The 138,094-nt window shown below is 37.6% G+C and overlaps 6 protein-coding genes across 14 annotated transcripts in view; 1 reads left to right on the top strand and 5 right to left on the bottom strand.

Annotated features, from left to right (window-relative positions):
- Positions 1–16,001: 16,001 nt before the first annotated feature.
- wfikkn2a (info WAP, follistatin/kazal, immunoglobulin, kunitz and netrin domain containing 2a) lies at positions 16,002–17,462 on the bottom strand. The gene has a single exon (XM_067372385.1). It carries the CDS (start codon positions 17,445–17,447, stop codon positions 16,002–16,004), a length of 1,446 nt encoding a protein of 481 aa, XP_067228486.1. The 5' UTR covers positions 17,448–17,462.
- A 15,349-nt stretch (positions 17,463–32,811) lies between these two features.
- On the bottom strand, positions 32,812–42,302 carry ankrd40 (ankyrin repeat domain 40). Its single transcript, XM_067372371.1, has 5 exons — positions 41,884–42,302; positions 39,917–40,065; positions 38,056–38,625; positions 37,147–37,328; positions 32,812–34,300 (listed from the first exon to the last, which is right to left on the bottom strand). Exons 1-5 carry the CDS (start codon positions 42,015–42,017, stop codon positions 34,154–34,156), a joined length of 1,182 nt encoding a protein of 393 aa, XP_067228472.1. The 5' UTR covers positions 42,018–42,302; the 3' UTR covers positions 32,812–34,153.
- A 125-nt stretch (positions 42,303–42,427) lies between these two features.
- Positions 42,428–48,006, bottom strand: mettl26 (methyltransferase like 26). The gene is made up of 6 exons (XM_067372360.1): positions 47,447–48,006; positions 45,146–45,308; positions 44,998–45,057; positions 44,839–44,906; positions 43,361–43,439; positions 42,428–43,054 (listed from the first exon to the last, which is right to left on the bottom strand). Exons 1-6 carry the CDS (start codon positions 47,647–47,649, stop codon positions 42,998–43,000), a joined length of 630 nt encoding a protein of 209 aa, XP_067228461.1. The 5' UTR covers positions 47,650–48,006; the 3' UTR covers positions 42,428–42,997.
- Positions 48,007–53,304: 5,298 nt separating this feature from the next.
- LOC137009809 (4-galactosyl-N-acetylglucosaminide 3-alpha-L-fucosyltransferase 9-like) lies at positions 53,305–64,597 on the bottom strand. Its single transcript, XM_067372348.1, has 3 exons — positions 64,566–64,597; positions 63,945–64,029; positions 53,305–56,633 (listed from the first exon to the last, which is right to left on the bottom strand). Exons 2-3 carry the CDS (start codon positions 63,949–63,951, stop codon positions 55,552–55,554), a joined length of 1,089 nt encoding a protein of 362 aa, XP_067228449.1. The 5' UTR covers positions 63,952–64,029; positions 64,566–64,597; the 3' UTR covers positions 53,305–55,551.
- A 6,457-nt stretch (positions 64,598–71,054) lies between these two features.
- On the top strand, positions 71,055–129,372 carry aatka (apoptosis-associated tyrosine kinase a). 6 transcript variants are annotated; one of them, XM_067381446.1, is made up of 14 exons: positions 71,055–71,629; positions 102,418–102,551; positions 111,616–111,757; positions 118,944–119,023; positions 119,277–119,395; positions 119,612–119,699; positions 120,606–120,739; positions 121,050–121,134; positions 121,245–121,366; positions 121,951–122,100; positions 122,883–126,195; positions 126,331–126,475; positions 126,574–126,783; positions 126,924–129,372. In XM_067381446.1, the coding sequence occupies exons 1-14, from the start codon at positions 71,539–71,541 to the stop codon at positions 126,950–126,952; spliced, it is 4,842 nt and encodes a 1,613-aa protein (XP_067237547.1). In that variant the 5' UTR covers positions 71,055–71,538; the 3' UTR covers positions 126,953–129,372. The 6 variants fall into 6 exon arrangements, with proteins under 6 accessions (XP_067237547.1, XP_067237550.1, XP_067237548.1 ...); XM_067381449.1 differs by lacking the exon at positions 71,055–71,629 and adding an exon at positions 78,879–79,504; XM_067381447.1 differs by lacking the exon at positions 71,055–71,629 and adding an exon at positions 85,738–85,932.
- A 1,351-nt stretch (positions 129,373–130,723) lies between these two features.
- The window catches only part of baiap2a (BAR/IMD domain containing adaptor protein 2a), a 122,888-nt gene continuing 115,517 nt past the window's right edge, over positions 130,724–138,094 (bottom strand). For 3 of the 4 annotated variants that reach the window (XM_067381442.1, XM_067381444.1, XM_067381445.1), the window contains one exon: positions 130,724–132,101. In XM_067381442.1, the coding sequence (XP_067237543.1) occupies positions 132,032–132,101 (70 nt within the window). In that variant the 3' untranslated portion in view covers positions 130,724–132,031. Of the gene's footprint in view, positions 132,102–132,644; positions 132,689–138,094 lie in introns of all 4 variants that reach the window. The other variant, XM_067381443.1, reaches the window with a different exon arrangement.

The following is a 138,094-nucleotide window of genomic DNA, read 5'->3' as shown; positions in this document are numbered from 1 at the left end:
ATGCTGGAGCTCTGTAAGAACACACCAAGCCGTCGGGCAATTTTGTTTGTTGGCCGCCTAAGTTTTCTCAGTGTGTTCCACAACGTCGGCTTTTTTTTCGGCCGATTCGAAATGTTGAATCGGAATTGGAGCTCGTCGGTCAGTCGGGCCATCTGATCATTCTGCTTGGCTGTTCAGATACTGCCACCTGCTGGTTCGGAAAAGCATTTCATCTCACGCAGGCGCAGAACTGACGTGCTACTTGGCCGTCGGCTGTCTAGCGTTGGTTTGGTGTGTCAGTCAGGGCAACTTTAATAATAATAATAATAATAATAATCCTTACATTTTATACGCTTTACATATTGAAGGGGGAATCTCCTCAACCACCACCAATTTAGACACAGATGCTGCCGACGTGAGCCAACTCTGCAGTCTGCTTTGTCGCCACTAGTTTGCCGGCGTCGGCTTGGTGTGTTCCGGCCTTTAGGCAGTTTTTGTTCATTGGCCGACTAACCCTGCGTTCCAATGTCCATACTATCCATCCTAAATAGTATGTGAGATTAAAATAAGTGTGTCCCAAAGCATAGTATGTTGAAAAGAGTATGCCAAAAGTCCCCGGATGGTCTACTATTTCCGGTAGATTTTCGAAGTGTGGATCCTTGCACACTATAGAGGCTAATATTGCCCACAACCCATTGCGCATTGGACGAGGATTCAGTTCAGAACTACAAACACGAGTAAAAAGTGTTAAAAACTACAAAACATGGCGGATATACGCGATTGACGCTTAGAGATTTGAGTGACTAATAATCAGTTTAACCTGATAGAAAATATATATTTAATGTTACCCGTGTTATTTTTCATCTGCAAATACCAATGTGGACTTTTATAAAGATCTGATTGGCCATTAACTTTTAAATGCATCATTATGCATTAATAAGAGGAGAGTCCTCCACATGAAAGACCCGCAACTGCAGATCAACGTGCTGTATTTCACTCCGATACGGTAGGAAATTAACTAAATGAAATGTGGAGGATGTAAGATGATTGACAGGCCAGTTTACGGTGACTGGATGCGACAGAGAGAAAAGACGCGATTGTATGACGTGTTAGTATGTTCCAAAGCTTGTCTACTCTTTTACTACACACTCAAAAGTAAGTACTTTTTGTTCACAGAAAGAGTATATACTTTTAGGGTGTAGTATAAGTAGGCGAATTGGAACGCAGCATAAGTTTTCTCAGTGTGTTCCGCACCAATCATTCTGATTGGCTGTTCAGATACTGCCACCTGCTGGTTCGGAAAGGCATTTCATCTTACGCAGACGCAGAACTGACGTGCTACTTGGCCGTCGGCTGTCTAGCGTTGGTTTGGTGTGTCAGAAACAGATGCTGCTGACATGAGCCAACCCCGCAGTCTGCTTTCGTCGCCATTAGTTCATTGGCGTCGGCTTGGTGTGTTCCTGCCCTGAAGTTGGTCCTCGTCGGCTTTTTTTGGCCGATTCGACATGTTTAATCACCGTCGGAGCTCGCCGGGCCATCTGATCATTCTGATTGGCTGGTCAGCTACTGCCCCCTGCTGGTTCGGAATGGCATTTCATCTTAAGGCAGGAACACACCAAGCCGACGCCGACAAATTAGTGGCGACGAAAATAGACTTTGGGGTTGGCTCACGTTGGTAGCATCTGGGTCCAAAATTAGCGTGGCACACCAAACCGACACTCGACAGCCGACAGCCAAGTAGCACGTCCGTTCTGTACCTGCGTGAGATGAAATGCCTTTCTGTACCAGCAGGTGGCAGTAGCTGAACAGCCAGAATGGCCTGACTGACCGATGAGATCCGATGCCGATGTCAACACGTCGAATCGGCTGAAAAAAAGCCGACAAGGACCAACTTCAGCCGACGGTGCGGAACACACTGAGAAAACTTAGTCGGCTGATGAACAAAAACTGCCTGTCTAGTGTTGGTTTGGTGTGTCAGGGCAACTTTGGACACAGATGCTGCCGATGTCAGCCAACCCCGCAGTCTGCTTTCGTCTCCACTAGTTCGTTGACGTCGGCTTGGTGTGTTCCTGCCATAAAGCAGAAACAATTCTGATTGGCTGTCAAAGTTTTTATCGTTCATCAGCTGGAAAAAAAAACGTTCTGAAAGTGATTCCAACGATATCGTTCCTCTGTGTCGTTATCATTATTGTGGTGTGTAGTGTGGACTCTGCTGTAGCCTTCTTTTATATGTAGAACGATTTTTAGATCTACATCTTTATTGTTTTATAGTTATCGTCCTTGGTGTGAACGGGCCTTAAGATAAATACAATTAGTGTATCTTTAACAACGATGAAAATGCCTCAAGTGTAGATTGTGTTTGATTTGGTCAGTTTTGCTTGATATAATATGCATATTGTAGGATCCATGTGCTGGAGAACTTTTGAGCTGCTTTTGAAGTGGAGAATGAAGATTACATTTTTTTGGAAGTGAAAAGTCAAACCACTTGTTTATTGAGACACCATAGTGATTTGGAAAAATAGGTTATGTTGACTCAATGATGAAAGATCTGGGTTGATAATCCTAACATTGCAGGTGCAAACCTGTGGACTGTGTCAGATCTTGACAAGACATTTGCAAAACGACACTAAACAAAAAAATAGATGTAGAAACAATTTCCACGCATAAATTCCCAGTTAATTTCACAAACAATTACAAAGAATCTGCAAGCAATGTACTGAAATAGTATTCAGAACAGTATAGTCTTTATTTAAAACAGTGTTAAACTAAAAAAATCAATGCAAAACATTAAAAATATGTGTTCGGCAGCTATATCATAAACATCCAGCTCCATGTGTGTCCTCACCTCCGCGGTCGATGGAGAAACCCAGCACACTGTCTACCATCGGCAGTCCTGTGGTACCAAACATGGCCAGGGCAGCATCAGGTTTACTCAAGGCCTAATAATAGTCCCAGCTGCCTCGCCCCGCACAGCCCAGAATGTGCGGGTGCTGCCAGGGAACACTCTGTACGCACGTTCCACGCATTTCTCTGTGCTGACAACACAGCAAGGACTCCTACTGACCCGTCCTGGCACTGGCATCCAGCCACCGCACGTACTGTATACCCGCATACATCAGTACATGTGGATATTTAAAACACAATGACGCCAGAATTGAAAACTCCACTTTGCTGCGACTTAAAGCACTCCATCTATGCACAACATGTTCATTTAAAAAAAACAATAAATAGTTGTGCAAACAGTTGAAATTGATTTTTGTATGAACAAAACAGACAATTTGTCCATATATGTATAATGTCTTCCATCCATTCTCCAAACTGCTTTGTAGAGTTGCAGGGATGTGATAAATTCTTATTATTATTAATTCAAAAACCAGTACTGAAAGAGTTCCTATGACTTCTTGGTTGCTTTTCCTTCACTGTGAGATCCATTTAAACTAAAACTATAGTAAATAAATAAATAATACAGTTATTTTTAACATTTAAAACCCCTTTAAAAATGCAATGGCATTGTGTTTCCTTTTTCTTTTCTCCTAGCTCTCTTGCTCATACATACACACTCTTATCTTATCTAAAACTCACTGCTGCCACATATAAACAATAAAACACATGAATATTTAGCTGTTGCATCTTTCCCCCAGTGGGAAGACATGGTCTGAATGAGATAACTATATTAGATGTCTGAGTGTGCCGTGATAAATACATGCCTCGGCTTCTTAAACAGGGTAAAAATAAAAATCTGCATGTCATAGCACTGTAGTTTGCCTTTAAAAATACTTGCTTCTCATTGTGCTCATTAGGGCTTCGTGACAGGACACAATCACAGACAACTATTCATTCAGCATGTGAGGAATAATAACAACTCATTTAAGTACAAAATCCAAACATCTTTCAATTTTATTCAGCTTTACTGTTGCCTTTATGTGATTTATTGAGTGTGAGCTGAATAAGGGCCTCAGTTTGTTTCCTGAACAACAAAAGAAATATGCAAAATCTCTGTAAAGGGCTGCAAGAAAAGGAATTCGAGTGACATTCCCCTCATCTTTCTTCTTTTGCTGGGGTTTTGTATATACTGCTCAGACTAAGAAATTATTTATACATTCAGTACACTGCAAAAATAGTTTCTCTAGAGTATTTCTGTCTTGTTTTCCAGTAAAACTATTTAAACATCCTTAAAACAAGTTTCTTGAGTAGCAAAACTGCATATATTTTTCATAGAGAATATACTTTTCTTAAAGGTGCCATCGAATTGAAAATTTAATTTACCTCGGCATAGATGAATAACAAGAGTTCAGTACATGGAAATGACATACAGTGAGTCTTTCTAAATGTTTTGTTAGCATGTTGCTAATGTACTGTTAAATGTGGTTAAAGTTACCATCGTTTCTTACTGTATTCACGGAGACAAGACTGTCCCTGTTTTCATTTTTAAACACTTGCAGTCTGTATAATTCATAAACACAACTTCATTCTTTATAAATCTCTCCAACAGTGTAGCATTAGCCGTTAGCCACGGAGCACTATCAAACTCATTCAGAATCAAATGTAAATATCCAAATAAACACTGTACTTACGCGATTAGACATGCTGCATGACAAACACTTTGTAAAGATCCATATTGAGGGTTTTAATAGCTGTGTGAACTTTGTTTATGCAGTGATAGAGTCGAGAGCTCGGGAGGGGGCGGAAAGCGCAAGATTTAAAGGGGCCACAGGCTGAATCGGCGTATTTTTAATTATGCCTCAAAATAGGCAGTTAAAAAAATGAATTAAAAAAAATCTATGGGGTATTTTGAGCTGAAACTTCACAGACACATTCAGGGGACACCTTAGACTTATATTACATCTTGTAAAAAAAAATGTTTGATGGCACCTTTAACCCACTGGCAAGTGATAGCTACTTATTGTTTCAAACAAACAGAATTTAATATTTACATTAACGGTGTGACACAGTTTGACTTCTCAAGTAAATTTATCTTGTTTTGAAAATGACTGAAAATGATATCCTAGCAATCATCTTGCTTTGTGTGTTTGCAATTTGTAAACTTTCTCATCAACATTTAAATTCTGTTGCAGTGAGCTTTTTCAGTTGTGTCAGTCTATAAAGCATTTCCCACCTTTCCTTGTTTAATTGGATGCTATAAATTCACAGAATTTATGACTTTCTGTTCTCAGCTCGAATACAAAAGGACAGAGGACAGGCGCAGTAATTCACATGGGGGTGTAGAGCTAACACCACTCCACAGAATTGCCTTTTGTTCAGCGTCTGGTGGATCAGAACACCCTCAGAATGAGCCTTTCTCAAACTCCACCAAAAAATATTTTTTGTGGCTAGGCTACCCTTAGCAAAGTTCATTAATACATTTTTAGCACAAAATAATGTGGATTTCTCCTTTAAATAGAATTCTGAAGGAGGATTTAAAAAAAAAAATCACAATAATTCCAAGTATGTAAACATCCTGGCTATCATAATGGCCAAATCACTTCAAAAACAAAATATGCAAAATGCATCTCCTACCAAGAAGGAAACATATATTTATTAAATTACACTAAGATGCAATGTTTCACAAAAAATTGTCACTGAATGGGCCAAAAGCAAAAACATCTTTGTTAAATAAATTACTTGCTATATTTGTTTCTAGAACCTAGGTCATTCCAAACCTGTGATACCTTCATTCATCTTTGGAACACAAATTAAGATATTTTTTGATGAAATCCAAGGGTTTCTGAACCACACATAGACAGCAACGTCATTGCACCTTTTGGGGTCCAGAAAGGTACTAAAGACATCGTGAAAATAGTCAGTGTGACTACAGTGGTTCAACCGTGATGTTATGAAGTGTCAAGAATACTTTTTGCACGCAAAAACAAAACAAAAATAACAACTTTATTCAACAATATCTTCTGTTCTGTATCATTCTCCGTCGCTGTTTGTTGTTGTTCAGTGCTTCCATGTTCTACGTCAGAACAGCGACTCATTATTGGCCGGCTACTGACTCAGCATCACACGCATTTGTCGTGTGAACAGTGCCGGCGATTGGCCACAAACACTGAAGCGCTGAATTGCGTTCACTATGTCAACTGTGTATGACAACAGTTCAAATTGTTAAATAAAGTTTGTTTTGTTTTTGTGCACAAAAAACATTCTTGTTGCTTCATAAATTTAAGGTTGAATCACTGCTGTTATATGGACTATTTTAACGATGTCTTCAGTACCTTTATCAACCTTGAAAGTGGTGGTTAAATTGCTTTCTATGGACGATAAAAAACCTCTCGGATTTCATCAAAAATATCTTAATTTGTGTCCTGAAGATGAATAAAGGTCTTACATGTGTGGAACGACATGAGGGTGAATAATTAATGACAGAAATTAAATTTTTGGGTGAACTAACCCTTTAATGTGTGTGGAAGCGGGTTAGGGTTATTGGTAAAAGATAAAAGAGGTAGAGTCCAGCTAATGTAAATACAGCATAACACCAACACCAGACACAACGCATCTCACCGCCTCACAATGAGGCTGTCTCGACGCTACAAGGTGAACCTTGCAAACACATTTGTTCTTCATGTCAGAAGTAGTGCTTGAAGTACGTCAGAAACAGAACGGGGCATCAGTATTTGTTGTTACGGGAATTTGTTGTTACATCACGTTGCATCCAGTGTAGACAGCATCACTTATTATAATGGGTTCTATTTGCTTTTGTTGTGTCGCACCACTCATGTCTGGTGTAAGAATGGTGTAAGAATGGTAACTATAAAGATAAGTATATGTCACGGGTGTTTTGATTTTGTGTTCATGTTTTGGGTTCCATGTCTTAAATTTTGTAGTATGTTTCATGTTGCTTTTTTTTGTCATGTTTCCCTTGCTCCTCATATTCTCCCTTAATCTATGTGTCATGTTCTCATTGGTTGTTTATGGTCATGTGGTTTTCAGTTGTGTTCTGTTATTGGTTCTCTTGTTCCTTGTGTCACTTCCCCATTGGTTGTCCTAGTCATGTGTTCCATCAGTTCTTGTATTTATAGCCATTGTCTTCCCCATGTTCCTTTGCCATGTATTATCAATGTAACCTGCTGTCAGTGAGTCATTTAGTCAAGTCTGTTCAAGTCAAGTCTAGTCAAGCCATGTCAAGTAACGTCTGTTTTCATGTTCCTGTTCACGTTTGTATCTTGGATTATTATCATTAAACTGCACTTGGGTTCTACTAGACTCGCCTCCAGTGAACTTTCTTCCGTTACAGTATATTAGCATCCACACCAACAGACAAATAACAGTCTGTTTATTATAAGTGGCCATTTACACAAATGTAAATCGTGTAAACTACAAAAATATGAATTTGTGAAAACGGTGACGTTATGTGCATGCATATTATGTGTTCAGTTTATAGATGCGTAGTGTTTCTTTACAAAGTGACATCGCCAACTACTGGCCTGGCATGAATAACAGCGTTTAGTCGTTTTCATGGATCCATTTTAATGGGGGATCATTTTGACAACGTTGTTGTCTGTACACAAAAAACGCAATGGAAATTTTTTATAGTACATCGTTGTCGTGTTAACGTAAGATTGTGCTGCAGTTATGTCATCTGTCTTTTCTTCCCTATTGTTACGTATATCCGAGTGAACCTGCTTCTTGAACAAGAAAAAATGTAGGACGGGACTTGATTTTGCCCATCAGGAATTGATTGGATGGTTGTGGTTTGCTATTGGTCAATCTCACAGGTTGTCCCGCCCTCACGCCAGTGTACATCAGAGTCATCAGAGAAGAGACTGCAAGAGGGAGGGGGAAGTTAATTTGATTAAAGATTTCGAGGGCACATGAATTAAAAACAAAATAAAGATAAATCATTTACAATAAATACTGCAACATTCCATAAATAAAACAAGAAAGGGTCAATTTTGATTTCATTGTGACTTTAAAATACTCCAGCTACAGTGTTTATAGTGGCTGGATTCTGATTGGCTGTCAAAGTTTTTATCTTACTCCAACGATTTTGTTCCTCTGTGTCATTATCGTTGTAGTTGTGTGGTGTGTACTTAACTATTCTCATAAAACAGAACGATTATTAAAACTTAACAGTTATAGTTTATCTTATAGTTCTCATTCTTTTTGTGAACGGCCCTGAAGATCACAGTGAGTCGTGTGACGATTCTGAAGCAACAAAAAATGGCTCCACTGCAATACATTTACATGCAAAATGCCTATTAGTCACCCGCTACTAACAATATCAATCATAAATACGCTTGTGTGGGTGACTGTGGTGTGAAGGTCTCTCTTACAGTAAGCCACATTACACCTAAACATGCAGAGCAACAACTGAGAATAGTCATTATGATGTCATTTCCTTCTAAAAACATTCTCACACCATTTTCGGCTCCATACCCAAAGGGAGCCCTCTCTTCTTTTCCCTGGAGCTTTACCCTGGAAGGAAAATACACCTATACACGCACAATAAATAACGTCTCTCCGTGAGAACTGACAGTCAGTTCATTTTGCACAGCCAACCATGACTTTTAGGGGAATGGACTCGGTGTCATGCTGTGACAAATGCAAATAATATTGAATGTGCGTGTAGAGAGGCGCGTTATTTATGATGGCGATAGCTGCTGGGGTCGGTAGAAAGTCAGAGTTATGTGTTAAACGGTAAAACCAGGCTTCACTTTGGCCCAACAATGCCAGGCTGAGCAGACACACATTCTGCCATCTGAATCAATGAGGCAGCTGATTTATGCAGTTGGTTATGCGCTATGTTATTCCCTCACTTTGGTTATTATAGTGTACGCGTCTATTTCTTCCTACTTGCTACTGGCTAAAAGTAATTATAGAGCAGGGATGCGATGACGGCCTGAGAAGATCATCCATTTACAATGAGAGGTTTGCCCGCCATCTGTGCTGCTATTTGTTTAGCATTATAATGAGAGAAAATATCTGTATCTCATGAAGACAAGCTGGATCAGAGAATACTGGTTTATATTATGCAAAAACTAACATGATGAAGATGAAAGAAATTAAGAAGACTAATCTTTTAAAGAATGGCCACATTTCACCTCAAAATCAAAATGAAAAAATACAAAAACAAAATTGCATAAAGAAAATGAAATAGATTGAAAAGTAGTTTTTATTGTTTAAAAAAGTACATACGTTTTATATTTTAAAATAAGCGCATATGTATGCATAATATATGTTGATGATATAAATAAAATGTATTTTGTATATTAAGTAATATACAATATCATATAATTACTGTATAATTACATATATATATAAACCATGTTTTATATATATATATATTTAGATTATTTTATATATTTTATGATAATATATTGTTATATATAATTATAATATGTTCTTTTTATATATAAAACATTTTATATATGAAGTAATATACAATACATATAATTACTGTATAATTATATATATATATATATATATATATATATATATATATATATATATATATATATATATATATATATATATATATTTTTAGGTAATTTTATATATTTTATGATAACATATCATTATATATCTAATTATAATATATGTTTATGATATATATAAAACATTAATATTGGCCGTGTAGGATTTTTTTTTTTTTTTAATTGAATTTTAATAATAGAGATTGTACTTGAAATGGTATTGGCTGAAATTCTGAAAATGATGCAATGAATGAGGAACTGTGAACTCTAAGCAGTGACATTTGATCATCTGGCGGTAAATGGTTTATATGGATAAAATGATATTAATTACGGTTATGTTCTACAAATGTCATTTACCTTTTATTATTGTATTTTTATTATGCTTTAAAAAGTAGAACTTTTACTCAGTATACGCAATCTTGATATGTCATTGTTCTGTCAATGTCATAAAAGATGTTTTAAAAGTATATTGTAACCCACAACCTTTTATATTAAGTAGTATACAATATATATAATCACGGTATAATTATATACATACACCCACACACACATATGTTTTATCTGTTTTTAGATTATTTTATATATTTTATGATAATATATTATTATATATAATTATATTATACGTTGATGATTTTGATTGATTTTGATTTAAATCTCAGTTAAGTGCAGATACCATGAAATACTTTAAAATTGTCATGAAAATAATGTCACAATGAAAATAACCTTAATGGTCCTAAAAAAACAACCTCAATTTCTTTTAAACAAAAACATAACTTCTCACTTTGTATGATTTTTGGGGTGAAATGTGATCTTGAAATGATCTTGAGTGCAGTGATATTCACAGTCATATGACTCAATACTACATTAGATATGTTTATGGCATGTGATTCTACAAGACAATTTCAGGAATCAGATTAGGTGTATCATGTTCTAGATTTCCCACTATCCTTTTCAGCCAGCTTTCTAAATGAAGCTACTGACCCATTAAGCTTGCACATAAATTATTCCTTATTGATGAATTAAGCACTGGAGCAGAGGATTCTTCTGGAACAAAAAAAGACTGCAGTATCGTAATTTCCCATTATTCTGCTCACTCACCCACGAGATTGGTTTGAACACTAAGACATTGAATATGGCAGTGTGACTCATCCATTCATACCTTAAATTGTTCATTCGTCAACTTAATCATTCATTTTTTTTTTTTTTTATAAAAAATGAAAATTGCATGTAATGTCACTGTCAACTCAATATGATATTAGGCTAAGCATTGCATAATTTATGTCAAAACCTATGACAGTGTGACATACAATGACAATTAATGAGAATACCCTGGATGTAATGCCACAGACACATGGCCATTTATATGAATTACAGTAGCACTGGTGCAATTGCGCCCCCCAGTGGAGGATTCAGTGACCCTGAAAACCTGGTCTATTAGCTTTTGAAAGCATAGCTTTACGCACACAGGAGGACAAACTATAAAACTATTCTCACTTCATCACTTCAGATTTGAAAAGGAACATGGTACATGGTTTGAATACATACATTGCAAATGACTCAATACTGACAAATGTACGGGGCCTCTAAAAGGACATGATGAAGTAGAAAAAATGAAAAGAAAGGAAGAAAAATTATATTTCAGTGCTCGAAAATGTTTTGCGTTCTCCCAAGAAATGTTGCGTTTGCTCCCAATACTTTTGAACGCAAGTTTCTCGGGGGAACAAAAACACTGAAATATATTTTTTCCTCCCATCACATGTTTTTTTCACATGTTTGTCCCTTAGGATCTCTATACTAATGAACCACAAGTACGAAAAAAAAAGTTTTTTCTTGACATTTAATCTGGGAATTTTTTTTTTTTTAAATGCACAACAATCATGTTGTTTTTCCAAAATGATAACTGGATGCCATTCACTGAATTCAGCATAAAATTAGGTCATGTGACAACACAGTATAGAACTGTTTACATACTGCATACTGTTTCACATACTATTTTCTTAAAAATAGTAGTATCCCTGACAGCAACATAGTGTCGGCTCAGATCCGGCCCACATCTGGTCCGCGTGTAATCCACATGTACCACATGTGGGCCGGATCTGGGCCGACACTATGTTGCTGTCTGGGATCCTTTATTTAACTTTTATTTAGCTAGGAAAGTCACTTAAGAATGAACAGCCTGGTAGGAGTATACAGTAGACTATATACTGACCAGTTATTGAATAGATTAATCAAATAAATAAATAAGTAAATGGTAATGGAAGTAAAGAAGTAAATTAAATAAAGATGGTAGACAGTAAGTTAATGTACTCTTGTCAGATAAATTCAGTTGAAAGCAACTGGTCTTGGTTTTTGATGCTGTACATCAGTCGTCTATTTCTGGAGTCTCCCACCCATACGGGACGTCACTAGACTCCTGATCGCTGTGGGAACCTTTTCACGGTATGAATGGACCATATGCACGCCCACTTCTGCATATGGGATGAGACATTTCATTTGCATAATTTACTTCGAGAAGAAACGAATGCCCCTGTCAGAGCACACAAATCAATGGACACCAAAGAAAAGTGCTTGAGAGCGACTTCTGAGGCACCAGGAATAAGTAGGCAGGATAAATCTGAAGCAGAAGTACTTGAAGTGCATGAGGCCCTTCGAGGCGAGACTGCAGGGGTCAAGATGTTTCTTCTATGCAGCATTGAAAATCACATTCTAATGCCAAAAAATCAGATAAAGTCCAATTGCTTTCGTGTTAAATTTTACCTGATAGTCCACTATAATGAAGGCCATAAACCCACCACAGACTTTGAGGGGGATACACTCAATTTTCAGCATCATTACTCCAGTCTTCACTGTGACATGATCCTTCTTAAATCACTCTAATATATGGTTATTTGGTTCTCAAGAAACATTTATTCTTATAGAGTGCTGCAGTGATGACGTATTTTTTTAGTATCACACTGGTTTCTTCAACAAAAACGCAATAGGATTTTTCCATTGGCTTTTGGATTATTGCAGAATCACATTATCTGCATGTGATCAACAAACATTTATAATGCTTAAACGTTTTGTCCATCAAGATCATTTTAACAAATGAACACAACTTTTATTAATTTTGAAGCCTTAATACAATTGCCAGAAATAAAAAGCTAACTTATGCTGGAAACGAACGGTCGCCCGACTTCAAAGTCACCACTACCAAGCAACTCTTTCAGACTTATATTTAAACATTTTCCCTGTAAGTTCGAGTTAGAATAGTTTTCAAGAGCGTAATTATAAATGCAAAGAGGATGTGAAAGTGACTAGTGAGCAGATGAGTACATTTACTGTCCCTGTCAACCTCTAGGCCCATTTCATAACTTGCCTTTTTCAAGGCACGTAAAAGCTTTAAAAAATAACAAATGGGGTAGTACTGGTGTGTTTTATGTCATAGAATGAAATATGAAAATATCTTGTGTTCACCGCAGACCTTATTTCAGGCTTTTAACCAATATCCCGTTTAAAAAAAAAACGTATTGACTTCGGGACGATGGAATGGAAGATGCTAAAATGCTAACTCATTTCCGGGTTTCGGCCTACAAAAATATGTCATCCCTGCAGCACTCTATTATCATTATTGAAAACAGATGTGCTGCTTAATGGTTTTATGGAAAGTGAGACATTTTTGAGGACGAGTAGAAAGTAAAAAAAATGAGAAGCATTTATTTGTAATAGAAATCTTTTTATTTTTTACAAATGTCTTTATTATTATTTTGATCAATTCAATACATCCTTGCTAAATAAAAGTATTAATTTCTTTAAAAAAAACAAAACAAAACAAAAAAAAAAACGTTTTAAACTTTTAAACTGTAGTGTATTTTCTGAAAAGTAATCACTTCTAATGCTGACCAGTAGATGTCAGTGCTTCTGCCAAACAATCAAAATTACTATGGCAACAGTAGAAACGACAGTTACTGACACAAACTGTGGTATTATATACCATATGAATAAAACAATCAGCAAAAATAGAAAAGAAACAAAAGGACAGATTTTGTTTACTTACACTGTCTAGAGATTCTGCTAGCATTTAGCTAACACAATAATAGCAACCTTACCTGCAGCAGCTAAGGTATTTTGTCAGAAACTATGGTTAATGTGGTAATTTGTGATTTTGTTAGGAAGTTGTTATGAGTCTCTCTTACTGACACAACTGAACGGTTGCTCATAGTTTCTTAAATGTTACATAGCCTATGTTTACAATTATATACAAAGCAACTTGGAGTGCATTCAGGATGTAAATATGTTCTCTGGGAATCGTATCTATGATCTTTCTAGCAACTTGCTCTTCCTGTTGAGCTACAGGAAGACATTTTGGGTTGATTACCATTGCAGCATGTATCTAAGGAATACAAAAGCAACACAAATACAATGCCATTATCTCTTGTACTGCTGTTGGCCTTTGAGTTTGGTGATGTAAGGCAATATTAAACATATATATTGAGTTTGAGATGCTTATCAGTAGCTGTAACTCCCACAGACGGCTTTAAGGGGGGCACATCCCCTCAAATAAGCGCCCTTCTGATGTGGTTTTTTCAATGGCTAGTTCTTAATCGTACATTTTGTTACCCCAAATCTCAAATATGCACTTACATTGTTGCTCAGTGAACATCCAGCATTCATAAATAACTAGAAAACAACAATCTTTCTTTTTTTGCCCACTGAACTTGAGCCTTAGTGTTTCACTTGACACTTGTCAACAGTTTTAATGAAACTTCCCCACTCTACATTCCCAGCATCCACCCCCAAGCCAATCCTATCTCTGATTCTCTCCCTCGCTCTTTTCATTCTTTTCATTAGCCTCTTACGGGGTCATGGATGAGGCCCTGTCAGCCAGCCTGAGGTAGCAGCCATCGGAGGCCCACCCTAGGGAAAAAGCATGTGTTATCCCTCTCCCTCCCATCCAGATCCAGTCAAAAGTTCAAAGCCGTGCCTTTAAAACAGAGAGTGGTGTGTGTGCTGGCTCCCCTCCCATGCAGGGTCACAGCTTGGCTGGAGTTGGAGCTGTGGAGATGAGAGGGCCGGGCGGCTGGGGGGAGGCGGAGGTTCTCACATGAAAGGTCTGCAGCCGAGGAGAGAGTCCCAGACCCAGACACAACACAAGGGATCAGACTGGCCCCCCATCCCCCTTAGCCGCAACACTTCCCACCAAAGAACAGCTGGAATGTGACCTGTTCCAGAACCAAGGCCAGGACTGACCGACAATAGAATCCATCAGGATTGGGGGGTGGGGCTGCTGTTCTATCATAAAGTATGTCCCCCCCCCCCCCTTATCAAAGCTCATTCAAAAACGCCACAACCACAGCTATGCCAGCTTGCAACTTGCAACTTGCAGAAATTTTCGCAACAAGAAAGATCCAGGATTAGATTGGAAATGTCTTTAATCGCCTCTCTGGTGTGGTTCCATAAAAGTTTAAAATAATAGTTATAATCTCAATATACGTTTGCCATTGTATGGTTTGACAAAAAACATGTAACATACTTTGTAAAACACGTAACATAAGACTACCTTTGTTTCAATTTATGGTAGTAATGTAAAAGCATAAATAGACGGAACAAAGTACAACGATTACAGCACGAAAGACTATGAATTAAAATAAGGTGCAAGAGTATTTAACATGTCATATTTTTTTTAGTTTAAGAATGACATGGCTTCGTAATTAAAGGTGAAGTGTGTAATTTTACCGGAAAATGAAATTGCAAAAGTTACTGTTTTCACATAGGTTTCCTAAACACTCTCCCATTGGTCAGACAAACAGAGTACTACCATAAACTTACGGTACCGGATCAGCCAGTGTTGCTGTGCCGGGCTCCTCAAACAAATTAGCAATGTGCACTTTCCCAGGGAATCAACTTAAGAATGGCTTACTTTGAATTGCCTCTGCATGTTAAGATGGGATTTATTCTGCCTTCGAAAAAATTACACACTTCAGCTTTAATGAAATCTTCATGAAGTATAAATAAAGTGTTAGGTTAGTAATGTTTAACCACCTGCTTCCACTGAAGATTCATGTTCAGTAACCGCCTGCAAGGCATTTGTTCTGAGACAGGTAGACAGAGTCTAGTTTTAATAAAACATCTGTGGCTTTTTAGTCAAACTAAAATAACTGGACTCACACTACAACATGTAGATGTAAATACGGTAATACTTTCGTATGAAATCATCTAGTATATTTGCATGTCTGTGTCATTCACACAGTGTAATCCACATATTTCATCTCTCTAGGGACAATTCAAGCAGCTTTCCGCTGCGGCATAAGCACAACATATGATTGTAGAAACTACAAGTCAAGTTTGTGAGTGAGTCTGCTTCATGAAGAAAAGCAGGTGAGAGGCAGGCACGTTGGTTTAGGACAGGGGTGTCCAATCCTACTCCTGATCTGGAGGGCCAAATTGGAGCAGAGTTTAGCTCTAGCCTTAATTAAACACACCTAAACAAGCTAATCAAGGTCTTCAGAATCCCTACAAACTTACAGGCAGGTGTATTAGAGCTCAACTCTGCAGGAAAAGTAGCCCTCCAGGAGCAGGATTTGACACCTCTGGTTTAGGACGTCCAGAGATTTAGGTATTGTAAGCGCTTTAGTACTTTGTGCTGCTGAACTCCTTTAAAACATCACAAGTCTTTTTGTTGATAACCTCACGGAGTTTGCGAACGCGCCGTACACTGGAAGTGGCCACGAAGCTGTCGGGCTGCAGCACGGCCATGCCATTGTGAACATCCCCCATGATGATCATCTGTCCCTCGGCTCTCGTTATGTTCGGACAGGGACAGTTCCAGTCCATGTTGAGCAGCGTCACCTCCAGAGGCTCTTGCCCGAAGAACCGCAGCCCCATCTTCTCGTCCTTCAAGATCTCCTCCACCGTGATGAGCGCGTGGCCAGAATCGTGGTCCTCGGTCAACTCCGAAATACGACCCAAGACCACAAAGTCGCTCTTGCAGAAGCTGGGGACCATCTTCTGCCGGGGTTTGCATGGCTTGCAGTTGTGGGTCTTGGGGAAGGGGCACATCTCCTCACAGGCTTCCTTGCTCTCGAAGTTGTTCTCGTTGCCGCCACAGCCTCCATAAACAAATGACTGGCATTTCTTGAGCGCATGGCTGTAAGCCCAGCGTGGTTTGTAAGCCTTGCAGGGACCTTGTACGCTGGGCAGGGAGCAAGGTGCTGCAAGCTCCGCTCCACAGGACAGCATGCACAATTCGTACGTATCGAAATGGTTTCGGTTTTTGTTGCACTGGCTGTACGTGAAGGTAAAGCAGTTGTTGCGCTTGGCTTCGTAGTACCAATTCATACTCTCCTCTCCGCAGTCGTCCATATCAGGTGTTTTCAGACACTCCTCAGCAGGTAGGCGTGTGGAATTCATCACCGGCTCCGGTTTGGTCTGCTCCCTAGGGACCACAGAGAGTGGGAAATGGGCTTGGACAGATCCACCCTGGTTTTTGGCAGTGCAGGTGTAGATGCCGGCATCCTGGACCTGGGCGTTGTATATGACCAGCTGGGCGATGTTGGTAACCACTATATTTCCTTGCACGTGGTTGGGTCGCATCACAGTGTTCTCTTTACCTTCAATCTGCTTTTCCCATGTAATCGCCGGCTTCGGTTTTCCTGTCACCTCGCAGAGGAAGCTGGCCGTTTCACCCACAAAAACAAAGTGGTGCGCTGGGTTGCTGACCATGATGGGACGTTGAACGTCCACGGGAGTAGTCTGAAGATGGGCAGTGGTGGGCCGGGCAGTGGTCTCTGCTGGGACAGGGCTGGTGTTGGACAAACTAAAATGGTACCTGCAGGTGACTTCTGTGAGGGTGACTCCCCTGGTGCAAGCCTCAGCATCCATGTAGCACTTGTTGTAGTATGTCATGCCATCCGAGGCACAGGTGAAAAGGGGCTCCCGTCCGCAACGGTCCCGGCACTTGCACACTGGCTGTCCGTCCCAGATTTCACACTCTGAACCCTGTTGGGTGCACATGAATTTGTCACAGGTGACCCCCTTGGGCATCCCCACTGGACCTTTCTTGCCCTGAAGGTCCATGTAGCGGGCAGCCACGCAGCTCTTGTGTCCGCAAACATTTGAACAGCATTTCTCGAACGGCTCACAGTCCTGGAGGAACAAAAAAGGGATAGCGGAAGTTTGTAGAAGTTAATAGCATGACTGATGCTGTTTGATATAGTAGAAGTCCCGTTTTTCCATTGTTAGCATAGGTTAACAAATTTTTGAAAAATCATGTTTTTCGTTCATTTGAAACAGAACAAAAAACATTCATAAAATGTTTGTAGATGATCAGGAATTAATTCATATTCATTTTAAATAATTTATAAATTATTCTAAGTGAATTAGACATTTACTGGTGTCACAGCAACTCAAATGGATCATTTTGCTTCTTATAATGACACATGGATTAATAAAGACAGATTTTTTGTAGTTCTCATAAAAACATGCTATTTTATAATGACAGGACATACTATGTGAACATTAAATACCATTTTTGCCCCTGGACCACAAAATCAGTCATAAGTCGCACAGGTATATTTGTCGCAATAGCCAACAATATATTGTATAGGTCAAAATTATCGATTTTTCTTTTAAGCCAAAAATCATTAGGACATTAAGTAAAGATCATGTTCCATGAAGATATTTTGTAAATTTCCAACTGTAAATATATATTAAAAAATATTTTTGTAAGTGGATATGCGTTGCTAAGGACTTCATTTGGAAAACTTTAAAGGATTTTCTCAATATTTTGATTTTTTTTACACCCTCAGATTCCAGATTTTGAAATGGTTGTATCTCGGCCAAATATTGTCCTATCCTAACAAACATCCACACATCAATGGAAAGCTTATTTATTCAATTTGAATCTCAATTTAAAAAATGACCCTTATGACTGGTTTTGTGGTCCAGGGTCACATTTCTTTATAGTACAGACAGTGGTTATGTTTCAAAATAATAATAATAATAATAATAATAAATACTGAATGCTGCAAATCTATCAGTACAAAAATGACAATGGTAACAGCCAAATGGTAAAAACTAATAATTAATATAATGGTAAAATAAATAATAATATAAATAATAATATAAAAATAAGATCCACAGTGTTATTTTTTTTTCCTGTCATTTCTCCGTCAATTTATTTTTGATGACAGTAGTTGCTAATGCCACATTAACAGTTTTTGAAGCAGCAATAACTGTAAAACTTAACTTGGTAATTTAGTAAGATTAAAAATTCGATCAAATTTACCATGTTAACCATGAGTTAGAGTTAAAGTTTGTAATAAATTAATAAAATGTTGTTTTTATACTTTCATAATCATTCCATCTTTTTTTCGTTTCTTATTTGATGTCAGTTGTTGCTAATAATGCCACATTAACAGTTTCACTGTAGTGATAAAAAACGATATGGTACATCGGCGTGAACTATGATCACCATGCTAACTATATTTTATGGCAAAATATTTTAGTTATTTAAGATACTGTTACAAATATAAACGAATACATTGATTAACAAATTACAATTGCCTATATTTAGTTGCTAATCTCACGTTACATTACAGTGTGAAAACTATTTACTATAGTAAAACTATTTCTATGGTTACGATCCCAGCAAACACAAAACGTTTTTACAACTTTTCACAACGTTGTATTTTGGTTGCAATTAGGTAATGTTGTAGTACAACGTTTTAAAAACGTTTTAAAAACGTTTTTTAAAATAAAAAAATAATGTAACCAAAATAAAACGTTTTAAAAACGTTGTGAAAATACCAAGCTGGTATGTTTTCTTTAAGTAGTCAAAAAAACGTTAATATCACGTTTGTCTACTACGAAAACGAAACTATACCAAATTGCAACTTTTGGGAGACGTTTTATTCAGGTGTTAAAATAACGTAATCTGCACGTTGGAATACGACGTTTAAAAAACGTCATGACAGTACCAAAATACAACCATGTCAAAACAAAGACTATGCTAGGGCCAAAACACATACATTCTGTTTTTTTTTTATTATTTGTTGTGCAATAGCCTATAGCCTACTTTTATTTGTACACCACGTTTATCATTTATGGTATATAAAACATATGTTTTCTTTAGTCAAAAATAAAAAAATAAAAGAAAAAGAAAACGTAAGTATTCTAAAGCTATATTATATTATATTATATTAACCCCCCCCCCCCCCATATTCAAATCCATCAGTTACAACCCCCCCCCCCCCCAATATTTCAACATGAAAATTACAGTAGATCTATACTAAAATATGTATAATTCATTTATTTTGTAACAATAATTTTGTTTATAATCGAATATGTGTTTGTCATAATAAATTAGTAAAAAAAAATACCCCCCCCCCCCCTCCATTGAACCGATTGGTAACGCCCAACCAATGCGCATCGCATTTTCACCAAAACAACGCCAGTGGCGCTCTACTGTTTGAATGAATGAGAGCGGGTAGCACCAAAAAAGAAGAGAACCGCTGCCCAGCCGACTATATTAAACTTCTGTTCAAAGAGAGACGTTAAAAAGAATAAAGCATGTACTGAGAAGGAGGTATGAAAACATTGTAATAGTTAAGTACACTCCACATATATTTTAGCTAGCTAATCCATTGCAATTTAGCCATAACTATCAGTGTAACTGTAACCAATTACTAAAACAGCCATCTATTTTGTTACTTCATTTTTCAATAGCGTCTTTATCAGTGACAAAAGTATTCAAATCGGTGTTTGTTTTCTTCCTTAATTAATCTGATTTTTGAATGAATTGGCTGAATGAACGATTTAAGTAGCTCACTCATTAAAACGTCGAATCGCTGCCACCTACTGGCGGTTTCAATAACATAATTTATTTTATTTTTAGAATCACTCCGTTATGTTAGAATTTGATGAATAGTTATTCCATAAATTTATGATAGATAGATAGATAGATAGATAGATAGATAGATAGATAGATAGATAGATAGATAGATAGATAGATAGATAGATAGATAGATAGATAGATAGATAGATAGAGAAGAAATAAATTATCCAATAACGCTACACATAAAACAGATTTTTTTTTTTTAATTAAAAAAACACAAAAAACAGGCAGCATACCAACGCTCAACCCCCCAATGTTGAAACCAAATCTACGCCCTTGACTCCATCAGTAGCCTATTGTTTTAACGCTGTAATGTAAACGATAGCTGCTTAACTTTTTGACATGTTTAATTGGCGTGCGCATTTAACATTTCGAGTCCCGTGAGCAATCGGATTGGAGTCACCATGGAAACGGGGCGGCAACCAGGCGGCAACTCAACCAACTGACAAGTGTCAAGCAAGAGCACGACCGTCTGTCACTGTTATTTTCACTGCTTTCAGGTAAGTTTAGTGCCTAAAATTACACAAATAATACATACAACTGTTCTTGACACGTTCATACATGTAATTGACAAGCTTCTGTTGAATATTTTCTTCATAGAAAAGGTTTGTTGTCTTTGGAAAAAGATCGTTAGAATCTCAACCGTTAGGCTAACTTTAAGAGGTAGACTAACTTGACTTAAACTCTTATTTATGAAAGTTTGGGCTTTTAATCACATTTTATGTGTAGATTAGAGGTTTTGATAGTTTTGTAAATGATTTTCTGCCAATTTGTCAATGGATGATTAGAAAATATAACTTAAAAGTATGCGGTGTACTGTTAATCGGTGACGTCACTTATATAGAGCATGAAAATGGGGTGAAACTAACGTTATTTCAAACATGTTTTGATATTTCATGGTAAATAAATATTGATTAAAATTGCACTGTGATTTCAGGAGCGTCAGATATATGAATAATTTATATTTATTGCGTCCAAACATAATTAAGTGACATTGTATGAGGAATACTAAATAAGTAAAGCTACAAATGTAAATGCTGGCATCTTAAGACTTTTTTTTACACACACACACACACACACACACACACACACACACACACACACACACACACACACACTCAGACAAACACACATAACCTATATATACATATATATGTATATATATATATATACACATATATATACACACATATATATGTTCTGTATATTATTCTTTCTCATTTCTGCATTTCACCTCTATTCTATTTTTTTTTTTTTTTTTTAATAAACCTGACATTGAATACTACATTTTGTTGGCCCTGTGACAACTTGTTTATGTTCCTAGATTCTTCCATGTTAAAGTTTGATCAAAAGTTTATCAAGTATTCAAAAAATTCATCAAATATTTTTTGAGTCCTCTATGGCCATCTTGTTTAACTCTGCATTGAGGACACTTGGTATAGAGTTAGCAACCTACAGTAAGGTCCAACATAATTCAAAATGAGACAGATGATAATAAAAAAAGTACTGAGCATTGTGAATGTAAGAGCCTCACATTATATTAATAACAATCATTGTTGGTGTGTGAATTGCATTTCAGGGCAGTTTGTGAAGACGAGATGCTGTGACAACCTGGACAGAAGTCAGTTCCAGATCCACCTTCAACACCAGACTTCTCATATGGATTGCTGTATACTAGCATATTATTATTCGCTTCAGAATTGGGTGCATGCAGACAAATGTTTATAACATTCTTTCTTTCTGGTGTTGTGTCGAATTCTGTGACCTACCAAATCATATGACTATAGGCACTGCATTGACCTAATCTGACTAAACCTAACCCTAATCCTACCCTTTTGATAATTAACCATGGTTTTACTATAGTAAAATCTTGTTGTTTTTTTTTTTGTTGTTGTTGTTTTTTTGACGTATTGATTACCATTTGTATAATCACACAAATACCATAGTTAAAACTGTTTTTCTAGCAGAACCATGGTTCATTTGTGGTAACCATGGAATTACTACAATGACTATATTTTTTTGCTTTTAATCATGGTAAAACCATGATAAATTTCCATAACCTACACCTTATAACCTACTAGGGTCACATAATTTAGTGGGTTACAGAATTCGGCATTATAACTGTTTGGATCAGCAATTAAAGGGTTAGTTCAACCAAAAATGAAAATAATATCATTAATTACTCACCCTTGTGTCAGTCTACACCCGTTAGACCTTCGTTGATCTTCGGAACACAAATTAAGATATTTTTGCTGAAATCTGATGGCTCAGTGAGGCCTCCATTGCCAGCAAGTTAAAGGATTAGTTCACTTTTTGAATGACAATGTCCTGATAATTTACTCACCCCATGTCATCCAAGATGTTCATGTCTTTCTTTGGTCAAAAAGAAATGAAGGTTTTTGATGAAAACATTCCAGGATTATTCTCCTTATAGTGGACTTCAGTGGACTCCAGACGATTGAAGGTCAAAATTACAGTTTCAGTGCAACTTAAAAGGCTTTCAGTGATACCAGACAAGGAATAAGGGTCTTATCTAGCAAAACGGTCAGCCGTTTTTAAAAATACAACTGCATATGCTTTATAAACAGAAATGATCGCCTTGCGAGTGCTTTCATGTTCCGTATTCTTCTAATGCTGTATATCCAATGCCTTCCCTATTCTACGTACGGAAAAAAACTGAACTGGTGCCGGGTTCGTTCCGTAAGTTGAATAGGGAAGGCGTAGGACATACAGCGTAAGCTTTTGAAGCATACACAACCCAGGAGCACTCGCAAGGCGATCATTTGTGTTTATAAATCATATACAGTTATTTTTTATTTTTTTCGAAAATGACTGATCGTTTCACTAGATAAGATTCTTATTCCTTGTCTGGTATCATTTAAAGCCCTTTTAAGCTGCACTGAAACTGTAATTTTGACTTTCAACCATCTGGGATCCATTGAAGACCACTATAAGGAGAATAATCCTGGAATGTTTTAATCAAAAACCTTCATTTCTTTTCGACTGAAGAAAGAAAGACATGAACATCTTGGATGACATGGGGTGACTAAATTATCAGGACATTGTCATTCAGAAAGTGAACTAATCCTTTAATTTACACTTTCAGTGCCCAGAGAGGTACTAAAACGTTTAAAACAGTACAGCGGGCCTACTAATATTAGTATTGGGTCTTAATATTGTAGAACAGCACAAGGGTGAGTAATAATATTGACATAATTTTCATTTTTGGGTTTACTATGTCATTAAGACAGCTCCTAGCTGCCACCTACTGGCATAACAATGTAACCTGCAATGAAAGCGCTGAAAAATCGAGAAATCGCTAACATAGTTTCTCAAAATCAGGTATTTATTGAACAATAAACTTCTTATTTAATATATATTTTTTAAGTTCCGATGCCTATATATCTGTAATTTGTGTTGAAAAAAATCCTTAAAATATAAGCATTAGTTTTACTGCAAACAAGTGATTAAAATATAATTATTATAATCGCAATAAAATAATTTGTATCTATTTAAAATGAAATACTTTACAATTTACAAATTAAATGTTTTTTTCTTCTGTAAAAACATCTGTCCTCTGAAATTTCTTGGAATTTGTTAATGATCCATATTTAAATTCGCCAGTCATTGCATAATTTTCATGTGTTTTATTTATTTACATATTTACCTTTTTTTCCATATCATGTTACTTTTTTTACATTTTGTGAATAAATATGAGTGACAAAATTTGTGTGTAGTATAAATTATTAGGCCTACATATATGTTAATGTAGGCTTATACAATGGACAACAACCAGAGGTCTGCTCTACAGGTAAGGTAGTGCAATGTAAAAAAAGTTCTGCTGAATATTCAGATTTACAGAAATGTTGTAAACTGACATAATAGCTTATGATGAATTATAAAGAAATATAAAATACACCACTTAATGTATTTATCTTACTATACATTTATGTTTTATATATTTGTTTTATATGGTTTTAGTCATTTTATCTGGAAAGATAACACTAAAAAAAACATTTTGATGGCAGCATATGAAGTACCAGTTTGGACGTGTCAAGTACGTTTTTAAAACGTTGCAAGGAGACATTCAGACGTGATAAAAACGTTATAAAGACTTTTCTGCAATGTTGTGAAAAAACGTATTTATAACGTAAAAAAAACCCGACATCTGTCGTATTAAATACGTCCGATTAAAACGTTATCACGACCTTTTCACAACGTGAAAAAAACGTTTTTACAACGTTATTGTGTTTGCTGGGATGGTACACATGATATAAGATAGAAAACAGAGAGATGTTGGAATGGAGCAGCTGAACTCACCTGGTCGGACTCGCACTCTCGCGTGCAGGTGCTCATGGCATCCACCCACAGGTTCGGGTTCATCTCGTTCGGACACATTCCCGCATGAGAATAAACCACTTTGGACAGAGTCATTGGCATCGCTCTCGCGCGCAAGTCCAAACGCAAGACGCAGAAGTGTCCGAACAAAAACCAAATCCATCTGGGAAACAGCATCCACCACATATCCACACTATAAAAAAGTCCTTTCGGAAAAGGAAACGTTCCAGGGGTCGAAAAGCTACGCAGTCACCGCCAAAACAATGCGTAAAACGGGGCACAAGTAAGTGGGGACCCTAGCTAAAGTGGAGGACGTGTGATCCGTTCAAGAGGTTTGTGGAGTGGAAGAGAGGTCGATTCACGCGCGACGTTCATCAGTGCTGGGAGATTAAAGGTTGCCCGTTCAACCCTATTACTAAACATTTCATATACTTGAAAACGAAGCCTATAACCACTGTTTTTTACACTATGTAGCACAGTTAAGCGTACACTAACTTCTCGAATGTCTTTGAAATTTAAGACGCAGAAAGGCACCTGCGTGACGCACTAGAACACCTTTTAACTCTTCACTACCCAACAAGAAGTCACTGGCCAACCCAAGTGTGTACTGCGCAGTGTGCACTGAAAATGACCTACTCATTTTCTGCACTATGCAGTATTGGTAAAATGTTTTTCAAAGTAGTCTCTAACGCTCTGCATTTATTTGATCAACAATATGAAAATTAAATGTAATTTGTCAAAAGCTGGATTTTCAGCATTATTAGTCCAGTCTCAGTGTCACATGACCCTTCAGAAATCATTCTGATTTGATGCTCAAGAAACATTTATTATCATTGTTGAAAATATATATTTTTTTTCAGGATTATTTAGTTCAAAAGAACAGCATTTATTAGCTGTTATAAACATCTTTACTGTTACTTTTGATCAATTTAATGCTGAATTAAATTAATTTCTTTCAAAAAATATCTGACTGACCCCAAATTTCTGAAAGGCAGTGCACATACTATGATAGTATAATAATTCAAACATACATAATGCATGCATACAGAACATATACACACAAACAAGGTACGTTTACATGACAATGATGTACTAAAAATGAAAGACGACATTTTTGTCCCATTCACTTGGATCTGCAAAACAATTAGAAACACTGTATTCTGCTGCCAGGCCGAAGTTGATATGATGCACATGACGTCACCGATTTCACAAATTCGCGTTTTTGTAATTTACACTGAGACGATAACAGTATCGTTTTCAAAAACGTAAATTTTCTGCCAACAAAATGCATTCAAAGTTTTCCGTTTAAATTTGAAAAGGGTGTCGTGTAGCTAAATGGCCACTAATATCTGAATGTTTATCACAATAAAATAATACTAATAAAAACACTGCCGCCAGGAACATATTCACCCAAAGGTTAATCTGTGTCCCATCTGACTCTAGCAGACATGGGAAAGTTACCTCCAGCTGTGGGGGTACAGGGTGGAGGTCATGTGGTTCAAACATACAACCAATGCTGTCAGCAATAAACAGCTGCAGTTTATACCAGACTTCATATGAAACCCCCCCACTGGACACAGGAACAACATTATTGGAGATATTTAACACTTGCATTTAATAGAAACTCTAAGTGTTCAGAGCATGAAATGATCATGACTAATTAAAAAAATAACATTAGCTTAGCTTGTTTTTCTGAGAAAGCAAGCACAATGTTGACATAGTAACTTATGAATTAACATGCACATAATATACTTTTTTTGTAAAAAGTATATTGTGATCATCTGTGTGAGTTCATCCAGAACAGTTTGATTGTGAGAACAACACACTACAGTCCAATATGACAGAAATGAGCAGCCGTCTCCATTTTAATTCACAGAAACATGGACCACTTGCAGTAAATCAATTGCGCCGCAATGGAGCAGTGATTTAACGGGGCTTCTACTTCAGATGAATCTATTGTGTCAACTTATGAGCTTTCTGAAAGGTATTAACACGGTCTGTATGCCTGGGCTCCCCACCCGCAGGAAGGGTCATAAAAAACAATGAACATGTTATTACCTCTCATAAGCTCATTATATCGTCTGACTAGCCCACAAAAGAACAACCAACACTCAACTAAGCCTTGTTTTAAACGTTCTGTCTAGAAACAAGCCACACACACACACACACACACACACACACACACACACACACACACACACACACACACACACACGGCAGGGTTACCAGTAATTCAATGTCACTATTCTGAACACAGCAGGTTCTTCTTATGCAAGAGGTGCAGAATGTGTGTTGCAACATCTGGAGGACACATGAGATGTGTTTTCATTTTAGAAATTTGCTCTGTACACAATTTTCCTCAGACTTAGGGCAAAATATCCACTTTATAAAAAGCAGACACAAACCGTTTTAAATGAATATATTTTTTGGTAACACTTTATTTTAAGGCGATGTAGTTACACGTTACTACACGTATTTACTATAGGGATAATTATGCATAATTACAAGTAACTAACCCTAAACCAACCCTAATGTAACTCTATAGTAAGTACATGTAGTTAATTACTTATTTGAGGAAATACAATGTAACTGCGTCACCTTTTTTTATATTCTTTAGTCAGTAAGAAAATATTTATACATGTCTCATATATAAAATATTTATATATAATATATATGTTACCTAATAGTTGTCAAAAGTACCAACTTCGGTACCTAGTCGGTACTGAAATGTTTACTGAAACGCTTTGAGTGCTGCTGAGTGGATTCGTAAACACCTCTGATTGGTCATTGTGTTCACACACTCGTCGGATACGGCTTCAATGATCAACGCTTCAAAAACGTTGTAAACAGTCAACAATGATGCTCTTCACCGAGCGCTTACACAGATACACACGGCACGGGAGTGTTTGAAAGCAGACATCTATCGTGGACCAGTCCTCTGATAAAAGCCTGCTTTCAAATGCTCCTGGTCCTGCTTTCAAAACACTTCAGTGTGCTTTCAAACGCTCCCGTGCTTTGATCATTGTAGCCAATCACAGACATCAGATGAGCGCGTGAACACAATGGCCAATTAGGGGTGTTTACGAATCTGCTCAACAGTGCTCAAAGCGTCACATTTGTGTTGACCGTGGAGTTGACCCACTGGTCGATACTTTCTGACAACTCTATTACCTAATAGAGATGCTCGTTAACGCAAATATCTAATCAGCCAATCACATGGCAGCAACTTAATGCATTTAGATATGTAGACATGGTCAAGATATTCTGCTGAAGTTCAAACTGAGCATCAGAATGAGGAAGAAAGGTGATTTAAGTTACTTTAAACGTGGCATGGTTGTTGGTGTCAGACGGGCTGGTCTGAGTATTTCAGAAACTGCTGATCTACTGGGATTTTTATGCACAACCATCTCTGGGGTTTACAGAGAATGGTCCTAATAAGAGAAACAATCCAGTGAGCGGCAGTTCTGTGGACAAAAATGTCCTGTTGATGCCAGAGGTCAGTGGAGAATGACCAGGTTCAAGCTGATAGAAAGGCAACATTAACTCAAATAACCAATTTAAACATTTTATTATTATTGGCTTAATTTTATTATTGACCTAACTTATTAACTTAAAATATTAGGGCTTACTTCAAGTAATGTATTAGAGCAAAGAGATTCAGCTGAAAAAAAAAAAAAAAAAAGTTTGGGGAATCCCTGCATTGCATGTAGATATGAAATGACGTGAATTTTAATGTGTTTGAAAGACAAAAGACAAAAGTTTGAAAGACTCATTGAGTGATAATTCAAATAATAATTAATGTGTTCATCAGGAGCTAAATAGATTTCTCACAGCGTTGCATTGTGAGAAAACACTTTAAAAATGAAATGATCCAGTGATCAAATGTTGTTTTGGTCTCAGTTTTCAGTGATAGTCACTGATAGACCCAAACCCAAATTCCACAAACCTGGAAGACCTTGTGAGCGTATATAAGCAGACGACTTTTATAGAAAGGAACATTTAAAGGGGTCATATATTGCCCCTTTTCACAAGATGTAATATAAGTCTCTGGTGTCCCCAGAATGCGTCTATTAAGTTTCAGCTCAAAATACCCCACAGATCATTTATTATAGCTTGTCAAATTTGCCCCTATTTGGGTTTGAACAAAAACATGCCGTGAACAAAAACAAATGAACAGAGCTTTAACGCTGCATTCACATGGGGCATCTGCGTTAATGCTTCTCATTTACTTTGAATGGGTGACGTTACGCGTTGCCAAACTGAATTGTGGGCTCCGTCACGTCGCTTCACTTGCATTGCTCATGGCAGAAGTTGAATATTTCTCAACTTTTCAAGTGCCAACGCAGGCGTCAGCCAATCAGATCGCTTTATGCAAATAGAGCCGTTGCTAGCCAATTTCATTCATGCAACACCGAAAAGTAACGTGACTATGACGGTCGTGTCAGCACCAAACTTCAGACACGCCCTCTGTGAAGCGTTGACGTCGGCGCCCCGTGTAAATGCAGCGCAACATCTCGTGCTTTGGTTGCTCAACAACAACAAAGCTGGAGAATCTCACGCAGCCAAAATGAGGATTGTCAGTAACGGTGTTCAGCCTTACATTGTTCAAACCAGAGTCGGACACTGATGGAGAGACTCAGGAAGAAGTTACAACTTTTCAAATTCATCTGGACATTTATGAACGGTTACTGGATAAATTTATGTAGTTGCTGTGGAGTTGATTCAACTCATCGACTAGCGTGTGCCGTCATGTTAATCTTTTGTGCAAATCCAGCGTTAAATTGACCCTCGATTGTGAAGCAGTCCGGTGTAAAATGAAGGCATGACAACAACACTCTACTACAACAACTCTTCCTCTTCTCTAAAGCAGCCCAACATGGCCTCATCCCCTTTGCTGCATGTTCTCGGAGGCGGGGTTTATGTAAATTTTAGGGTTAGTGATGTCACTAACCTGGGAAGAAGCTCGTTGTAGTTCCTACCAGCAGTTTATTGTATTATTTAAAAGAAAATATCTCCCTTTGCATTGAACTTTGAGCGTTGAACTTTGCAGATGTTGTTTATGCTCAAACAACAACATTATGCACTTACTAATGTTAAAAAAGTGAAATCATAATCAACCACCTCTTTAAAATGTAACAAAGTAGAATCAATGAATTAAGAATAATTTACTACCATTGTGAGAATAACGTAATCATGTAATCAAAAAAGTAACACTAGTCTGATTACAACTATTTTAAAATGTCATATAATCTAATTACAAGTACTTAATTTTTGGAATCCAACTACATAATTCAGATTATACGTAATCAGTTACTACCCAGCACTATATTATATATATATATATATAGTGGGTAAACGTTGGTGGACAGTTTTTTAGGTCTCTCCAGAGATGCTCAATTGGGTTTAAGTCAGGGCTCTGGCTGGGCCATTCAAGAACAGTCACGGAGTTGTTGTGAAGCCACTTCGTTATTTTAGCTGTGTGTTTAGGGTCATTGCCTTGTTGGAAGGTAAACCTTCGGCCCAGTCTGAGGTCCTGAGCGCTTTGGAGAAGGTTTTCATCCAGGATATCCCTGTACTTGGCCGCATTCATCTTTCCCTCGATTGCAACCAGTCGTCCTGTCCCTGCAACTGAAAAACACCCCCACAGCATGATGCTGCCACCACCATGCTTCACTGTTGGGACTGTATTGGACAGGTGATGAGCAGTGCCTGGTTTTCTCCACACATACCGCTTAGAATTAAGGCCAAAAAGTTCTATCTTCGTCTCATCAGACCAGAAAATCTTTTTTCTCACCATCTTGGAGTCCTTCAGGTGTTTTTTAGCAAACTCCATGCAGGCTTTCATGTGTCTCGCACTGAGGAGAGGCTTCCGTCGGGCAACTCTACTATAAAGCCCCGACTGGTGGAGGGCTGCAGTGATGGTTGACTTTCTACAACTTTCTCCCATCTCCCGACTGCATCTCTGGAGCTCAGCCACAGTGATCTTTGGGTTCTTCTTTACCTCTCTCACCAAGGCTCTTCTCCCCCGATAGCTCAGTTTGGCCGGACGGCCAGCTCTAGGAAGGGTTCTGGTCGTCCCAAACTTCTTCCATTTAAGGATTATGGAGGCCACTGTGCTCTTAGGAACCTTAAGTGCAGCAGAAATTGTTTTGTAAAATACTGAAGTCTGAATACTTAGGACCATATGATATTTCAGTTTTTCTTTTTTAATAAATCTGTAAAAATATCAACAATTCTGTGTTTTTCTGTCAATATGGGGTGCTGTGTGTACATTAATGAGGAGAAAAAATTAACTTAAATGGTTTTAGCAAATGGCTGCAATATAACAAAAAGTGAAATATTTAAGGGGGTCTTATACTCTATCGTACACACACACACACACACACACAGACACACACACACACACACACACACACACACACACACACACACACACACACACACACACACACACACACACACACACACACACACACACACACACACACACACACACACACACACACACACACACACACACACACACACACACACACACAATTTAATGCTAACCTGATCTGCTAAGCTCTTTGAACAGTTTGTCACATTCTCTTGTAATGGCTATTAGTTGAGGTTAATATGGGACAGCTGTTCTCTGATCAGCAGATCAGCGATGCAGAATGATAGTTTGCCAGGTGCAGCTGGATGTCTGGTCTTGAGACAGACACACTGTGAAGGCTGGTGTTTACTGAAAACGGACAGAGATCTCATGCTAGTTTCACCATGAGGGGTAAGAGATGTGATCTGCTATGAGAACATGAAAAGATAGCGCAACTGTTTTAAAGTTCAGATGGGAAACCAAGCTGAGAACACTATATCTTCAGGATCTTTCTACAGTACACATCTATATATAAATGCAGCTGTTAAATGCTTTCCTTAGTTGCAATGTATAGTTTGCATTGGATCATTAGTTCTTGCACAAATACAAGGATTCTAGTGTAATTTCCTCTGTAATTTCCCGTTGTCTTGTCCCGCATGCTCATGTGATCTATAGTGCTGAACCAGGCGGGGCTCCGTTTCCCTTAAAATGTGCAATTGAGCGAAAGAGGTCAAAGGGCAGTTGGTGAGCCGAGTTAGTCCCCGATTCTTTAAACAGGTCGACGTGAAAGAAATTCACAAGTTTGAATAAAACTTCTATCAGCGTTTCTGTATAATAAATTTGAGCAAAGATAACCCTGTCACTAATTTTATATTTGCAATTTAAATGAGACATTTAATTAAAATGCAAATGTAACAAACTTTTATTCATTGCAACTTTTAGTGAAAACTAAATATTTCTCTCAAACTCAGATGTTTAAAATGCTGATCCACAGCTGAGTTTTGCATTCTGTAGGCTGCTGACTCCATGTATTCTGGCGCAGTAACTCTGATTTGCTGTATGGACCCTACAGGAGCAGCAGAGAGTTTAATGGAGTGGAAACACTTCCTTCCTCCTACCAAGAGCATTAGTGCTGTCTGGAGTCTCATTTATTCAAGACCAAGTCTGTCCTCTATTGGTCAAGTTTAGCAATGGCATGTTGCACTACATTTTTGCTATACCCAGGGAAAGATCTGTTCATGTGCATCTACTTATAAGGAAACATGAATCTAATCACCTTTTGCCCCATATTTGATCAAAGAATAGAGGATTTTTAGAAAACATCAGATAAGCAGAACCATGTTGAATAAAAGTATCTATCTATCTATCTATCTATCTATCTATCTATCTATCTATCTATCTATCTATCTATCTATCTATCTATCTATCTATCTATCTATCTATCTATCTATCTATCTATCTATCTATCTATCTATCTATCTATCTATCTATCTATCTATTATTTAATATTACATAAATTTAAATTAAATTAATTATTTTGTTAAATTCTGTAACACTTGATAAGGTTCAATCAGTTAACCTAATACATTGTGTAATGATAATATATTATGAATTTACAATAAACAATAGCATTTTTAAATATTTTTTTAAACTGCATTATTCTAGATTAATAGATTCTGTAAACTGTCATTCATGTTAATCATGTTAAAAAAAATAAAAAATAAATAAGAAGCAAAGGAATTCCAGGAAATTGTTTCCCAGCTGCCTTTAAGTCAATCAAGAACATACGATAGAAAAGAAAACGAGATTGTTTTATTTCAACTGAAGTGTATAATACTTCTTTTAATCTTCAGATTCTAGTATTATATATATAATACTAAAACAATTGCACATTTAAAAAAAACTTTAATGTCAATAATTTATCAATGTCTTTTCAAGGGGCTAATATTACGTCTGAACAATAGTAGCATTTTGTTAACAAATGTTTAATGATCATATGCTTGGTTAGACAGTCAAACTCTCAGAGAAAACTAAAAACAATTCGTAAGACAAATCTTTAGAAATTCTTCTCACAGTAACACAATCTCTATCAAGTCAAAAAGCTAATTTACAATAACATAGTGTTTATGCACCGCTCCTAAACCTAACCGAAAGCATTCCCCACAAATTAGTTATCCAAACTGCAAACAAAATGTATTTCTATGCTCATAATCAACAATGCAGCCAACTGTTTAGTAAAATGGCACTAATATAACCACTATATCTTCCTAAATTCAGATCCTGCTTCTCAAATTTATGAAGACAAAGCATCGTAAAACTCAAGGGAGGTCAAAATGATGCTCCCTGGAAGCTCTCTGTGGTTAAATATCCTATTATTCATCTCCAATTAAGCTCATTCTAGGGGAAAACAAAAGATTTTTTTTTGCTACATTATTAAGTTCAAGAGAAACAAAAGACATTTTGCCTTCATACAAGACCATGAGGTCGCTCTACTCCAAACAGTCCATGCTAGTTTATAGAATGAGTTATTTGGCTTACGGTGACTGACAGAACAGCATTCAAAATACAGCACTGAAGTTCTCAAGGGTTAAATAAAAAGGACGCATCCTCAATAATGGCAAGGTTTTGGTAAAGTGCACAGAGAGTTGTCTGGCAAACTAAATATTTCTTGAATTAGAAGCATTGATATGAAATTAGCGTGGCTTCCTTCAATCAACGCAAACATAAAAACCACTAAACAAGAATTTTATAAACTGATTCACTTGAGATAGGACACTGTATATTTGTTGGATGTAAGATGAAGCGTGCCTACTCTCACACAGTGACCCGATACGAAGGCAAGGCAGTTAGACAGATCTGAACAAACTCCAAGGCCCGACAGTATGCAAAAGTGGTGCATTTCAATATTTCCCCAAGTCCAATCAAGACCTGAATGGATTTAAATATTCAAATTGAAGTGATGCAAAAACCCCATTCACCCCAGAGCAAGTCAAAGCCCATATAACAAGCTATCTATGGTTAAAATGGGGGAGGAGGCACTAAGGATACATCTGTTAATGAAGGAGAGAAGGAATAAGGCTAACATGTTATATCCGTTTACCAACCCAAAGCAGGAGCGTATTTTAGGATCCAAAATGTGTTTGGGATTTCAGGAGGCAGGTCCCAGATAAAATGTGAGTCTCTAATGTGAAGCTAATAGGTGAGTCTGGAGGCCTTCATGTTGTAGCAGGGCCTGTCGGTCAGACCGCCCTGACCTCCGGAGAACAGCGACAAGCCTTCGGTTTTCTCCAGCACCACCTCCAGCTCCTGGAAATCCTGTAGCCGTGCCACATCTTTATCCTGCCAGAGGAACATATACGGGTCATTGATGAATAAGGTTTTTATAAGTGTAAAAAAACATAATTGAGATATAATTAAATTTGATGTTTTATTAAGTATTAACAATGAGATTGTGTGGTTTTTTTAATCAATGAATACTGCTTTTGTCATTTTTTACAACATGTACAAAATGTGTCACCAAAAAATTCATTCGGTTTAACCAAAATTTCGGTTTTACCGAATGACACTTTTGGTTATACCGAATTATGATATTTCCAAACAATGCTGACAGGCTGATATCTAGCTAGCTAAATTGCTAGCTAGATAACAAAAGGACAATCAAACATTTTATATTTAGTACAAGTTTTTAAAATAATTACAACATTTTCCATGTTTTATAGCGGTTGTACCGAATGACCTGATGTTTCAGGACGTGTATGAACAAGTGAAAACATGAATGTTTCAAATAGTTAAGAGAGAGTTGGACTGTGCAACCTCTGTAGGGTCCAGGTATCGCCTCATGCTACCAGTAGTGTCACTGACTCTAGCCAAATGCAAAACTAGTGAAAAACAGTGTCATATCTTTTTTTTAGTTATTATTAAGGCCTTTGGACAAAGAGATGACCTGTCAAGTCATTGACCCATACACATTTAGATGGATCTAGTGTTGAATGATCTGGAAGTAGCGCCCATTGTTCTGCTCTTTTTGAGATCCCATCACTGTCTATCATAAAGCTTAAGAATTAAGCTCCACCGGTGTGTGCAGTTTGATATAATAAAATGCACAGCATGGCCAAAAGTACAAGGGTGTTTGCTTGTCTGATTTCAGCCATTAGTATCATGTTGGTCACTCTTTTTAAAGTGTCATGAAACCCCCCTGTTTTAGCCTGGTCGTTCACACCTCAGAGTTAGAAAGTCTGTAGGAATAGGCCTGTAAAACTGTGGAAAGGTGGGAGTGTAGAGTGGGGTGAAGAGGGGAGACAACAACAAATAAAACAATAAAAGGCAGAATACATTTTTTGCCCCTTTTTTTTTTTTTCCGGTCTACATCGTGTATCAGAATAATCCATTGTGTCTTCGCATTCATGCCGTGCGGCTGTATTAGTGTCCTTATTTGCACATATATTTCATTTGAAGACGACATGATTAAATATGTGCATGTACACAGTGTTTAGAGCACTAGAATATATAAAAAAAAATTGAAACGCTCTCGCTCTGTTAAAAATATGAGAGTGTCACACTGGTCTCGATTTTACTGCATTGGCTGCCAGTCAAATATAGAATTGATTTTAAAATTCTTCTGTTTGTTTTTAAATCTCTTTGTAATCAGGCGCCTCAGTACTTATCTGTTACATCCGTACACTCAGTCAAGGTCACATAGATCTGCCAATTCTGGACTATTGCAAGTTCCCAGGACATGACTAAAAAACAGAGGTTATCGTGGCTTTTCTGTTATCGGCCCAAAACTATGGAATAGTCTCCCGGTTCATATCAGAACTGCCCCAGCTCTATGTATTCTTAAGTCTACTCTTAAGACTTATTTTCTTTTAGTGTTTAATATTTCTTGATTTGCTGTTTTATGACTTTTACTTTTATGAACACCCATTTTACAGCTTGTTTTATTGTCTTTTACTGTTGTACTGTAATTATACTGTTGTATAATTTGTACAGCACTTTGGACAAGTTTGTTTGTTTTTAAATTGTGCTATATGAATAAACATTGAATTGTATTGTATTGTAAAAAGCACTGTTTGGATTTGCCATCTCAACAAACCTTGTCTGAAGTCAAGCTTAAACAGGAGAGGATTTTGCTCAACCAAACAGAATGTCACTTTTACGAAGCATCATGATGGTCCTTCAGGGGAACTAAGAGGCCCGAACTAAACCAAGGAGGAACGCATCCAAAAAAATCATTCCTTCACCAATAGCTAGAAATATGCATTTGCACAGGAAGATTTGTATTTGTATTCATTAGAATCCAAGTGCAAACATGTTGTCATGCCTAACAATGCTCTTATCGCACAGTGATATTAACAAATTCAGCATAGCTTCAAGTTTTTTATTGCTTTTAGATGGTTACGACATATCAATTTAAATTTTTTAATCCAATTCATTAAGTTCCACCCTTCCACTTGAAAATATTGTTCCTGACATGTAAAATTAAAGGGGTCATGACAAGAGAAATCAAAATCGCCTTGATCGTTTGACATATAAGAGGTCTTTGTACCATTAAAACTTCCATAGCTTAAAAGGTCCTCCTCATTATAAACTAATAATTTTTTCAAATCAACCTCCAAAAACTGGCTTGTTTTGATATTGAGGGATCTGTGACATCACACAGGCAAATATATTTGCATATGACTGCCTCCAGGCCAAGACATCAACGTTACACATCATTGCACCATAGGCCCTGTCCACTGGCATTCATTCGCTTAACGGCTGACATTTGCCTACACTAGATGTGAGCGTTGCGTCAAAAGCAAATAGAGCCCATTATAATCAATGAGGCTGTCTACACTGGATACAGTATACAGATGTGCTTTCAGTTGAAAATTCATACTCCACACGCTTGAGTCTGCCGACAACAGGACAAATGGAAGAGTGAAAAGAGTCAAAGAACATTCACTTTGACGCAACCAGTTTAAACAGCTTGATTGTGTCTCTGTACAGAATTCAGAAGGATCACAGTGTCGGAAACAAGTGGAGGGTTTATTTTGTTAGCATCCAGATTGCATCAGAGGATTATATGTTTGTTCTGAGCATTTTGTTTTGTGGCACATAAAGGAGAGTTTGCAAAGAATCTGATAGCAGCTGCATCACAAACTGTAAGTTAGTTAGACTAAGCTGTTAATAGGCTCAGTCCTCACCTTTCTGAGCATAGTGTTGGGCAGCTTGCGGATCTTCTCCACGTGCTCTGCGCTGATGTCTAACTCCCGGCAGCACACGCGGAGGAGGGCGCGGTACGTCAGCTCCTGCCTGTCCAGTTCCACCTCAATGAAGTCGTTCTCTCTGACATTGGTGTTCTGGATGCGAACCTTTAGGACGAGCTCTGGGAAGAGACAGCAAGATTGTGACTCGAGGCATCTTTGTGAATTCCTCAAACCAGTCTGTTTGGTGCATGTACATTTAAAGAAAGTGTGCAAACCTGTTTGTGGAGATCTGCGGTGTTCAAGTCATGTTGGAATGAGCAATATGTCAATATGTCAATATGTATAAAAAAATCTGCTAAATCCCTTAAGTGTATAACTGAGCAGCCAAGATTTACAATATAATTCATATATACTGTATATACTACATACTATTCAAAATTAATTAAAAAAAAGTAAGAAAAAACAAACTTGAAACTTTTGAACAGTAGTGTATTGTTACAAAAGATTTCTGCTTTTTTTTTAATTTCATTCATCCCATCCAGTTTTTTCAGCAAAACTGTTTCCAACACTAATAATAATTCAGTATATTCGAATGATTTCTGAAGGATCATGTGACACTAAAGACTGGAGTAATGATGCTGAAAATTCAGCTTTACCATCACAGGAATAAATTATATTTTAAATTATATTAAAATAGAAAAAAATATTTTAAATTGTAATAATATTACTGTTTTTTTCTGTATTTTTATTTATTTGAAATATAAATCTGCTTTCTTTCTACCTAGCAACTTCACAAAAATCACAATTCAGTGATTTTATCTAAAGCACTTTTTCTGTGGAGGTGAAAGTGGAGGTGTGTTGAATCATATGACACCAACCAACAAGCTTCTTAAACCCACACTGTACCTTGAACGTTAACTGGAAAAGTGCTGGTGAAAAAGAAGGGTTGGAAGGCTGGCATTGAGCCACCGAGCTGGGAGCAGTTGATCTGCTGCGGGATGGACGGCTGCCGGGTGATGGCGGCATTGGGAACCTGCGGCTGGCTGGTGCTTCCGCCTGGAGAAGGAAGCGTGGAACACACTGGGCCGTTCTGTGCGATAGGATGAGCATGTGTAAACTCGAGGTTGGTGTGATGAGTCTCTGAGGAGAGCTCCATTGGTAGGCCGCCGTTGACCACAGGGCTCGGCACGCCATTCTGCTCCACCACGGGGATGTAGGGTAACTCCTGCTGGCTCTGGCTGTCTGTGTAAAGGCTCTTGGGCTGCTGATGCTGAGGCGGGAGCTGCTGCTCTTGTGTCGGCGACAAGGTCGCTGGTTCTGACTCCAGGGGCTCTGGATGATTGTTGGTGCCGTTTTGCTGTGCTATGCTCAGGTTATCTTTATCTATCTTGCTGTACAGGAAGGGCGGGTTGGAAAGATAGTTTGGAATGATTGGCAGCTCTGGTTCCTTCACCTCAGGCATGTCTTCCTCTTCCACTGGAGAAGGAACGCATAAGGACATTAAAGTGCATTATGACCGTATACAGAAGGTTTTCATGTTTGTATTTTAATATTTTTAAGAAAAAAGAACAAAAAATGATTATAATCTATTACAATATACTGTTATGTCCGTTAACCAATAAATTGTTGACCTATAATATTTTGTCTAAATATCTGAAGAAATAAAACATTCAAAACTAGTTGTAAAAGGGAATGTACTGAATTCAAATTTGATATTCATTTTAAGATTTGGAAAAGATTACATTTAATGATGTTACTAAATTATTAGTTTTTGCAAAGATTAACTTCAGCAAACTTTCAAAATGTAAAAAACAGTGGAATAAGGAAGAACATTATGTTACTATAATATTAAAGGTTAACAACTGAGCCCAAACTATTAGCCTAAATTCAATCGCTTTTTATTTTTAGATATAATAATCAACTTTCAAATAACAAATTGTATGCAAACCTGTAAGCTGCACCTGAGGCAGTTTTTGCATTAACTTGTAAATGTTTTTACTCCAATATAATCATTTCTACACAGTGGTTGTCATTTTCATGACAGATTTATATAAACATACTTTAAATGATCAAGACATCACTAAGAGGTTAACTAAAATATAATGATTATATAGGCTAATACAGTGCATATATTAAGCGAAACAGTTCATTTCTCTAGCGAACTGACAAACTTTGGACACTGAAAGGCTTTTCTAAGGTAAATGATACATGATTTCCGCCGTTGAAACTGACAGAGCGATTTAAAGAGATATGACCGTTTCAGTAAGTTGTACTGTATCTTTCAACATACCTTCAGATGTTCTTTCCTTCTGTAACTAGTATTAAAGAGTAAGAGATGATCGCACTTGCGCTGCCGGTTGAACTGAGGCACCTATACAGCGATCTGTCACGCCGCATCAAAGAGCGTCAAAACAGAATTTTCTGATTGAATTTCATGATTTCGTGGACAGAATTTGACACTTTGTTTCTTATCGAAAGTAACAAAACACAGAGCTTGTTGCGATTATTGGCAGTTAGGCTACAATGTTGCAATGTAATGCTAAAAAGCGAAAGCCCTGTACCGAAACGGTTCGTTACGAATACGTGTACCGTTACACCCCTATATTTTAGTGTACATATTTTAGTCAACAAAACACTTAGATAACTTTGGCTAGATAACTGTAAATTGTAAATGTCTAGAATTTGTATTCGAGGGCTTAGAAATGATCTGAGTGTCATGTGATACATCAAGTCCTGGGAATGGAGGGTAGGTTTTCTGAAAGCGTACCTCCAAGTAATCTTCTGATTTCAGGTTTCGAAGTGAGTTGAACAGCTAACTCCTCTTTCGCCGTTAGAATGTCTTTATCGGCTCCGGCGTTCAACAGATAGGCCACTATCAGTTTGTGGTTTCTTTTACAGGCCCAATGCAAACATGTCCTGAATGAACAGGGGACATCAAATGAGTTTTAATGCATTACTAAATCAAAGCAGTCAAAGCTTGGCATGGACATCAGAACAAATCTAACACCTCAAGTCAGTTGATCAACAAACATCAGCAGTGCCAGTGAGAAAACAGAAAGAGTCACATGCTCCTAAAGACAAGCTGTCTAATTAAGCATTTCAGGAATGCTGCCAAGCAAGATGACCTGAAAGGTAAGGGCTGCATCTAGCAATCAAAAAACATTCAATTTTCCACAAGACTGAGCTTCAACTTTCCCTCGGTTGAGATCACAGGGCCCCCCCAGAATTGTCACCACCTTTCGCTGTTCGCCCCATGTGCTTCAGAGGTAATCCCAAACTCTGAATCAAACTCTGAGTCCACAGAACGATTATACACTGAACCTAATCTAAACCAGGTTGGGTTTGTATGGTTTTGTCAATTCTGAATCTACTCCGAAACTCAGAGTTTGTTCAACTAGCTTCATGCCACTGGTGCTACAAGTCAGGATTGCCAGGTTTTCACAACAAACCCCACCCAATTGATACTCAAAACATGCCCAAAACTAGCCCAATCGCATTTAAGGGAGTAAAATCAGCGTTTTTTTTGGCAGGGTTCCCCTGGTAAAATTTGCATTCCAGGGGCTAAATATCATGTTATTGGGGTCGCTTCAACCCGCGGACATGAAAAACAACCACGCGGAAACCTTAGAATGTAAAAGGCGACAACACTGTTAAAGTAGCCCAATTCAGCGGGAAAACCACGGACTTGGCAACACTGTATTTTTGGCAACACAATATTTTTGGAGCGCCAATTAAAACTAATTAACGACTTATTTAGTGATGGATGATTTCAAAACACTGCTTCAGGAAGCATTGGAGCACATTGAATCAGTGTATCGAATCTGTTGTTCGGAGCGCCAAAGTCACGTGATTTCAGCTGTTGGCAGTTTGAAACGCGATCTGAATCATGATTCGACACACTGATTCATTTACGCTTCGAAGCGTCATGAAGCAGTGTTTTGAAATCGGCCATCACTATATAAGTCGTTATTTTTTTTTTTTTTTTTTGGCGCTCCACAAATATTCTCGTCGCTTTATAATATTAATATTGAATCACTGTACTCACATTAACTGATTTAGATATGATTTTAGTACCTTTAAGGATCTTGAGAGAGGAAATGTCATTGCTCCCTATGAAGGCCTTACGGAGCCATCGGATTTCAACTAAAATATCTTAATTTGTGTTCCAAAGATCAAAGGTCTTATGGGTGTGGAACGACATGAGGGAGAGTAATAAATGACAGAACTTTTGGGTGAACTAACCCTTTAAGTTACCATGAAACCAAAACGGACAATTCTTGTTATTTTTTTTAGGAAAATTGCTGTATTTATAATAAATAAAATAGCTTCCCCTTCCAGCAACATCTCTTCTCTGATTACATATTTACTGGTGGGAGGGCGGGACAACCTGTCACTCACATGAGATCCACCAATAGCAAACCACATCCCTTGTTACCTAGTGCTCCAACCATGAAGTCAAAAACCCAGAAGACTAATTCACCAGTGGTTCCCTCCAGATGTTCCTATGGGGGTATTTTTTAATAATTTTTTTCAATTTATGAGTAAAATAATGGCTGTGGTAAACACAAGTTGACAAAACTTGAATGTTTCATGGTTTAAAAACCCCTGTCCTAGAGGGAGGGAGAAAGAAAGAAGGCAAAAAGAAGAAAAAGGCGAACTGCTCTCGAAGGAAAGGTTATTATAAAAAGTAAATATATGAAATGAGTAATTTAGCCAGTCAGTGTTTATACGCACCATCCGTTGATCTCATTTTGAGAGTTGACGTTGACACCGCTCTCCACCAAAGTCTTCACCTCATCAATGTCTCCGATGGCACTGGCCTCTCTCAGACGCTCCTGCAGCTCTTTATCCAGCGATGTCGTTGACATTATTCAAGTCTTTATGGAAATAAAAGCTTCATACGAACTGACACACTGTGCTTTTAAGACAGGGGACAAAAATAGACACTCAACTTGCTCCGCCGCGGTTTAAACTGTTGCCTTTTCTGGATGATTTTCGACAGGGAAGCGAAATGAGTGTATTTAAAGTCTTGAGAATGAAATTAGATCAAAACGATACAGATTAATAAATCCGGTTGTGTTCAAATAATCTTTCGCCGACTACTGCGATCCACTCGTATCCGCTGCACCTCCCATGTTGGGGGTAATTTTCGGTGTAACACCTTCAGTTCATGATCTTTGGTTCCGACTTACCATCGCCAATAAACCATTCTAACAACAAACACTAGAGTCCGACCAGAGTTCAAGGAAAACAGACAGTGCAGATTGATAGACTGATATTGTTTATTGATTAAGTAAATCCATCTTCAATTGCTTAAAGGAAGAGCAGCAGTATAGTGTATTAGTGTATCATGAACATTCAAACAAATAGACAAATATTCTGCCTTGAAATGTAAAAATTGACATACATTTATTTAACTATAGGCATATAAAAATTCTGCATGGTATCCACTGCAATTATGACTGAAACTGGTAAACTGATATCAGTCAGAGCGAAAATGTAAATGTATTATTTTAATCAATCAACAATATATCCTGCAATAAACCACAGTCACTTACTTTTCCATGAATCAGCGTAGTGAAAATAATTTTGGAATGATGTAAAATGTTGTTATTCTTTATTTCATGTGAGTACACATCTTTTTAAAACATATTTGTCTAAATTATTATTTATTTCAGTGTAAATAAACCCACATTAATACATCCTGCAAAAACACATCTTTGCCAAGAATGTAGTGATGACAAATTTCAGCAAAGCATGTAATATTCTGTATCTTTGAACCGTTAAAGCACTGCAGACTCCAGAGTCCAAACATATGTAAATATAGTGTGACAAAACTGATATTATATCAAACCACACTGTCCTTGTGAAACAACAAGCACTTGTTGTTGGCAGGCATGTCAACCTAGAAAACAAAAACAGATGCATTTACAAGCCTACAATGTCCCAAGGTGGTGAATCATCACATAATCAAGCAAATCATATTTAAAAGCAAGAAAGAGGTGTGGATGAGGCATGATGTCAGATTAATTTGCAGTGGATCACGGTCAAGTAATGGATCATAGCTTCTAAGAAAAACCTTTATAGCAAGAATTGTAATGAACAGAAAGGGAGAATTGACATTGCATCTTAAACTATAGTTATCATCAAGCATGCACTTGCATTGCACTACACCAGATGCATTAAGTAATTTAGGTAATAACACTCTTACAATTCCCTCCAATCGCAGTCCATTTTCTTGGCCTAGCTTTGTCAGTAATGATACATCTCTTAGACCCCAGTCTGGATTTCTGCAAAACAACATTGGCATAACAAAATATGATCGACTTTTGCAGTGTAATCATTTTTACACTGCAGCATTTTTGACTTGTAATCTAGTACACGTATTGAAACATTCTTAAATTAAGATATATTTACTCGAGAAGCAAAATGACTGTTAGGTCCATTAGATAGTAAGTGTTGTTTTCTGAAAAATCTATCAAAATTTATCCTAAAATCAGTGAGGTAAGAAAAAACTTAATTCAAAGGAACAAGTCTTTTTCCTTCTCAAGGAAATTTATTTTGATTTTAAATTTTTAGATATTTGTAATGGGAAATGACAAAAACACTAAGTAAGAGATTTTTTTTTGCAGTGTAAGTTCATAAAAGGGAAATTTTGACAGCTTTTGTAGTTATAATCTACAAGTATTATAAGCAGTATTGGGGGTAACTCATCATAAGTTACAAGTTACGTAATCAGATTACTTTTTCAAATAACTAGTAAAGTAATGCATTACTTTTACATTTACAACAAAATATCTGAGTTACTTCTTCAAGTAAGTAATGAAAGATACTTTGTTTTCCTATTTATGGACTTACAGCTCTCCTGTCTCCAGAAATCTGGAGAGAAATCGGGAGTAAGTGCAGAGTAGTTGTGTGCGCTGTGTAAACATAATGATAATGTGGTTCTAGACTAAATGTGAGTAAACATTTACTCATCTCACTTGCACAAATCAGATTCAGTATCCCTCAATATGAACAAAAACGGTGAAATGCAAACTCAGAATATTACATGAAGCACAATAATTAAATATGTTCAATTACATATTTTATGTATTTAATCTCACTTTATTAACCAATGCCTTCTTTACTGCTGACCTTCAATGATCAAATTCAACCATACTAATAAAAAATGACTTTAGGTAAACAGCACGCGTTTCATTTTTTTGGTTTTCTTGTTCTTCTGCAATCCAGAATGGCAGCACAGCTGAAAGGTTTGTTTGAGCTGCGCCCTCTACTGTACAGGTGTGAATTTGCATTTCCTTCAGCCTGAGGCTTATTTGTTTTACTTTTGGTGTGAAAGGGCCTTCCCATTTGCAAAAAATGAACAAGCAAGCCCAGCCCAGATGAGAAAAAGTACCGTAAACCTAACAAATTACTTTCCCTAAAATTAACTAAGTAAAGAAATTAGTTACTTTGTGGTGAGTAACGCAATATTGTAATGCATTACTTTTAAAAGTAACTTTCCCCAACACTGATTATAATTGCCCTATGTTTAGGGCTGAACCTCATAAGACCATAAAAAGACAGTTGTTTTATATGTGCATGCATTTCTTTTCACACCAGTGAAATAACCTTTATCAAGGATCTACACCACTTTGCAGCAATGCAGATGTTGCTCATTTGCTAGTGATTTCCTTTATCACTAACCTGTATCTCAAGCTCTGGTCAAAGTCAACATTGCTCTGAGGAGAAATCGATCCATTGAAAGCATACGGCTGCAAAAAGAATATCAGATAAAAGATTTTAGAAGCCAATAAATGTATAAAAAAAGCATAAAGGTGCTTGAGCTTATTATGTTACAAATACCCCATAAGTCAGAAGCAATCCTTGGGGCTTCAGTATTTTTCCAACACCATTAAACAAACCCTAAAAATTGAAAGATTATTAGATGATGTTATATGCAGACATTCAACAAAAACAGAGAAAGAGAAATACAAGCAAGCAAGAATGATACCATTGTGCAGGCCAGAGGTGAGATGTGCATCATGTTGATGTTTATGATGAGGTCACATGACTCAGCTTGAATTCCACCCCAGTTCTCCCAACTCTGAGACACATCAAGATAGATGGGTGGCTTTACATTCTGCAGCCTATGATACTGTCTATATGCTTCAATACTGAAAAAAAAAAAAAAAAAAAAAAAAAAAAAAAAATCACAATATGGTATATAAAATATTAGCAATTAAACATTTGGTTTTCAATAGCAGGAAACATTTTATGGTATGAAGCCCAATCTAACGAATAATCAGGAGTGAACTTTGAACTAATACAGCTCTAGCACAAGTGTTTATTACTGCACTATGCTCCATTATTTTTTTCTCAGTTTGTTACCAAGGAGAATTGGGCCAGCTGCATAAAAATTTTCACCTAGAGTAAATAGCATATCACTAAGAAAATTATGCTATTGTCACTTAGTGTAAATTGAATATATAGCTATTTTCACAGTGTAAATAGCATCTACAGCTATTTGCACTTAGTATAAATAACATCTATCGCTAAGAAAATATGCTATTTTCACTTAGTGTAAGTAGCATCTAATTGACATTTACACTTTGTGCAAATAGCCGCTGCCAAAAGAAAAAAGCAGCTATATCAAAATTGGTGAGAGCATTGCCACTATTATTTTTATTGTGATCTATACATTTTAATTAGATTCCCTCATATTCAAGGACATTCTATTTCTGACTACATATTATTCACAAAGAAAAAAAATAAGGCAAGACTTTTATCCATCAAGAATTGATTGGATTGTGAAAAGCGGGAGAGTCAGATCTGAATGCAAGTTGCAGACTGCAGTGGATTGTGTATGTCTTCTTTCTAGTCGATCCTGAAACAACACATGCACGTCCTTTTGTCCTATTTGCTATTATTGCCCTAACCATTATTACATAAATGGGCATTAAAGGTGCTACAGAGAATGTTTTGTTTTATACATTTTTGCATTATTACTTGAAACTGTCTTTACTAACTGATAAAAGACTATTTATTAGGTGCACTGAAAGGAATAATATTAATATACATCATCTGTGCACGAGGTAGGGCCTTAAAAACATCAGCCAATCGTTTACGCAATCATTGCGTAAACGATTGGCCCTCTGGCTTGTCAATCACTGCCATGACGTTCCTTGTGAGAGACGTGCGCGCTCCAGTAACTTTCCACAGGCGCTGCATGCGATATGTTTTTGTCAGGAGTAACAACTGCAGATTATGAGTTACCTGCGGTGAGTCCGACATAATGAATCCACAAACACGATACAGCGAATGCCGGCGGTAAACACTCGTGTTCCAATACTCGTGCACGAGTTTTGGGAGGCGTTCCCTCGAAATGAGCTGTGAAGGAGGGGGGCTGTTCTTACGCATGCGCTCATTTCAAAAACTCACTAACAGTCTTTGGTTTCTCAGTCGTCGAAAACATCCTCTATAGCACCTTTAAATCAGCTACTTAAATGGCAGGGGCGTTTCCTCCGAGGAGGCAAGGGAGGCAGTGCCTCCTCAAAAAAAAGATGAGAAATTAATCTATATTACATATAAAACAACATAAATATTACAAATTATGACATTAAAAAGAGCGCAAGTCACTGGTATTTCTAAAGGAACACTGTGACAGTGTTTACGAAGCATGACTGATGATCCAAAATAGCCTAAGTTGACTATTAAAAAGAAATGTGACGACTGCTTTAAAATTGACGTCGTTTCTGAGCGGAAGCAATACATTTCAGGTAAAAGATATCGATTAGCACACAAAGGTTTTGTTATTTGGAATAACTTGCACTGACAGGAACGTGTACTTTGAGATAAACTATTAAGTAACAGCTATTAGAGCAGCTTTTGACTTATTATTTTGTCATTCATAAATAACCAAAAGACATTAATCATGCAAAATAGGCCTCCATTACAAAAAATAGTCGATCCACGCACTCTCTAAAAGTGACTGAACAGCGCCATCTATTCACAGATCTCTGCACCTGCACTCAGAGCAAACTTTCCTAGATGAACTTTGTATTATAATCAAAATATAGGCCTATGCCTACATGCAAATATAAAGAACATATTATACATATGTAAATATTTCAACGACCTTGTGCCTCTTCATCAATTAGTAAAACGATCTGAAAGATTTTTGTTTTAGGATTTCATAACTTGAATATGCAATCATGCGTTACTGCAGCAGCGAGATAATCTCTCATGCAGAGCTGTTCATGTATATATATGAAGCAGAGAATTCAAGATAAAGTAGGATGTTGCGCACATTCACCTTGATATTGACTGTGCTTCAACTTCAGACGGCTGCCATGTAATGTTCGGAAAGGCTTTGGCAAAGTGAACAACATGCTGTCCCGTGCCAGAAGATATTTCCAACGCGACCAGATGCCTGTCTGATGTCACCCTTGTTTTTAATACCTCAAGGATCGGGTCTTTATTTCTGTCGGCTGCTGCAGCATTCAGCATTTTACACATCCAACGACAAGTTCCAGGAATCAAGAGCAGAATGGAGCTGCGTAAAAATGACCGCACCTGAAAGGCGATGCCAGCCAGACTCCAACAAGACCTTTAAGAGCTCCGAAGTTCCGTGATCCAAAACAGTTCCTAAATTGTGTCCAGAACAGATTCATACATCTATAGATGACGACAGCACACATCAGGTCACATGAGATGCTACGGAGAAAAAATGGCAAGGTTGCAAAAAATGCTCTAGATTGCGACTCTAGATGATTGTTCTTTATGCACTCCGTTAAGTGGTAACGTTGGTTAGACTATTATTAAAGCACTGTCAGTGAAATACGATTTAAAACGCAATGTATTGGATTCCACATCCCACAATGCAACGCTCTTCGACTTCCTCTTTCTTTCAAAAAGTGGCGCACAAAGATTCATGAGTCTTTTTTCACGACCAGTGATTTTATGTATTTTATATATGTATTAAAATATGATAGTATTTCACTTTTAACCATTATACACACAAGTCTGTAATCACTATGAAATGCTGGTTTTAGAAACTGATAGTCAGCTAGTTATTCACCAAGGATGGATTAATTGCATGAAAATAATTAATAATAGGGTACAACGGGGCTAAAGGCACAAAAATTGTGCTTTTCACTACTCTCAAAGTATATGATTACAGGAAAAATATATGTTTGTATTGGACATTGATGGAGCAACATATTTTGTGTGAAAAAAAAAAAATCATAAAGTGGTTAATTTTGTTTCAAAATCTTATAAATGTGGGCCTTTTACCCCACACATGGGCACACAGAATTGATACAAATACTTTAGATAAAATATGTTTTAATAATGAATAGGTTGTTCAAAAGAATCACTAATTAGCAAAGTTTGTACTATTTTCTGTTTATTTTGATAAATAAAAAAATCTTTTTTGTTCAGTAAATATACGGTCATTAAAATAGGCCTATGTGATATATATTTTTATATATAAAATATAAAAATAGATTTTAAAAATACAGAAACAAAATTATTTTAAAAAGTAAAAATTCTGAAAGCATGAACTATAAGTCTATTTAATATAGATTTACAGTAGTAACAATAAATTATATTTTATTATAATATAATTAATATATTTTAAAATATGATTGTTTCATTATAAATATGGGTATTATCTCTAAGATGGATACCCAATTTGATATATATGATATTTGCTATGAATCTAACATTGTCATATCAACAAATGGAAAAGTCAACCAGCTATTCATTGTCATGTTAATTATTGTGCCTTTTGCCCCAACAGCAGGGGCGCTTTTTACCTCAAATACCATACTTTTACATATTCCTCCGTTATTGAAAAACTGTGGCATGAATTACCTTGAACACAACTGAAAATCATTAAAAAGACCTTTTCTGAAAATACAAACATTAATTTAATGGATTCTCAAAAATCAACAACATTTTAAAAAACATCAAATATTAGATCAAACTACCTCAGAATCAACTTTGCGTTGCTGCCCAAGATTGCGTCAAGGATCAGACAAATGCGCGTGCATTCTGAAAAGCGGATATTTAGGAAAGTGCTGCGGCAAGTTTTTGTGCCATCCAGTGGTTTAGAGGAAAATAAAATCAAAGGCGCCTTTTGCCCCGTTGTACCCTAATAATAATGTTTAGTCTATTTATAAAGCTCCTTTCCCAAGCTCAACCTGCACAGAGTAGAAAAAACATATATCAGTGGTTCAGAGCACCAAAGTCACGTGATTTCAGTAAACGAGGCTTCGTTACGTCATAAGTGTTTCGAAATATCAATGGTTCACGTGACTTTGGTAGTTTGATACGCTCCGAACCACTGATTTGAAACAAAAGATTCGTAAAGCTTCGAAGCTTCATGAAGCAGTGTTTTGAAATCACTCGATATTGTTGAATAAAGTCGTTATTTAGTTTTTTTGGCGCACAAAAATGATTCTCATCACTTCATAACATTAAGGTTGAACCACTGTAGTCACATGAACTGTTTTAAATATGTCTTTAGTAGCTTTCTGGGCATTTGAAAGTGTTAATCATCTTGCTGGCAATACAGGTCGCACTGAGCCATCGGTTTTTATCATCTTAATCTCAAGATGAACGAAGGTCTTCCAGGTGTGAAATGACATGAGGTGGTGAGTAATGACAGAATTTTCATTTTTGGGTGAACTAACCCTTTAAAATGAAAACTGTGGCATAAATCTCTTTCCAATTTCTTGTATGTTTTACTAAAACTAAATTTCCAAACACAGCTGCGCTTTTTAATGTATAACAGAAGGTACAGTGACTATTTACTGTAAACACGAATAATGTGCATGAAGAAAAACATCAGGTAAACATAACTGAGGTATCAACAGTTTTGGGTTTAAATTTAGAGTTAATTCATGAAGTGCAAGATAAAGTTGCCTATTATTACATTCAGTGTTTGCACTCGATGTGAATGGGACACAAGCTCTGTAAATAGGCATTAAGAGTTTATCTTCATTCCTCTGTTTGTGATCAGACTATTGGCTTGAAGTTCCCTAAAAGGTCTCTCTGGTATGACAAAATATATTTTGTATCATTCATATCCAGTTAGTCTCCATTAAAATATCATATATTTTTAATGATTGTCTATGCCTTTTTATTATTATTTATTTATTTATTTATTTATTTATTTATTTATTATTATTATTATTTAAATTTTTTTTACAGAAAAATCTTAGGTTCCTTAAACTGAAATCCACTCAAAAACTATTCTGGACAAATGAAGCTGGACATTTGTACAAATCTTTATGATTAAACTGTATATGAACTTTTGCTACTGCATATTTTATGAGCTATGACTCTAGCTCTAGACAAATTAGACAAACCTCATGAGTTTTTCTTGTTGTAAAGCTGAGAACATTTGATTTGATTTATATATTTCATCACATATGGGTGATTCTATACACTAACTGTTGTAAACTGAGAAAAGGATTTGTAAGATTACAAATACACCTTATTTCCTTTTTAACAAGCTCTGTTATCTGTCATGTGACAGTTCTGAGGTGTGGCAAGAAACATGAAAAACATAACTAGTCTACATGGCAAGTTCGAGTCTTGAGATCAATCAAGATGATTTCTGTTTCTGAAGTCTTGATCATCAGTCATTGTAAAATGTTGTTAGCTGTTTTTCACAACCACTAGCCAATTACAGCCTAACATCATTGATGTTTCAGTGAAAAGTTGTCAACAAGTCATGATGCATGTATAACACTTTTTCTTATTGAAAAAAAAAAGGTGGTTGTATTCCTCATTGGTTTGGTGACAGCAACCCCTACTGGTCAGAAACGGTCCTAATTTCTCTCAGGCCATCGAAGTGTGACCAAAAAAGATGTAGCAATAATATCACTATACCTCATTCAAAAGTATAATTTTCAATTACATCACTTCCGTGCAATACTGAGATTCATTAATAAATTATTCAAGTGTAAACAATAGTTCAACAATCATTTATTACAACTCTATACTGTAATATAACGATGTCAATATTCTTTCACATTTGAATCAGCGTTTTGGAGCGCCAAAGTCACGTGATTTCAGCAGTTTGGCGGTTTGACACGCGATCTGAATCATGATTCGACACACTGATTCATTTGTGCTCCGAAGCTTCCTGAAGCAGTGTTTTGAAATCGGCCATCACTATATAAGTCGTTATTTTGTTTTTTTTGGTGCACCAAAAATGTTCTTGCCGCTTTATAATATTAATATTGAACTACTGTACTCACATGAACTGATTTAAATATGATTTTTGTACATTAATGGATCTTGAGTGAGGAAGTGTCATTGCTGGCTATGCAGGCCTCACTGAGCCATCGGATTTCAAAAAAATATCTTAATTTGTGTTCTGAAGATGAACGAAGGTCTTACAGGTGTGGAACGGCATGAGGGTAAGTAATAATTGACAGAATTTTCATTTTTGGGTGAACTCACCGTTTAAAGTTTGGCACTGCATCTGAATGTACCTACTTCCATAATTATTTGCCTTGTGTTTGAAAATCTGTTCAGATTTAAAAGTCCTGTAGTTTATTCCAGCTTTTAAATTGTACAAAATTAAAGGTGCAGAGCATTGTTTTGGCAATAGCAAAAGCAATACAGTCACAAAAAGACACGCATGACCTTTAGGTCCCATCATTGATGGGATCCCAGTACCATTTGTTAAGGTTTCCAAAAAACTGGTAGTCTTTCTTTGTCCGTATATAATGACAGGCATGGCATGCATGCTCTTGGGGATAGTTAACAAGTTTTACTTCAAAGTGTTGTCGCCAATAAAAATACTTTTTATATTCTTCAACATTATTATCCAGTGACAGCAGGTGTTCAGCCAGTTTCTGAGGGCTGGAGAAATCCTTGACGTGGATGAATGCATCTCTTGGCACAAACCTTTGATATATAGATACACTAGATTAAATTGTAGCTATTGCTTATATAAAAGAAGAGCATTGTAAATCTAACCTTTCAGTCCTATGCAGGTGTCCTGTTCTCAAGCAGAGGTTATTAGTTCAGTCAACTGTTGTGCCACATCACCATCTAAGCAGTTGGGCGGTTACAAACATAGACATAAACCAAAAATACCAGACAACGAACTGAGGAAACTAAGGGCTTAAATACACAAGGTAACTAAATTCCAATAAGCAGTGAACTATGCCCTACTCACTTGAAGGGCAGTCCTTGAAGTAGAGACTTTGGATATTGAATCAAATTGCAAGTTTGTGAATCGAATAAATAACAATGAAAGGCTGGCAGAAAATGGTGCAAAACAGGGTGATATTGTGACATACTGATAAGCCTCATGTTTCCATTGTTAATAATAGTTGCAACTTGCACTCTTAAATGTTCATTGAAAATTTTCAGCCGATAAACCTATGATCCAGGGGCCATATTCATATAACATCTAATGTTAAATGTAGATCTTAACTGGCTTGAGTTAGATTGACACTAAACAGTAGAAAATCCGTCCAGTCTCTCCAGCTGTAAATGTCATTAGCTGTTAAAGTCTTGTGTTGCTTATAATAAACTGACATGTTGATAACACACATAAGCATTGTTTCAGAATGCTCTCAATTGCATGTAGCCAGATCAAATGCATACTATATCCATTAGTCGAGTGGTTGTGCTTATTAGGTGTCGCTCACTTCCCTCCTCCTCATTCATTTTTTAAAGTTAGATATTAACCATCTTAGTATTCTTCAATCAATTCATCATAAACAATATAACAATAAAAAAGGGTTAGGGCAATCCACCTTTATTCCTCAAGGTGACAATGTCCGATACACAATGACACTGATGAAGGCGAAGAGCCGAAACGTTTGTCGTCTTATCTCCTGTGTACCATGATTAAAGTGCTTCAGAGTGCAGACCTTTTTTGTGTTCTTAATTCGATACACAATGATGAAAGTGAAAGTGAATTAGCAGAACTTGCACACGGCCACTGCAAAACTGTTCACAAGCTTCTAGGGATTTGATTATGGTTGTTCTGTGTTGAAATAAATATATAAACACCAGGGAGTCGGTGTCTGTCCCCTCCATGGTCATGGGAAAGTATTTCAATGACAACAATCAAGCTTAAGTTACATTTAAATGTATCCAGTGAAGAAATGGATCAACATCTTTCAGCTTGTTGTACACATATTTTTATTAGGACATTAGGACAAGAAGCAGCAAGGAGCGCTCAGCGCCTGACACTCTTTGCATGGTAACCAGATACATTGTGAACGGAATTCTGCAAAACCACAGTAGAAACTTCAAATTATCATGCAATGCAATAAAATAGCTTCTCTTCCCTGCAAACGATGCAGGTATCGGTATTAAAGGTGCCATTGAATTGAAAATTGAATTTACCTTGGCATAGTTGAATAACAAGAGTTCAGTACATGGAAATGACATACAGCGAGTCTCAAACTCCATTGTTTCCTCCTTCTTATATAAATCTCATTTGTTTAAAAGACCTCAGAAGAACAGGCGAATCTCAACATAACACCGACTGTTACGTAACAGTCGGGATCATTAATATGTACGACCCCAATATTTGCATGTGCCAGCTCATGTTCAAGGCATTACAAAAGGGCAGCCAGTATTAACGTCTGGATCTGTGCACAGCTGAATCATCAGACTAGGTAAGCAAGCAAGAACAACAGCGAAAAATGGCAGATGGAGCGATAATAACTGACATGATCCATGATATCATGATATTTTTAGTGATATTTGTAAACTGTCTAAATGTTTTGTTAGCATGTTGCTAATGTACTGTTAAATGTGGTTAAAGTTACCATCGTTTCTTACTGTATTCACAGAGACGAGCCGTCATTATTTAAATTATTAAACACTTGCAGTTTGTATAATTCATAAACACAACTTCATTCTTTATAAATCTCTCCAACAGTGTAGCATTAACCGTTAGCCACGGAGCATATAACCAAAGTCCCTTTAAGACAAGTCATTTCACTCGGCGGCCATCTTTGAAACGCCTCTCGGGCATCCTGGGCATCATGCAATCTCTTTGAATGCGGAAACATCAGATTCTCCAAAACTGTTCGTCAACCTTATGATTAAATGTGATATTTGAAATCACCAATGAAATCTAACAACAACCGACTCATAAATTTAGTTTCTAAACGCTCGAATCATGACAAAAAACTCTATTTTTTTCAGGCTGGATCAAGCTAATGCGCATGTGCAGACCTAAATGCGCGTCTCTTCGGAGGCGCGCGTCTGACTGTTTCTATAGAAACCGGTGATTCTAACGACCGCTGAAGTGACGCAAACACTTTACCAGTCGGCGATTGGCTCTTGGCTTTAGAAGGCGGGACTTATTCCGCCATATTGCGCGTTACACTTTCTCCCATTCAAAACAATACGAGTGACACGTCTTGTGTTATTCTATCGTCTTTGATATAACCTCAAACTCATTCAGAATCAAATGTAAACATCCAAATAAATACTATACTCACATGATCCGATATGCTGCATGACGAACACTTTGTAAAGATCCATTTTAAGGGTTATATTAGCTGTGTGAACTTTGTTTATGTAGTGATAGAGTCGAGAGCTTGGGAGGGGGAGGAGAGCGTGAGCAATTAAAGGGGCCGCAGCCTGAATCGGCGCATTTCTAATTATGCCTCAAAATAGGCAGTTTAAAAAAATTAATAAAAAAAAATCTATGGGGTATTTTGAGCTGAATCTTCACAGACACATTCAGGGGACACCTTAGACTTATATTACATCTTGTGAAAAAATGCTCGATGGCACCTTTAAATTCAGAATCAGTAGCAGAGGGCGATCCTCCTAAGATGGAGGCACAGCCCCAGCATGCAACGCGGCGTGATGTAGCTTCACATTCTCTATATCGATAAGGGGCATGTTTCTGCATTTCTGAGGTTGTTGTGATCGGAACAACTTTAAAGTCTGGCGCTGCGTCCAAATATGCCTACTTACATACTAGTGTGTGAAAAAAAGTAGGTGAAAAGTACCCTGATGACCTACGACCAAAGTGTGCATTCGATGGACACTTTACTATCCCTAGGTCACGGAAGGGGATTTGAGAATAGATGTGAAGCGACAATGACAACATGGCGGATATAGTAATTCATTCACATACACACATTCATAATATAGAACATAGTTTTTAAATGGTTGCAAAGTAAGTTTCAAACCAAGTGTAGTACCTACTATACAGTATGTGATTTTGGGCGCAGCATGGTAGTTTGTGATCCTCAGTCTTTTAATGTGTGATGCCTATTTTTCTCTTTGAAAATCTGTTCAGATTTAAAAGTCCTGTAGTTTATTCCAGCCTTTAAATTGTACAAAATTAAAGGTGCAGAGCATTGTTTTGGCAATAGCAAAAGCAATACAGTCACAAAAAGACACCCATGACCTTTACGTCCCATTATTGATGGGATCCCAGTACCATTTGTTAAGGTTTCCAAAAAACTGGTAGTCTTTCTTTGTCCGTATGTAATGACAGGCACGGCATGCATGCTCTTGGGGATAGTTAACAAGTTTGACTTCAAAGTGTTTTCGCCACTGAAAATACTTTTTATATTCTTCAATATTCTTATCCAGTGACAGCAGGTGTTCAGCCAGTTTCTGAGGGCTGGAGAAATCCTTGACGTGGATGAATGCATCTCTTGGCACAAACCTTTCATATATGTATCTTGGAGCCCCAAGAGCCACTGGCACTGATCCGAGTGCGAGGGGATTGAACAGCTTTTCTGTCATGTAGTCATAATGATGGTCTGTGTTCTCAAATGACAGATAGAACTTACATCTGGTTAATATTTCATTGTATTGTGAATTATTTACTATTTTTCCAAAATGACGCCCAAGAGCATAAATGTCGATGTGTTTTTTTAGCTCATTATAGTATTTTATCCTTTCATGCTTCCCATTCCAGTTGCTCACAATCCAGCAAACTAACTTGTCCTTTTTGTCCAGAACTTGTGGAAATATCTTATCCTCGGTATCTTCAGTTTTAAGCACAATATGTTCACGAACAACAATATCAGAATCCCGTCTGTAATTCAGTGTCACATTAAACAGGTTCTCCAGACCGTTGAGTCGTCTCGTGTTTTGTGGAGACTCAAAGTGCATCCATATCCATTTCTGGAAGAAAGGCCGTGGTTTTGTGGGTAAATTTGACAAGTTGCGTTTAATTTCTTTGTGATTTATCAGTACTGCATGAGCCTCGCTGTAGAGATCTCTGTCTACTGTTAAGTAACAGCCGTCTATATTATATAAGGTACTGCAAGAATTTAAGTTGAATTTTATTCCAAATGGCCAAAACCATATGAGCAGGATCGTGTTGTTTTCCAGAGGCTTGTCTTTGGATGCTGTAAACGTTATTGCTGTTTGCGATTCTTTATAATAATGGCCAGGGAATTCAAATACAAAAAATATGTTCAATCCAACAGAGAAAATAAGAAGCAAACATTTGGGTTGAAGTACACTTTGGTTATCATCTGTGGAGAAAGAGAAATAAGGATTATTAAAGACACTGTGGCATACTGCAGTCTCATAAATACTCTTAAAATATTATGGCAATGGACACAGCTTATAATGCCTTCATTGATTAACTCTTGAGCAGTGCTTCCCAACCCTGAGCTAACTCATTATAATTGCTTATAAAAAAAAAAGAAAAAAAAAAAAAAAGAGGATAAAATCGTTAGCTTTGTTTCCATCCTGTTTTTATGCAAATATTGGGATATGACATAAATAGCAGAGGAAGGAAATGTCAAGATGCGTATGAATTCTAAAAATACACATGATAAATGTATGTGCTTAATTGAGGTGAATATTTTTTTTATTCGATAAGAAGACATGCACATAAACTAATAAAGGTCATCAACTGCGCATACAGTGCATTTTTTTTGTGCAAGACAAAATATTACCTGAATTTACACAACTGGTGTAATTCAAACGTTTACAAAGGCTTGATTTTTAATCAATTTTTGTTGTTACCTGGATGACTGTTAACAATGTTGATGACTGTTGATAGTAATGTCCGTAAGTTAAATAGGAAAGGCATAGGACGTAGCGTAAGTGTTTTGAACTGGAATAGTTTTCTTCGTAACTTGAATACAGAAGAATCAATTCGCTTCAGAAGGACTTTATTAACCCCCTGGAGCCATGTGGAATATGTTTGTGATGGATGGATGTGGATGGAGGCACTTCATGAAGAAAGTAATATACACTTAGGATGAGTAAAAAGCTGAGGATGAGTAAAGCTTGGGGTAATTTTCATTTGAAAGTGAACTAATCCTTGTGTGCTTAAACATCATGCTTATTTTTAATTCTCAAAGTAACATTTCAGCAATTTATGCAAAAACAGCATGCAAACTAACTTGACATGGTTTTGTTTGGTAATACAGCTTGACCCATCAGACTAATATCAACAGTGAACACCATGTTCTACATTTTTTTGCTTACTTCCTGTTTTTAGTATATCCACACTTTTCTTAAAACAATAGAGGAAGGATTATCTTATTCTGGCATTAAAGTAACAAAGAATATTGAAGTAGGAAACATTATCAACACTTCAACAAAAAATGAATAATGTGCAAGAGAAAATAAAAGAGAACTACAGGATCACTGAAAAAGTGGCATTTGTAAAATGTATGGCAGAAGTAAATAATTGTTCTGCTTAAACTGAAAGCTTGCAGAAATATTCTATAATTGTCTTAAAACATTGAAAAAACAGTACTTGTAGCATATGCTAAATCAGTCTACGTATTTTTCCATCCTTATCATTATAGACTTGAATAATGGAATTGTCCCATACAGGTAGTTCAGTGAATGCAACATTGATTATCTTGTTTTTACTCATAATGTCACAGGTTAGACATAAATCCCAGAAGGACCCTTCTTATCTGGGCAGCTCTATTATTGCAACACACTCCATGATGGTGAAGGAAATCACACAATAAGAAGGTTGATATCCTATCAGGAAAAGTGGTTGGCAACAGCTGGTCTGGACTGGAACGTTTATGGCAGGATGTGGCAAAGATTTCAAAAGAGATCCAGAATAGGGATATAGGGTGAGGAAGCATGTAGTTCCAAATGTTGGGAAATGAGTTGAGGAGAGATTATCATTTTCTGACGCACTAAAGTAATTTGAAGTAGAAATTTAAAGAATTCTTAAGTAGAAAATATTAGGATTTCAACAAAATAAAAATTATAATGTGCAAGAGAAAATATAAGAGAAATATAGCTGTGAGCAGCAAAGGGTTCAAGCACTTTAAGTCTTTTAAGCTACAGAAAAGGTATATTTTATTTAGAAAGCATGTAAACACTTAGATCATAGATGGAAAATACCATTTACAGCAAATCCAGGCAATTTACTGAGGAAAATATTTTAAAGGTTTTTCTTTTGACAGTTATATCACCATCTATTGCCCGATCTCCACCACTTTTTTAGGTTTCCTGCCAATAGTGTGTCCATACATATGCATGTCAAATTTTGTGAAAATATCTCATTTCATTTTAAAGTTGAAGACCCTATTTCACAGACAGGGCTTAGCCAGGATTAGCACTTAGTTCAATTAGGATATTTATATCTTTTATTAATGTACACTAGAAAAGAAAAAAAAAACATTACTGATGTACATCTTGAGACAAAACAATAGCACTGACATACATCAGTATAAGTTGCTTTCAGTTAAAACAGCTCAAACATGTGTTTTAGTCACGGACTAGCTTAAGCCTTGTCTGTAAAACCAGGGGATAGACACTTATATATATGAGAGCATAAGAAATGACCCATGGGCGAATTTGATTGGATTTGTTTTTGCCATTTCCTATCAAAATTTTGACACTTGGGCATTAGCTTTTAGCTATCAACCTCTGTTTCTGAATTTCCTATGGTGGTTTCATCTCAATCTACTAACAGTTTCGAAGATATTCATAAAAGTTTTCTAAGTGCTAAATCACAATATAGCCCAAACCATAAGGTGAAACGGTTTGGTATTGTTAGACTCGGCAAGGATTCAGAAGTCTAAGGTGGTGACTCCCATTAAAATAAGTAGACCACACCCAAAGTTTTAAGCATTTGAAAATGTAATTTTACCACAAAGTGGTGCTGACATGAAACTGCTGGCATTGGCCTCCATTAACCTTGTATAATAGGTGCTCAAATTTCATTGGTTTATGGCGGTCATGTTTTTCGAGATGTGTCAATGTTCATATAGACAGTTGTGGCCCCTCGGACAGAGACATTGCATGCCAATTTTCAAGTCGATCAGACTAACAGTGAAGGAGTTATAGCCGTTTTTATGTTTTTGTCCTGTTATAGCACCACAAAAGTGGCCAGTCGCTGCGTCTTTTCACGTGACCACAGCATGAGTTCTTATGTAGGTGTGCTGATTTTTGAAAATATCTCATTCCGCTCACGAGCCATTTTAGTAAAATTTGCTCCACCCACCTCAAATGCTTTGGTGGTCCTTAGGGGCCGTGAATCAGAATTTAATTTTTTTTTTGATAACTATTGACAATCAGACTCTAGAGATACAGAGAGATAGACAAAAAAATCTCTCTTTAAGAGCCGATAAAATCTGATTTTGTATGCAAAAAGAATTATTGTGCTACACATTTGTTTTCAGAGACATAACACGTTCAGATCAAGCCATCAACGTTCTATAGATCTGAGGTGGCAAGCAGTTGCTAATTACATCTTCCTACGACTCATACAGTATGATGTAATCACGTCCTGTGCACTATGACCCCATGGCTTGTCACATGTGGTGACGTCACAAGCCGCGACATTTCACTGCCATTTGCTGTACATGCTAATCTGCTGCATTCTACTTGTAATTTTCTCTGTTGCTGAGTCATTTATCTTTCATACATACACACAAATGCAAAATTACATATGCAAGCACATTCACACACACGCTGGCGTGTTGTTATGCCTGCACGCCGACATTGAAAACAGAATTACGTGGACACGGAGGTTTTGGAGCTACAATTCGTTTCCGATGAAGATGAACTGTCTGCTCAGCTGCTCTTGAAACCTCAGTTTCTAGTCGGGACGAAGCCGTCTTTCTTGAAGGAATTGATCAGTAAGTATTCATGAAATATGCTTTGCTTTTGAGTTAGAGAATAAATGAAACCAGCATAGAATGAACATGCATAGAATGAGTGCATGATGCACCATTTACTGTTGTCATTTCCATATTGCTTTTGTGCCAAATACATCTAACTTGCTTACTAACTAACTTACTTACCATTTTACTTACCTTCTTTGTTGTAGTGTTGAAGATGTTGGAGAGCCATTGGAGCCCTCAGAGCCACCCTGAACCTCAGAGCCATCCGTGCCAGTTTGCAGAGGAAGAAGTTATGATCGGAGAGCTAACACCAGAGGCTACAGAAGTCGGAGCCAAAGGTCCCATGGCAAGGGCTCTAGATTAGAGACTGCCCCTTATCATTGTGGTAGGTGGAAAACGGAAAAGGACCTTGATCATTTGCCTCGATCCCCACTTCAGGAATACTTCCAGAAAACATTATCGGTGAACACAATCCACCGTGCCATTCGCCGTTGCCGGCTAAAACTCTATAGGTCAAAAAAGAAGCCATATCTAAACATGATCCAGAAGCGCAGGCATTTTCTCTGGGCCAAGGCTCATTTAAAATGGACTGTGGGAAAGTGGAAAACTGTTCTGTGGTCAGACGAATCAAAATTTGAAGTTCTTTTTGGAAAACGGATGCCATGTCATCGGGACTAAAGAGGACAAGGACAACCCAAGTTGTTATCAGCGCTCAGTTCAGAAGTCTGCATCTCTGATGATATGGGGTTGCATGAGTGCTTGTGGCATGGGCAGCTTACACATCTGGAAAGGCACCATCAATGCTGAAAGGTATATCCAAGTTCTAGAACAACATATGCTCCCATCCAGACGTCATCTTTTTCAGGGAAGACCTTGCATTTTCCAACATGACAATGCCAGACCACATACTGCATCAATCACAACATCATGGCTGCATAGAAGGATCCGGGTACTGAAATGGCCAGCCTGCAGTCCAGATCTTTCACCCATAGAAAACATTTGGCGCATCATAAAGAGGAAGATATGACAAAGAAGACCTAAGACAGTTGAGCAACTAGAAGCCTGTATTAGACAAGAATGGGACAACATTCCTATTCCTAAACTTGAGCAACTTGTCTCCTCAGTCTCCAGACGTTTGCAGACTGTTATAAAAAGAAGAGGGGATGCCACACAGTGGTAAACATGGCCTTGTCCCAACTTTTTTGAGATGTGTTGATGCCATGAAATTTAAAATCAATTTATTTTTCCCTTAAAATGATACATTTTCTCAGTTTAAACATTTGATATGTCATCTATGTTGTATTCTGAATAAAATATTGAAATTTGAAACTTCCACATCATCGCATTTTGTTTTTATTCACAATTTGTACAGTGTCCCAACTTTTTTGGAATAGGGTTTGTAGAAAAAAAAGGCACAGATGCACAGATGAGTATGAATGTCTGCACAGAATACAACCTCTATATGACAGTTTACGTGTAGCCTGCAAAGCTGTCTAGTACACCCTGACAAAAATCTGATGAGCACATGGGTAGCCACCAAAGCCAGAATCAGCCTGAATCAGTAAATAAATAAGCCAACAAAGTGGGGAATGAAACTTTTTGTGCTGTGTGATAATAGTGGCTACACAGTGGATTTCAATATTTACACAGGGAAATCCAGTGTTGCAAGTGGGAAGGGACTTTCATTTCATGCTGTGATGTCACTGAAAGGATTTCTTGGCATCTGGATATCACATTTGCTGTGAACATTTGCACACAATTTTTATACCAGCCCAGTACTCTTCCAGCACCTTTATAACCTGGGGTTTGGAAACTGCGGAACCATCAGGGACACAAGAATTGGTGTCCCAAACACCAGTTTGGTGATTGATAGCTGGTGGAATAGGTTTCACCAGGACCACCAGACTTTGTGAGGCAGAGGAAGCATTCCTCTTCTTCCACTTATGAAAGCGAGGTGGTGCCATGGAGTTCATAGTGCACACCTCAAAGAGAAACTGACTACACTGGGTGTGCTGCATGCATGTGCAAACTGCTAGAAAAGCCATGTTTTCTTGTTATTATTTTGCATTACGCTTAAATTGCAGTGACTCTGCTGGAAAGTGGTACAGGAAACACTGCTTACATTTTTATTTTTATATAATTATGGGATAATTCAGGGGTGTAATGCTTTTTCTTTAGGTGGCATTTTAATATTCCATAATGCAGATACAGATGGATCAGAAGATCCAGATGCCGAAAGAATGACAGCTACATTGTATATATTTATACATTCAAAACTAAAATCATGAAATATCTGAATATTCAAAAAGAATATCAGACCATATATCAGTATTCACCACTGAATTATTAGCCATCTTTCTGGCTCAACAGTGTACGGAGTCAATGGCTGCTTTTACGAGCTTACAGAGTGGAAAATCTGCAACACAATAAGATATACGAACTATTACACAGTCTGTGCAGAATAAGGCACTTATGGCTAACAGTAAATTTCCTTTGGTTGTCAGCACATGTAGGTGTGGAAGGAAATCAGGAAGTAGACTGGCAAAGAAGGCCCAGAAATCAAATCACAAGTTGAAAAGGCATCAATAAGTAAAGCTGAAATCAAGAGACTAAAAAGAAATGGGATAAATGAATAAAAGGAAGACATTTATACCAGGAGTGTGTCAGTGTTGAGAGAATTAGACATGGCGACTGTTGCGTAACAGTCGGTGTTATGTTGAGATTCGCCTGTTCTTCAGAGGTCTTTTAAAGGGATAGTTCACCCAAAAATGAAAATTTGATGTTTATCTGCTTACCCCCAGCGCATCGAAGTATACAAGTGACTTTGTTTCTTCAGTAGAACACAAATGATGATTTTTAACTCCAACTGTTGCCGTCTGTCATTCAAATAATGCTAGTGGATGGGAACTTCTACTATAAGAGTTAATAAAACTTGCATAGACAAGTCCAAATTAAACCCTGCGGCTCGTGACGACACATTGATGTCCTAAGACACGAAACGATCGATTTGTGCGATAAACCGAACAGTATTTATATAATTTTTTACCTCTAATACACCACTATGTCCAACTGCATTCATCACTTGATTCGTTTGGTCTGATCGCGCTCTGACAGCGGCAGTGATGTCTCCCGCATATACAATAAAGAAATTGTAGTCTGCCTCGACCCATATTCCACTCCAAAGTATATTTTAGAATGAGCTCATCCCCAAAATGGCTTAATTATCATAGAGAAGAAGAAAGTCAACTGGTATATTGTTTATGTACCATTTGGTTGATCAAATCCTGAGCAAATGGTAATCAATTGTAGAATGGGAATGGGTGTGGGACACAGAGAACCATCTCAGACAGTGAGGTGTCACAACTTCATTAACATACAGACCACAACAGGTAAAACATGAGAAACTACATTTACATCAAGAGTGGTAAACTGTAAACAGGATAAAAGGTTTGAGATTTGGATGTTCTGGGTTCATTCCCACTCCGATGAACCCAAGGTGCTACGTGTACTTTGTCACTGCTACGCTGCAATAAACTTCTTCATCGAGATCTTCAACCTTCAGTCCTCATCATTTTTTCTTACACTAATTTAGGTGAAGGTGAAAAGAATAATGATGGTGTTTGTGCTTAAATCTCATGTGTAAGTTTAATTCTCAAAGTACCAACAACTTTTTTTTTTTTTTTTTTTTTTACAATTTATGCATAAGAAAGTAAAAACAGCATGAAAACTTACTTGACATGGTTCTGTTGGGGAATACAGCTTGACCCAGTAGAGACTAATATGCACAAACTGAAGACCGGTTGTTTCAAATAGCTGTCTGAGAGAATGAAGACAGCGATCTTAGATGAAGTGATCAACACAGCAATGACTTAGCAGTACCCACCCTTGAAACACAAGTACTTAAAACATACAGTATGCAAAAATAATGGATGTATTTTACCGTTTCTTTGACATGGTTACATGTCTCTTATAACCTAAAACAATGACCCCTACAATCTAATTTCCTTATTTTTTAATGCGCAAGTATCTATTTCCTATGTATGTGTCAGACTTCCAGGTTATTAAGGGCTACAAGCATAACAAAATGCATTAAACAGTAAAACTACTTTGTGCCACAAACCAGTGTGTTGATGAATACATTAATTCTTTAAAGTCATGTGATAGCAAATACCAGTTTGCCCAATCAAGCAGCATAACAAGCTGATTCTGTACAGCTAAAATAACTGGAAGCAAATGACCCTCAGTCACTTCACAGATGCTACATAAAAACATGACCTGAAAATATGTAGGATAGATGCACTGGATTAAATTGTACCTATTGCTAATATAAAAGAAGAGCACTGTAAATCTAACCTTTCAGTCCAATGCAGATGTCCTGTTCTCAAGCAGAGATCCAGTGAACTGTTGTGTCACATCATCGGCTAACCAGTTGGGCAGTTACACGTTTTTTTGCAGCGTAATGATCAGTTGCTCAATCCAGTAGCCACATTTTGAATAGGCATGAATAGGTGAATTTGAATAATGTTAATTACTGGATGCCGTTTTTTTTTTTTTTTTTTTACATGAAATTTACAGTAATTATAATATTGATTCTTATTCTTATTCTTAATATTGAATGATTTTAAGTGGATACAATGAAGTCTTTACATAGAGAAAGCTGGCTGTGTGTCAGGAACAACAGGAGTATCTTATTATTGCTGTTAATACAGTATGATACTAATAATGGTACATATAATGAAGTTTATAAACTATGCATTGCATGTGTGTGTGTTTGTGTGCTTTAGCCAAGCATTCCCATAATGCATCTCATATCCTTGTACTCGTTATGTCAGATGAAATGCACATGAATCAAGCATTCTCCATTAGTTCAGACAAGCCTCGTAGTCAAGCTCCGCTATCAGCTGATCTGATTTCTATGGACTCAATTGGAAACTCTCAAATAAGGCGCATTACTTAAACGCAGCTTCCGTCTGTCTGCTTTCTGGCTGCTTCCACTGTACGCTGCTTGCAACCCACCTCCTCCCCAAGCTCTTCCTTAAACTTGTGTTTCACTTAATCAGTGTCATTCTGTTGTCATTGATGCATGCTCTGTTCTCAATAAGGGGATTTTGTGCTGCTCTCACAGTTAAAGGTGATAAAGAGGATCTTTTCGTCGACTGAGAAACCAAAGACTGTTACTGAGTTTTTGAAATGAGCGCATGCGAACAACCCCCCCTCCTTTCTTGGGAACGCCTCCCAAAACTCGTGAACACTCGTGTTAGTGGATTCATTATGTCGGACTCACCGCAGGTAACTCATAATCTGCAGTTGTTACTCCTGTCTCCGGACAAAAACATTGCATGCGGCGCCTGTTGAGTGTGGAAAGTTACTGGAGCGCGCAGCCGCGCTCGTCTCTCACAAGGAACGTCACGGCAGTGACTGACAAGCCAGAGGGCCAATCGTTTAAGCGATGATCGCGTAAACTTTTGGCTGATGTTTTTAAGGCCCTACCTCATGCACAGATGATGTATATTAATATTATTCCTTTCAGTGCACCTAATAAATAGTCTTGTATCAGTTAGTAAAGACAGTTTCAAGTAATATTGCAAAAATGTATAAAAAAAAAACATCCTCTTTAGCACCTTTAAAAATGGGAGGTTGTCCCCAGAAGCTGCTGCTGTTCCCGGTCTTGGCTTTCATGGAGCTCATGAAAAGGACTGGGAATTTAGAACAGAGCCATACTGCCAAATGTAACTTCAGCAAAATATGCCAATAAAAAATTGACTAAAAAGTTTGTCTAATTTTTTTACTTCAGTGGTCCTGACTGAACTATATTTGGTTAATGTTATGAGCAGCAGCTATGCTAATTGTTCTACATAATATGAAATATTATGCTTAATAACTGCTAGTTTGAACGATCTTGGGACGTGACCTAGACATAAAGACGAGTTGATAATATTGAGAAAAGGCTCTTCTGCTAGTTCTTTAAGTAGTTTAGTGGGTATTGGATCAAATAAACATGCTGTTGGTTTTGACACAATGATGAGTTTATTTAGCTCTTCCTGTCCTATAGTTGTAAAGCACTGAAAATGTTCTTGAGGGGCCAAATAACAATTCCAAACAAAACATTTTCCCAAAGTAAGGAAAAATCCTTATCAATGTGCTCAATAACAAAAAGGGACAAGTCTTTCCACAATATTTTAGAATAATGGCAAAGCCAAAACAAATGCACAATGGTCTCTGGGTGCTGTTTGCAAAAAGAACAATTTGTGTCAATATCTTTTTAAAATTTCTTTACGAAGGTATTAACACGATATTTTTGAAAACGATTGTAATTTCCGAATGTGAAAACGGTGACGCCATGCACATGCGTATATTACGTGTTTCCTCTATTCACCTTAAAAAAAATCTATCCACCTTATTTTTCAATGTGTTTTCTGTGAATGTGTGAGACTTCTGATTTATTAGCCGCTATAGGGAAATAACGAGAACATATCAAAGTGCGGTAAACTGTAAAAATAAGTTGGATGTGAGTGCTCTGAATGTATAGCCAGGAGTCTTTCTTCACAAATCGCCAACTACTTGTCTGACATGCATAATACAGCGTTTTTAGTCATTTAGTCGGATCCGTGTGAACGGGAATAGTTTTGATAACGTTGTCATGTGCAAAGAAAATACTTTTCCGTTTTTAGTGCATCGTTGTCGTGTAAACGTACCCTAATTTAAATCAGAAAAGACTACCAGATTACCCGTCTTGACTAATTGCTAGTAGGCTAGCACGTAAGTAACAACTAAAGGTAGCTACAACTTAGCCTAGTTTTGACGTAAATGAACACTTCCAATTTACGCACCACTAAATTTATTGTATTTAATTTATCTTATTTTTACCTTCTTTCCATGATAGCTGTAGTAATAAAGCATCCAAATTAAAGTAAAAACTTTATCTTTATTATAAGAAAAATGAGAAAAATGTACACATTTTTAAAAAATATTATTAGCATCTTGTATATTCTGTAAGGGTTATGCAAACTTATGAGCAGAGCTGTAGAAAAGAGCAATGTAAACAATCTGTATTACAGTCACAGGTTTGGAAAGACATTTAGGGTGAATAAATGATGAATTTTCCTTTGAAGTTCTTGGATAGCTTTGTCTTTAGAAGTCTGCTCACCTCTCTTTCTGTCTGTGTCTGAAAAAAAAATTTCAAAAACATCAACAATACAAAGAAAGAAGGCTACAGTTTTTCTGAGGTGAAAAATAAACTTGCCCTATACAGTAGGCATGCTTCCAGTTTTTATCTTGCTTTACTTGCTGTTTCCTGATGGGGGCACTGTATGACAGACAGTTCTGTATGCACTTCACATCCTTCAACCTTTCAACAATTAGTCAACAACATTAACAAGACAAATCTCGTTGTGTATTGTGATTTCCTTTCACAAACGTGAATATGGTATGAGAAATATCCTGGGGCCATGTTTTGGCTGGTCAGCAGTTGTAATTTGTCAGGATGTCATTTTCCTTAGTGATCAGTCAATTGAATTAAGCAAAGATGTCAGCATGTGGGTAACTCAGCAACTGCTGCTGAAATGAATGGCAATGCTAATGGTTTGCTTTCTCAAGATACATAATGCTGCATTCCAGAAAATTTGGAACATGGAATTCTGCCACCTCCTAATTAAAAAATAACTACTGGAATTATGTAGTTATTAAGCATTCACAAGCAAGATCTTCGACTTCTTAAAGGGTTAGTTCTCCCAAAAATGAAAATTATGTAATTAATTACTCACCCTCATGTCATTCTACACCCGTAAAACATTTCTTCATCTTCAGAACACAAATTAAGATATTTTTGATAAAATCCTCTATTGCCAGCAAGATAATTTACACTTTCAATGCCCAGAAAGCTACATATTTATAACAGTTAATGTGACTACAGTGGTTCAATCTTAATGTTATGAAGCAACAAAAATACTTTTTGTGCGTCAAAAAACAAAAAAACAAAATAATGACTTTTCAACAATATCTAGTGATGGCCGATTTCAAAACACTTGCTTTTACAAATCTTTCGAATCTAGTGGTCTGGATCACGTATCAAACTGCCAAAGTCACACTCCCAGTGGTGAACCATTGAAATTTTTAAACAAATGATGTAACAAAGCCTCGTTTACTAAAATCATGTGACTTTGGCGCTCCGAACCACTGATTCAAAACAAAAGATTCGTAAAGCTTTGAAGCAGTGTTTTGAAATCGCCCATCACTACATATGGTTGATAGTTGTTATTTTGTTTTTTTTGGTGCACAAAAATATTCTTGTCGCTTTATAATATTAAGGTTGAACCACTGTAGTCACATGAACTGTAAATATGTCTTTAGTAGCTTTCTGGGCATTGAAAGTGTTAATTATCTTGCTGTCAATGGAGGCTTCACTGAGCCATCAGATTTCATCAAAAATATCGTATTTTTTGTTCTGAAGATGAACGAAGGTCTTACAGGTGTGGAACAACATGAGGGTGAGTAATTAAAGACAAAATTTTCATTGTTGGGTGAACAAAACCATCCAGCTAGTAAGCCTTTGCAGATTGATTAACCCCAACTTTCATAAGATGAAACATTTAACATTATTTCCAATTCAGTGGTGACTAACATAACCATCAATATTTATTTTAGGTAAAACTTTATTTTGATAGTCTACTTTAGACATTCAACTTTGCAACCTGTCAACTACCAGTCATTAGAAAATTAGTAGACATTCTGCTTGATGTTTGATGATCCCCCAACACATATTCTACTGACTTTGCAACTACATGTCAACTTATTCTACAAACCCAAAGAAACTTAACAGTCTACTAATATGTGAGTTAGTTGACACTTAGTAGAATGTCTAAAGTGGACCATCGAAATAAAGTGTAACCTTATTTTTAAATAAGAATTCAGAGTTCCAGGCCTGGAACTCTTTGAGGTCAGACATCAGGTGTTGTTGTTAAATTTATGGTAAAAAGCCCCCCGGCAGTTTTATGGATTCAACCTAAATTTACAGTAAAATAACGTGTTTCATTAACTGATAATATCTAATATCTGTTTTGTACCTTTGTAATACACTGACAACCATCAAACAGAGTAGTGATGAGAGTCACATGATGAATCAAAGCTCATCACAAGCAGCTTTTCCACCAGCTGAAAAGGACAATACTAACACACATAAACACTAAACCTAACACACATGAAATAAAAAAAGCAATAAACATTCATTTAACAACATTAGATGTAACATAAAACCTTAATTTACATAACTGATTTGAAAAAATAAGAAGAAAGAGTTATTTCAATGAAAAAAAACATCAAATGTGATGTGTCACGCAGGGAATTATTGGAATGTCAATTTACGTTTTTTTTTTTTTTACTGTAAATTATGCAAGTATACTTGTTCTTTTTCACTTCCAAAAAACTGTTTATTTAACGGTATTTTCCTGTAAAATTACATTAAATGTATGGTTAGATTTATTACAGTTATTCCCCGTATATAGTACGAAATTAACAGTTTTTCACCGTAGCATTTTTACAGTTTTTTACCGTTAAAATCACAATCATTTTTATGTAACGACAATACTATACTATTATCAAGGCCGCAGTAAGCAATTCTTGTGTCCGGAACAGAACCTTCATCTTTATCCACCTCGGTAAAAAAAAAATTCTCCATTTTAACCTCTATTCGCCACCAGTTTGCTACCTGATGTCACCTGTTGGAGTTTGGGTTCGCCTTTGGCTTGCTTGGTTGGGGACACTTGACATTTGATATTCAACAGTGCTTTGATCTGCCTGCATTGACACCATTTTCTTTAAGAGCTGCTGTGCAGCCAAAATTATGTACCAGTTATCACTGTAAAGCTGCTTTGACAGTTCAGATAATTAACCTAATTAGCACAGGTGGAGAGCATTCAGTTAATCAACTCAACCAATGTCAAAAGGTATAAATTCAGCAGACTGACTTCTGTTCATCTGAGAGTTTATCAGCATCCCTCCTCCACCCCATCTCCTCACTTATAGTTCTATCTACTTTTACCACACCGGGGGGAGTACTCTGGGTTCGGGCCAAAATCCCGAGCTCAGAGCCCTCTCCCCGGACAGCATGCCAAATACGCATAACTTTACTCTATTTAATTATATGGATATGTGAACTCGTGAATCGGCATTGTAAAAAGTGCTATATAAATAAAGGTGACTTGACTTGACTTAAAAATGGCAATGGCTTTCCAGGCCCACTCCCTCTGCTAATCAGTCCGGGCCCCCCTTTAGTATGGGGCTAGGGACTAAAGGTCCAATTATCCCGTTTTGGCAGCCCTGTCACTTTATATCGCAATATAATAAAATAATAAATATTTAGATTTTTGTTCTGCCAACTTGACAGAGCCTAGGCTATATGTCATTTAGGGTTATAGTTTTGGAGTTGCCACCTTGCTTTTCAACCCATGTTTATTAAATGGTGGTAGTTCATCTTTAAAGGTATTTCCTGCTGACAAACCGATCTTAAAATGTTTTGCCGATTTCCTAGTCTGGTATGTTGACTGGTTTTAGCTGTATTTTTGGTCTCTTTCTGATGGTCAGGCTGTGAGACCATGCATCTTAAACCAGCTAAGACCCGCAAACCAGTTTAGACTGGTTCAAGCTGTTATTTTCAGCAGGGAATACCTATGTTGTAGTGTAGTAATAATTTCGTCAATAAAGCATTTTTTTTTTTTAATTATTTTTTTTTTTTTTACTTCCGATAGATCCGATTATGATCCGATTTTTTTTTTCCTTTACCAAATCCGTCACAGTGCTGATGATGTATGACGGCGCTCGCTCGCGCTCTCCTGTCTGTCACTGCCGCTGCAGCATTAATAATCCTCCTCTACACACTCCATCATACACAACGAAATAAACTGACCAGAGCTCTAAGTATATTAAACACTGCGTGTCCGAAGGGCACAGCTGGAGGCAAAGCAAAACATTTGCAGGAATGATACTGGACAACTGCCAGACACCAAAATCTTGGTGCATAGCCTGCACATGGAGAAAAAGCGACGCTAATAGGAGGTCTGCCCCGAGGAGCCTTCAGCAAACAGCCTGATGGACGAGGAGACACCGAGCTGTTTACACTGAAACGCGCTAAACGCAGAACAGAGACGAGCGGAAATGTTTCCCTGCATCTGTTTCTTAATCCGACGCATCTGAAGTGAGGCAGAGATGACGCGACGCGCGCGCTGTGTTTTATGATGTATCGGAGCACCGTCATGCCTAATTTTCTTTAATGAAGCGATTTTGTCTTTATTTACTGTACATTCGCTGTGTCCTGCAGTAAATCTGAAGCCTTATGAGGAGGATGAAAGCGTCGGTATTTGTCGTGGTCATGTCCTCGGTTTTATTTAATCCCAGTTTTGCCTTCAGTTCGCATTTCGACCCAGGTGAGTAAAACCATGACATATTCTGACCCGCAACCGCTTATTATTCATTAAATATGCGCTGATATAGATGCTACCACTGATGTGAAACAATATAGACTTTTATTTGTCATCATGAAATTGCCACATACATGTTTTAACATGTTTAACATGTAAACAAACACATAATAAAGGCCTAAATATATTTTTGCAAACAGTTTTTTTGGTAGAGATTATTTATTGCGTTTATATGAATTTGCTTCATATTTTTGCTCATGCTTCAATTAATAGGCTACTTTTCAATTATTTTCTAATTAATAATATATTTTTGATGCAGATTAAATGTATACATATATTCTGTTTGTTTGTGAATAATGCATTTATCAAAAGACAACCTGCATGTGTGTGCGCTTGCACATGCATGCATTATGCACTACAGAGGAAGAGTGTGTTTTGCACATTTGCATTCAAAGCTGACTTGGCATTAGTCAGCCAGAACTGTTGTGTTCCTCTTCTTGTGTGTCCTGTGTTCCCAAAGCAGTTGCATAAGGTCTGTGTGTTTGACATATCTGAGCACTGCTGTTTACTTCCTTGAGAAGTCAGCAGCCTGTGGTGTCTGTGAGGGTTTGTGGTTAAAGGCCGACCTATGACACTGAGATTCACGTGCACACCACTTTTGTGGCGTCTACTTCAACATAATGAGGAATCAAGCAGCTTAAAGCTCGCTCTGCATGTATGCCCGGTGAGAGAGACCCAGCCGAGCAGAACACAGTGGGGCGTCTTGGCTGAATGTCTGCAGTCGGATCGCACCGTTCATTATACAGCATGTGACGCATGTGCTGAGACCATGAAAAGCCGAGCGGCATGAATTAGGTTCACATAGGTGAGGAGAGAAATAGGTAGAGCCGTAAACAAAGCCAAAAGCATCCCTGGCTGAAGTGACATGCAGAATACTAATGAATCAGCTACTGTTCAGTTGAATCTGGGGTACGGAGAGAGTCAGATTCCTTTGCTGTTTCATTCTTGATCGCTCTTGGTTTTCACTGTGTCTGTGCTATGCACTTCGCATGCAGATCAGCATTTGAATGGCTCACTGATTGGGATGCTGTAACGAACTATTATGTAACGCTCACCGCTGTAATTAGATTGGGCGATATGAGGGCCACGGACACTCCCAATCACGACCGAGGAATTACGTCTGAAAAGATGCCTTGACTGGTGCTTGATTCAATTGTGCTCTTACATTCCTGCTTTCTGAGGGAACTTCCGCTAACCAGAACAGAATTTCTCTAATCTCTCTTGTGTGTGTAATGACAGTAAATCAGAACTAGCTGAAATGAGGATATGGGTTTCCAAATTTGATTCACAACAGTCCACCCTGGTTTGAGATGATAGTAGTGCAGGAAGGCCATAGGCTGTAATACACCTCACAAATTTTGGCCAGATTTTGCCTCGATTTGCAGTCTGGATGAGTTGACATCAGTTGCTGAAAGGCAGAGCCAGTCTGCAGATTTGAGCTTTCAAATTTCTATTTATGATGGGCACAGACTATAACAGACTTCAGACTATGATTTCATCCAGTTGGAGGATTTAAAACACGTTTGGTATTTTGAGCCGATTTTAAAACACATGCATATGTTTCTGTGTGAGTTTGTTATATTTAGAACACTGTAAACCCGAAAAAGTTGGCAAAACTCAAAAAATTTGAGGAAATCAGTCTCAAATTTTTAAGTTAAATTCAAAGTTTAAAGTGTTAGTTCACCCAAAAATGAAAATCCTGTCATAAATTACTCACCCTCACGCCGTTCCACACCCTTAAGACCATCATTCATCTTCGGAACACAAATTAAGATATTTTAGTTGAAATCCGATGGCTCAGTGAGGCCTGCATAGCCAGCAATGACACTTCCTCTCTCAAGATCCATTAATGTACTAAAATCATATTTAAATCAGTTCATGTGATTACAGTGGTTCAATATTAATATTATAAAACGACGAGAATATTTTTGGTGCGCCAAAAAAAACAAAATAACGACTTATATAGTGATGGCCGATTTCAAAACACTGCTTCATGAAGATTCGGAGCACAATGAATCAGTGTATCGAATCATGATTTTAATCGCGTGTCAAACCACCAAACTGCTGAAATCATGTGACTTTGGCACTCCGAACCGCTGATTCGTCACAAAAGATTCATAACGTTCCAAAGCTTTATGAAGCAGTGTTTTGAAATCGGCCATCACTATATAAGTCGTTATTTTGTTTTTTTGGTGCACCACTGAAGCATGCTGGGAAATAGAAATCCCAGCCCAGGTTCACTTAATCTTAAGGTCGTCTAAATTTGAAGAAATGAGTTCATAAAACTCAAAACAACAGTTCAGTTTACTTAAAATATATAAGTAAACGTCTGTGAACTTAAAGGAAAAAGAAAGTGCTAAATACTCATTTGTACTGAACTAATTTGTTTAATTTAAGTTTGTCCTACTCAAACCAATTAATTCTTTTGAGCATTAGGGTTTACAGTGAACGACTTTGTGATCCTCAGTTGTTCAGTGTATGATGCCCAGTTTTAACAAAGTTGTCAAGTGTATGATGCCTAGTGTTTTAAAATCTGATCATATTTTCAAAGTCGTGTAGTGCATTCCAGCCTTACGGCTGTAAAGATTCCCTTTTGCTTTATGAGGGCATATTTAGGGTGACTGTAGGCTGCCTGGGTGATATACATGCCCTAACAGGCTGGAGTCAGCAGCAATCTGTTACTCTGACTGGCCAAGTAATGGGATTGAGAATCAATGTTTCAGTGGCAGTGGATGGTGTGGCGTGCGACAGGAGCCTAATCAGTCTCCCACCCTCAGTATCTTGGACATATACAAGGACGTGGCAAAGTCATCCGGACTATAATGGTACAGGGCAGTTTGCTTCATCACATTACAGAGGTTTGAAAGTCAAGTGCTGTTTTTAAGGTTAGGACTGTATTAGTGTAATGTATGGGGTTGGGAAATGGATAAGAACTGGTTCCATCTTTCAAAGAATATCAGAGCCATAGCTGTGTTGGAAAGTGCTCTGCCATATGGTGCGGTTGCACTTTGGACAACCCGAGTTCGAGTCACGGCTTGAGCTGAGGTCCACGGTCCTCTCTCTCTACTCTCATAATTACTTGTATGTCCTCCTTCTGTCCTTTCTAAGTAAAGGCTAACATCCCCAAAATATAAAAAAAGAGTTAAAATCAATTGCAAATTCATGTTTAGTTTGATTGAATATGATTCACTCCATCACTGAATTGGTTACGTCATTAGCCATCTTGACATGAGCTAAGAAGTGTTACTGCCTAATGTATTAAAGCTTGTGAGACTTAGATTTACACTTCTATTCAAAAGTTTGGGGGCAGTTTTTTTTTTTTTTTTTAAGAAATTAATACTTTTATTCAGCAAGAATGCTTTAAATTGACCAAAAAATGGCAGTAAAGACACATATAACATTACAAAAATGTCAAATATTCAAATATATGATGGTTTCCAAAACAAATATGAAGCAGCACAACTGTTTTTAACATCGATAATAATAATAAATGTTTCTTGACCATCAAATCAGCATATTAGAATGATTTCTGAAGGATCACGTGACACTAAAGAAGAGTAATGATGCTGAAAATTCAGCTTTGACATCACAACAATAAATTACATTTGAACAGATATTCAAATAGAAAACAGTTATTTTAAAATGTTAATAATTTTTCTCAATATTGAGAAACTGTATACTGTATTATAAATAAATAAATTCAGGCTTGGTGAACATAAGAGACTTTCAAAAACATAAAAAATTCTTACTGATCCCAAACCATTGAATGGTAGTGTACAATTAGTGTCATTTTAGATTGTTATTCATTCTATTTAACAAAAAACAACAAAATAACTTTAACAAAGTACCAGAATTGTTCTGTGGAATCTGAACCAGGATCTTTACATTCCTGACAGTTTCCCATCCCTATGTTTAGGGTTGTTGTGTTAAGGAAAGAAATTACCACATCAAAGCATTCAAAGTTGGTCTGTTAGGGCAAGACTTCTTTTATTTGTCAGAATTTGTAGCCATGCTGCATTCTGATGGTTATTTACCACGCTGGGTTCTCAAAGCCAGGCTCTATTCATGCGTCCTATAAAGCCACATGCATCACGGATGTGGTTGGCCTGGAACTGTCTGTGAACTGGGCTTTACTGCTCTCCAGTCACAACAACAGAATCCTCAAACACTCTTAGAGGATGAGTGCTCAATACTTCAAGGCCTGGCTGTGGTCGCGACTGTTTACTCCAGTTTATGAGGAATTTGTTTTATCCCAGACTCTCTTTGATTCAAATTTTTCAGGTTTTTTTGTTTTATATGATAAACAAATAAGACCCCCTCACACACCTCAAGTGACCTGAAGTATTGTGTAGGGAAAATTTAACTCATGTGAAGTGCAAGATGAAGGTCGTATTTAGTATGTAATAAAAAGTTAAATTATTATTTGTAATAATCAAAATAAATGATTCTGGTTCATTAGTCTAGACTGTTTGTGGATAGCAAGCAACTTAGCGACTTGCATATGAAAGGAGATTAATATAAAATGTGCTGTCAGTGACTTCAACTGTGAGATTAAATTTTTTTAATTTATTTTTTTTCATATTTTTTTTGGAGATGGATGCTTGAAATAAATGGTGCTGATTTTGTAGGTATATTTTGTTCTCTTTTGTCTGATGAAATTTAGGTTTGAGTGTTCTCTGCTATGAACGTGCAGATCAATACTGAGTTGATAGACCTATTATTTATTGTGTGAGTCTACATCTTCTGTTGCTTTGCTGAAGAAATGCATGTGCAGGTCCTCACTAACATGGTGATGGAAGGTGTTATACACCTGTGCACAGAATCAGCACCATGGACAGGGCCATGTCTAAATGTAAGATTTATATTGAATAACATGGCGAATTGCTAAAGTTCAGAGAGTCAAAGGAATGTAATTCAAAAGCAAAAAGCTACATTTCAGGCCTCTTTAAAACCATAAATAAAATCAATAGATTTAAAACCAGTACCTGAAGAAATAAAGATTCTGTCATCATGTCATTCCAAACCAGAATGACTCTAATTCCTCTTCTGAACTTCGATGAAGACATTATTAAAGGTGCCCTCGAACCAGATTTTACAAGATGTAATATAAGTCTAAGGTGTCCCCTGAATGTATCTGTGAAGTTTCAGCTCAAAATACCCCATAGATTTTTTTTTTATTAATTTTTTTAGCTGCCTATTTTGGGGCATAATTAACTATGCACAGATTCAGCGCGTGGCCCCTTTATATGGCGCGCTCCCTGAAGTTGTGTTTATGAATTATACAAACTGCAAGTGTTTAATAATGAAAATAACGACGGCTCTTGTCTCCGTGAATACAGTAAGAAACGATGGTAACTTTAACCACATTTAACAGTACATTAGCAACATGCTAACGAAACATTTAGAAAGACAATTTACAAATATCACTAAAAATATCATGATATCATGGATCAAGTCAGTTATTATCGCTCCATCTGCCATTTTTCACTATTGTTCTTGCTTGCTTACCTAGTCTGATGATTCAGCTGTGCACAGATCCAGACGTTAATACTGGCTGCCCTTGTGTAATGCCTTGAACATGGGCTGGCATATGCAAATATTGGTGTCATACATATTAATGATCCCGACTGTTATGTAACAGTCAGTGTTATGTTGAGATTCACATGTTTTTCGGAGGTCTTTTAAACAAATGAGATTTCCACAAGGAGGAGGAAACAATGGAGTTTGAGACTCACTGTATGTCATTTCCATGTACTGAACTCTTGTTATTCAACTATGCCAATATAAATTCAATTTTTCATTCAAGGGCACCTTTAATGTTCTCTTATCACTTTTGTCCATCCATTGAAAGTCTCAGTAATGTCGATTTTCTTGTGATCCATATGAATTGAGCAGTTTAATCCAAGTCAAAATTGCCTTATTTAATGGTTTTAAGTTTTGATGTGTACTATTAATAATATTTTGTTTTCTGTTTATAATCTTGATGTTACAGTTTTATTGGATATTTAACTATGCATGATAATTTCCTTTACATCACCTTTGTCATCTAAAACTCACACTTAAAATGAATCTTTAAAATAAAAAATAGTAATAATAAAAAACACTTTTTAATGTAATATTTAGCAAATATCAAATATAAATTTTAATTTACATAATGTTGCGATGCTTAAATTCACTAGAAGCAATTAAAAATGATTGATTTTAGTTATAGTTGTACTCTGTTTACTATAGAACAGCATACTATCAGTCATTTATCAGTTATTGGCCATAACATGAAAATATTTATTGTCTTGTCGGAATGAGGTAGAATTATAATATCAGCACATTTCTAGATTCTTTAGACTAGACATGGATTTCCTTGCATTTTTGAAGCACTGGCACATCGATGGACATCTACAGAACCATAGAAAAAGCTTTTCCAGCATCATATTTTGAAGTTCTCCTATGATATCAAGCCATAAATATGTTTCAGAACTTTTATGGAGTCCATGTGAAGTATTGTGATATTACATAGAGAGAAATACAGACAACACTCTTGAGCAGTAGTGCAGGAAGAAAGGATGCTGCCTTTGCTGTCCTTCTGGCTTATATTGTTCCTCACAGTGCCGAACAGTTTTAAGCCAAGTAACACAAGCCCTGAGGCACTGGTAAAACAACAATACTTGAAGCGGATTGTCAGGGGCACCACAATACTTTAATCCGACCCAGACACCATTCTCAAATTCCATTCCTGTTAAGATTTGTTTTACTCCACTAAGTAATTTCCATTATATAAGATGAGAGGAATATTCCCAGTGCATTGCTTTTGGATATGCTTAATGGATATATTGGATATACTTATATTAACCTTGTCTGCCTGTATAAGAAGATGGGCCTTTGTCCATATTGCAAATTCACTTGACTGCCTCTTACTGACGGATGAGTTCATGCAGTATTTAATGCACCACCTCTTCCTGACCTCGTCTGGTTGAATGCTGCTTTGCCATGTGAGGCGGCCTGGAAGAAGACTGCAGTGTGTTGATGTATTTGAGAGGATGTGGGAAGATTCAGAACAAGACCAAATGAAACACCTACAGTACGATAAGGTACATTGAAGGTGTAAAATCTAACAACAGTCGAGGGTAGTTAAGGTAAATTTGTTGAAGTACTTTGGAACAGAATCAATCTTTAAGTACACACTATAAAACACTCATCAACCTTTCAAGTTTTTTGTCTGAGACAAAAAATGCCCATCATTCTTGTTTTTTTAATGGAATATTGCAGTATTTAATAAATGATTTATCTTTTTACATCATTTTTTTTTTAAAGTCATGTCACTTGTAATCTTTAATCCAAATAGCTTCCCCTCCCTCTTGCAGAATCGTCTCTTCTCTCCTCTGATGATGTGTTTAATGGCTTGAGGACGGGGCAACCTGTCACTCATATGAGATCCACCAATAGCAAACCACAACCATCAATTCCCCATGGACAAAATCAAGTCCCGCCCTACATATTTTCTTGTTTGAGAAGCTGTTTCACTCAGATATATGTCACAATAGGGAAGAAAAGACTATTGCAACTTCTGTTTAATGATGACTTTAAAGCTGCAGTCCGCCATTTTTCCTCGTTGTCGCCATCTCAGTTTGAAACATGCGAATGCAGTCATATGCGGAACAGTTATCGTTACGTGGGTTGTGCATCGGCATGACTCCTCAGTGGATGAATCTAATGTTTGCTGTCAGTCATCGCACCGGTGTGGATACTATATTCCAGAATCACAGATTCTACGTCTTGAAAGTATGACCAATATAAGAATTTTCTGTGGAAATATCAGCTGAACAAGTAAGTAACATTTCTTCCACTTTTGTTCTGACCAACTGAGGAAAAAAGCATTAGGCCTACAATAAATTGCGCTGCTAATGATGATTAAATCTAACGATCGCTTAGCTCGGATCACGCCAAACCATGCAAATTATTATTACTGTTATACTTTTTTCTCAAATTGTTAAAGGGTTAGTTCACCCAAAAATGAAAATTCTGTCAGTAATTACTCACCCTCATGTTGATACAAACATGTAAGTCTTTCTTTCATCTTCGGGTCACAAATTAATATTTTTGTGATTAAATATGAGCGGTGGAATACTCCTCCATTGGCTTTAAGGGGCACAAACTTGTCCGTCCAGAAAGTCAGTGAAGAAAATGTTTAAATAGTCCATGCCACTACAGTGGCTCAACCATACTTTTCTCAAGCGACGATAATACTTTTCATGCGAAAAAAAACAAACAAAAGAACAACTTTATTCAACTATTTCTCTCATTTTCTCACGCCTCTGACGTTAGTTCACGACAGCTCCATGACGCATGCGCGAGAACTAAACTGACGACCGTCTTCTTCTACTACTACTTGTTACTGGCTGCTCACTCCTTAGGAGTATTACCGCCACCTAGTGTTCAAGATGAAGTGCTGGCATAGCCGGAAGCGCTAAACTTTGTTTACAAGCAGGTGAACGCGCACGCTGTATGTAAAAACCATTATTTGTAAATATGTCGGCAGATTTTGGAAAGGTCACGCGTGACATAGGAGGAAGTATCGCAGTAAGGTGAAAAACTCCATCTCATTTTCTCCTCCAACTTCAATATCGTCCGTCATCGTTAATTTACCCTTTTTTATTGGTAAAGGCTATTTGATTTAATCTTTGCATGGCGCATCGCAGAGCTAATGCAAGACAAGCATTTGTGGATAAAAAGCATCATTTAATTGTTTTTGTTTTTTGAAAATGACCAATTGTTTCACTAGATAAGACCCTTATTCCTCGTCTGGGATCGTGTAGAACCCTTTGGAGCTGCACAGAATCTGCAATTTGGACCTTCAATCCGTTGGTAGCCATCGAAGTCCACTATAAGGAAAAAAGTCCTGGAAAGTTTTCCTCAAAAACCTTAATTTCTTTTCGACTGAAGAAAGACATCTTGGATGACATGAGTAAATTATCAGGAAATTTTAATTCTGAAGTGAACTAATGCTTTAAGTAGAAGTACTAAAATGACTAAAACTGAATTTATAAATACTAAAACTGAAAAATAAATAAGCTAAATAGAAATAATATATAATGACTAATATATAAAAAATAATAATAATGACTAATGCACATAACAAAATTACTTAATCTTAAATTAAACTGAAAGCTGAAGATATAAAAATAAAAGCTAATTCAAAATATTCAGAAATACTACACAATATTAAAATAAAACTGCATGACACAAAGCAAAGCACAAAGCTTCAGTAGTGCACTGTGCATATGTGCATGTTGTTGTGCAAGAGAAAAGAACGGTCATTAGTCAAAATTAGGAAATACACAGGAAAGCGCGTGAACAGCAAGATCTTGAGGCCATGCAGGAGGAAGAGACATTATGTTCTTATTCAATGTTAGATTATCATATCTGTGGCCAGGGTTTTCCTGTATGTTTTTTGTATGTTTGGCTTCCAGAAGAAAATTATTTGTGTGTATTTCAAGTATGTTTAATATGTTTATGTGAGTTTCAGTTTTAAATTTGGTTGAAATGTTTTTTTTTGTTGTTGGATGTTGTTTTCTTATCTGTGTCGCCCGTTGTTCCTGGGAAGGAACTGTTGCAAAAAAACAAATTGCTTTCCTCCTTCCTGAATATGTGTCTCGACACACACACACACACACACACACACACACACACACACACACACACACACACACACACACACACACACACACACACACACACACACACACACACACACACACACACACACACACACACACACACACAGTGTTTCTGCGGGGGCACTAAACGGCACTGCAGAGATACCCTGCACTAAAAATAAAAATCTTTGAGTGATTAATTATGAATTATCCAAAGATGAAGACAACCCAACAAAACTGGGGATCTGGTCAAAGGGTCTCTTCCTAAACTTAGTGAGCTGGAACAAAAGCATCATAGATGCACTCCCAACACAAAGTCAGTTTCAAATGGTACGCAAAATAATTATTTTGTCTACCTATTACCAAATTCTAAGGCAGCATGGCATGTATCATTCATAGAGAAGGCAATCCCATGATGCAGTGCAATGAAGAAATTCATCCAATAGCTTCATCCAAAGCAAAAAGAGAAAATGGATTAAGTTGAGATAATTCACTCATTACAAAAAAGCTGATAAAAATACTAAATATAATTAATTAAAAATGTACCATTTTACTCAGTATGTGTGTTCTATGCCATTTATAGTCAATAGAGTATTGCCGAAGACTGTATATGTGCCCTCATATTACTCTGAATGAGAGAAAGTGCAACACGCAGTATGGTGGAGTAAGTAACGCCTTATAAGTAAAAGAGCCAATTGGTAAAGTCATTGAATCACTGCCGCTGCTGCTTCTGGTTCCCATACAAACAATCATTGACCAAAGATGCATGCTTGGGGACTGCACATGCGCATTGGCTGCCTCAGCCTGAAATATAAGCTTTTTAAATGCTAATTAAATGTAAAAACAAAAACAAGCTTTATGAGATAATTTGTGTCAGAGCTTGCTGCTTGTTTGAAATATGCATATAATTTGAATTGTGAATTTGCCAGGCAGCTTTTGAGATTTCAATATTTTAGTAGAAAGAAGCTGGTCTTGCATTTCTGAAATAGCTGAGATGATGGTGATTCAAATATGGCCGCCAAGTGAACTGATTTACCTTGAAAGGGACTTTCGTTTCACTTAGCAACATGCCAGAATTGTGGGACGAGTCAATTCAGATTTATTTGTATAGCGCTTTTCACAATACATATTGTTTTAAAGCAGCTGTACAGAAAATCTTGATGTTAATGTTAACATCTTCATGTCTTATAGCGGATTAAAGCATATTAGAGCTGGGTGATGATACAATTCACTTTATGCATACAGTTTGGATGATGATGTCACAGGCTCCGTTTCCCTTAGAAGACAGCAGCCTATGTAGATGCTAGACAGCAAGGAAGCTCACTAGATTTTGGGACAGATTTGGAACTACTTGTGTCTTTGCATTTTTTAAATATTTTTAGTGAATTTTTGCCTCATTTCCAACTAGTAGATGTAAACAGCTCCAGAAATAAAGCTTCTGAGACCGAAGGGGCATTAATGATTGCTCGCACCCCATCACCCGTCACAGCCCCGCTGATTACTGTGGTTAGGAGAACTATGGGTTATTGCCATCTGTGTCGAACTAGTGGTTCTGTGCTTTGCATGCTATGAAGAAAGCCACTTGCTGTTTACCCTCCACCCTCATTCAAACTTCACAAAGAAACATTCCTTCCCCGAATTGCCATGTGGTTCAATGTCTTCGTTTTCTCAGCCGCTTCAATACCTAATAGCAATTTGGCAATATGGTTCTCTCTCTCTCTTTCAGTGGGTTTTGTCGTGTCACTCACTCAGTGGTTGACAGAAGGCAGCTGTCAGCATCAATTTTTCTCTAGGGCAGTGAACAGACCACAGCACTTTTCCACTGATTCAGCATTGACTCTTTAATGAAAAGAGTGTTTTTTTTGCGAGTATTTCTGCATAGGCGATGATAAGGCCCTCTTGGAATCTGTATGCTTTTTAATATGTTCTGCGTAAATATGGTAAAACGTGTTTAATGGAGCGGAGCTTACTACATTATTGGTAGCTGAATGCATTATCGACACTGCATAATACAAATAGCACAAGTGTACAGGAGACGAATCTCACAATCGATTCCAATAGAGATTGCCGTTAGCATGTTGCTAAGCTAACTACATGGGAAATACATACAAATACAGCACACAAAAAATATATTAAAATTAAAAGTCAGTTTTCCTTATATTTTCATTACATTTTATGGATTTTTTTTTCAAATTGAATTCTAATAAAATACATGCTTAACACTAGAAATTTTACCCGTGGCTGTTTTTCAAATGTACATAACAGGTTTTAAATAAAACATCCCAGACATTGACTTTTACCAAAATTGTGCAATTTACAATCCCTTGGTGTTAAAAATTGTTTCGATAAAACCAGATCAAAAAACAGGGCATTTATACCTATAAGCGCAACGCGGGTCAAATGTACCCGCTATATAATGCCTGTATTTTCACGCTGTCGTTTTCACGCCCCTTATGTTTAAACAAACTCTATCTTTGTCTACCGTCCTGCACTGATTTTGTTTTTTAAAGATATGCACCAATATTAAAATTCTGGCCATTACCAAATAGATGATAACTATTCTAATGGTAAGGCTGAAACTGATAAATGGACAACATCAAAATTCTATGTTGTCATAATAAGTAAAAAATAACACAAAAAGCTAAAATCATTCTACTAAATAAACATTCTGCTTTTGATAGCGGCATACCTGTCCATACAAAAAAATCATTATAATGTGCAGTGAAAAATGGATTGAGGTATGCATTTAACATGTGTTATTACATCATTTGTGTTTTTAAAGATTAACTTGAATGAGTTTCAGATGAAGGAAACACAAGGGAAATAAGCATGAATAATTGAATATCAAATATCGGCCTCTATATGTCCAATATCCAACATATCTAAAACAACTCTACTGATATATTATGCAAGAATACAGCAATATAGCATTGCCCCATAGGAAGTATATTAGAACTCACAATTGTACAATGACATAAAAATGGTACAAAATCTGTCACTGCGGCGTTACCCATTCAAAAGGTACAAATAAGTACCATTTAGATAATAATATGTACCTTTAAGGTGCTTATATGTACACTTTAAGGGTAAATAAGGTACAAAGGTGTTCCTTTTTAAAGGGTACTGCCCCAGTGACAGCTTTTTTTACCTTTGTTTTCCTGAGAGTGTATGCTAACTACTTGTTGGAGCATCTTTTGCATCAGGAGCATAGTTCTGATGCCTATGTAGGCAGATCACTACATTTTATAACAGAGCCAGACTCTTCATCCTTGATGTTCCTTGAAGTCCACAAAGGCCAAACTGGGACAAATGTGAATCACTCCAACCATTCCACCACACACTAGCCCTTATATTCTTTCCTAAATGTCACTTGTCCCGCTTTCCCATTGTCTCAGCTAGAGTCTGATGCTCTCTGCTCTATATCACTGTGTAAAGGTCAATACTGTCATGGAGTTGAACGAGTACCTCCATTAATGTTCCAGTGCTCATTGTTCATCCTACTGATTCAAGCTTATCCACTGAAGCAAATGGAGCTGGATCTTGTTTTTTTAGAGCGAGAGAGGGAAAAAATGTGCTTCCCGTCCAGATGACCCCAAGCAACACTCTTTGCCCTGCTGAAAAGTCCAGCATACACTTGCATGAACTCCATGTTGGTCCAGTCTGATTTATGCTGGTATAGTGCTGGTATAGCTGGTGGACAAGCATAATCATGCTGTTCTCAAGAAAATCTGAGCTGGTTTAGGTTGTCCACCAGCAACCAGCATCCCATGCAGGTCCCAGTATGCAAAACATACCTTATGCTGGAGACCAGCAATGCTGGATTTTTCAGCAGGGTGTTGAATAGGACAGTGTTGTTATTATCAACTAAAACTATTAAAAATGTTTAAAAAAGTTTAAGTAGAAGTACTAGAAGGCTCACCTGAAATTTTGAATCCATTTTTATTTTTATATTTTCCATTTTCATTTTAATTTTAGTTAAAGTTTTACTAATTTTGTTGTGTTTTTGTATTTTTAATAGTTTATTTTAAACTATAATAACCCTGGAATGCATCCCTCCCTTACAGGAGGTTTTATTGCAGTAATGTCAAGATTGGCACATTACCAACTCTGCAAATCTGTCGGCACCCGGTCAAGGAGGTGAAAGGCATTTCTGACTACGTTTGCGTGCTTTTAAAGTGTACAAACACGAGGGAAAGAACAGCTCAGCTGGAAACTTATGCTGTGCTGAGGCATGAGAAGGAAGAGATTGTGTACATGAGAAAAACGGCAAGAGAGAGATGGAGGCTAAAAATAGGGACACAGGTGGCCCCCCCTCCCCTCTGTTCTTCCTTCCTATCAGGCATCAGCGGGATTCGGGTCTGGCGTTGTTAAAATACGCTCTCTCGCAGACAGTGTCCACTCCTAGCAGAGGACGAGGCGATAACTTACTGATGCCACAACAATGTTGTGCCATGGCTTCATAAAACCCAGCTCTCATCCTGAAGGGCTTTTGGCTGATGAGTTTTGGAATTAATGTCCATGTCTGAAGGTCTGTGGGGAGTCATATGTCTTTTGGACAACACCTGCTTCTGAATTTCAAGGACTACCGGGTTGTATTTGGTAGGTTTTTTAACATTCGTCTGCAGAGAGTGAGAGTGTAGAAATACAAAAGAAGAATGTTGTTTGAAGAATTGCGACAATGGTGATGAAATAAAGTTCAACCTTTTGCAGTACTTAAATAAATGAAGTCCTAGTAGGGCATTTTATTATAAAGTAAAACATTGTGTCATAATAAGAAAAATCACAATGCTTTTATATGCTGTGATGAATATTACAACAGCACTTTTCAGTTCTGACCCAGAGGGCTCTCCTCCATCAGCTTTCTTATTCACACCGCACACATTCACATTTACCCATTACACTCTCTATATTGCTTCACCAGCTAACCTCCTGTGTAATGATGTTCTGAAAAATGGATCACAGTCTACTCTCCCTTCCTGTTTTTGATTTGCTGTTTCATTCTCTGAAAGCTAAAATAACTTGCTGCCTTATTCCTGGTTTAAAAAAGTCAACTTGACTTGCTCATTTCCTTCTTTTGCACTGCATTCGACTCCACTTCCATGCCTAGTAATACCCCACAGCTTTTAAATATTTTGTCTTTCTATGATAAAATTACCTTGTAATAGTAACGTCTCACTCTCTGTTGTAACTTCTGTTCCCTGATGGAGGGAATGAGAGGTGGTGTCGATTGACTGACACTAGGGGTTGCACATGGGAGCACCTCTGATACTTTGAGAAAAGGCCAATGAGAATTGGAGGGTGGAATTTGCATTCCACTCCCCCGGACATATGGGTATAAAAGGATGCCGACGTGCAGTGACTGACAGGTAGGTATCTCTCGGTTACTGTTATAACCTATGTTTCCTGATGGAAGAAAAGAGATGTGTCCTTCCTGCCACAACGCTGAATTGCCCCCTGAAATGGCTAGGACACTGTCTCGGCTTCTCAGAACAAACCGGAATGAATGCCGGTCACTGTCAGTCACTTCGACGTGTTGTCGATTGACTGAAACTAGGGGTCCCATGGGGAAAATGCCACAGCAGCTCAACCGTGTTATGAGATTTTGGCAGCACAGATGTCGACAACCCCAGTGTGCCAGGTAACAAGCTCACAACCCAAAGCCCCAAGTAAGCCGTGTAGTGCCTCATACAACGCAGGGACAGAGAGAACATGGGAATAGGTCGTTTGACCTTTTCTCCCTTTTTTAAAAAAATCTCACAGCTGTGCAGACCAGAATTAGCACTAACGGAGACCACATGGTGCCTTAAGGAAGATTAATATGTGGAGAATACATCACATGGATTACCAACCAGGATGTACCACACGTGGAAGAAAAATCCATCCCTGCGGTAGGTCCTACCTGAAGAGGGAGGAAGTGCTACAAACACAGTGACTGGTGTTAGAGATGGAGCTCTGCCTAGGGGAAAACACAGGTTTATGGTTAAGGAAATTGTGGACAAAACATCATATGGGATTACCATCAGGGAATCACTACATATGGAGCACCTAGCCCATGTATACATGCTGACCTGAAAAGGCATGCATCATGAGTACTGGGCCTAGCATCAAATTCCTCCTCCAAATTCATGCCCAGGGTTTGCTGGTCCAAGGCACTTGCGTGGACAAAAAAGTGCATGTTATCACCTCAGGTAGGGAAAATGTGCTGTGTGCAAGCGGTACACTCGGCCCGTTATCCATAACTTACATGTTCATAGCAATAGCACACGTGACAAAACTGGCTCAACCTGGAAATGATAAAATCTCGTGAAGGTATTGGGTGTTGCCCAGAGATGTCTGTTAGAGAAGCACCATTTGCTAGAGCTTAGGAAGATGCAGCAGTTCTCGCACTCCTAAGGGGCACGGCATGCCTTGGGGCTGGTATGCCAAGGCAATGGCATCCACAATCCAATGGGCCATCCTCTGTTTGGAGACAGCCTAATCCTTCTGCTGGTTACCAAAACAGGCAAAGAGCTACTCAGAACTTCTGAAGCTCTGCGTGTGGTCCAAGTAAACACATATGGTGCATACTGTACACAGCAATGACAAGGCTGGGTCTGCTTCATCCCAAGGCAGTGCTTTCAAACTCACCACTTGGTCCCTAAAAGGGGTAGTGGGAACTATGGGCACATAGCCCGGCCAGGTCTCAGGATCAAGTGGGAGTATGCCGGACTGAACTCAAGGCATGATTCACTGATATATAACGCCTGCAGATCCCCAACCCTATTGATGGAAGTGAGTGCGGTCAGGAGGGCCATCTTCAAAGAGAGGGCACTTAACTCTACTGACTCCAAGGGCTCAAAAGGAGCTCCCTGTAGTCCCAGCAAGACTACAGAGAGATCCAATAAGGGAATATGGCTTGGCTTAGGAGGATTTAACCACTTTCCTAAACGGGAAAAGGGCAGCCTCTGCAAATTTTGTGAAGATGTGAGGTAACAGGGACAGCCCGAAAGGGAGGACCATGTACTGGTATGCCTGACCCTCAAAACTGAACTGAAGAAATAGTTGGTGTTGAGGCAAAATGGAGACATGAAAGTCCTTCAGGTCTATCACCATAAACCAATCCTGTTGACAGTGTTTCTGTGTTAACATCTTGAACATGACCTTGTGCAGGGTTCAAAAGTTGCAGGTCTAAGATTGGTTGCAACCCACTCTTGGGATGATAAAGTAAGGGCTGTAGAAACCCTTCTTCATCTTGGGTGGATGGACAGGTTCTATTGCATCCTTCGCCAATAAGGCTGCAAGTTCTGAATGCAGGACAAGGGCGTCTCTCTATTACTAGAAAAGAGAATTGCGATCGTAGCGTTGTCCTTGTCATCTTCGCGGAATGATCCACAAACGCTGTAACATTGTGGGTGAGACTCAAACACTTGAGACAGCGATCATAGCCATCTGAGGTTGAAAGATATCAACTGTATCCAGAAACACACTGGTGTAATATCATCTGTATAAAGACGTCTGTGCTTGCTCTTTTAGAGTAAAAAAAAAAACACTTTTAGAATAAAGCTGCTCTTTTCGGCTTGCTAAAGCACCCAAGGGAACTTTCTTGCACTTATCCATGTGCATTAATACTTTTATTCAGCAAGGACACATTAAATTGATCAAAAGTGACAGTAAAGACATTTATAATGTTACAAATGTTTCTACTTCAAATAAATGCTTTTGAACTTTTTTATTAACCCATTTGTGCCTAAATTTTTCTGAATGGTTTCATGCATATAGTCCTGTTAATAGTGTCCTATGTGAACATGTTCTGCATTTATTTTTCCCAGATTTTTGTTTTTTTTTTCTTAAAAAACGTGTTTGAATGTGCGGCAACTATAGTTGCCGGTGGGCAAATATGTTGTATGCACCCCTCAATGTAAAATTTGAATAGGAGGAGAACTTTTATGCATCTAACTCAAAATAACTGCTTTCAACAGATCAACAGATGAGTCAAAGTCAAAGAACATTCAATGTGAACACAAAAAAGTTGCATCTAGCTTATAATTTCTTGGATATGAAAACACAACAAACAACAAATCCATTAGTCTTAAAGTGGTGGAACATAGTGCCGAACAAAGTCCAGCCATTAAGTTGCTCTAACAGAGCATTGTGAATCAAAAAAGTTAAATTACATCATTCATTAGAAAAAAATTACTCTTATATGTGACCCTGGACCACAGAGCCAGTCAGAAGTCGCACGGGTATATTGGTAGCTATAGCCAACAATACATTGTATGGGTCAAAATTATTGTTTTTTTTCTTTTATGGCAAAAATCATTAGGATATAAAGTAAAGATCATGTTCTGTGAAGATATTTTGTAAATTTTCTACTGTAAATATATAAAAAATTATTTTTGTGAGTGGATATACATTGATAAGGACTTAATTTGGACAACTTTAAGGCAATTATCTCAATATTTCAATTTTTTTGCACCTTCAGATTACAGATTTTCAAATAGTTGAGTCTCGGCCAAATGTCCTATCCTAACAAACCATACATCAATGGAAAGCTTATATATATTCACCTTTCAGATGATGTATAAATCTTAATTTCAAAGAATTGACCCTTATGAATGGTTCTGTAGTCCAGGGTCACATATTACAAACAAACAAAAAATAAATAAATTAAAAAATAAATTAATTAACAAATAACAATATATGATATATAACAATATAAAATATTATGAAAGCAAAAAGCACTAAACAAGACCAATAACATTGATTTATTAACCCATTAAAGACAGTATACCCCATTTCCCCATTATATATGTACTTACAAGTCATTTGCCCACCGGCAACTATAGTTGCCGCTCGTACTTTTGACTAAGTATACAAAAAACTATAGATCTCTTGTAAGATTTGTTTTGTTTGGATGATTCTAGAGACCCTCATGATTACGTTGATATATATATATATATGTCAACAAAAATTTTCTAATGTTAACATGAAAATTACTTTTCTTTGGGAGGGTTTGCCTTCACTATGCTTCCTGGAAGTAGGGGTAGGAAGTTGACAGCCTCATGTCACAGGAAAGAAGTGAATACCTTTTTTTTGTTCTTGAAATCCTTTATTTAGATGTTTTCTTGCATGTCATTGAGAAATAAAACATGGAAAACATCTAGAAGAAAACTTACAAAAGGAAAATGACAACCATACACTGCGGCAACTATAGTTGCCGGTGGGCTAAAATGGGTTAATCAAAGGATACTGTTTTCAACATTGATAATAAGAAAAGTTTCTTAAGCATCAAATCATCATATTAGAATGATTTCTAAAGGATCATGTGACACTGAAGACTGGAGTAATGATGCTGAAAATTCAGCTTTGCATCACAGGAATAAATTCTATTTTACAATGTATTAAAATAGAAAATAGTTATTAAATGATATTAATATTTCACAATATCAGTGTTTTTACTGTATTTTTGATCAAGAATGCAGCCTTAGTGAGTATAAGAGACTTCTTTCGAAAATATTTTAAAAAACTTATAGACTCCTACCATTTAAACAGTAGTATGTGTGTGTATATATACAATTACCTTTTATTTTATTTTTTACTCTGAGGTGAAAATGGGCTTCTATATATATGTGACCTTGGGGTGATCCAAATCTAATTTTGTTAGATATCAGAATGTGTTAGGTCATTCATAGTGAGTTATTTGGATTAGGCTACTTATTATATTTTAAAGTAATAAGTATATAATTAACCATGAAAATAACCCTCCATCTTGAATGATAGATTAGGTGTAAAGCAGCCACACTGCACCACTGTGAGTGTCCTGTGCAGTTAGAGGATGTTCACAAAGCTCAGGTTAACAGCAGCCACAGCACCTGAGGCTCTCTGCAGTCATTCTGTGTTATTAGCAGCACCTCTTGCATTGTCTGTCATCCGAACACAGCAGTGGCTCCCACAGACTCCACATGTGTTACATAACCAAAGCCTTCCTCTTGGCATGTGTCTAGTCATGAGCCTCTCATGTTAACCATGAACAGAGACAGCAGTGCACAAGCTCTGACATTGTTTGTTAAGACAGCTGAAAATATAGGGCCTCTTCTCTCTGTATCAGTCAGTTATTTCCCATGTTTTCTCCTACTGCCCATTTTCAATAGCTGAGAGTGCTGAAACTGCAACCTTGTGTATCCATCTCAAGTGTCCATCTCAGACCTGTCTGTGTTTGAACAGCTTTGTAATAAAGAGGATCTGGGAAAATTAAGTGCTTTAGACCACATACACACTACAGCTAAATACATTTGCACTCTTACTTAATGCTTCAATTATTTACGGAGGTGACAACTGCATTTTACCACTTGAATTCATTCCTAAAAAAGTAAGTTATCTGGAAACAATTTTCACTCAGAAATTTCTAATAAATTTCAAAGATGACAGTTAGCATTAAATTAAATTTTGAAGTAAAAATACTGAAAAAGTATTTTCTCCTAAAATGTTCTGCAATAATCTTTTATTTACAATTTCGATTTTTTTTTTTTTTTTTTTTTTTTTTACAGTGCATTTACTAGGGCTGTCAATTGATTATTTTTTCTAATTGAACTATTTACTTGACATGATGATTAATTATTCAAATGAATCACAACTTAGAGTCGACATGAAACGGAAGTTGGGATCTTTTCTTCCCTATTGTGAAGTATATCCAAGAGAAATGGCTTCTGGGACAAGAAAAAATGTAGGACTTGATTCTGTCCATGGGGAATTGATTGGATGGTTGTGGTTTGCTATTGGTCAATCTCATGTGAGTGACAGGTTGCCCCGCCCTCACACCAATAAACACTTCATCAGAGAAGAGAAGTGATGTTGCTGCAAGAGGGAGGGAAAGATATTTTGTCTCTCTGAGACAAACTAAAGAAACGTTTCTGTCAGGACCACTATTGTCAAATATGATTGATAATGCATGGAGTTTGTTTTGGCGGTATGGTTCTGTTCTGGGCAAGAAGTTCCTGTGCATCCATGCAGCCTAGCATGAATAAGAGCAGGGAGAGCAACAAGAAACCTCCTTAGGATAAACAGAACAGAACAGAACCAACATATGCAGATATCATTAATGTCAATAATTTAACGTGTACACATATTTCAAGAATTAGTCTGATTCAGGGGAATCACAAGGCCAAATCCTGACTGATGAGGAGGAGCTGGGGATGGAGAAGGTCCTGAGATGCGATAGCTACTGATAATACTGAGGAGCTTATATAGATGCTGCGATAGGCGTCGTATTCCTATAGGTTGACGCGAGTCACCTGGGAGTCAGCTGATGTGATCGCGCTTGACTGCCAGAACTAATGCTAACGCTGGATTTTTCCAACATTCTTGTATCATTGTCGCATTTCGTCCACTAGTGGCAGTGAAAGGTTGGTTTTAGGTTTTGTCCATGTGTTCATTTTTATTTTGTATTTCATGCTTACATTCTTAGATGCTGGTCATGTCATGTGATTCCCTGTTCCCCTTTAGTACATCATAAATGACTTGTGTCTCAGAGCGTGCAAACGATAAACGCTGTCATGTTATCCTGTGAGACGCTTCTGGGAGGGAATTAAAGCAAATCATTCTGATGACAGTCTTGAGTTTCAGAATGATCAAAACAACATTTGAGAGGCTATGCAATAAAAATTGGCCCACTGGTTATTCCAGTTATCCAATCACATCCACTGTTGAGGCAAAGTAACAAAAAGTTTTTTGGCTCATTGAGGGATTTATTTGGCAAATGTGTTTCCAACTTAGTTTATGTGTTATCGGGTAAAAAAAAAATCTTCCTCAATTGAGTGCATACGTTTTTTATGCGCACTTTTTTTTAATTTTTGCGCATCTTGGCATTTCCATCCAGTTTTTTTTTTAATGTGATATCCCAAAATGCACATAACAATAGGTGGATGGAAACATAGCTAGTGTCAGTCATCACTATTTTGGGTACAAATAGATCATTTGTTTTATACAGTGGGAGCGAGGCGAATCTCATTTAAAATGGGATTGTCCATCACAGTTACTGTACAATTAAATGTAATAATGCTGGTTAAATAGATACTATTTCCAGTTCATTTCCCATTTACTTTTTGTGAAGTCTAATTTTTTGGGTAACCTGGATGAAAAGAGCAGAGTTAAAAAATGTACGGTAACACTTTATTTTGATGGTTCAATTTAGACTTTCTACTAAGTAACTTTGCAACTACATGTCAACTTATTCTACTAACCCTAACACCTAACCCTAACCTAACAGTCTACTAATTGATTAATTCATTTACTTATAGTTAGTAGAATGTCTAAATTGGACCATCGGAATAAAGTGTAACCAAATTAGTTTTTTTATGTTCAGTGGCAAGACCCTCAAAAGAGGATAAATTAGTACGAAAATAGAGTTCGGAGGGAACCCTGTCGAATGAAATCCTACATAGTGTGAGTCACTCTGCTTCATGATGCAGTGAACAGGATGTCTCATCTCCCCAGTGACTGCTGCCCCCTCCTTCCTTCCATCTACTCACTCACCCTAAACTAGCCAGCCATTATTTTTATTCATACACTCCACAACACACAACTCCACATTGCTTTACATGATAAACAGATTTCATTTAAGCTTTTATTCACATATAAACATTGATCAATGCACATTAATGGAGCACATCAAATATTTTAAATGGAAGCTCAATTGCACTCGCTTGATGTGCAAAAGCCAATGTGGCTTGTTCTCACATGTCATCCAAGCATGGCTGAGCTTCCTTTTAGCATAATTAATGAGTGTTGATCAGTGTTTATGTGAATAAAAGCCTAAACTTAAACTTTTAATGCACTTCCAGTAGAAGGACAATTAGGTTTCATTAAAAAATATCGTCACTTGTGTTTTGAAGTAACTCTTTAACATACTAAAATGGTTGCCTCAAACTGGTAACACCAACATTAACTGGTTTTATTCACATAAAAAAAATCTTCAAATAAACCTAAATATATTAATTTATACCAGCAAAACGTTTTTGTGAGTTTTTATGAGTTAAATCAGGTGGAAATAGCTCATTTAGATAACAATGGTAGGTTACCACTTTTCACAATGTAGGGAGGTATAGGTATATTCAGACAGGATTCTCAAACGCCCCTTTTAACATTCAAACCTCAAGGAAGTGAATGCAAAAACTAAAACAAACAAACAGACAAAAAAACATTAAGATTAATCACAATTAAATATTGACAGCCCTAATATTTATGCCGATTAAAGGGGTGGTTGATTATGATCTCACTTTTTTAACTTTAGTTAGTCACACCGGACTGCTTCACAAACGAGGGTCAGTTCAATGCTGGATTTGCACAAAAGATTAACATGACGGCACATGCTAGTTGATGAGTTGAATCAACTCCACAGCAACTACATAAATTTATCCACTAACCATTCAGAAACATCCAGTTTCATTCTAAAAGTTGTAACTTCTTCCTGAATCTCTCCATCAGTGTCCGACTCTGGTTTGAACAATGTACGGCTGAACACCGTTACTGACAATCATCAAATTGGCTGCGTGAGATTCTCCAGCTTTGTTGTTGTTGAGCAACCGAAGCGTGAGATGTTATAGCTCCGCCCTCTTTTGGAAAGTTGCTGGGAGCAGCAGCTCATTTGCATTTAAAGGGACACACAATAAAATGGCGTGTTTTTGCTCACACCTAAACAGGGGCAAATTTCACAAGCTATAATAAATGATCTGTGGGGTATTTTGAGCTGAAACTTTACAGATACATTCTGGGGACACCAGAGACATTACATCTTGCAAAAGGGGCAATATAGGTCCCTTTTAATGTTTATTGTTTAAAGAGAACCTATTGTGCTTTTTTACATTTTGAAAATTTCTTTAGTGTGTAATGTTTGAGCATGACAAAGGTCTGCAAAGTTACAAAGCACAAAGTCACTCCAAAGAGAGTTATTCTCTATATCAGTGTTTCTTAACTCCCCGAAATGCCTTGATTGTAGTCTTGAGTTTACTTCTGGGAACAGAAATGTCACAATATTCCTCATTTAAATAATTTCCTGCGAGGCCTGGTTAGTTGCGTTAGTGTGTTGAAACTCGTGGTTATAGTAAGGGGCGTGACATTTCTGAAACACACTCAAAGCGGTTGACCAATCAAAACACACTGATCCAACCAACCAATCAGAGCACATTGTGCTTTACAGAATGAGGGACTTCATAGAGACAGGAACTAAACAAGGGTGCGTTTCCTGTACAAAACCAACTCGCTGCTTAACTACCATAGTTAGAAATTTCCCAAAACCGTCACAAATTTGTCGTTCAAACACATTGGTTAGTGTTACGCAGATGGTGGAGTAATAACTTCTTTTAATGAATCCGTTTAAGATTGAATTAATGCTATTTTTTGCTATAAATTATGGCCATGGCTTCTGAGGACTAATTCTCTTTTTTCTCAGTTATTTTGCTTTATTTCCAGTTTCAAATATAGGCACGTTCTTGCGTACTAGAGCACATATGCACATGCGCACACTTCAAAAACACAGCTTTAAATCTCTTAACAAACAAATTTGTATATATTCAAATTAAAACATATAGATTGTTATGAATGTGAGCTTGCTTATTTTTGGTCAAGATAAGGATTTATTAAGTCCAAAATGACAACATTTCTTCTACATTTTATTAACAAATTTCTGGAGGAGCACTTTTTAAAATGATCTATCCAATCATCACGTCATTCCACCCAGCAGACAGCAATCAGTAATCAACATATCTACCCAATCAGCATGAGTGCAGGACTGTAGATAGCATTTGTTCCTCAACAGTTTCTCAGCATCCCTCCACCACACTGTTTCCTCACACTTGCCTGGTTATCTTTCTAACCAGAATACGGGGAAAGTACTCTGGGTTCGGGCCAAATACCGACCTCGGAGCCCTCTCCTCAGACAGCTCGCCAAATACGCATACCTTTTACTTATCTGACTTATTTGTAAGTGTGAACTTGTGAACCACAGATCAAGAGCTGAAAACACTGACTTCTTGAACTATGCTGATAACAACGGAACTTGCGACCATAGTTGGCTAATATGCTTTTGGGAGCATTTCTGACAGACTGGGAAGAAAAATATTGGAAAAATAATGTGTTTTTTTGAACATTCAAGCATGAAATCCTATTCTAGCAGACCCCTAAAATAAATTCAAGACTTGTCCTCTTTAAATGTCAGCACCTAATTAACATTCATTAAGACAGCTTGTTTTGGTGACAACTGCTTCTATGCATACAGAAACTTTGCATACTGCGGAAGAAGCATGATAGTATGCGATTCCGAACACCTGTGCTACATCCTTCTCTTTTTCTCTTCATCATCTCGGCTCTGATCTCCTGTGTACACTCACACCCCAGGGAAGCAAAGCTATGTGTTTAGGAGGCTGTGTGAGAATGCTTGGGTGTGAGGGGGAAACCTGATGAAAGAGGGAGAGGAAAATAGAAAGAGCAGCTGATAATGCATCAGCAGAAATGTGTCATCATTATGAAAGGTGGGGGCTGAGGAGAGATTTGACAAAAAGCGAAGTGTAATACATGACGGGTCAGGTAACCAGCCTGTTACCATGGAGACGCGGGAGTGGGTGGGAGAAATGCTTTGGTGCACCCAACCCAACACGTTGCTGACCGTGTCTCTGCATGTGGTGTTGTGTACACACACATGCTCCGGTCACTGACATTGCCTCCTGTTCCAAAACCCACTGAGATGCCTACATAGACGGCTTTATTAGGGTGCAATAGTTGTTCTCCTGATGCTAACTAAGACTGTTTTAGTATGCAGCAGCATTATTATACCATCTTAGATGACTAATTTTGGCAAATTCTAAAACAGCATTATGTGTATCCTGAAGTCAATGCCATAATGCACTCCACTTAATCGTTTTGGGATCAGTGAGATTTTTAACACATTTAATCAGCAAGGACACATTTATAATGTTAAAACCTTACATGTATTTTGTACTAAGTATACAAATGCATTTACATATTTATGTGCCAAATAAAAATACCCTGCAATTGAACTTTTAGTATACTAAACTGGTATACTTAAAGTCTGCTAAATTGGAACAACTAATTTTGTACTTTAATTGTGATGAAGTAGTGCTGAGGTCCAACTGAAGATATACTTTTAAGTATAATTGATTGTGCTAAAGTGGAACTATTGCAAATATACTTTAGATACACTTTGAATATCTTGCATTTAAAGTGGCGGTTGATTATGATTTCAATTTTTTAACTTTAGTTAGTGTGCGTTTGAACATAAACAACATCTGCAAAGTTACGATGCTCAAAGTTCAAAGCAAAGCTAGAAATGTAAAGAAATACTACAACAAACGGCTGGTAGGGACTACAACAAGCTTCTTCCTGGGTTGGTGACATCACAAACCCTAAAATTTAAACCTGTCCTCTGAAATATGCAACAAAGGGGGGTGAGGCCATGTTATTGCAATACAGTATGTATCACAAATGCAATAGCATTTCATAAAAGCAAGATGACAACATAAGTTATAGCCATAATTAAACTAAACTATACCTGTTCTATCTTTATGCATCATATATTCTCTGGGCTCTGTAAGCATCTTACAACAGTTCCCACATGAGCAATTTATAGATTATCATGAAAGAATATGCTAATTAAGATAGTTAACTCCACATCAGATGCATAAATTCATCAGCTAACCATTCAGAAACGTCCTGTTGCATTCTACATGTTGTCACTTCTTCTTGAGTCTCTCCATCATTGTGCAACTCCATTTTGAATATAAAAGTCAGAACAGTTTCTCACATTCTCAGTGAGTCTGCGTGAGGTAATCTGAGCTGCTAACACAGCTCCTGAAACCCCGCCCTCTTCTTAGGGGCAGCAGCTCATTTGCATTTAAAGGGACAAACACAAAAACTGAGCGTTTTTGTTCACCCTCAACAAGTGGCAAATTTAACATGCTATAAAAATGATCTGTGGGGTATTTTGAGCTAAAACTTCACATACACACTCTGGGGACATCAGAGACTTATTTTACATCTTGTAAAAGTGGCATTATATGACCCCTTCAAAGACTGACATTATACAGAGAGCATAAAATCCTTATTATTAGCGATACTGAAAAAACATATTAGACATAATATTAAGAAATGTGTATTGTGCAATAAAGTTTAATTATAATTTTACATCAGTAAGTCTTAAGTGATATGTCAATAAATATGTTAATGGTTTTGAAGTACACTTAGTATGACTTGGTATGAAATAAAATCATGTATTTAACATTTTATTTATTTTTTTTTACTAAGGAAGATACAAATAAATGTTCTTTTAAAAATTTCTATTCATCAAATAATCATAAAAAAAGATTCAGTTTTCACAAATATATTAAGCATAACTGTTTACATTGATGATAACAAGAAATCATTATATTAGAATGAAATCAAATCATTATATTAGAATGAAAGGTCATGTGACACTGAAGACTGGAGTAATGATGCTGAAAATTCAGCTTTGTCATCACAGGAATAAATTACATTTTAAAATATATTCAAATAGAAAACATTTATGTTAAATAGTAATAATATTTCAAAATATTACTGTTTTTACGGCATTTTTGGATCAAGAATAACAGACTTTTTTCAAAAACATTTTGACAGGTAAATATATTATTAAGTAAGAATTCTCCCTAAGAAGACAGCTGCCTACATTGGTAGTATACAGCAGGGCAGCTCAATAGGTTTTGGTACAGAGCCCGTCAGAGTTTTGTTTTGTTATATTTGTGTGTGTTTATACCATCCCATGCCTATTTCTGTTTCAAGGCACTGACCTTTCAACCCACATGAGCCATGACAGATGTCATATGTGGAACATGGTGTCCACAGTGACATGTGTCAGCATATCAGCAAAACAAGCCACTTCCTCCTCCATTTCAGGACACGTGGCCTTTGTGGTGAAGAGTTTTGCAGATCTGGATGTTCATGCACTTTTCAACTGAGAGAGAGAGAAGACATGTTTATCTTTTGTGTGTGTGTCTTTGTCCCCTACTGACAGCAGGATTATGGTGAAAGTCAGATTAAATCTCAGTGGTCCAAAATGTGACACCTGCCCCTGCGGTGTCCTTGTAATGACAGAGTGTGAAAAGGCCTAAATGCTGTTGGCCTGAGTCCCATCGCTTCTGCTTCATTAGCATACAACCAATCAAACTGGACAGCTGGGAGGCAGGTTTAAACGGCAACAATTTTACCTCGAATTTTGTCCTTCTTTGGGGAGATAATCATTATCTGGCAGCATTTTACCAATCTCTTCTTTTCAGAAAATCAGGTAGGACTAGTGGGTACATGTCAGTGTAATTTTTATTCATGAGCCAAGCTGATTCGTTCCCACTGTACGTCTCTGGATTTTATATGCATCAATTGATGTGTATCTTTACAATTAAGGAGTAATGCTTTTTCTTTATAATTTAGGCCTTTTTCTCACATAAAGCTATAGAGTGATACGGAAGTGAGTGCTAAAATCCAGAAACGAGTTAGCCTTTTGCACTTCCGGTTCCATTGTCCAGAAGTCAGTAGTTTTTTGGTTAAATGCCTGAAATAAGGTCAGCGGGTAACACAAGGTTTTTTTCATCTTTTAGTAAAATACATCAGTAATACCACACATGATTTTTGTGATAGTTGTGATGTGTCTTAAAAAAGGCTCCCTAAATAGTCCCTAAATGGAACTATGGGGGACATTAAATGTCATCTCGACGAAAAGGTAAATTCATCTGCTCACGAGTCTGCCTTCACAGCCTTGTTGTGTTTATACTATAAAGATTGATCAATTTGTTTGAAGCTTAATGGTGGTGACACTGAAGTCGCGTGAGTGCACTGTAGTTCGTTTATAGTCTACGTGTAGTGTTTTACGTTTGGAAATTGTATTTCGGCTTCAAAATTCATAAAAGTTGTGTTCATTTGTGAAAATTAACTTACTGAACAAAACATAAGAAAGAGTTAGTAAAGAGCTTATTTTCTGCAATAATTCAAAAGCCAATGGAAATGTTAAAGGAACCTGGATAAAGCTAACTTTTGGGTTGGCCTACAAAATAACATCCCTGCACTCAGAAGACTTGAAATATAGAGCACAAGTTGCATTGATTTACTTTTATGGTACTTTTATGGTGCGTTTTGTCCATTTTGGAGCCTGGCAGTGTGAATGCCATCCATTTTGGTGTATGAAAATGAACAGCATAGGCATTCTGCAAAATAATTATTTATTTTTTTTGCCATACAGGTTTTCAGTGTCAATAGGGTAAAAAAAATATAATATGGCAGAATTTTTGTTTTTGGATGGATGTCCTTTAAAGATTGCATTCTCAATTTAGATTTTATTAGTATACAGCCAATCAAACGGCAGAGCATAGCCTCACCTTTCCTTTAACAGCCATATCGCTGTCTCTCACTTCATTAACTGATAACAAGCAATTTGCGATTCATTATAAATAACAAGTGAGTCATCTTGTATCTATGCTTTTGAAACCTATACTGCATCATCATGCCAACTGTCTGCATCAGTGATTCACCTCAACAAGAAAAGCAGATTTAGCTTCTATTAGCTCTGGTTTCTTCATGGACAAGTGATCCATTCAAATGTGATGCCCACCAAATCAAATTACTGACAGCAGCCGCATACTGCTGTTATGAAACATTTAGATAACCTGTGTTATTGTCTTATCAGCTGTTAATAGTCTCTCCCTTCGTAAAGGCTAAGTGAAAATGCAATTTAATTTTCTCTGTAATCGCTGTTCTATTTTTTCAGGTGTTTTATTGTTTTTATTTATTTATTTAGCAAATTTTCCGATTTTGACTGAAGGTTATGAAGACAAACAATTTGCTAACACTTTATAATAATTCTTTCATTAACATTAGTTAACGTGAACACTATTTCTACAGCATTTATTAATCTTAGCTAATGTTAATCTCATCATTTACTAATACATTTTTAAGAACAAATGTTGTATCCGATAACATTAATGCACTTCATGAACATAAACATTTGTATTAACTGACATTAAGAAAGGTTAATAAATGCAATGAAAACATATTGCACTGTAAAAAAAAAAAAAATCCCTGTAAAATTTACGGGAAAAAAAGGCAGCTGTGGTTGCCAGAACTTTACTGTAAAAATGCGGTAGCAACATTTTAGGTTTTATGAGACAGCATTTAGTTTACTGTCTATTTTACAGTTCAAAGCCATATGATTTAAAGGTTTATATTGTAATAATTATGGTTCATAACTGTTTATTTTACACACTGTAAAAAAATTCTGTTAAACTTACGGTAAAAACCAGCTGTAAAAAATGATCGTGGATTTAACAGTGAAAAACAGTTAATTGGTTTACAGAAAGTTTCCATACTGGGGGGTTGAACGACTTCAGATTTTTAAAGTTGACATTTATGTGATTAAAGTCGAGTCGACGACGACTAGTCAATGATGACGTCATTAATGAACAAATAAGGGTCTGTTCACACAGAACACGCTTTTCTATTCCAATGCGCTACTTTTCCATTGTTTTCTATGTAAACTCGCACTAGACAGACATGTATGACTGGTGCGCTCGTGTCTTTCGTCTTTTGTAGCATCTTGCACATGACACGGTATTCTAAAAATGCACCGCTCAAGTTCAAATCAGTTCAACTAAAAAAAAAAAAAAAGTGTCTCGAGACCATGTGTTTTTCCCCCATTCCACTGCCGACGTCCTGCGTTTTTGAAAGCAAAAATGCGTTCTGTGTGAAGACTGAACCTCGAGCTGAGACTCAAATACGGGTTGCCTTGTGCACAGCTATGGAAAGATATGATAAATATTGCTCCTACATAACAGCTGATTTTTATCAGTACTTTTGTTTATGGCTAGTTATATTTCTCACAGATTTCTGTTCTAGATCAGAACAATCAGGACTGTATTTCGAAAACATTTTTGGTTTGGATCTGTTTATGCACTAGAGGCACATAAATGACACATTTTACCTTTTAACATTGTCAATGAGCCTTTATGCACTGACGTCTGTGGTTTGGAGTCCAGTAGCAGAGTTTGACACCGAATGTGTTTTTGTGTACCCCAGGTGGCTCCCCGCTGAGTGAGCTGTCATGGCCGTCCTCTCTGGCAGTGGTGGCTGTCTCCTTCTCTGGCCTCTTCACGTTTGTCTTCCTCATGCTCGCCTGCCTGTGCTGCAAGAAAGGGGACATCAGCTTCAAGGTGAGATCTCAGTCCTCATTAGTCATTTCATCCATCACAAGGGCCCCCCAAATTAAAGGAAGATGAGAAATTAATGTCTTCTGCGGCACCTCATCCTCATTTTTTGTAGGCACGTCAATCAGTTCACTCAAGTCTTTTCAGCTACCTATTATCATTTTTGTTTAATGTCACCTTGTTTCTTCCTAGAAGTACATCATGTCATTCAGCCTGATTGGTTTGATTTGTCCTTCTAGTCATGTACACATGTACTTACAAAGCCTCACAAAGAAAACGTCAATCTTGCGGCGCTTTTCAGTGAAAAACAAAAAATGACTCTGTTTTCTTTTTATTTTGAGGATTAAAGCCTCCATTTAATTCTGACCATCTTTGTTCTTGCTACTTCTGTATTGTGCATCCTTTAAACACGAAAAAACCTGAAGATAACTTAGATTTCTGAAATAAACTATAAAACAGAAGCATCGCACAATTAGTCTTAATGTTTGCTGTTTTAATAGACTCTGTCCAAAACTTTGTGAGCTACTTCCTTAGGCAGCATTTCTTAAAGGCTGTTTAAAAAGTTTGGCAGCATGATGATCCTGTCTTCTACGTTTCCTAGTCAAAATATCAAGAAGTATTGCATGCATCCTTTGTGGAGGTGGCAATCTGAGTGAAGATAAATATAAGATGGCAGACAAAACAAAAGAATTAATTATAAATAAAGTTATAAATAATTCATGCAGTACTCAGAAGTGCTGATTAAAACTACTTAATTCTAATTAACATAGATTGATACTGTATATCAGTGATGTCAGTTAACTACAATCAAGGTATAGCAAGTTCATTCAAAGGCGCCATTCAATTTTACAATATTTCATGACAGTATCAATTTAATTAAGTGTAGAACGACAGACGAGAGAAAGACAAAACTGCAGTTAAATATTAACCAACAGCATCAGCCAATTAAAAAAAAAAAAAAATAATCACATAGCTATGGAAATAAAATAACAAAAAAAGTTAGCTTTTACCTTCTGATTCTATAGGATAAAAGCAAGAATTTACTCAATTAAGGTGAAATCTCATAAGTTGGTGAAGTCCATTCATCTGCTTGGAGTTTATTTACACTTTTAAATGCTACAAGTGAATTTAGGCATCACAACATTATAATTAGGGTGACCAGATTTCTCATGGTGGAATACGGGACGAGTGTGCAATATGACCATGATATAAGAAATTTTATTTCATTATATATATATATATATATACACTGCCCTCCAAGAGTTTGAAAACACCCCTGGAAAGGTCTGGTTTTGGACGATATCAGCATAAATCCTTATAATTTTTTGGTGCAAATACATTACAGTAACTTGACATTATCCAGCAATAATAATTTTCATGTGTTCATTTCATTTCATTACATAATAATGGCAGTATATACATGTCAAAGTCAGACATGCCCCTTTGCCAGCTGTGATGCTGGTTACTGGTTTAAACTTGGCCCAGGTTTGTAAAAGATTTTTGGGTCAGCACACCTTAATAGCTTCAACAATTGATTGCCAATTAAGTTTAGAATACAATTAAATAATTAGAACCCAGTTTAGGTCAGATAGCTGCTAATGCTGGATATTTTGATGACTCAAAAATTTAAGTTTTTTTCTATGTATAAACTGTTTATGTAATAAAATGTGTTTTTATAATTTGTGTTGTCCCTTACCAGTGCAAAATTATCACAAATTAAAAAGGATTCATGCCAATATTGTCCAAAACCCCACTTTTCTAGGGCGTTTCCAAACTTTTGGAGGGCAGTGTAGATGTAAATATTTGTTATATATTGTTATATAAAAAGAAATTTAAAAACAAGTTACAAACAATACAACAAATACGACAGAGATTAAACTTGTTTTTTCACATTTGAATATACTGACAAATATTTAATTAGGCTACTGTCCCTTTAAGACCGAATCCATGGATGTAATATAGGCTACTGACACATTTCCTGTTTTTACCCACCTGTTTACGTCCACTTAACCGACTGTATTTACGTGAGATACTCCACACGATGGACATTTTGAAAAACTATGTGTGCATTTGACCATTCAGGCGCGAGGAGAACTGATCGCGCGAAAGAGAGAGAGAGTGCGTGAGAGAGAGGCTTCTGGTCTGTGTTATTCAGCGTGATTCCGCCTATCCCGCCTTCACTAATCGATAACGAATTGTGATTGAATGGTAACTTTGTTCTATGACGAATTGATTAGGCTGTTCTTGTGTGACAGAACTCCATCACCCAGTTGAAAGATGAAATACGGGACAAAACATTATTTTTTTCTTAATAAGTCGGGACACTAAAAATAGAGCTGAAATACGGGACTGTCCCGGGAAAAACGGGACGTCTGGTCACCCTAATTATAATCTACAGCATGACAATGGATATTCATTTGGGGCTTTGCTAAAGATTACATTTAACACCATTATTAATTTTAGTGTTTTCAAAGACTAAGCATTAGATGATGCAAAAATATTATAAATGTAAAAATGAAAATGTTCAAATCCCTTATCGACCAATGTACTTTGCCATTCAAACGGTTGGAGTCATTTTTTTTTTTTGAAGAAGAAGAAATTAATATATTTATTGAGCAAGGATGTTTCATTACATTAAAATATTGATCTGTAGTGTATCTAATATATGGATACCAATAATAATAATAATAATAATAATAAACTGACATGAAACTAATACACTATCCGGCCAAAAAAAGTCAGTCAAATAGGCAAATGCTTAAGAGTAAATGATTGAATTGATTATTATGTTTCTAGCATGTTTTATGTTTGTCAGCAGTTCTTTTAACCCTAAAAGATGGAGTGTGTAGCTTTTCATTTCTTAAACAACCATGTAGGAAGACACATCATGGTCATATTCCAGGATGACAATGTCAAGATTCATCAGGCTCAAATTGTGAAAGAATGGTTGGGATGGAGCTTGAAGGATCATTTTCACACATGAATTGACACCTCTGAGTCCAGACCTTAAATTCATTGAAAGTCTTTGGGATGTGCTGGAAGAGACTTTACAGAGTGCTCACCTCTTGCCTTGTCCAAAAATTGATGCACCTCTTGATGGAAATAGCATCACAACATTTATGTAGTGTCTTCACAACATGATGCGTCTTCCTACATGGTTGTTTAAGAAATGAAAAGCTACACAATCCTTCAATTAGGGTTTGAAGAACTGAATTATTCATACTGATAATGCACCATGCTGCTGCATAGCCAGACCTTCAGACTGATGACAAAAGGTCTGAACTCCTCGCAGCTTTCATTGTCAAAGGACTGCCTAAGGGGATGCCTGACTGACATGTAACGCAACCAGTCAGAGTTTATTTTTTTCCTTGTCATGTTTAGGGTTGTGAAAATGTGAAGTTGATGTTCCTACAATAAGACTGGTGTGCATCTAATAAATGATTCATTCAAGAAAGTTGTGCAAGTTTACTGCAACAATGGTGCCGCAAACTTCACATATTTTTGAAAATCCAGCATTTATTTGATACTAATAAGCACTCATTGTCACAGTTGTAAACACAAAGGCTTTCTTCTTCCATGAGGGGGTTTGGCATTACGACGGCTTTGTTTCCAGGTGGATTGTTAAAGAATGAGACACACATATCTCGGAAATCCTGCAGAATTCAACCAATCACATTGGTTGTGTTTCCCACTTTGTGTGCCTTATGCATCAGACGTTCAGCTTACAGTCTGTGGACGTGATGTCTGATGCTGAAACTAAAGGCCCATTCACACCAAGAACGATAACTATAAAGTTAACTATAATGATAACTATATTTGCATCTACACTAACGAACGATAATGGTCTGTTTATTCTAAGCTCAGTAGTTTGAAAGTGTGTAGTACATGTTTTTGCTGTTCTTGTTGCACTTACACAGCTTTAACCAGCAGATGTCCTCAGCATGCTATGTTTCGAGTGAATAGCTAGTGTAATCGATCCGATCTAACAGTGAATTTAGCTGACGAAGTCAATATAGTGGAATAAACGGCTAGTCTTTTTCACTGCAGCTTCAAAGGAAGCAAGACAATGTTGTCGAAACTAGTGCTATTTTACGTTGCATTTTTGCTAGCCTGGCATAATGATCTCATTACTTTTCACCATTTATTCCGAGGGTATGACCGATTGTTTTCCATATATCCATTTTCAAAGCCACGGTTGTGGCTTTTTCTGGACCTCGGCAATTAACTTCTCCGTTATACCGTCCGCCATTTTAAATGCGCGAGCACTTAAATTAGAACGGATTCTGATTGGCTGTCAGTGTTTTATCATTCAACAGCTGGAAAAAAATCATTTTGAAAGTGATCCCAACGATATTGTTTCTCTATATCATTATAGCTGTGGTGTAGATACTGCTATTCTTTTATATTCAGAACAATTTTTAGAAATATATCTTTATCGTTATATTTAAAATTATTGTTCTTGGTGGGAACAGGCTTCAACATCTGAATCTATTGCAAGTGGAGTCAACCATATGCATCGCATTCATTTCAGTCAGGATGCTGCATTATAAGGCATATTCTCATGTAGGCAGCAGGGCAGATCACCAGGTTTAGGAACAGAGTCATAGCATTTCTTTATGAAGAATGGCACATCGAACCCAGCATGGCTCTGATACATGGGGTGATTTTGCTCAGGTGCCTGATAGAATTAGATTTTGCTCAGCAAGAACAAAAATGAGAGGGACCATGAATGTTTGACAGAGAATATAAACAGACGGGGACAGAAGGATAAGTTGTTATCAGAATTGGTTTTGGTAACACACAGTTGAGGATTAATGTAAGCAGGCTGTTTATGTCCTCATGCACAGCAGTAGTGGGCGAATGGCACATCATAAGACCCGTCGCAGCACACAGCTACAGTCCGTTAATATGCTGCCCATAAAGCCCTGCTTCTGTACTGTCTGTTTTTAATAGGATCGTCTCTAAGGGACTGTGTGAGTGGGTGGACGGTTTGTCCGTGTCTGTCCCACACTGGGCTGTCTGTGGCAGACTGCGAACATGGTTCAAGTCCAGGGATCATGTATAATTACCATGGCATTTGGTGTTCTGTGGAAATCACAGGGATGCCACCCTGTGGAGAGTCTGTCCATGTTCGTATGGGCGTTCAGACAGAAAACAAGCTGACCTTCCTTGTGTGTGAATTTCTAGCTTTACGTGCTCTTTCTAGCTCATTAAATTAGCAATTAAGCCTAATTACCTATATTAGTACATTGTAAATTTCAAAATAAAACTGTTATCGTGATATGGCTTAGTGCAATTGTAATATCACACACACTGTGATTTAATTAAATAAGTATGTGCGCTCCAGAGTGGCGCTGCTCATCTAGATGTGTGCAGCCCATGATACAATACTTCACCAGACCACAAATTGTCGCATGCAAAGTGCAGAGCTTCACTTCGAAACCAGCAGCGCATACATCCGTTTGCAACCTGTCTTGCAACTAGACATATATTAGGCTTTTCGAACAAGAAAAAAAATGTAGGACTTGATTTTTTTTCCATGGGGAATATATTGGATGGTTCACTCACATGAAAAAAACAAAAACATAATGATTAAAGATTAAGCAGTTGAATGAATTTGGTTTAATTTTAGTCCATTCTACTTCCTTGAATTACAATTCTGCATCCTGTCCTTTACCCTAACTGAAATTCAGGAGCTGAATTGACATTTAAAAGGCATCTTAATTCTGAATGGTGCACAAACCTACACTGTACCCTGGTGGAAACATAATATGTTTCTATAAGGAAACACTAAAATCGCTCACATAATGCTCAGTAACATTGCCAAGGAGTGGGTGGCATTTGCAGTATCATGTGAGACCAGACCACATCTTTTCATCCTGATTTCACATGGGTCTCTGTAACAGACAGTCATGTTGGTATTAAATGTGACTAAAGCCTCTTTAGGGATTTGTGTATATTGTGAACGAGTAGCAAACGCTGCCGACGAAGTGAGACAGCTGCTCTTCCTGAATGGAAAGCAGCCTTTGCTCCCCGGAGCTACAACTATTGCTGGAGTCTAATTGAAATGAGTTGGCTGCTTCACACTGGCGTACTTTTCATCAAGATGTTTGAGGTTCTTATTGTGCATCTGTTGGGAAGTAACTGATTGTATGGCTGCAGTCCATTATGGTCTGATATCATGTGCCAATATCAAACTGGCACTGAAAACATGCTGCTTTCTCAGGGACACGTTCTACTGTATGTCTCAATAGACATTTGTCATAGTACATTTGACTGGTTAGCTTTGACAGTTAATCCCTGCTGGTAGATGGCATATTACAGTATGTGGGTACACAGGATTTTTCTTATTAGAATGTATAGTAGATGCCGTATTTATTTTGATGCCGATATAATGATGGAAATATAGCTTATAATATGTTCAATCAAAATATTTTTTTAGTCCACTGTAAAATTGACTGGGAACCAATAGTAGTGGCCAAAAGTGATATCCGGATGGGATACTTGTTTTTAATGACCCAACAAGTTTGATTAAATCATCAAAATATGAGGAGGAAAAAAAAAAAAAAAAAAAAAAAATATATATATATATATATATATATATATATATATATATATATATATATATATATATATATATATATATATATATATATATATATATATATATAATTTATTTATTTATTTTTAAATATGAGGAAAGCACAAAACACTAAACTTGGTTAAGGTATTTATCTGACAAAACTATTTGGCAAAAAAAGCAAACTACAGCTACAGGTTTTATTTTAATATGCAATCCATCCATCCATCCATCCATCCATCCATCCATCCATCCATCCATCCATCCATCCATCTATCTATCTATCTATCTATCTATCTATCTATCTATCTATCTATCTATCTATCTATCTATCTATCTATCTATCTATCTATCTATCTATCTATCCATCTATCTATCTATCTATCTATCTATCTATCTATCTATCTATCTATCTATCTATCTATCTATCTATCTATCTATCCATCTATCCATCCATCAAACAACCATCCATCAACCATCCATGCATCCATCCATGCATCTAACCATCTCTATCTATCTATCTATCTATCTATCTATCTATCTATCTATCTATCTATCTATCTATCTATCTATCTATCTATCTATCTATCTATCTATCTATCTATCTATCTATCTATCTATCTATCTATCTATCTATCTATCTATCTATCTATCTATCTATCTATCTATCTATCTATGCTGCTTAATATTTTTGTGGAAACCATGATACATTTTCATCAGGATTCTTTGATGAATAGCAAGTTCAAAAGAACAACATTTATTTGAAATAGAAATCTTTTGTAACATTATAAATGTCTTGAAATCTTAAAAGGATGATGAGCAGGCCAACATCTTATTCTCTTCATCATATCATGCACATAAAACACTTGGAACCAGCAGCTACCTTCAAATGAAAGTTTTTATCGACTGCTGGTGAATAAAGATAAACTGCTGCCTTCTCTTCAAATATGTCCTTTTAGTACTTTAGTAATGCACACATTATGCATGAATAACAGATTGAAGTATGAAATATTTATATGGACTGTGTGAATTAAGTAAATTACTTTGCACCCTCAAGTGGTTCTAAATGATATTGCATCAATTTGCCTCACAGCCATCCACTGCCAATGATAAACACCCTATTAGCAGAATGCAGTTCAGTATAGATTTGCTATTAAGAGCTTGTTTTACATTGAAAGCAGCAAAAGGTTACATTTTATGGTTCCATACAATATGCACACAATCAAAGATATTTTTTTAATGTAGGAAAAGGGTGATCTTCCCATCTGATGCAAGAAAAATAGAGAAATGGCTGTCTTCCTTCCTCAGCAAATCCTTTTTCAGTCAGAGAACAATTGTAACATTACAAAAATAAATATTGTACTTCTTAAAATAGGTGAGGTACTACAGCAGAAGATGAGATATTGTCCGTTATAATCAGACATACAATGAATATGAGGATATGCAAGAAAAGAGAAATACAAAAGTCACAGTTGAAGAATCGGCTCCCCTCCTGTTCATGAGTATAGGAATGTAAATTGAATTTGGCCACAGCCAATTTGAATAGGAATTTCAATTGGATTAACATAAAAGGAATTTAATGAATTACAAATCATAGAAATTCATTACAGTCACACAGCAGATTCCCAGAACTGCTCCTACTCATTTCTGTCAACAGCAAAACTGATGGAAAGAAGGTAAATGCCTTTATCTTACTGATTATAATACATAATGTAAATTTAATTTAGGAACTGCCACAAATTTCATCATACACGTCATACTGTAAAATAGATTTTTGTATTTTTTGCAGAAAAAGACTGTAAAAAAGCTACAGTAAAACATGTTAATTGGTTAACAGTATGTTATATAAAGTGAAAATTGAAAATTATATAAAATTGCATTATATGTAATGTAATTTTACTAAATACTATTACATTTTATGATGAAAAACTGTAAAGGACATTCCCAGAAGCTTTAATTTAGTGCTCAAACAGCTCCAAACATTACTGTATTACATATAAATGAAATATTTAAAATTAAAAACATTTCTCATTTTGAATACTGAAATATTACTTAATTTAAAAGTATTCATATATAAAATTCTGCATCCTGTTTACTACCCAATTCCCAAATCAGATCAAATACAAGAACTGAATTCACGTTGGTTATGACACAGATTCAATACTACAATCAAATTCCCCAACACATATGCTCAACAATAGTCAGACTGTGTGAGAATAAGCCAATATGTGGAGCTGTGGGAGGTGAATGCCCATAGGTTATTGGGTCCAAGCAAATGATTTCAAAATGTGGCATTCAGCGTTCATAACACAAGAAATAACACATGAGAGACTTTCATCTGCCATCATACTGTGACAAAAAGACCATTAAAATTCCATATTAATTTCCCAGTATGCGTAAAGTAATAGTGCTGAAGTAATATTGTCACTGTAAATTTCCTGCCTGTTTCGGAATTGTGTCATTGATTCTCTGTGCTTTTGTTCCCTGCAGGAGTTTGAAAATACGGAGGGGGAGGAGGCCCAAGCTGGCCTTTCCACTTTAGCCTCCCCCAGCTCTCAAAACGACCCCGAGGTTTATATCCTGCCTCTCACGGAGGTCTCACTACCTGTGTCAAAACAGCCCAGCAAGTCATGTAAGAATCTTGTTTTGTTCATTATTTACTCACCCAACACAAAAGGAGATGTTTTGAAGAATGTGTTTTCCATGGAATGAGTGCTGGTCATGTGATTCAAAATGGCATTTGACATTTTTTTAATGGAAAACATGATTTAGAGTAGACTTACTGCCTAAAGGCGCAGATATACTCATGGCAAAGTCCGTTTTCATTATTTGCTCAAGGGGTAAAAAGAAGTTTGAAATCATAAGCAGTGATATAGCAAACATTCCAATGTCGCTTGCACAGTGTTAGTTGAATATGTAAATATGTGCTGCGCGCTTTCCTCTTAATTACAAAATAAACAACAACAATGCCAGTGTTACTTTCAACTAGAATTTCACCTTTAATTTCTACTATAAAGTGGCTCTCCAATGTGTTCATGCTTTACTTGCGACTGACCTCGATGGACTGAACAGAAGAAATGAACCGGAGAAGAGTTTCACATCAAAGAAGGCGGAGCCTCACAGCCACACCCACCTATTATGTAATCACCACAGACCAATGGTAGTTTGAAGGTTTTTACCAGTCGGAGTAAACTCCCGAAAACTGTTTTAAACAGTTCAAAATGATGTCACACTGGTTCATTATTCGATTTTGAAGTACACCAGGGCCTGAATGAACACACTGTGTGTTAACAGTGGTGTTTATAGCTCTTCATTGTCAGCACTGAGCATTCAAACATTGCTGGCAGATCGCTGGTTGTGTTTCTCATTAATAAACAATACTGGAAGTGGAGTGCCACACTACTCTGATATTTGTCCCTCACATTCCTAACGGCCTTGTGACAGGAAGAGTAAAGAACAGGACATCTCTCTGTGCCCATTGTGAACGGATGGTTCCGGAAAAAGAGCAGTGGCCTTGTTTATGTTCTCACAGCACAGAGAGGGGTGGAGAGCGAATCGTCTCTGGAAGCAGAACACACATCTGTCAGTTGCATAATGCACCATGAGACCGGCCCAAAGGACTCCTGGCATGATGGATGCATGTGAACTGGACTGCAGAAGGGAAGGGAAGTTATTAATGCATGGAGCACTAGAGAGTACAGATGGAAATGAAGCTGTTTTTACCAACAATATATAACAGATAACAGATATGAAACATATGTGTCCTAAACCCAACTTGGCTGTAGGCTTTCATCTCTTTAGATGAGATGAATTGATTTGTTAGTGGTGCTTGCTAAGGTAAACTACAATTACAATAGCTCATATTTGGGGTTAAAGTATTTTTGTCAAAGAAATTAATACTTTTATTCAGCAAGGAGGCATTACAGTATTCAAAAGTGACAGTAAAGAAATGTATAATGCTACAAAAGAAGTCTATATTAAAAAAATGAATTTCTTTTGCAGTTTCAAAGAATCAAAAAATGTGTTTCTTGAGCATCAAATCATCATCTCAGAATTATTTCTGAAGGATCATGTGACACCGAAGACTGGATTTGATGATGCTGAAAATTCAGCCTTAACATCACAGGAATAAATTACACTTTAACATATATTAAAATAGAAAACAGTTATTATAAATTGTTATATTATTTCACAATATTAATGTTTTTACTTTGTTTTGGTCAAATAAATGTAGCCTTGGTGAACATAAGAGACATTCAGCAACAACAACAAAAAAAAGTATTATATATATGTATATATATAAATATATATATATATATATATATATATAGATATATATATATAATATTTTTTTTTGCTGAATGTCTCATATATATATATATATATATATATATATATATATATATATATATATGTAACGAGGTTAGTAGATATGGGAAGAAGGAGGCGGGAACCGGCGAACATTCAACGTAACTTTAATTAAAAAATAAACAAACAACAAAACAAAAGTAATGCCGGCAGACCCTCGCGGACGTCTGCCGGCCACACAAACATAATAAAACATAAAATAAAGTCCAGGCCTGGTCCTCTCTCATCCTCCACGGTCGTCGCTCCTCCTTTTATGCTCCCGGAGCTCCTCCGTGAGACTCAAGGCCGGTGCGCCTCCCAGGTGATGCTTGTTATCACTTGCGTCACCGGCCTCGCGCCGTTCCCTCACGGCTCTCGCCCGCCCTGGTCGCCACAATATATATATATATATATATATATATATGCATTTTTAACTTTTTTGTAGCCTAAACACTGAAAAGATCAGTAGTTTTTCATAATTTTTCATAATTTAATCTATTGTCATATGCCATGTGACATTTATTATTTAGATAACTTAAAAATGTCCATCCTCTCTTTCCAAACCAGTGGAATACACTGCTACTGATGTAGATACACCAGACATTGACATACTTTTGAACAAACTGATCTGATTTATTTAATCCAAAAGATCAGATTTGAAAAACAAACCTTAATGGGATATTTTCCATCTTAATTGTCACCTAGAAACAACTCAGGACACCCTAGAAACAGCAAGCTAATGCACAAAACCCTTAGCAATTGGATAGCAACACCCTGGCAACCACTCACAATGCCTTGGCATAATGGCAGAGAGTTTTGCACGGGCAAACAACATTCACATTTTCTTCAGGAATGATAAAAATCTACTGAGTGTATTACATATAATTTTGCTTCAAGTCAAACCCAATGGCTCAGTGGCTGACTGTCGTGGGTGAATCCGTGCAATTCAGGTTTTCTCCCTATGACTCACACGCTCTGTCTGCTTAGAGCATCAGGGGAGGGTGGGGGAGACATCAGGATGCTGGAATGAAAGCAGGGATTGGACAAAAGAGTTTTAGGAGCCAGCCAATAGCTTCTGGACTGTTCGTTGCCTGTGGTTACAGCCATGTGATTGGTCCAGGTGTTGCAGAGCGAGAGGGTAGCACTGAGTCCCTCGTGATATTGAGAAGGGCTCGGTCATGGTTGGACCGCTCCCTTTCCGTCCTCCCCCTCTTTCTCCTCTTCATCCTTGTGCATGTTGTGTTAATGCAAAGAGCTGGAAATTAACACTTGACTGAATGCAATGAAGTAAAACCCCCACACTTGAATGTCTCTGATGTTTTTTCACTCCTAAACTACATTTCCAGGTTTTCACTGACTATGACATAAGCTTCAATCTGAAAGAGAATGAGCATGGATAATCAGAGAAAAAGGGTCTCACGATTATGTCCATAAACTGCCTTCAGTCATGGAGTGGACACTTCAATTCAAAAGGAGCTTATAGAACATGCAAGGTTTAAGGCAAGGTTTCTTAACACTGTTTTTTAGGGTTGGAGGTAAACTCTGCAGGACAGTGGACCTCGAGGGACAGAGTTGAGAAACCCTGGTTTAAGGGAAACATTTCTATCACTTATTTTCCCTGGGAATTGAACCCAACATGCTCTGCCAATTGTTTAGCTAGTATGGTAACAATCGCTGTAACTCACAATGTAGTTAAAGTCATCATGAAATGGAAATTGTGACTCTTCTTTCCAATACAAGTGAAACAGCTTCGCGAACAATAAAAAAGTGGGACTTCATTTTGGCCACGTACACACTGCAGCTAAATTCGATTGTCAGTTCACCTTTTAGTGCTTAATCGTGTTCTGTACACACACAGTTCAGTAAAATATGGGAGTGACAACCGCATTCTACAACCGAATTAACTCCCGAAAAATACAGGTAGTGACGACCGCATTTACAGAAATTATATGCAGTGTGTACGGACCGAACTGAACAACTAGTTGTTAATGACGTTTTTTAACGTTCATCGGAGATGTGTCCAGGGTTGCCAGGTTTTCACAACAAAACCCGCCTAATTGCTCAAAACTAGCCCAATCGCATTTCAGTGGGGGTCCCACTGTAAAAATTGCGTTCCGGGGAGTAAAATCCACTTTTTTGGCGGGGCTCCCCTAGTAAAATTCACATTCAAGGGGTAAATATCATGTTATTTGGGGTCGATTCAACCTGCGGACATGAAAAACAACCCGCGGAAACAGTGTAAAAGTAGCCCAATTCCACGGGAAAACCGCAGACTTGGCAACACTGGATATGTCTTTCTTCTGTATGCGCCTGTAAATCCACATGGAAAGCACAAGCCTCGACTCATTCGAGTTGCCAGATCTAGCTAGAAAAATCAGTGAACAAGAATAAGCCCCATAATAAACCGAAATAAATCCAAATGCTTTATGCTGAAAATATGACCAATATATTGTGATTCATGTCTGCTCACTTTAATAACTCAATAAACCCATTCGCTTTGAGACGAGCTTAAACAACAAGCCCAAGAATGCTTATAATGAATGATCATGGCAGCACACAAAGAGCATTTTCTGTATGAAACAGTCTGTACAAGCATAAACAAAACAGGACGCCTCCGTCGACTGTGTTAGTGTGGTTAGTTAAATTGCTGAAAATAACGAGTGTTTTGTCACCGTAATATTACTTTGTTCACAATAACGGATACCAAAAACGAGAGACGCCAGAACGTCGCTATGCTTTCCAAGCTGTCAATCATCACATTTTCGAGAGTGTGTCGTGTTCCGTACACACACGTAACGATAATTTAGGGGATTCACTCCCGCATTTGAATGCGGTTGTCACTCCTGAAACTTAGTGTGTACATGGCCGTTGTCCAAGAAGAATTGATTGGATCATTGGATTGTCATTTGCTAATTGTTGCAATTTGCACGTTAATGTTTTTAAATATATATTTTTTTAGGGCACTTTTGTCTTTTTAATAATGATGTCTACAGATAAACCATTCAGAAAGAAAACTAGATTAATCAATTTTGATTTTATGGGGATATTTATATGCCTTCTGTGGAAGTCTCAGGACCAAAAAATGTTCATCCAATCATTGCATTTGGTGAAGTTCGTCCTCAGAATTATGCATTTTAATGGCAACACTATGAACAGCAAAATGACATGAGGTCTCTCATGACACTTTGCAGACTCTGCTCTAGCTGTGTTTGTTCATGTGTTTTGGAGGAGTGGCGGCTTTGGAAGTGTTGCCAAGTCCATGGTTTTCCCCCGGGATTGGCCTATTTTAACAATGTTGGTTGCCGCGGGATGTTTTTCATGTCCGCGGGTTGAAGCGACCTCAAATAACATGATATGCCCCTAGAAAGCAAATTTTACCAGGATAACCCCACCAAAAAGTGTATTTTACCCACTGGAATATGATTTTTACCAAGGGGGACCCCCTGAAATGTGACTGGGCTAGTTTTGAGTAGCAACTGGGTGGGTTTTGTTGTGAAAACCTGGCAACCCTGGGCTTGAGATGCTCTAGAGGGAGGGTGGGATCTTATTCTTTCAAAGCTAGCTTTATATTGCTAACCTTTTTAGTTGCCTACCCCTACCTTTAAAGAAAAAAGAGCAAAATTAATATCATATAGTTGCATCTCTAAATTCTGATTGGATGACACAAATTCAGAGCTGTTAAACTAGCTTATATGATCTATGTTGATGCGGAAGGTCGAGACATTGCTCGATGGCCATGAACAACTAAAACCTGCTAAGCATTATGCCAAACAACACTCCTTCATAAGTTCATCCTCATCATTTTAGAAATGTCCTGCTCTGTATTTTCACATAATTTCACACATATTTCTTTGTCTCTCTTTCAAAACATGTATATAATGTATGCCGTCCTTTGCAGTACATATCCAAAACGGTGTAGTAAAATCTGTAATGGCTGACACATTTCTAACTTTGCATTTTATGTACTGTAATTCAGCTTTATTTATCTACCATGCTAGTGCTATACCAGAATCAACACAATCATACATAAATCAACAAATTTGATGTACGCATATTTTCTCTTCCATATTGAAAGCTCATCTTAGCACCTTTGAAATCCCTTCATTCAGTTAAGTTTGCAGATTTACTCATTCTGAAATCTTTTGTCGACATATTAAGTAGAGTTTCTCTTCTAGCCCATGTGCAATCATAGGCCAGCCCTGGGTCTTCTCGTGCAATTGTTCTGCATTTTAATGCATTTTTAACATGGCCCAGGGCTGCTGTGGGAATGCCAGGAGTAGGACGGGAATGCACAACTCACAGATTCCACAGAAATCATATAAAAGGCCAGTTCAAGTCTGCTGAAGAAAAGAGAGATAGTTGTGTGTCAGGAATGGGGGGGTGGGATGGGGGGGTCATTGCTGTGACAATCCTGGCTCTGAGCAGCAGAGAATGGGCCTTGTGTCTGGGCTGGTACTGGGGTACCAGGCGCTGCTGCTCTGCGGACAAAAGCCACAATGTAACTGTGGCGGGGAGTGCGAGGGGCTGGAATGAGAAGCTTCTGGAACGCTGCAGAGGAGGAGAACAGTTTAGTGCATTAATACAGGGATGGGTCTGTGAGACGCACACACGCACACTGTGAGACCTGCTCGTAGCACAGGAGGAGGTGTGTGGGGGGCTCGTGTAATGACAGAGGTCTTTCTGCTGCTCACAGTGCTTTATTTGTTTACAATTGCCCCCATAGTCTTGCTGAGACAGACAGAGGGAAGGGGGCAGAGGAGCGAGGGTTATTATGTGCTCATGGCATTGCTTGCGTGAGCAGATGCATTTGGCATGTGCGGAGCTGCTCGGCGGACATACGTCCAGCTCCTGGTGGGGCTGAGGGACACTTGGCACTTTAAACACTGATCTCAGCTAGAGCCTTTAGTTTTTACCACAGCTTCGAGATGAGTTGGCTCCAGCTGAGAGTTCCAGCCGGGTGCATTATGGGAATGTTGTGGAACGCCATATCTCAGCGCGAGGAGACGAGCTCTGTCTCTGGGAAGGAAGAAAGACAGCGATGCTTTCTCAGCTGTCCGAGGGCTTGGAGGGTTAAACCCCTGGAGCTTGGACGGAGATATGGAGAACCGGAGAAGAACGGCAACTCCATTCCGCAGCGTCGTCGGACCTTCATCCTACAGTTTCCTGGCAGACAAAGAGAGCTGCTCTTTCGTCGCTATATCTTATCTTCTGAATTATGATGGTTCAAGGTATTTGGAACCAGAGTGTCTGAAGTTGTGTCAACTTTCATAGAATTTGATCCATTTTACATCTAGATCATGTGGTAATAGAAGAGGTAGTTTGAGCAGATAACCATGGTTCTTGTGGTTTTGCCTCCCTGGATATTGGTCACTCTTCCATGGTTTGAGAACATTCAAACCGCTCATTGTGTCCATTTCATCATCAGTGTCTTTGCCATTTCTTAATACATGTTTTTTCTCCGTTTCCCTCAGTTCAGCTCCTGAAGCCTACAGATCTCGGACGCCACAGCCTCCTCTACATAAAAGAAATGGGACATGGCTGGTTTGGCAAGGTGAGACCTTTTATATCCCAAGCTATACCGTAAGGTGGCCCTTAGAAATCAGCAGAAAATCTCATGGAGTTGATATTAAACATAGTACAGTGTAATGTGGTTGTGATCTCATTATGAGCTACTGGTTAAACGAACAGTATGAGATAAATAGCACACAAGTGTTCACTCTTTGTAAATCTGTGCTGCTAGTTTCACAGGTGGCAGGTGTGAGCCATTTCCTCAGTGTTAATGTGCGGTTTGGGCTGGCTTTCAGGTTTTGCTGGGGGAGGTTAATGCTGGACTCAGCACCACACAGGTGGTGGTTAAGGAGCTGAAGGCCAGTGCCAGTGTACAGGAGCAGATGCAGTTCCTGGAAGAGGTCCAGCCTTACCGGTACACACCTTTCCTCTTATCGCTCTAACCCCATTTATTTTACTCAGCCCCCTCATCTTATGTTATCTTTTGCTATATTTATGATATTTTTGTCCTTACATCTCTCTTGGAGGCACACAATGAAACAACATTAATGATATCTCTTATTTGGAATGATTAACTAAACAGTTTCTCATGTGAGCAGTGTTTTGATGTTTGAATGTGTGGATTTTACAGGGTGCTCCAGCATCCAGCTCTCCTGCAGTGTCTATCCCAGTGTTCAGAAGTCACGCCCTACCTGCTGGTTATGGAGCACTGTCCTCTGGTAAGCCACCAAATACCAGGCACTTCCCTTACTCTGAGATGGTCTGCCTACCGTTTAGAATCTATACTAGCGGTCAGCAGCCTTTTGAGATTAAGTGGCTTGTTATATTAATTATAATACAATGTATTGAAGCTGACACTTTGGTAAGCCACGACTTCAAAATGGTGCTGACCGATCCCAGCTTAGAAACTCTTGCCATATAATCAGACTTTTGTTCTTTTCTCATGTAAGTCTAATGGAGAATCTGTGTTTAGAGTATTGTTATTATTTTTTTTAAAACTTTGTTGTCAAGTCACTAAAACAGGGAACCCAGAGAGGATGCGTGCTTTATTTTATATAAAATCTTTAATCTTGATAAGTTCATGCTGTGTATTAACCTATTACCAAATGAATGTGCAACATCTTTAATGTTAACAACTTTACTAAAATTTCATTCATGTATTGATTTATACTATGTAGTTATACTAAAGATAATAGTAAATGTTCACGGTACCATAGGGAGGAGGTTGTCAAACATTAGGAACAGTTCTGATCACCATCAAATGTGGCTTTTCTCTTTTTATTTGACTATGGTAGATGTTGTCTTGTTTCTAATTTCACAGTCTTGGCAGTTTCAATCATTTTACTGCATCATTTAACAATTTAAGGAAAACAGCATTGCTTTTAACTGAAAAGCATGCAGTGACATTTGGTCTGAGCATACAAAAGGGGACGGAGCTTAGCAAAGGGGTAATTAAACAGCTTAATGCTCCCTCTGCTGGTCATATTAGAAATTGTGCATTGGCACAGTTTGCACAGCAAACTAACAGTAATGGTACCAGGATTACAGTTTAAGGTAGTGAGCTGAATGATAACACACATTAGCATCCATGCGTTGTTCTTATGATTGATGTTTACTTTATACAGGGAGATGTTAAAGGATACCTACGTAGCTGTCGGGCCACAGACTCCGTGACCCCTGACCCTTTGATCCTTCAGCGGATGGCCTGCGAGATTGCTTCTGGTCTTCTGTACCTTCACAAACACAATTACATTCACAGGTCAGGATCCACTAGCCTTTGGCCTTTTCCCTGAATATTGATTCTTTTAGATATTTTTCACCCTGGACGTCCAGCTCTGGTGTCTCCTGGCAACAATATCCTGGTGCTGCCTGAGTACATGTCACAGACTCCAGCATCAGTGATTTTGTTGCTGGGGGAAAACCCCTCGCTCAACAAACACCATCAGTTATTCTTAGTCACCCTTGAAGAAAATGTGAGATGACACTACAGACCTCCTTTGTCATGATAGTTTGCTAATGACAGGAACTATAAATGATGCAAACATTGCTCCACTCTGTCCTGTTCTCAGTGACCTGGCTCTTAGGAACTGCCTGTTGACCTCAGAGCTGGCAGTGAAAATTGGAGACTATGGCCTCAGCCACAGTAAGTACAAGGTGAGTCTGTGCAAGCTTTTAGGATTGCAGCCATGCTGATCCTTTATTATTTTGACATTGTCTCAGTATTTGTTCATATTCATTATCAATGCATCCTTTCACCCTGTTAGGATGACTATTATGTAACAGCAGATCAAATATGGGTTCCTCTACGCTGGATTGCCCCAGAGCTTATTGACGAAGTCCACGGCAATCTCTTAGTCGTGGACCAAACCAAGGCCAGCAATGTCTGGTGAGAAATAATTTAAAGAAAATCACTATGACTGAGGTTCTTAATCTTGAGGTCACATGAGATTACATGATATGTGCACTAAATGTAACCTGGATGCAAAGGTGAACTCAGCATAACAATCAGGATACCGCAAATGGCCAAGGCAGAACTAGCACTTATTTGGATACTAATTTTTGGGGTAATATTGGGCTTATCCAAGAGGAGATAAGCATGCTTTCAATAATAATACTAGACTTTGACAAGCTTCAGCATGATACACAAGCTCAACCCCTCTTAAAAAGGTAAAATTCCTCACATAATTTGCAGCCTGTGATATCCTGAAGTATATTCATAATATATGAATATATATAAATTCTGTATGGGTTCACAAGAACTTTGGAATAAAAAAGGCATTAGTCAATAGACCAAAAAAAAAAAAAAAAAAAAAAAGGTAGAAAACCTCTGTTCTATGATATACTGACATGTGTGTAAAATTTAAGATCCAGAATTTAAAGAAATATTATATACTTTAAACTAATTTTCTTATTGACCAATAGACTCTTTGCTATGTGATTTTAAAGTTGTTTGTTTTTTTGACCCTACAGGTCATTGGGTGTGACAATATGGGAGTTGTTTGAACTGGGGAACCAGCCTTACAGGCACTATTCTGATAGGCAGGTTTTAACATATGCCGTAAAGGAACAGCAGCTCAAACTGCCAAAGCCGTTGGTGAAAGTGCCTCTGTGTGAACGCTGGTGAGTCGTCTCACAAGTCACAATCATCGTTATGAACCGCCCATCCCCTTACGTCTGCCAACCATGACTCCCCCAACCCCCAACACTGCATTCAAACCAATCAATGTTCCCCTCCAGAGACACACCCACAAACGACTTATTTAAATACATATAAAGCAATGGATATTTTCCAACCACAGGTGCTTCTACCCATCATTTTATTCTGGCAAGACCAACAAATCAATACTGCTCAAATCCACTGTGGTCAATCATTAATTCTCCCCCTCTGTAAAGCCCATCAATCATACATTTATCCAGTCCTGGAAGCACAGAGTCATTCATTTTACCCACACACACTTCAATTATTGTCCATTTAATCAAGAGCAGTCATGCATACAACTATACCACTCCATCTCCTACAGGATACTAAACAATGAATGACCATACTTTAAGACTGCAAGGCTACTATCACGCTAAACTGTCCGTATTTCAAATCATCACTTAATGGGTTTCTGGCTATTGTCCATACTGTCCTAGCATCCACTTTTAAGTATCCATAATACAATAATATAATAGAGCATCAAATCTGTTCTACGCATAAATCATTAGGTGCCAAGAAAAGAAGAAATGTTGATATCTGCATTTTTAAGATTTTGGAACTTAAACATAAAATTAAATATAGTTTTTCTAGGCAATTTGGTCCAACCAATCTATTCTAATTCTTTACAATCAACCAATTCTGTTTCTGATAGATATTAGTTTGGGGTCTAAAATATTTGCTTTTCTGTCACATGTGTGAGCAGGTATGAGGTAATGCAGTTCTGTTGGCTGCAGCCTGAGCAGAGACCTGTCGTGGAGGAAGTCCATCTACTGCTAAGTTATCTGTGTGCCAAGGGTTCCACTGAGGCTGAGGAGGACTTTGAGCAGCGCTGGAACTCTCTCAGGCCAAGTCTGGGCTCCAACAGCTCTCACAGGACACCTGCACCTGAAGTAGCTTCTTCTACTTCCTCTTCATTTCCTCTACTTGAACACTTCTCTATGGCAGACAGCTTCCAGTCTGAGAATGGGGACGACATATTGACAGTAACTGAGACCAGCCATGGGCTCAACTTTGAGTATAAATGGGAGCAGGCACGAGCAGAGCAGCCCTACTGCTCCTCTTCAGCTAGTGGACCACTGGGAAAGAATAATCCCCATTACCAGGATGTGTATTACCCTCTTAGCAACTCCACAGGTAGCTGCAAGAGTGAGAGCCTCCCTCTAGGGGTCTCTCCATCCTACTATGAGTCAGACCATCCAGGGGTGGTTCCAGTGCTGAGTGCACACAGCCCCTCAGTAAGCAGTGAGTACTACATCCGCATTGAGGAACCAGTTGAGTGCAACATCAACTTAGAAGACACCAATCTTGATTACAGCCCAAGAGTTGAAGCCAGCAACAGTAACTTGTCTTCTACGGACAGGAGGAGCCCCATTGGGTCTCAGCCAAATGCCTACTGGTCAGCAGCTAAAGAACCAATCAGTAATGATTATGATTCAGATAGTAGCCTGAACATGGAGCCACTCCAAAGAAGAGTTCCAAGCTCGTTAGAGACTGACCAGTCAGAAGTGTATTTCTCTTCTAACGACAGGCAGAACTTACAGTGTGAACAGTCACCTCAAGCAGGGCCAGATGTTCATTTGATAAGAGGGTATGGTTCAGATTCTAATCAGCAGAGAAGAGGGTCAGGAAGTCTCTGCCATAGACTGGAGACAGTACAGGAAAGCCCTCTTGGCATTTCAGTCTCTCTTAGTAGTCCCAGCTTGGCATATTGTGATCCATACCTTGAGTCCAACCAGAGAACTGCAGAAAGAAGTATGGCCAATGAGGCCTATTATGACATGATGGGCCCCATTCAAAAGAATATTCCCAGACCCCACTACATGAGTATTGATATTGATGCTGGCGATGGCCTTCTTTTGGGCACAGGGAGTCCCAATCCAGAAGATGATGATGATCTGTTTTCTCAGAACATGATGACCAACTGGAACTCCAACCACTCAGCAAACAACAACAGTTTAAGCGATCGTACACAAGCTGTGGGTTTTCGAGATGCATACCTTGATTTACGTCACCCAACACCCTCTTCTCATGTTGAGAATTTGAAATCAAGAGTATTGGAAACAAGCAACAGTTGTACATATAATTGCATTGATTCTCTCAAAGTCCACTCATACATGGAAGCCACAGATAGTACACCCACCACTAGCAATCCTCACACCGACTCAGAGGGTGGTGAGTACCTACATTTATGCCCTGAAGGTACTCAGGATGTTGAATCATCTTCCAAATGTCATTCTGTCACAGAAAGTCAGCATATTCATGCACGGCAGAAGATCATTGCTCATAAACATATCAAAAACAATACATCAGACTTCCATGTAGGAGTTTACAGCAGAATGAATCCATCAACTCTTCCAACAAATACTGTAGTGACTAAAGAAAACATGTTACTCGAGACAAGGATATCCCCTGCACAAAAAATTAAACTTGGGACAGATGGTTCTGCTGGTGTGTGTGTAAAAATTGTGTCATGCCCTAAGGATCTGCCTAAGAGTGTCTCAGAGCGTAACCATTTGACAGACAGCGGGATGGTGCCCAACAACTCCAGTATCAGTCTGGTGGAAATTAATGACTGCAGTGATGACTGCACTGACATCCCCTCTGGAGCTTTTGCAGATTATCCTTTGGACTATGCAGAGGTGGGCAGTATTGAACCGACTCATAGACAGTTACAAAGAGAGACAGGGTCCAGACATTGTGAGGACACAATTAATCTTGCCTCTAGCAGCAGTCCATGTGAGGCCTTCAGCCCTGATAGTTATCACACATCCATTCTGCCGAAATCCCTAGACAGTGGCTATGACACAGAGAACAATGAATCCCCAGAGTTTATCTTGAAAGACCTTGAAGGAAATCCAGCCCTTAGCACCAGTGTAGAATCAGACGAGTGTGACATGGTGCTCCAGATGGACCTAGATGAAGATGTCAATGTAATGCTCCTGCATCCATCCAACAGTCATCTACCACTAATCAGCCTTGGTGAGAGGAATCAGTACAGAGACTCTGCTTATTTTTCTGACTATGACATGGAGAATGACAAGAGCCCCAGTGAAGGGGGCAACACCTTTTTCAATCGCCAAGACGAGGATGATGTCTTTGAGCTCAAAGCAGAAAAGGAGGGCTCAGAAAAGACAGTTGGGAAAGAAGGACATAGCATGGAGAGTGAGAAGAGAAATAACATCTCTGTGCCAAAGGACAACAATTCTGCCCTTCATGCTAAACAGTTTTGTCTTAAAAAGACAAATCCAAATCTGTGTTCATCACCTAAATTGGTTCCAATGATTTCCATGCTTTCTCCTTTTCCTCCAGAGATGGGGGGATGCTTGACCAAGGAGTCAACTCCAGATGATGGTATTGGGTTGGAATCTGATCACTCTGCAGAGGAACCAAACTCAGAATGCCCTTCTTCCACAGTGTCTGAAGGTTCCTCCTCGACACAGGAGGCCTCGGGTGTGGAGGAGCACTCTAATGGAGACACCAGAGATTTTTCCTCAGCAGAGTCACTAGGCTCAGACTGTATCATAGTAAACTTCAATGGGGAGATAATCCAAGCAGAAGAGCAAGAGGCCTGTAACAAAGTGGACAATCCAGAGCTTCCAAGAGAAGGACACAATGAGGAAAAAGAAGATGAGGATTCAGTGGAAGGTGGCATAGGTCAAGCTTTTTCAAGATCAAAGCGTGATGATTCTTTGGAGAACATTCTTCCAGCTTTGCCAGAAAACCTTGATGTCCCAGCTCCACTGGGGAATGGCGAGGAGGCAGACGAGGAGGATTCTGAGGATAGTGACGAGTCTGATGAAGAACTTCGTAGCTACAACATACAGGAGCAGAGTGAAGAGAGTGATGACGAGTTCCCCGTTGTGCCTGTCATTGTGAGCGACCGTAGCAGTGCACGGCATCTACGTAGCCTCCTCAAAATGCCCTCCATACTTACACAGTCCTTCTGCGATGAACTGGAGAGCAAGAAAAAAGCTGTGTCGTTCTTTGATGACGTCACTGTGTTTCTGTTTGACCAGGTTTGTAGAGTCATCTCTTGTAGTATTGAGGTAGAACATTAAGTAGCATGCTACTTTCTTTTCTTTTCAGAATAATACATTTGTGCAATGCTAATTTGAATCACAGTTTGTGTGTCTTGCTGTGTACCAATGCAGGAGAGCCCCACGGGTGAGCTTGGGGACTACAGTTTTCCTGTGGAGGCAGAACCTAATGGCCAGGCTTCAGAGGTAGAGCTGCCACGACCCCAAGATAGGGTCACTGCCCCTGAGGATTCACCAGGAAGGAATTTCTTAGAAGAAAGTGGGTGTTTAATAACAATTTTTATAAATTAGATTCGATTTTTGCATGGGTATTACCTCTCGTTCAGTGAATTTCCACAAGCCTCTTACCCTAAACAGGTGGTGCATTTGAGTGGCAAGATGATTTTCCATTGATGCCGAGCCCTTCAACATCAGAACCTGGCTCTGAAGAAATCACCACACCACCCAACTCTCCCAACTCTCCTGTCAAGTCTCCAGATGAAAAACCAGCACCAACGCTTTCCCGATTTAGTGTCTCTCGTTTCTCCATTACGCATGTGTCTGACTCTGACATGGACTCCATGGGAGGTCAGTTCAGCTCTGTACTTCTAAACATAAACACCTTCTTGACATAATTTAGGAATTTAAGGGCTGTGAAATGCTTTTAAATTTGAGCTTATTCATGGTTGACACTGGAAGTTAACTAGCTCTCTCCTTTCGTCACACAGGTAACAGTGAGAATGGAGCCCAGGACTAAAGGGGTCATTAACACATTTAATTAAAGAGGTTTTTAGAACCTGTATGGTTTGATATGGTCTGATCAGACCGTGGGTTCTCCTGTATTGCTATCTTTTTGTTGTTTTAAACTTGCTGGACGAAAGGGTCCTGTTAACCTGATATGCTGTTTGGACACAGTGCCTCGTACTGTAGTGGATTAGCCAGCCCCTTCCAAGTGTTCCTAGACAGACGGTGGTTGAGTGACAGTCTGTCGAGGACAACAGTTATACGAACAGAAAGAGAGATCTGTATAACAGAACATATTTATTATCTATGTATTAAAACATGACGTATGAAGATTATAACTTATTTGCACAATTCAGTATCAGTATCATGCTGAAATCATCTTTTTCGATTTACACAACTTGTAGGAAACAATACAGACACAAGGCTGCTCTCCTCATTTCCTTGTCATGCCCCATATTATCAATAAGTGATTTAGAGTCTGAAATATCTGTCATAGTGATTTAAATGTTTCAGCTTGATCTAATGAGCTGCAAAAAATAGAGTGCAGGATGTTCTGCCCCCATAAAAGAAAGACCCCGCTTATTATTGAGGGTTCAACAACTATATATATATCTGAGCCCCCTACTAGAAGCTGCTCAAAAGTGATATTTTCTATATTTGACCACTTTTAACTAAACTTTAGCTCAGGGGTGTTATGGGTATGGTACAAAAGTATTAACAATATAAACTATCACGCTTAAAAGTCTTCATACTGTCTGCTGTTTTACTTTTTTTATGCTGAACACCGTTCAAACAAAAACTACCTGGACTTTCATTATTTAAACCAAGACATCTTTTATACATCTCTTTCCTTATAATCAAGTACATCCAAATCAAGATCTTATTTATATCTTATTAAAGTGCAGTTCAATCAATAACTGGCTAGTTCTTCTCTGGTTAGATCTTTAGATTCCTAGATTTCTATTTAAACATCCAGAATATTTTACATTATAGTACTTGTTTGCTCTAAGAATGACAGTATTGCAGGCGAGCGGGTAAAAAACCATCTATTTTTTTTTTCTTTTCTTTTTCAACTACTATGGTAGCTTGCATATGGGTCATTCCTGTTATGCAGCCGTTTAAAAACGTATAAATAAATAAATATATAAATAAATAAAGTGCTTCTATAATGGGTTTTCAGACTTTCAGAAATATCAGACACTTTAAAACAACATTCTGAGTGCAGTCTGATTCAAATCTCATTCAAAAAGACATGTCCAAACTTTGGCATATCACAATCGATCACAAGACCCGTTACTTGCATCAAATATATCATAATGCCTCTTGACTGCAATTTTTGAATGTTTAAATGAGTTTCACTGTTATCAGTCTGTTCTTCACATAAAGCTATTGTATGACTTCTGAGGAATTAAATTGGCTACATTTATGGTGCTTTTACCGTATTTAAATCTGTAGCTCAGCCAGTCAATTCTGAGAAAAATAAAAAATGAGTGATAAAAGTAATGAGTAAATGATATATATATATATTATGAGTGTTTATGATTTTAGTTTTGAGTTTAGTATGAAATACTATAAATAAAAATTCTCAGCATAAGAGGAATGACCCTTATGGTACTGATGGCGATTAGTTTACTGGTGCTTGTCAGGATCAGAACTTTAGGAAGCCTGTTACAGCAATCTGTCTTGGGCATGAATAGCATTTTATTTGAATTCAAGAGCTACAGGAACTGACAAATCAGTGGGTTATCACAGTTGTACAACTTCAGCTGTGGTACTCAAAGACATAACCAAGTTAAGAACAAAGAGTGACCATCTCGTCTGTGAACAAAATCTGTTACAAACAATAATGGCAGCTCCTGCAGATCTGATCCTCCTTCTGTGATGATGCCTCATCTCAGAAGTGTTATTTTTGTTAAATCCAATAACAGATAGATGTTCAAAAATATACTACAAAACAATTCAGATGGTCCAGACGGCATGTGGACCTCATGTGTTTCTACAAGGTTCTCTCAGTATATTTTGTCCCTATATGATCTGAGGTGTTACACCGAGAAAAGTTGTGACCTGTTTTACACGATGATCTGTTTAAATGTAAAGTGCAGCTGTACCTGTCATGCTCTGCCTTGAATCACTGGAGCCCATACACATTTGTGCCAATGCTGTAAGTCACAATCACTGCACTGTACCCTCGCTTTCTCGCTGTATGCCTTTCAAGAGTTTTATACTGTGCTAAACCTTGTGGCAGTAGGTACTTTTTCTCATTCAGAGCATCAGTGCTTCATTCGGGTGTTTACGGTTGCCAAAGAGAGATCAAATGAAAGTGAACTGAGTGTTGAATGTAGCGTTGAGGGGAGAAGTCTGTTGTTACTGCCTCATAGCTGTCGAACTGTATGTCCTCACAACTCATGCCTACTGTACTATTCGAAAAATAAACCAAACTATAGTTTCTCCTTGTGCCTGTGACAGTTATTAAAGATTCTTCATGCATATGCATGAGCTCAGTGTAAGTACAATGGGTTCTAAAAGGCGAAGACCACTTTAATTTAAAGGGTTAGTTCACCCAAAAATGAAAATCCTGTCATTAATTACTCACCCTCATGTCGTTCCACACCCGTAAGACCTTCGTTCATCTTCAGAACACAAATTAAGATATTTTTTGATAAAATCCGATGGTGCAGTGAGGCCTCCATTGACATCAAGATAATTAACACTTTCAGATGCCCAGAAAGCTACTAAAGACATATTAAAACAGTTCATGTGACTACAGTGGTTCAACCTTAATGTTATGAAGCGACGAGAATATTTTTTGTGCGCCAAAAAAACCCCAAAATAACGACTTTATTTAACAATATCTAGTGATGGACGATTTCAAAACACTGCTTCATGAAGTTTTACAAATCTTTTGGTTCAAATCAGTGGTTCAGAGCGCGTATCAAACTACCAAAGTCACGTGAACCACTGAAGTTAAACACTTATGACGTAACAAAACCTCATTTACTGAAATCACGTGACTTTGGAAGTTTGATACATGCTCTGAACAACTGAATCGAAACAAAAGATTAGTAAAGCTTCATGAGGCAGTGTTTTGAAATCGCCCATCACTAGATATTGCTGAATAAAGTCTTTATGTGCCAAAAAAAACAAAATAATGACTTTATTCAGCAATATCTAGTGATGGGCGATTTCAAAACACTGCCTCATGAAGCTTTACTAATCTTTTGTTTCGATTCAGTTGTTCAGAGCATGTATCAAACTTCCAAAGTCACGTGATTTCAGTAAATGAGGTTTTGTTACGTCATAAGTGTTTAACTTCAGTGGTTCACGTGACTTTGGTAGTTTGATACGCGCTCTGAACCACTGATTTGAACCAAAAGATTTGTAAAACTTCATGAAGCAGTGTTTTGAAATCGTCCATCACTAGATATTGTTAAATAAAGTCGTTATTTTGGGGGTTTTTTGGCGCACAAAAAATATTCTCGTCGCTTCATAACATTAAGGTTGAACCACTGTAGTCACAATGCCCAGAAAGCTACTATGTCTTTAGTAGCTTTCTGGGCATTGAAAGTGTAGTATTTGGTGCATCCTTCTTTTGCTTTAACAACAGTATCACTTGAACTGAAGTTTTCCAGCATGTTTTGAGATTATCCAAATGAGCTTCGGTCGAAGAAAAGCAATCATTTCCAGGTTGAAAGATAAAAAAAGCCATATTTTCAATAAGATCTCAGTCATTTGGACCCCATTGTAATCTGAATATAATCTTAAAAGTGTGTTAGTGATCAGTTTTCATTTGCTTTTTTTTTTATTTCAGAAAAGACAAGAATGTGCACATACATTTGCAGTTCTCCATAAATAGGAATAAACAGAAAAGCCAAAACAAAAACAAAATTGGGTTTTAAAGTTGATCAGACAAAATCTCTCCATTGAAGAATCACACAACATTCCCACCTTCCTCAAACAATCCACAGTAGACGCCCTATTATAAAACATGCAGTTCATATCAGTATCTAATCTACCTGATTTTGTATCTTTCCTGTAACATGAAGTCATTTCAAAGGTTGTATATACTGTACATAATGGCTTTTGTGACTGGTCTAGTTCTTTTCAGTCTCTCAAGCAGAAATTAACCAAAAGATATATTTACAGAACCTGCAATTTAATATTTTCACTATTACGCAGCAAGTCTATTTTTGATATTTAATAAGCAGTATTGCTCAGTATGTGGAAAAGCAAAATAAACAAAGAAACCCTCTTAAAACTATAACAGTCATTGAAATTTCTAAGAAAAAAAAAAAAAAAGTACAGTAGAAGCAAATAATAGTACAAAAATTAAATTGAACAACAAAATATCACATAAAAGCAAATCCCTTTACTTACACCAGTGGAGTTACAGATAATCAGAATCGCATTAAGCTCAAAACAGCAGGAAAAGGCACAGTTCCTGTGTCAGTGCTGCTTGCATGAGAAATTGCACTATATATTGCATCTAATACACTGTACAGATCTCTGCATAGACAGAGAATTCACAGAGGCATCACTAAAACATTAGCAAAGCATGGTGGTCTGTTTAATATTAATATCAAGACCCCTGCGAAGAGGTTTCATCAGCTTTCTGAAATGAGAGTTAGAGGCATGTGCCACAAAAAACTTTATAACAGACAGAAAAAGAAAGGCTTCCCTATAGAACTGCATTTATAGAAATAATATCTACGAATTACTCACTTTTCTTACATTTTCACATTCATTCAAGTAAAATATCTCATATTTAAACAGTCAGGCGTACACATTCCCTCCAAAAAAAAAAAAAAAAAAGAAGAAGAAGAAGAAGAAGAAAAAAAAAAAAAACACATTCAGTTTGTTAACATGAAGAAACCCCTTTAGAAAAGCTGTTATATTTTGAAATATGTGAATTGGTGGTTACAAATACCGATAATTATGTAGCTACAGAGTTAAGATCATTACTCTAATCCTTTCAGGGCACAACAAGCTCCATGCCTTGTGGGTAAATGCATGTGCTCTGCCTCCACATGCTGTTGCAATGACACAGACAGAACAGAAGAGGGCGGTATAGCGCACAGGCCACAGCGCGGCCCCTCTAGTAGTAGAGAGGAGCGGATCGGTCGTCCATGATGCTTGGCCTGAAGTAGAGCTCCAGGGAACGGTCACTAGATAGAGAGGGGGTGGAGAACAAACACGGTCAGTACGCCCACAACACGGCCCTTGCTAGTGACCCACTGAACTCTACGACACAAAAACATCTTAACGTCTACTGCACTTTGATTTGGGATACTGAAGGAAAGTACTGCTGAAAGGCGTAGGGTGATTCATTTGACATATACTTATGAACAGGTATCTGGAGAGGAGTCTATGAAGGGTGTTTGGAGCAGGCATGCAAATGGAACAAGACATAGTTACTTCTGTCAGCATTGATAGAGGCATGCAAGAGTTAGATTCAGGGTTACCTCCAGCGCCAACACCATTTCCTGGCAACCTATGACCTCTCTGGCTGATACGAACTACAGCTCACACACAAAAAGCCAAGGACCAACCAGAGAGGCAGGTGGCGGCATGAGACGAAACAGTTGTGAAGCCCTACTGCCCGTTTAAGCCCAACAGCGAATGGGAGTCGAAAACAAACCAAAAAACAAAAGAATACAACAAAGGGCATGATTGGTTTGGCTGAGCAGCGATGGAGGCAGGTGACTTACGGAGGTCCTGCAACACTCAGAACCGGGACAATTCAGGACCCAAACTGGAAGGTAAAGAGAGTCCAGGGGTTTGTACCTGAGATCTCAGCTCAGCTATGCATGGCTACATTTCCACCGCATTCACATGACTGTTAGTGTTGCGTACGATGGCCGTACTGTAGGTTACTCGCTCTGTGACATGGCGCGTTTAGACTGGTCATGGATGACGTCACAGTCTTATGTTCGTAGATGAGTAAATAACATACTTCTAGAAATGACATGGGTTCAAAATATAGTGCAAAATGAAAGGTCTGCCCATAGCAGTTTGATTAGGAGGTCAGATTAGTAAAGAGATGTGTATGGAAAGAACAAAGAACTCTTGAAGAGCACATTTAAATATCAAATCCCTTCAGTTCTTGAAATAAAACGCATGCTTAGAAAACTGACACGTACATCTCAAATAGATCAGATCTTAGAAGATAAGGTAGAAGAAAAAAGGCGAGCAGGCAAGCACAGCCACAGAAATACACGGACAGGTCACGGATTCATACAGACACAACATCATGATGCACAAACACACAAACGTTACGCTAGATTAGAACTGTGTGCTCTTCAGGTTCGTGAAATGTCGGATTAAAGTCGCTCTCCAGGGACAGCAACGTAACCTCATCTGGATTTTGTTTGTGGACGACCTCGTCTTGACGGTATGTGGGTGCAAGTGAGAAAGCCAAGAAATTGAAGAATAAACTCAGGGTGCGAAATTGTTCATGCCATATACAGTACATTTTATATTTACGGTATATACACAGTACTGTGCAAAAGTCTTAGGCCACCGCCAGCTTTGTTGTTTTAGCAATGTTTTAATGACCATCCATATTTATTTTTCAGTCTCTTTACAAACAGAATATACAGGATATATGTACGCAAGATGTAAAAAAAAAAATGGTTTAAGCAAAAATCAGTATTAATGTGACCTCCTGGACTTCTTTCAGTTTCTCAAAGATAGGGTGACCAGATTTCTCATGGAGGAATATGACCATGATATGAGAAATTTTATCAAATGGTTAGTTCCTGTCCTTGATTCTGATTGGTCAATAGCTGTGTTTTATTCGCGATAAAACAGGTCAGTCCTATGTTCAATATAAAAAATCTGTTTAAATGTCCGATGTATTATCTTGTCCTTTTAACAGTTAAGGGGTTTTTCCGTGACTGACAGCGCTAGTCAAAGCATTTGTTAGTTGGGTCTTGTTCCGTGTTCACAACAATTCAGTCTTTTCAATGTAAAAGTCTTCGCTACTGACAGTCTTTGCTGCCATCTAATGGCGTAATAATGTAACTTCTGTTGCTGTTCACGGTCAGGGACTATTTTTTACGGTGGAAAGAAAGCTTTTGGTGAAAGTTTAATTCATGAAACTTGCATTGATACATATTTTGGCTTTAATATGCATTTAACTGCATTTACGTGAAATACTCCACACGATGGACTTTTTTACAACTATGTGTGCATTTGACCATTCAGGCGCAAGGAAAACTGATCGCGCGCGGTCTGGGATAACGAAAGTGGAAATACGGGACAAAACTTATTTTCTTAAGTCGGGACACTAAAAATAGAGTTGAAATATGGGGCTGTCCCATGAAAAACGTCTGGTCATCTGGTCACCCTACTCAAAGAGGAAACTGAGAAACTTAACATATTTTGAAAGTTTTCTTGAACTTCCAGTCCTTTTCCATCCCATTTAGGTTTAAGAGATCCAGGCACCTGCTATTGCTCAAGTGAAAGGGGAGGTCACTTTTTTTTTTCTTCAGTTTTTTTAACGCTGCATACAAATTTACTATATTTTCTGGTTATGTTCTAATAAAGAGACTGAGAAATAATTATATAAGGTCATTATATCATTGCTAAAACAACATCTAATGGTGGCTTAAGACAGTACTGTATATTATATAATATAGAGATTTTTTTTTTTTCAAATAATAACATCATAAAACTAAATAAATATCACAATAAATAACTGCTTAGTTGGCTGAAGGTGTGCAGCAACCATTAAAGCTCAAGGTGTGTTTTTTTTTTTGTTTTTTTTTTGTTAAATGCAGAAACGTGTAAATTCAAGATGACAAATTAAAAATCATCAAAAGCTCATTTGAACAAAAGTTTTATTAATATATAGATATTTATTTATTCTTTTCGTAAAAAGTCACCATACATTCAAGGTCAATGTTCACTAAGTTCCTCCTCAGCATGCATATTGTGATTGTTACACTGATTTCTTGTGCATTTTTCCTAGTTTGTCTATTTTCCAAGAAAAAAAACAAAGAAGAAACAAAAGAACATCAACACAGCGAGGACTACACCACAGCTCCAGAGGATCTGTCAGTCAGCATCCTAAAACTGCACGGAAACATACTACAGTGGGAATGTTTTAAAGACATGGGCTGGTGGCACTTCAATATGGGTTCAGGATAGGCTAAAATGAATATATTCACAAAATATATAACCTAATTGATATTAAAAAAAAACTAAAAAAAAAAAAAAGTATGTTCACATAAATTTGAAAGGCCCTTTCACATGACACACATCAGCATTGCCCACAGTACTGAAATCTAACTCACATTTGATTGGCTGAAGTGGATGTACTTGATTAAAAAAAAAAGAGAATAAATTCAAAATAAACACCATTTTGATTCCTTTTTTTTTTTTTTTTTTTTTTTTTTAAACCAAAAAAGTTAATTTTGGTATTTTTGGTTAACACCTATGTGAATTAGGTCACATTTGTGAATAATAATGTCAAAATACTCATTATAATACTATTCTGATCCCATACTTTAAGGTGTCTGAGGCAGGATAATGGGGTATTTTTTGGGGTAAAGGTTTCTGCTCAGAGCACTTTTCTTTCATGCATGTAGGGTGAGCAGACGTGGGCCGGTCTGGACGATCGGCACAGTCCCACCCGAGTTTTTTGAAGCTCATGCGACCTTCACTCTAGTTTCGTAGGTCCACTCTCATTTGGCACTTGTTTAATGAGGGAAAATTTCAATTTTCCTTCCAATCATTCCAATTTCGTCGGTGAATCGGAGGAAAATCTAAGCTGCTGTTTGTTGCGGCACAAAGCGACACAGCCTCTGGACCAGAGGAGCACCAGGTAATACATGAGGGATTCACAAAACGCAAATGCTCTTCAAAAACACACACAGAGAGAGAGTACACTCTGCACAACTAAACCACAAAGAAGAATTTAAAAAAACAAAACAAAAAAACATTCCTCATTAGGCATGAGGCTCCCATCACATCTGCTTAGAAAAAACACTCAGCAAGAGCTTCAGAATGAGGAGAGCTGCTCCAAAAGACTAAATTTGCTTTTGGCACTTTTACATGAGGATGTCATTTTAAAAAACAACCACATAGCAAAACTTGTGCTCATGCATGAAAGACGGGAAGTGGTAAGCAGTCTCTTTGGAGTCCACAGCGATGTCATAGCGGCGTCACTACAGGCGAATCAGAGTCCGTAAAGCAGCGAGGCGAGCAGTTGGACTGCGTTCCGGTCGTTCTTCTCAGAGTTCCCCCCCGACCCACCACACGCGACCACCACTATCGCCCCGGCAAGACGCAGGGAGGAAGAGAGGACAGAAAGGAGGGATGAGACTGGCCCCTTCCATTGGAGGAGGAGTGTGTGGAGGCAGAGCTTAAGAGGGGGAGGGGCTAAGGGAAGTAGGGGCGTGGCCCCTGTGCTATCCGGATCTGTGTCTGATAGTCTGTCTGTGTTCACACTGTCGAAATCAATTTGCCATCGGAACTGTGGAACAAAGAGAGAAGGAAGCTTGCCAGGTCGGACACATTCAGAGAGAAATGAAGAAAAGACAAGACAGCCACAAATGGGCAGGAGTGAAGGCTGTAGGGGGATTCTTCCTCAACCTAAGGGGGTTTAACCTGTCTAGCATCAAACTACACTGCCAACTTCAGTTAAGAAATTTGCCATGTGACATCTGACAAAAGGATTAAAATTGGTAAAAGGTCAGGTCAAGTTTCATATTAAAGCTATCTTTATTTTGCCAAAAAACTATTTGGCTTAAATACAATTTAAAGGGTTAGTTCACCCAAAAATTAAATTTGTGTCATTAATGACTCACCCTCACGTCGTTCCAAACCCGTAAGATCTTTGTTCATCTTCGTAACACAAATTAAGATTTATTTTTGATTAAACTCAAGAGCCCTCTGACCTCTCCATAATTACGACTTTCCAGGTCCAGAAAAGACGTAAAGACATCATTAAAATAGTCGACATCACTACAGTGGTTCAACCTTGATTTTATGAAGCAACAAGAATACTTTTTTTGTGCGCAAAAACAAAACAAAAATGACTTTAACAATTGACCCTTCGCTGGGAGTTTGATTGACAAGCGATCTAACCAATTATAACGTCGAATCCGCCATTTTGTCTGACAAAGCAGTCAGGAGTTAGAAGATTAACCTCGGTGGAGTTAAACTTGAAAAATTGTGTATACTGACGTCTTTCCGCATTTGAAACAACATTCATTCTCATGTTCATTCATGTTTATTTGATGCTATAAATGAACTAGTAGGAAGACAAGATCAGTTCACGAGCCACTTGAGTTGAGGCGCTACAGCAATCTGTCACGACACATTAAAGAGCCACAAAACAGTTTTTATTGTTTAAATTTCTTAAGTTTTAAAGCTGGGACTTTGTTTAATATCATAAGTAACCTGGTTTTTCTTGTTTGTCGACGTGTTGTCAGCGTCCTCTTTGCTCTGCGATGTATTTTTCACTGCATGTGGCGTGACAGCGCCACGGCTTGTCGGACAAAGCAACAGTAACTAAGGGGGGCAGGTCTTTGCGAAGAGTCAATTTCTTCTCCTCTCTGTTAGTCTCCTACGCTGTTGACGTTGTATAGACAGTGCAGTGCTTCCAGGTTCTACGTCAGAACGCCGAGTCATTATTGGTCGGCTCCAGCGTCAGCATTACATGCTTACATGGTGGTGCTCACATGTACAGAGTCGCCCAATACCGAGCCGGCGTCCTGACGTAGAACCAGGAAGCGTTGCAACGCAAACTGCATAGGAGAATAAGAGATTAGAAGAAATTGTTGAACTAAGTCCTTATTTTTGTTTTGTTTTGGCGCACAAAAAGTGTTCTCATCACTTCATAACATTAAGGTTGAACCACTGCAGTCATGTTGACTATTTTAACGATGTCTTTAGTAGCCTTCTTTGCTTGGAAAGTGGTAATTAAATTGCTATCAATGGAGTGGTAAGAGAGTTCTCGAATTGTATCAAAAATATCTTAATTTGTGTTCTGAAGATGAACAAAGATCTTACGGGTGTGGAACAACATGAGGGTTTTTTAGTATTTAATGACAGAATTTTCATTTTTGGGTGAACTAATGCTTTAAGCTTCATCTACAACAACAATCTTTTGACTGTTGTCGTCAAATCATGTTTACAGTAATGCACTTAC

The sequence above is a fragment of the Chanodichthys erythropterus genome, chromosome 3, assembly GCF_024489055.1.
Source record: "Chanodichthys erythropterus isolate Z2021 chromosome 3, ASM2448905v1, whole genome shotgun sequence".
Taxonomy (NCBI): domain Eukaryota; kingdom Metazoa; phylum Chordata; class Actinopteri; order Cypriniformes; family Xenocyprididae; genus Chanodichthys; species Chanodichthys erythropterus.
The sequence above is the reverse complement of the archived record's forward strand: the minus strand, read 5'-3'. Positions and strand labels throughout refer to the sequence as shown.

Excerpts from the sequence above, each read along its gene's own strand:
- wfikkn2a (XM_067372385.1), bottom strand. The coding sequence starts at position 17,447 with ATGGACCTTCAGGGCAAGAAAGGTCCAGTGGGGATGCCCAAGGGGGTC.
- ankrd40 (XM_067372371.1), bottom strand. The coding sequence starts at position 42,017 with ATGTCAACGACATCGCTGGATAAAGAGCTGCAGGAGCGTCTGAGAGAG. Across the intron at positions 37,329-38,055 it reads TTTTCCAGTTAACGTTCAAG|AGCTCGTCCTAAAGGTTCGC; the intron begins GTACAGTGTGGG and ends GTCTCTTCCCAG. Across the intron at positions 34,301-37,146 it reads CCAACACTATGCTCAGAAAG|GATAAAGATGTGGCACGGCT; the intron begins GTGAGGACTGAG and ends TTCCTCTGGCAG.
- mettl26 (XM_067372360.1), bottom strand. The coding sequence starts at position 47,649 with ATGTGTAAAATGCTGAATGCTGCAGCAGCCGACAGAAATAAAGACCCG. Across the intron at positions 45,309-47,446 it reads GAAGCACAGTCAATATCAAG|TATTGAAGCATATAGACAGT; the intron begins GTGAATGTGCGC and ends TTTTTTTTTCAG. Across the intron at positions 45,058-45,145 it reads CACCTCTGGCCTGCACAATG|GGTTTGTTTAATGGTGTTGG; the intron begins GTATCATTCTTG and ends TTCAATTTTTAG.
- aatka (XM_067381446.1), top strand. The coding sequence starts at position 71,539 with ATGAGGAGGATGAAAGCGTCGGTATTTGTCGTGGTCATGTCCTCGGTT. Across the intron at positions 119,700-120,605 it reads TTATGGAGCACTGTCCTCTG|GGAGATGTTAAAGGATACCT; the intron begins GTAAGCCACCAA and ends TACTTTATACAG. Across the intron at positions 126,476-126,573 it reads AAGGAATTTCTTAGAAGAAA|GTGGTGCATTTGAGTGGCAA; the intron begins GTGGGTGTTTAA and ends TACCCTAAACAG.